This window comes from Garra rufa, unplaced genomic scaffold (assembly GCF_049309525.1).
Source record: "Garra rufa unplaced genomic scaffold, GarRuf1.0 hap1_unplaced_005, whole genome shotgun sequence".
Lineage (NCBI taxonomy): Eukaryota > Metazoa > Chordata > Actinopteri > Cypriniformes > Cyprinidae > Garra > Garra rufa.
Window position 1 is genome coordinate 820,767 of NW_027394280.1, and position 109,496 is coordinate 930,262.

Here is a 109,496-nt window from a genome sequence, read left to right on the forward strand (position 1 = left end):
AGTGCACTCGAGAACGTCCACTATGGTTTCGAACACCACTTAAAATGGCTGTCCCCTCAAATAGTGCCCTATTTGAGGGTATAGGGGGCGATTTCGGATACAGCCATCAGTGAAGGAGTACTCGAGTCCTGGACTTGGACTCGAGTCCGACTCGAGAATCCACTCTCTGGACTTGTGACTCGACTTGGACTCGCGGATTGATGACTCGTACTTGGACTCGGACTCGAGGATATATACAATCGGACTTAAGCATTCATCACTTTGTTTTTGACTAAATATGTTATTAAAAAATTATATAAGGTGTTACACTTTCCCTGTTTCGTGCCCAAGACCGGCCGCGATCTCCCTTCACAGACACTGCTACCTCTCGCTCTCTTTGCTTGACAACACACTCACTGACGTCACTCACTTTTACGCTCGTGCAATGCATGATGCATGATTCGCGGGCTAAATGTTCACATTTGTAAAATGCAAAAAGACGTGCCCCGGATCGTGAAGTTCGCCTACGCGAATTTTGCTTCTAATGCTGGTAAGAGCAGCGCTAAATGTTGTTTGTGTAATCGCAAAAGACTGGGACAACCTCAAACTTTAACAGACACCTGTCACGGATGCACCCAGAAAAGTAACGTTAAGTAAAATGCTTTCCATTGCCTAACGTTAGCTTTTTTCAAAAAAATATTATTGACTAATGCATATTACAAACAGAATGTATGTCTGGTTCAGATTACAGCATTTTTTTGTCTGTTGATAACTTAACGTTACTAGTCACTGTGCCAGATCAGATTTTTGCCATATTTGTCTGTTGCGATAGTCACTGTGTCAGATTAAACATTTTTTTGCAATTTTGACTCTTAAAATCCTGTGGTGTCGACAAGAAACATGTCAGACTAACGTTACACGTTGCTTTCTGACCAGTCGCTTGCCGTCTCACACACACACACACACACACACACACACACACACACGTTAAATAATTCGGTCATACACACAATCTCTCTCTCTCTCTCTCTCTCTGCATATCGTATTTTTTTTTACGTTTATAGTATCTTTAAAATACAGTGTCCTGTAAAATGCAGGTTTCTTTTTTTCGCTGAGTGTATTTCTGTAATACAGTGTTAAAGGATTAGTTCACACAAAAATGGAAATTTCCTAATCATGTAATAAACTCCCTTTGCAATTGTGACAGTGGTGTCATTTTTGTTTAATGTAGAACCTCTTTAAAGGCTGTATCAGCGATTTCTAGCCTAAAACATAAAGTGTCGATTTCAGCTTACCTTTCATCACGATCCGCTCGCTGCCTGCCCCATAAATTGTCTGTGAAAAAACCGCGTCTCTCTGGTCAGCCTAGGGTCCGAGATATGCCAAAAAAAACAATCGGCGCTATCAACACACCACAGATAACCAAACAGTGTTCCAACCAATCAGCGTCAGGGGTTTGGTGTTGTGGACTTTCCTACTGGTGCAGGGATGTGAGGGAGGCGGAGCGAAAGTCCACAACACCAAACCCCTGACGCTGATTGGTTGGAACACTGTTTGTTTTTGTGTGGAAAGGTTGGTAGTGCCGATTGTTTTTTTGGCATATCTCGGACCCTAGGCTGACCAGAGAGACGCGTTTTTTTCACAGACAATTTATGGGGCAGGCAGCGAGCGGATCCTGAAGAAAGGTAAGCTGAAATTGACACTTATGTTTTAGGCTAGAAATCGCTGATACAACCTTTAATACATTTTATCAGTTTTTTGAAGGTCCCAGAGTGGAGACATGTAGGCACTCTCAGACTCGAATATGGGACTCGAGACTCGACTCGGACTCGAACACTGGGGACTTGAGACTCGACTCGGACTCGAACTCTGGTAATGGTGACTCGACTTGGACTCGACTCGGACTCTTCTTTGGTGACTCGGACTTGGACTCGGACTCGAACACTGGGACTCGAGACTCGACTCGGACTCGACAGTTGGTGACTCGACTACAACACTGACAGCCATAGTGTCTTTTGCGCGGCGCACATAAGATCGTTATTTCAAATGTACACACACACTGTGCGCGCTCATAATGAACCGCGGGTTATGTGACATGAACCAACCAATCGGCTTCATCCTTTCCCTTAATAACATTGAAAGCACTGCCAAGTTGTAGAAACAGCTTATCATAGCTGTACAGGAATAACCAGTGATTTTTAATGCTGGAAATCCATTTACCCTTTGCTGAATCTTCATTGAATCCATGAAGTGTGCAGGTCATGGTTGCTTAGTATTAGTTATAATAATAATAACAAGAAATTATTATATTATTGTAATACACACACACACACACACACACACACACACACACACACACACACACACACTATATATATTTATATATATATATATATATATATATATATATATATATATATATATATACATATACATATACATATATATGAATAAAATGATATACCTAACTGATGATCAATAAATTATAGGTACAAGCTAATAACAAAGTGTATCATCAACTTTGCAACAATGGGACTACTACAGGACCGGAAACAGGAAATGGGAAGTTGAGAAAAAACTAAAAGTCAACAAATTATCAGGGTGTGAAGCTAAAAATGTATTTGTTACATGTAGCTAACATGTGATCCACATGTTAAAACCAATTTTAACACATGAAAAATTTCCACATGTGCTCTATTATGTTGCACATGTGGAAAATTTGTGGACACATGTGATCACATGTGGAAAACTCATGGTGAAATTCACGTGGTTTTTCTGTAAGGGATCACATCAGACCAAAAGAAACTAAAACAAGCGGCTTATCTAGACCTGACAGAAAAACTAAAAAACTTAGAAATAAAATACCAAAACACCCAAAAAACTCAACTCCTACAGGAAATGAAGACCATAAAAGAGGGAATAAACAAAATCCTGGAGGAAGAGATAGAGAAAAAGTTTAGGTTTGTGAAACAGGAATATTATGAAACTGGCCCTAAAGCTGCCAGATTACTGGCAAGACGTTTTAAAAAACAACAGGCATTAAACACAATATATAAAATAAGAGATCAGTCAGATCAACTAAAATACAAAGATGTAGAAATAGAAAGAATATTTAAAGACTACCATAAAAACCTATATACACAAATGCCCTCATCAAGTGAGGAGGCGAAAAGACAGTTTCTCTCAACACTCAGGATACAAAATAAACGTGAACAAAACGCAGATCTAAACCTTTAAACTATACCCCACCTATACAAATCAAGAAAATCTATAATTTAAAATGGCGATCAAACTACGATCTACAAAGTAAATTATGATCGGATCCATCTTCAAATTAGTAGAGACATAGAAAGATGGTCCATCCTGTCAATAGATCTGAATTCCAGTATTGATGTAATTAAAATTAACATTCTCCCTAGACTGTTATATTTTTTTCAGTGTCTACCTATTAAGATTCCACAAGAAATGTTCAGAACCTGGGATAAGATGTTCTCTAGGTTCATATGGAATGGAAAAAGACCACGGATAAGATATAGCACACTACAATTAGGAAAAGACAAAGGAGGTATGGCACTTCCTAATTTGAAATACTATTACTTTGCGGCACAACTTAGACCAGTGTTAAAGTGGTGTGACAGAGGCTATACTGCGAGATGGAAAGACATTGAGAAGACAGCGGCGGGTGTCCCAACCCAGTCCTTGATTGGTAATGCTACATTAATGAAGTCAAAACAAGACACAATTGACCCAATAACTCTACACACACTAAATATCTGGTTAGATTTTATCAAACAACACAAATTAGAGAGGGAATTAAAATTACTCAGTTGGTTCGCATATGATGACGAGTTTAAACCAAGCGTTAGTGACCACAATTTCAGGAGCTGGGGTGGGAAAGGACTTACAGCCATGTGTACACTGTTAGAGAATGGGAAGATAATGAGCTTCCAAGAGCTAAAGACAAGCTATGGATTAGAAAATAGGGACCACTTCAGATACTTACAGTTAAGAGACTACTTCATGAAGGAAATAAAAATTGTGAAAACTTTAAATGGTGTACTTGATGTATTGACTAAGACGTACAGTGGAACTTATTTTAAGGTAATATCAGTATTGTACCAAAGCCTGAGAGACTCAGAAGCAACTTCCACGCTATACATATAAAAAAATGGGAAAGAGAATTAAATAAATGTATTACCCAAGAAGAATAGCAAGATATGTGTGAAACGCAACACTCAACTACAAATTCTAGAATATGGAGAGAATTTGGATGGAAAAATCTGACCCGATACTTCATTACACCTAAATGGAAGAGTAAACAAACTGGCTCCCAACATATATGTTGGCGGTTATGTGGAGAGAAAGAAGCAAACCACACACACATCTTTTGGAATTGTCATAAACTTAATTCATTCTGGGAAAATGTGCACAATATAATGAAAGATATTCTAGGATATGTAATACCCAAGGAATGTAAAGTTATAAAAAGTTTGAAAAAGTCATGTGTAAGAAGAAGATAGATATTTAACTAAAATATTACTGGTCACATGTAAGAAAGCAATAACAAGAAATTGGTACAAGGCCAAACCCCCCAATACAAATCAGTGGTTAGAGATCGTGAGAGAGGTCTACACCATGGAACGAATGACATATCGGCTTAGAATGAAAGAAAATGCCTTTAATAATAAATGGGAATAATGGATGCAATATGACACTGAAACTGATGCTTAAAGATTGATTGTTTCAAGTACTTTATTTTAAATAATAGATACCAGCAACTGTTACTGTTACTGTTTGTTTTGTTTGCTGTATTTCTCCACATCTGTTTAATGCAACAGTGTAATACACTGTTTCTGCTTAAATGTGGAAAAAAAAGAAAACCTTCAATAAAAAAAATAAGTGAAAAAAAAAGAAAACAAGCAGAGTCATTAAAGGGTTCGATGCCGAGGAGGTACAACAGACCAGCGCAGTTGGCTGCTCAACGAGGGTCTGGGGTGTCTTCACGGCCCCCACCAGCCAAGAGGCCGGCGGCAGCGACAGCACCGAGGCCCGGTGCCTGGGAGTCGGGGCGGGCACGCACGCAGTATTTCCACGTCACGTTCCACCCGGGGCACAGAAAGTTTCTGAGGTTCTCCTTCAAAGGGATGCCATACGAATTTCAAGTCCTGCCCTTCGGGTTTTCCCTGGTCCCATGGGTCTTTACGAAGTGTGTGTGTGGTGCTGGCACTGTTACGGCATCAGGGCATAAGAGTGTTCGCATATTTGGACGACCTACTCCTGGCCGCAGAGAGCAAACGATGTTACAGACACAAATACTTGTCTCTCATTTACGGGCTCTTAGATTTTTAATAAATCTACGGGAGAGCTCCCTGTTTCCGAGTCAGCAGATTTCATGTCTCGGGTTAGAGATAGATTCCGTACAGAACACAGCTATCCTGTCGGTACGAAGGGCGAGGGACTTTTGCAGCAGTCTGGCCCATTTCCAGCTGGGCAAGCGGATCCATTTTCATCTGGTGTTAAAACAGCTGGGGCTCATGGCCTCGATGATAGCAGTCGTCCAGCTGGGACTCCTTTTTATGCGTGCATTCCCAGAGGTGGGCGATGAGCACGAATGGGCGATGGGCATTTGAACAGCCAGGTGATAATTACGTCAGCATGCATTCAGGCTCTGATTCCCTGGAGAAACCCCGCCTTGTTGTCGAAGGGGATTCACCTGGGCAGAGTTACTTCACATATAGTGGTGTCGACAGATGCGTCATTACAGGGATGGGGAGCCCTGTAAGAGGGGTGTGGTCAGAGGATCTGAAGCAGCGTCATATGAATAATTTGGAGTTGCAGGCGGTTTATCTGGCACTGGAACACTTTGCGCAGCGCTTACAGGGCAGACATGTGTTAATCAAGACTGACAACATGACTGTAGTGTCGTATATATACCGCTCTCTTCCCCTGTTGCAACTCGCATGGAAGCTTCTGATATGAAGCAACAAATATCTAGCATCGCTCAAGGCAGTACACGTCCCAGGCCATCTGAATGGTGGGGCGGACATATTGTCCGGGGGCGGTCCGCAAGACAGGGAATTGAAGAGGCGTGTTTTTGAAGAATGGAGTGGGCGTAAATTCCTATCACTGTATCAGTGCCTGATTGCGGAGATTAAGGGGGCGTGGCGTCTGAGGCCCGTTGCGAAATCAATGGTGCCTTCGTGGGATTTGGTTCTCGTTCTGGACGCCATGTGTGAAATTCAATTCTTTGCAAAGTGTATTTTAGTCTTGTTATCGAAATCAAGTCCAAATTTTATTTGCCAAGAGCAGGAAAGTTGGGATCACGGGACTGATCAGATGACATTGTGATTTATGGTTGGGAGGAGCAACTAACAGTCCTTTGAATTAGGAAAATGTTTTAATTGGTCAAGACACCATTTGGGATGTGTCCAAAAGCTGAGTTTAAAAACTCAGGACACCTTCAAATCGCCCTCTTACTCTCTCACGCTTACTCCATACCCTTGCTCTCTTGTGCCGCCGCGTCTCGACGCTGCCTGGCCTGCATGCCATACGCTGCTCTAAAGGAAACATGAGGAGATCATTACACTTCTGTCTTTTACTTTTAATCTTTTTATTTCTCTTAAGTTTTGTGCAAGCCGCGACCGACCCAAACATCTTCGCGGACCTGAACTTTAACAGCGCACAACTCTCACATCTCACATTCCGCGAGGAGGTGGCGACAACCGCCATCGCTGTTCCTGACGCTGAGGCGGCTGCGCGTCCTGTTCCAGACGCTGAGGCGGCTGCGCGTCCTGTTCCTGGCGCTGAGGCGGCTGTGCGTCCTGCGTGTCCTGTTTCTGGCGCTGAGGCGGCTGCGCGTCCTGTTCCTGGCGCTGAGGCAGCTGCGCGTCCTGTTCCTGGCGCTGAGGCGGCTGTGCATCCTGCGCGTCCTGTTCCTGGCGCTGAGGCGGCTGCGCGTCCTGTCCCTGACGCGGCGACGTCCGCTATCTCCGTGCTTGACGCGGCCACGTCCGCTATTTCCGTGCCTAATGCGGCGGCGTCCGCTGAGGCTCCGCGGGCGGCAAGGCCTGCTTGCATGACTCCGCTGCACGGACCTGGCCCGCCATCTCTCCCCCTGATTCACCTTCCCCTGTTCCTCCTCCCTCTAGATTTTTTGGAAGCCGTTCCCTTGAGGGGAGGTACTGTCATGATTGGGGCTGTGGGGTTTCCCTCAGCCACCTGAGGTCGCTGTTCCTGCACTGCACTTCTGATAGCATTCACCTGTCCTTGTCGTTAACACTGATTCACTCACATCTGTTCACTATTATCCGGTCTTTAAATACTCTCACCTTTCTCTCCTGCTTCATGTCTGCATTGTCTCGTCTCCTGTGTATTCTCAGATCTTGGCTTTTGATTTAGTTTTTGATTTTGTTATTTTGTCTTTCAGTTTGTGCCGTGTTGGCCTTTTTGTTTGTTTAGTGGTTATTCTCATTAAAACATTTTCCAACCTGCATTTGGACCCAGACCTCCTTGTTTGAACCGTGACAGACAGGAATTCCCTTCATACAAAGGCAACGCGCAAGTAACCTCCAGGTTCTAACTGAACTGGTGCATTTTGATATAAAGTTTAATAACCTCTTTGAGAGACTCAATACGAGGGTTAATTAAGTGATTGATGGTTGTTCAGGTCTAAGCAATTGCACATATTGCTATAAACTTGGGACTTCATATTTTCATTCCTTTAAACTCATTCTTTGCTCACTTTCTCTTTCTGCAACCTGTGTGAATGTGTGTTTATGTTAGATTAGTTTTTATGTGTTAGGTTTATCCAATAAAATCATATTTTTATTAGAAAAGATAAGTATCTTGTCTTTTGTGCTTACAAGTTAATGTCTTAAACTGCTGATTTTGCTACTGTGCTAATATATAGTGTTTCACTATATTCTGGATAGTAATATCTATTGCAGAGTTTCTGTTACACGACTTGTTTAATGAATCGCGGGTCGACTCTGGAACAGCCGTAAAACAGCGATTCTGTTCAAATTCCCTATTGAATCATATTCGATTCCCTTTGAGCTAAATTATATGTATTAATCCCTTTTACAGTGACCTGCATGCTGTCAGTGCATCCCACATGCATCCAGTTTGCATTGGATGGATCTAGAGTGGTGTTGCGTCCGATTGCAGCATATACGCCTAAAGTCTCATCAGGGAAATTTAATGCTCTACCATTTGAGCTGCCCGCTCTGTCAAACCTCTCTATTGATTCTGAGGAGGACAGAAAGCTGCATGCGTTATGCCCTGTGCGGGCTCTCAGTGCATATGTGGAGCAGACACGGGTCAGACATGCAGATCAGCTGTTTGTGTGTTTTGCCAACCTGGTTCGGGGGAGACCGCTGTGTAAGCAACGCCTTTCACATTGGATTGTGGAGGCGATTTCTATTGCATACAGAAGCAGGGGTTTGCCCCTACCTACGGTGGTGTGCGCACACTCGACAAGGGGCATGGTTACGTCATGGGCGTTATTCAGAGGAGTGTCTGTAGAGGACGTCTGTGTGGCAGCTAATTGGGCGTCACTGCGTGCAAAATGTTTACTGACTGTGTTTTGGAAAGTAAGAAATGCACCAGTAAAACTTTAATGCCACATTTCTAACTTTGTGTTAGAACTGTGCAAATTAAATCCACAAGAAGAAAAGAAGGGTGGGCTACCCCATGTTCCAATGCAACCAGCCAATCACAGCATGGAAAGGGAGAAGTGGCAAATTCTAATCTCATCGGAAAGGTTTAAGGGTTCCTTTTCAAAAGACACTCTTTGTTCTGAGTCTGCTACCTGCGAAGGAAGGGACACTAACAGAGCAACAAAGTACTGAGTCTGCTCAGCAAGGGTGAGGCGCTAACAGATACATTCTCGTACTGAGGGCACTGTAGGATGCTGATCTCCTGGAGCACCAAAGCGTCACAAGATCTGGAACACGCAGATGTGGCCCAGGTCTAGGTGCTGAAGGCCCTTAGCTTGGAACAAAGGTACCTGAAGTGAAGTTTTGCTCTCTGGAGCTTAACATTGTTGCAAATGTCTGTTTGTCTTCTGCCTCTCTAGGCTAGAGATCTTGGACCAGAACTTGGTCTCTCTTGGATGAAGACTCAGGACATGCTGCATCTGTTGTTGTCTCGCTGGACGAAGACTCTGTTCGTGGAAAATATCTCTTTCCTCACAGGCTGGAGGCTCAGATTATGGTCGTATCTGTTGCTGGAGACTTGAAGCGTGGTATGTTGGTACCTGTCTCTGGTACCTGTGGCATGGTGTAGTCCACCATTCTTTCCTCTTGTGGAAGTAATTTGAATAGTCCAAACACAAAGTTAGAAAAGTGTCAATAATGTTTTACAGGTGCATTTCTCACTTTCCAAAACAAACAGAAAACATTTGGTCATGTAATTAACAGCTGAGTTTGTGTAAGATGTTGCACTACACATCGCTGTCAGTGAGAATACTTATTTCTGTGAATAAGTATATAGTGTGTGTGTTGTGGTTTGCACTAGTTTGAGTGGATCTCCATGATCTCTTTTGGGATCAGGGAGCAGGTGAGAAAGAGGGAAACTGGGATTTGTAGTGTAGTAAGGCAGACGGTTGACTGGAAATGGGTGACAGCGGCTGGTGAGACAGGTGACTGTGACACACACATTAAAGAAAATAGTCTGGCCCCTCTGGCATTAGCCAGAATGTCATGCCTATATCCACTTGGAACTGAAAAGCCACCCCTCCTTTGAAATTCACTCCCCCCGCATCTCCCCATATAGGCCTATGTATATCTCTCAATGTGCAATATTACGACTCGTCGGTTGTTGTATATACTTTTATGATGATACTGTACAGTCTGTAGTCTCTAGTCTCATATTTTTTTTCTAACACCAGTCAGGAGTAATGTTCCTCATTTCATTGTATGCAGAAAAATAAAGGCAATAAAGGCTTTTAACTTAATTTCATTTAAAAACTTTATTTAGATATTTAAAACAAAGCCTAAAACATTATGGCTTTCAACTATTAAAGATAAAATATTTTTTTCTTATGCAAATACAATCAGTTGACCATAAATGGTGTTAATAAAATATAAAAGTGAAGATAATGTATGAATAAAAAGATAACATTTAATAATGACTGAAAGCAAAATGATCATTAACTACTGAAAGAAAAAGTGAAAACTAATGAGATTGATCTCTCTCCTACTAATTTATAAGTAGGGATGGGTATACGTTTACATGCTAGAGCACTATGTGTAAATCCACCAGAGATATTGACAAAAAAAGCAACTGATTGTTTTTGCATGTCCGTGCTTATGCAGATGATTGAACAAAATGCTTCCCACATGCAGTGCAATGATACGGTTATTTTCCAGTGTGGATCCTCTCATGTATTTTCCGATATGATGACTGGTTAAATTTCTTGTTGCAGTGTGCACACATAAGGTTTCTCTCCAGTGTGGATCTTCTCATGTGTTTTCAAATGTTCTGACCGACGAAATCTCTTGTTGCAGTGTGAACACTCATAAGGTTTCTCTCCAGTGTGGATCATCTCATGTCTTTTCAAATGTACTGACCGACTAAATCTCTTGTTGCAGTGTGAACACTCATAAGGTTTCTCTCCAGTGTGGATCATCTCATGCATTTTCAAATTTACTGACTGACTAAATCTCTTGTTGCAGTGTGAACACTCATAAGGTTTCTCTCCAGTGTGGATCATCTCATGTGTTTTCAAATTTACTGACCGACTAAATCTCTTGTTGCAGTGTGAACACTCATAAGGTTTCTCTCCAGTGTGGATCATCTCATGTCTTTTCAAATGTACTGACCGACTAAATCTCTTGTTGCAGTGTGAACACTCATAAGGGTTCTCTCCAGTGTGGATCATCTCATGCATTTTCAAATTTACTAACTGACTAAATCTCTTGTTGCAGTGTGAACACTCATAAGGTTTCTCTCCGGTGTGGATCATCTCATGTGTTTTCAAATTTACTGACCGACTAAATCTCTTGTTGCAGTGTGAACACTCATAAGGTTTCTCTCCAGTGTGGATCATCTCATGTGTCTTTAAATGTACTGACCGACTAAATCTCTTGTTGCAGTGTGAACACTCATAAGGTTTCTCCCCAGTGTGGATCCTCTCGTGTATTTTCAGATATGATGACTGACTAAAACTCTTTTTGCAGTGTGAACATGTATACGATTTCTCTCTAGTGTGGATCATCTCATGTATTTTCAGGTCTCCTGATTTACTGAATATCTTGTTACACTGTGAACACTCATAAGTGTGGATCCTCTTATGCAGTTTTAAATAAGTTACTGAAGTAGAAATCTTTTCACACTTGGAACACATGGATTCTCTCACACCAGTATTTATATTCTCATATACTTGCAAACTTTGTAGACACCAAAAACTCTTTCCACACAAATGACATGAATGTGGCTTCACCTTTGTATGAACTTTCAAGTGATTCCTCAGACCTGAAACCGCTAAATACACTTTACCACATTGATCACATGTGTGCTGCTTCTCTCTAGTGTGGATGTTCATGTGCTCCTTAAAGCTTGGTGAGCATGAAAAACTCTTCCCACATTGATCACAAGTAAATGTTTTTTCTCCAGTATGAATTCTCATGTGACGCTCAAGATCTGTTTTTCTTGTGAAACTCTTTCCACAATGAGTGCAGGTGGAACATTTCTCTGCTCTTCTTTTATTTAAATATTTCTGTTTGGCTTGAGAGCAACTCAAAGGTTTTTCTCCATTTTTGGAATATTTTTTCTCCTCAACTTGACTTGATTCTTCATTTTCCTCTTTTTCTTGAATCAAATCTGAAATAAAAAGTAAAAAGGGTTCATTTTCAGTAACTTGTTATAAGCTTAAAAACATGAACAAACTAGCATTTGAGAGCAGTGCCAATAAGTCCTACAGATGGTGTCGCCATAAGCAGATTTGGTAGAGCTGGTGTGTGGGATATCAATAACAAAGATAATTTAAAGGGGTCATATGATGCGGTTTCCTTTGGAGTGTTACAAGCTGTTTGTGCATTAGATAAGATTTGTGAAGCTGCAAAGCTTAAATTCTCAAAACCAAAGAGATATTTATTATGAAAGTTAAGACTCAGCCACACCTCCCTAAATTGGCTCGTTCAAACCCCCCCACTTGTCCACAACACGGCGTGAGTAGATTAGCGTAACACATCCCATAAAAATATGAATATGAAAAGAAATAAGGCGCAACTTCACTGGATGTAGTAGTGTTGCAGCGCCATGTTGTGGAGACGCAGTGCATTTCATTCCAAAAGCAAACATTCTTTGTTTGGCCTTTCAAATGAGGACACAACTATAAAACAGTGTTTTAAGTTATATTTGGGTCAATACGTGATGCCCCCTTTTTCTGTCCGGGTTAATTTTATTTTGCAGAAAAAACTAAAAAATACATAATTTCTCATCTACTTGTTATACCTTCTTCACCTACTAAACCACTCTAACTTCTCCAAATTTTTAAGTTTTTCATCATTTTCTGCTATCCGAAGAGTCAAAACATCATATTGAGTGACTGTCCATTTTGTTAGGACAACTGGTTTAAAAACACTTAAAATCAACTTAAATATATTCCTTTTCCTAGTTGGCATAATTTCAAACATGTTTTACATCATTGACAAAACTGTAAAGCATTTGCACATATGTTTCTATCATAATATACAAATGAATGTTGTTCGAATTATGTTGATTCTATCCATATCAACCGGGGCGACCTTCAACAAACGACAATTTTACATCTCAAGGATGGGATATTGCATCAGCCAGACACAAGTGAAGATCCCCTGGAAACAACTGTAAGGTAACTCAGTCTCTCTCATATAGTAAGAAAAATAAGTTTTTAACTGCTGTAATGTCATAGTCACTTTTGGTCATCATGTGGGGCGACCACCCCAAAACTGTGAATTGTAATTTTTTTCCCACAAATCTATATTTTGATGATAAATTTGATAGTGGCATGTCACTAGAGGAAGGTAGTTTGGTTTCTGAGGCTAACTGTTAGCCTGTTATACTTGAGTGAACTTGAAAACATCATATGGGGTGACCGAGTATTATGTGGGGCGACCACTGCTGAATGTTTTAAATGATAGATATAGGTCCTGTATTTGTAGTTTTCATATTATATACATCAATTATATACGTAGAGTTAATTGTTTAAGCGTAATTATTTGTATATTTTATCTTTTTTTCTAAATTCAGCCATTTTACATTCATTTTATAGGGATTAACATTTATTTTTAGTTGTAGTACAATCCTACAGGAACATTTTAAAATATATACAGAATGACATTCCATTTATGTGACTATACATGCATTATTCATTTTAAACAAGTTTTAACCTGTTTTACCTATTTCCTAGATGGCACGATTAACAAGCAAAGAGAAGACTGCTCGTCATAGACAGAAAGTCCACTCCGACCCTGCAACAAGAGCAGAGTATCTTGCAAGGAAAAGAGAGAGGTAAAGAAAAAAAGCTTCTATAGCAGTGTGCTAGAGTCACTAGAGCTACAGAAAGTTGGAGACCAGGGTAGATCAAATAAACGGTTTAGACTGTATGCTACAATGAGCTATTAAACATTGGTCACCTAAATTGTTCTCATCAAGCTGGACAACTTTCTAAATTAAACTTATTAGCTACGACCAACAGGAAGCCAGATATTTTGATTTTAATGTGGATTTTGCGAAAAATTAGGCTGTAAACAAATTCATACTCATCATAAGAGCAACATGCTGTTCACATCAAACTTTATCAACATGAAGAGAAGATTCTGAAGATGCTAAATTGCGAGCATATTTTGGATATCTTTGTGGTTATTTTTTAAAGTGACAGAGAACTAGTCATTCTGAGCAAATGCTGTTAATCTCATAAGTATACAAGGCTTTATGAATTAAAGAAAATTTAAAAAAAAAAGAAATCAGAAATCTGCTCTCACTCTGCCTGCTTGTAAGTATGTGTGTTGAGTGTTAGAGTGAGTGTAGGGGGAAGGGTGAAAGGGAGAGAGGGAGAGAGACCATGGAATAATGCTGTTTTGCAGACCATCTTTGAGGAAGAAATACACATTGATGTGGTGTAATCTACATAAATATGAAAATTATACCATTATAAGATGAGTTATATTCATATCGCCTCATTACAATACTCAACTTGTTTTTTAAAGATATTCTGAAAGAATGAAGTGTTTATTTGGCACTTTATTGTCTATTGCTGTATACCCACATGAACTTTGTTCATATTCATGTTAATTCACAGTATATAAACTGTTAAAAGATACAAATTTACATTATAATAATGTATGAATACTTTTTTTAGCTTAATATTAATTAACATTAATAAATGCTATTTAATTATTGTTCACGTTAACTAATATAGTTAATGTTAAGAAATTAAACTGGATGGCAAAATTGTATTGTGTGTATGTGTCTGTGTGTTGAATTTAAAGTGCAACCCTTTCAATTCTGTAAACTTCAAATCCAAACTGGTAGAGTGTTACTGTGAATGCATGTGCCAACTGGGCACCATTTTCCTGATGCTATCGGGATGGCAACTGCGCAGATGGCAAGGGCCCGTTCGTTGATACTTGCAGCTTTAATTAGGGCCCGAGCACCGATGGTGTGAGGACCCTTTTGGAATTGCTCAGTTTAAATGTTAGTGTCCTTCTGATTTGTTATATTTAAATGTTGAAATGTTATTTGAATAAAAAAAGTTAAATTTTCTTTCGTCTTGAACTCTTGTGTGTACATTTTAACTGAAATTTTTATACCTGTGGTTTTCTTATCATTTGGGGCGACTTATGATAAGAAAGCAATAATTACACTAAATTCATAACCAAATATCCATCAGTTTAGGCTCAAATATTAATCAGTGGTATGCTATTGCTGAATGTGTAATATCTTTATAAATGCTAATTCAGCTTTTTTTGCTTTTAAAGTAAAAATCAGTATTTTAACTGGATTACGAGGTAGACTCTGATATTATAGAATAAACTTGTGAAATAATGTTTTTCAAAAAATGAAAGTGGACTAAAGTTTGTCTTTCTTCAAAAGTTGATCTTACTGATATGTGATCAACTAGTCTAAATGAAACATAAAAATGTGAATTTTGAGATATATTACGGTCGCCCCAGATGACTTTAAGGCTATGTTTTATTAGTACTGACTTTTCAAACACGAGTTTGCACCTATGCTACAAACGCCTAGTTTATAATGGGTTTTATCATTTCTGTCTCGATGCGCCAAGAAATGGTATCACAACATGGTTAGGGGTGTAACATTTCCAACACACGCTTGAGGTATCCGGCCAATTCCAAAGCATGGATAGCTGACCAATCAGAGAACACCTCGGTTTCCATCAACAGTGAGTTTTGTGAAATTCAAAGCATTTCCGAAAGGTAGGGCAGAGAGTAGCAACAATAATGTACAGTATGTGGAAAATAACATGTTTTTAAACCTCAAACTGCATAAACACATCATCATTTGATGCTAAAAAGTGAATAACAAGTCAACCTTAAGATTACTATTGTTTTGAATGTGTAAGCGCAGTTTCTAAACAATATTACATGTTTATTTCTTGGTAAGACACATTTTACAGCAAAACATTAAATTTGAGTCGGGAGGCATGCAACATTTTAATTTCGTTGAAAAGTTCTTGAATTTCTCTCCAAAAATGTAGAAACCCTGAAACTAATGATGTAACAGCATTGGACATGACTTTAGCTAACACTACTGTTTCTGCATCAGCCGTGTTTGATCTGTTCATAAAAGAATTCAGTAACACTTTCTTTGAAGCCCATATTTATAATGCATTATAATGGTGCGTTCACACCAGACGCGACTTGCGCGGAAAAAACGCGCTATTCGCGCGTAGTTGAACGCTTGAACATTTGAGTTTACTCGCGTCATTCGCGCGTGACATTTTCTTCACAACAGACGCGAATTTGCGTCAGGGGAGGGGCTTCTGCCACTCGTCAGCGGGAAAGTAGTTGTAAAATAGGTGAATGAGCTCAATTTGCCAGCTTTAGCTTGCTTGTAGTCTCAATATATGTATAGGTTAAATTGAGTAAAGAGCGTTTTTTAAAACTAACCAGATTGTCCGACCTCTTCACTCACTTTATTCCTAGCAAGATCCCTTTTATTCCTGTTTCTACTAAAGTCCAAAGATGTATCGTACAGCTCCGAGGAACCACAGACAGCAACGGTGATTTTGTCCGCCATTGTTGTTTCGGATTTCTGCCTCCGTCACTACTAGAGCAAGCTCCTGATTGGTCACCGCGGCGCGGAATTCCGCCGAAGTTCAGATTTTTGAACTCGCGGCAATCGCTTGAAACGCTCAATGCGCGCTGCGCCATTCGCGCGTTTCGCGCCACAGGATGGCTATTCGCGTCTTTGCATTGACTTAACATGTAAATCACTCGCGCTTGCCGCTTCATTCGCGTCCGGTGTGAACGCACCTTAAGGGTATTCTTAAGACACTATAATGAATTCATAGTGCATTATAAAAAAAAAAACTTATACTATGTTGTATCATCTCACGAGTTTATAAAACAGTTTTAATGTGTTATAATTTTTATTTATTTGCGGTTACAGCTTATAAGCGTGTGATTATCTCCTCATAGTTAAAACACAAGTCTCATATATTACCATGTTACGCATGTCACTTTACTGAAAGCATACAAAGAGCACTTATAAGTAATAATAATAACAATAATATTATCTATCAAAGAGCCAAAAGTTAATGTATCGGATGAATGTGTAACATGACACGTTTGTATTATTAGTTAGATTATTTTGATGGTACCCTTTAGACAGCTTTTGATAAGTAACTATTCAACTGCATGTCAGCTAGCAATAATTATTATTAGTAGTATGCTAAATATATTCTAATACTGTATTTTTATGGTTGCACAAAAGACAAACTGATATGTAACTTTGCAAGTATGTGAACCTTGTACCTAGCCTAACCTTAACCTAAGTCGAATAATACTAGACTAATAATACTACTAATAAAGGAGTGTTAGTGTAGTTGGAAAGTTGCTTCTAGTCAGTAGACCAGGGGGCCCATCATAATAAAATGTAATATAATGTAAAAAAAAAAAAAAAAAAAAAATTATATTATATACAAGATATAGTCCATTAAAAATTGCGTAGATTTAATATGCCACCCATTGTGTCTAATAAATAATCATATTCTTAAAAGTTAGAACCCCTAATACTCAAGTACTTTAGTATATTGTAATTGTTATGATTATTCATGAGAACATTTTATAAGATTTTTTATTTTTATTTTTTATGATGGATTCATTACAATGCCTTAGAAATACTTTATAATGTATAAGAGCTTCATAGCAAATGTTACCAAAAATTCTGTGCAGAATTTAAATGTTTCTTACTAGATCTGGAAGTGCTTTTGCTGCCCCATCTATACTTTAACAGACTGATCTGCTTTAAAGATTGTTTCTATTACAATTAACTAAATCTAAAGCAGCTTGAAACTCAGTATTAATATAACTTTGAAATAATGTACCACAAACAGTCATTAAAGATGAATGAAGATTAAACACCAACCTCCTTGTTCCTCTTGTTTTATTCTCAAAAGTTCTGGTTCCTCTTGTTTTATTCTCAAAAGTTCTGGTTCCTCTTGTTTTATTCTCAAAGGTTCTGGTTCCTCCAGTTTTATTCTCAAAAGTTCTGGTTCCTCTTGTTTTATTCTCAAAGGTTCTGGTTCCTCCAACTTTATTCTCAAAAGTTCTGGTTCCTCTTGTTTTATTCTCAAAGGTTCTGGTTCCTCCAGTTTTTTTCTCAAAAGTTCTGGTTCCTCTTGTTTTATTCTCCAGGTTTCTAGTTCACTCATGTTCTCCTCACTCTCCACTTTAATAAACATCTTCACAGCATCAGATCTCAGATCAGCAGATACTTCTCCAGATATTCCTGCTCGCTTCCAAACCTAGTCACAGCTGTGAGGATGAGAATATTACAGATATTTACTGACCGAATTCAAAAACTGTATTTTTTCTGTTTACAGAAACTTCATTTCTCACAGGCTGAACTAAAACCGAATCACAACAAAACAACAGAGAGCAGTGAAACTAATCTTCTTCTTCTTAGGTTTAATGGTGTTTGTCAAACAGAAGTGTGTGTGTTAGTGCCACCCGCTGGACTGGAGTGAGAAGCGCCGAAAGAAGGGAAAATATTACGCTTTGTGTGTCTACAAGGTGCGCTATTTTTTTCTATTTTTCTTTAAAAAAGCCGATCTGCTCAAATAAATGAAAATGACTTCAAATTAAGACTCACATCATGGTATTTGATCAGCATCAACAGTCTTTGTCAGTGAATATTAAAGGAGAAAAAAAAGAAAAAAATATGCTTTCCTACAATATACAAAAAAGTATTTAACCCACAATGCCCCAACCTCAATCTAGTTAAACTGAGTCCCTACAGAATGTACAAGTACAAAAACAATTGTTTCTAACTTTAGATTGAACAGAAAAATGTGTCTACCCTTGATTTCCTTTTGCCATCCTCTCTGCCATTCCTTTATTAAACTTGATTATGACCTTTTCTGCATCTTTAATTGGCAAAAACCATATCGAAGTATTCAGCTGTTACTCATCTTCCCTTTTAACAGTGAACAGTTCAGTTAATAAATACAAGATACAATACCTGCTCTCTAGAAGTGCATTCTTGTTATATTAGAGTTATGATTTTAGTGAAGTTAAAAGTTTTGAAACCAAAATACCTGCAACATCCAGTTAGACCTGTAGTAAACTCAGAAGAGAAGATCGGGAGACAAAATGTTACTGTGTGATGCTGCAGTCATCCAGACTGACTAAACACTCAATCGCTGGAGTTTTAGACAGATTTCAGGATCGTCATTAGAAGATAAAATATGCAAAGGATGTAAGCAGTTACAGGAATTTGCCCAGATTTTCAGCGACTCTAATCCAATCAGCAGAACTATAGACTCATTATCACAGAGATCAGGGAAAGTCTCACCTTCAGCCTCTGCATTTATATTTAACTCAGATATTGATCAGAAACAAAGACACCAATTAAAGAAATGAGGCAGAAACATCAACAGCCAATAAAGACAAAAGATGACACTTACCATGATTTCACATTCATGTTCACACACTCCTAAAGCTAAATATATTTATTTTAAAATTCTTTAACCTAAGGTACTAGAACAGTTTGTGTTTGGTATTTTCTAAGTACTTCTGGAAAATTTCAGTCAGGTTTTAAGTCCATTCATAGCACTGAGTCTGCTTTACTAACCCTTCACTCCTGACTCTAATGATTTTACACAACTTGTAACTTGGAAATCATGAAAATCCAAATAATGTAGAATATCAAGATTTAATAAACATGTGCAAATACATGTGCAATTCATATTTTTCATAAATAGTAATGAAGTACTACTCACAGTTGACTAAGTTTGGGTATAAATAAAGGCGTATACATTTGCCTTTATGTGTAAAGAATCTTGAAGAATTAAGTTTATATAATCACTATTTGTACTTTCAAAAAATAAATATTTACTTTTTAACACAGGTACATTAAGCAATTTGGTAAGGCACTCAAAATCCTCTTTTCCAAATTTATGATTGGATATTTACTATTTATTATCATTTCATTATCATTGTCATATTTCACAACTCTACGGAGCGGTAAACGAGGAGATGAGGAAATTCAGGAGTGAACTTAAAACTTAAAAGACATTCACTTGAAGGACGTAAGACATCAGAGGAGAAAACCACAAACAGATCACTCTTAAATACTCAACTAAACGAAAGGAAAGACAAGACACTCCTGAAATCAATGGAAACAGGAACAGGAAAACCAAATATGGGCATTAGAGAACATCAGGAAAAACAAGGACAAGGAGCTCATGGAAACAAAAACAAACACAAGGACAGTCCATAGGTGTGACAATCATTACTGTTAAAGACAAAATTATATTGGTTGAAATTAAATTATTGCCTAGGAAATTCAGCAAAAGGGTAAATGTTCATTTGTAAATGAATCTCTTTTGCTTCAGGTGTGTGTGAATACAAATCTGTGGTGCTCTCGATGTTTCTGCCTCTTTAACTGTTGTGCTTGTTAATGCTAATGAACACTTGAGTTGTGTGTGAATGTCTTTCCCTGATCTCTGTGATCATGAGTGCTATAGTTAGAGTACAGTATAGAACTGATCACATCCCTTGAATACTGTGTTTAAGCTTGTGATCTGAGAGCTTTGTCTTCATCTGTAAGAACGGCCTCCTGAAACCTGAATAAAACTCCAGTGATTGAGTGTTTTAGTCAGTCTGGATGACCGCAGCGACACACAGGACCAGCTCAAACAAGTCTCCTGATCCTTTTCCTGCAGGTGTATTAAAGCTATTTTGTTCTTTAAACATTTAACTTCACTAAAATCATAAAACTAATACAACATGGCATTTTTTTCTGATAGATGTACTTCTAGTTAAAGTTTCTAATAAACAGTTTATTGTGTCTTGTATTTATTACCCAAACGTTTCACTGTTAATAAAAGAAGATATGGAGGGAACTGAATGTGTTGGCATATTTTTGGCCAATTAACGAAAATGAAAAGGTAATAATCAATGCACCATATTCCTTTACACTACAAAAAATGTATTTAAAACAAAATTGCTTACATAAAAGAACATTACCACTGAAACCTTTGTAACAGTTACACAGCAGCATTAACTAGTTTTATGTGAACTAATTGGTATATCAACATAAAACAAAGTGTTATAAATGTACATTAAAAAAGGAGAATATTATTAATACATTCACGATGTTAATAACTTTAGAAAAGCATCATCACATGAGTACGAAATTCTATTCTATAATCAACATTTCTAAGATGTGTTTGTGATTTTAGAGAGCAGTGCACCAATGGGACTTTTATTTTGCTCTGGTGACGTGACGTCATAAAGCTGCGCGCGCTCCTCGTCTGTTGTGATTCACGTGAAGAAAGGTTTGTGCTTTTAAAGTTTTTAAACCAATGGATATTGTTGCATCAATTAAAGCGTTTTTACTATGTTAAATAAATCATAACTATTAAATATATCGTTGTAATGCTTTATTTAGTGTAAGCCTACTTAAGGCCGTGTTCACACTTGGCGTCCTTTTCCAAACTGCCAGCGTCTGGTTTACATTCTAATCCTATGGAGTAAACCGTCTTTTCAAAAAAGCCCTGAGCGCTTTTTTAAACGCCACCGCCGGCGTCTTTTTCTGCAGCTCAGAGCGTCTTTTTAAGTTAAAAAAAGTTGAACTTTTTTGACAGCTGACCAATGACAAGCGAGTAGCGGGACCTATCGTTTCCATAACAACAAAAACAACAAGAAAAAAAAACTGGAGAAGTTGCGGTAAATAAACTTATCGTACTAGTTTCGAAGCACAAGGAAGTTGTATGATATGAGTAAACAACTCTATCATAATATACATCACAAAGAGGCTCTTTCTCGACATTCCTTCACCACACAGCACTACGCTACTGTTGCAGCTGTTGTTATAGCAACTAAAGACGCACTCGGCTGCTTTTTGTAACAGAACGCTGCCAGCTTTTTTTTTTACTAAAAAAACGCCCTAGTCAACTTTTTCTTGTGAAAAAAGACGCCAAGTTTGAACACGGCCTAAGACGTTAGTAACAGAGAATGTGCATCTCATTTCTCTCTCTATATCATGAATCAATCAAGTGATGATAAGAAGTGAGAGGCTGCATCCGAAATCGCATACTTAATGAGTAGGTACTTAATTTCAATTAGTAGGTACTTAACAAGCTCTAAGGGTACCTACTCTACAGCCAAATCTCGTTGAGTATGAATGCGATCCGCCATGATGGCGTTATCATGTGATCTACGACGTTAAAACAAGAGCAACAGTTTAAAAGATATGAGCGACAGGTTTAATTCATCTATTTGTATATATTATCTGTTTATATATATTATGATGTTGATCAAATTTCTCATTTAGTGGTCTTCCAGAAGAGATACATTTATGATTGTAGTACGTTTTTAGGCTATAACCCAGTTTAATCCTTAAAGATGTTATTTTTTTATTACGAAAACCTAAAATCGTAACCACTTGAATATGTTTTTAATTTATTTATGTGCAAAATTGTTTACCACACGCAAAACTGGCTTGAAATCTCCTTTGTTTTCCTCTTTTTATTGTGGGATTTCTCTTGTTTCATCGAGGATTATAAATAACAAAAAACAACACATGCAATCTTAATGCATTATGATTAAATGAATATTACGATAATTTAAAGATATTTCATCTTTTTTTTACGTGTAGAGAATCACATGTACGCAAACCCTTTACAGTTTTTTCTGTCATTATGAGTTTTTACTGATAAAACAGCCTACTATCTTTTCCTGCGGTTGTATGTACTTATAAGTTCTGCAGTGATAATAAAATAAAATAAAGGCGACGGGTGCACAAAACATCCAATGGCATCACGACAACCCTACCTAGTACGTTGCCCTCCTTGTTTGCAATCTTTGTAATATCTGCTCAAAGGAGACGTCAATCAGCTGCTGGAAGATCACGTCTTTGGAGAAGACTTTTGATTTTACACTCGAAAAAATTAAGTATTACTTAGAAATTAAAGATGACCTCGGAATGCATTGCTAGACAACACCAACTCTTATGAACAATAATACTGATAAATGCTAACCACTAATTAATTATTTAGTAAAATGAACATGCACTTTTTTAATACGCCATATGCATGACATATTCATGACTATGCAGTCAATTTGAATACATCTCAATTCTCAGTCAAGTAATGAATTAATGCTATATTTTATTAACTGACAACAAGAAACACGAATAAATTTGTAAAAGAATAAATAAAAGTAACCTTGATGTTAAATAAATACAAGTCAAAGACACATAAAACAAAGCTTTATTCAAAGTAATTGTTCTGACAATCATGTGTTCACAGCCTGTAAATAAAAACTGCCATCAACAGCTGTGCCAATTCTGCAGCTTTATTCTGATGAAGCAGCTGACCAGCGTGTCCACCTTCACCTGTCTCTGCTGTCCATCACGTCCTGTCCCTGTAACATCCAGAAAAGCTTCAAGTCACCTCTGTGATTCATGCACTGTAAAAAACAACCTATAGAATCTACTCAATAAAATGGGGTAAACTGATGTAACAATTTGCACTCAGTTTGTTTGGGTAGATTCTATCCTATATATCTGAGTAAAGAATACCTGAATTTAAGAATCTACTCAATAAAATGGGGTAAACTGATGTAACAATTTACACAGTTTGTTTGTGTAGATTCTATCCTATATATCTGAGTAAAGAATACCTGAATTTAAGAATCTACTCAATAAAATGGGGTAAACTCAGGAAACAATTTACACAGTTTGTTTGGGTAGATTCTATCCTATATATCTGAGTAAAGAATACCTGAATTTAAGAATCTACTCAATAAAATGGGGTAAACTCAGGAAACAATTTACACAGTTTGTTTGGGTAGATTCTATCCTATATATCTGAGTAAAGAATACCTGAATTTATCAGCTAAGAAAAACAAAAAAAAGTAGGTAAAGTCTACACAGCAAAAAGCGCAGTATTAAATGAACTCTCCCGGGAGTTTATTTGAGTCCATACTCAGAGTGTTAAAATCAACACTGAAGCAGTGTCAAAGCTAATCAGGTAATTAAGTGATTCATTGAGTGGTGATTGAAAATGATTGAAGACACCACAATTTTTATGTCACCATTATAGTGGTCTGTGTTAGCATTAGTTGGGCTCTTGACCTGTAGCTTTTTAGCATTAAGTTTTGTTTAGCTGTTTAGTTAAACTAGCCAGACAAGCTAAAGAGCAAAACTCATGCAGTGGTGATAATTCTGCTTTAAAATAAGCTTAATTTGAGCCACTGAAAACGTTTAGAGTGTAGTCTTTTAGTTCTATATCCTTTATTTATTATAACTGCTTTGGGATTACACAGCAGCTAAAAATAATAAAGCCTTTTTTATTTTATTTTTTTGATTGGCCTTTTTACAAGCTCCTCTGATCAAAAACTTCTAAGAGTTGCCCTTTTAGGCACACACAGACATCAGGAATCAGCATATGAATCTCAACAATGGTGACAAACAGCATATTCAGAAACAGATCAACTCTAAACATCAGGGAAATCATCAGCTCATAATTTATTCATGCCGCAATGCATGATGGGAGACACGGATGAGTTTTGATTGGCTACAACATACATTTTTGATGGTCACCATGGTTGTGATTCTCATGCTGATTGGTGATGTCTGTGTGTCTATATCTAAAAAAATGTGTATACCTTTTTGTTAAAATAAGCTTCTATAACACCTGTCTAATTAATTAATCCAGTGTAATTAATACATAAAATATAACTCAGTTATTCAGGTCACTACATTATGACTTTGTCAAAGCATGTTCAACACCATATAATCTAACTTCTTCTGGATTGTCTGACCGTTATAACTCAATTATAACACCCAAACAAAACATAATGTTAAGAAGTTATTGGTAAAGAGCTAAATTAATGCTAACACTGACCACTATAATGGTGACTTACAAAATTAGATTTTCTCCTTTTGGTGATTCTGCTTTTTAACATCACACAGGTCTTTAATAATGGTCAATCACCACTCAATGAATAACTTAATTACCTCAATAACTCTAACACTGCTTCAGTGTTCATTTTAATACTCTTGAGTATGGACTCAAACTATTGGGAGAGTTCATTTAATACTGGGCTTTTTGCTGTGTAGACTTTACCTACTTTTTTTGTTTGTCTTAGCTAATCAATTCAGGTATTCTTTACTCAGATATATAGGATAGAATCTACCCAAACAAACTGAGTGCAAATTGTTACATCAGTTTACCCCATTTTATTGAGTAGATTCTATAGGTTGTTTTTTACAGTGTGTGACAACACAAATGTGCCTCTATTTATACTAATAAAAAAGATCAGTTATGTTCAGTTACTATGTACATGCATTTATTTACATTCCATTCATATAAAGTAAACAGTGTTGACAACAGTGAATTCTACTGTAACAGCACACAACACTCAGATGTCTATTACGTGCTCTTCTGCAGTTGTTTTCGAACATTTTCTATCACATATTAAATAGACATTTAACAATCATCTTTAAGATGTATGTGGTTTATGTACATTCACTTTGGAGATATACGTGTGTTTACTGGATCTCCCCTGTTTGCTATACATATAAAACATGTTTTTACAGAACAGTCACAAATATACTATACTGTTACACCTGAAACGATTTAACAGTTTGTTCTACGCGATTGTGACACAAGGAACAGCGTAAGGTTACTCACTTTTGAAAACACCCTCGTTGCTGTTCTCCATCACGTTCGATGATGACGTAGCTATTGATCTCCCGTGGGCTTCTGGGATAGAAAAGTAGAAAAGATCGGCGCTTCGAAATCTGGGCGGGACGCAGTGGGCATCCGGGGATCTCTTGCTTATTCTTTTGTGGTTACTCTTCTCACGTACCCATTTCGCCTACTATATAGTAGGTAAGTAGGCATATTGGAACGATACTTAGGTATACGTACGCCTGAATCTCGCGAGAAATAGTGCTTCATCCTGGTAAATCTCGCCTATTCTTTTGTGGTGTTTGAGATTTCATGCATACTTTTTCTTCGCCTACTGCTTTTTGCCTACTAAATAGTATGGAAGTATGCGATTTCGGATGCAGCCAGAGACTCAGAATCCGGATCATTTGAATCAAATCATTTGTGAAATGATTCAGTGATTCGATTCAGTGGCACGCGGACTACAAACGACAACAACAAACACAAACGAGTGAATGACAACCGAGAATGGTAACAATAATATGGAATTAGCCTAAAAAAATTATATATTTTTCTGTAACATTAAACCCAATATCTGCTTCTAATATTAAAACCATTGATTTCTAGCACTTAGGCTAATTATGCAAAAGTATCTAAGAAAATTATTTATGTTAAAGTCATTTGCAACAACCTTGAAATGTAAGTAATGACATTTAGCTACTGCATGCTGACTAAAGCTACATCTAAATTAATCTGGATACAAAATTACATCCATCAATTTAATGTGATAAATACCACAGATACCACATGCTTATTTATGTTAGAGCTAATGAAATTGTAATGAGAATATTGCTTGTAAATAAATTACTTGAACAACAAATTAATTTTTTATTTTTTATTACATATAACTTTTTACTTTTTTTCTTCAAATGGATGATTGATTTAGCTGTCTAAAGGACAAGCGCATATCAAGTCTTAATGTCAAGCTCTTCTTCTATCTTTTAGTGACTTTGAAAGAGTTATACATATGTTTAGGTATTAACCAGGCTTCTCTCATACATTTGCAGTTGGTACAGAATGCTGCTGCTCTTATGTTGACAGGAACACATAAATGAGAACATATTACACCAATTCTGGCACCTCTCCATTGGCTTCCTGTTCATTATTTCATGCTTGAAAGAGACTGGGCAAAAATGGCCTGCATGGCAAGAAAGTTCCAAGACAAAAAACGCTGCTGAGCAAAAAGAACATAAAGGCTTGTCTCATTTTTGCCAGAACTCATCTTGATGAAAAAAATAAATAATAATAAAATAAAATCAGGAAGCCAACACTTTTCCACACTACTGTATGTGTTTTTGTTTTAAATTAAGTATGCTTGTACAGCTCTTTAGTAAACACTTGTTGTTTTTAAAAGTGATTTAAATTAGATGAATAAACTTTGACATTGGCTTAACAGGTCAGTGTAACAGCCCGTTTTTTGATTGGCTAACATAATTGCCCCCTTAATAAAACCTCAGAAAGAATTGTGTGATGAATTTTTCTTTTTTTTTTTTCCTCGTCTCTCTCTAAATTTGTTGCATTTTATTCCCTAGGAGACAAAAATGGTACAGAAACATTGAGATCAGTCTGTGTATAGATTATAGATATATGTAAATCCTAAACTCTGTCATTAAATTTCCTAATTTTTTTTTTTATTATTAATTGTATAACGGCCAGCCTAATCTCTGTAGGGTACCGGCTGAGAAGGATCAGGTTTGGACACCCTGGTATAGGATCTAGCATACATGCTTTACAAATCTACATGTTTTGATGTTAATTGTTTTGTGCCACTAAACTGGGGTTAACTTTTATTCCTTTTTTTCCACCTTAGACCTAACAGCGCTGAAAGAGGAGAGAGAAGTACTGAATGAAACTGAAGAGAAAGATCAGTTTTTTTGTTCCTTACAGTCTGAAAAGACTTCTAAACAAAAAAGAGCTCAAACTACAGGAACTAGGAGTTATTTTTCTTGCGTTCAGTGTGGAAACAATTTCACTCAAAAAGGAAGCCTTAAAACACATATGATTATTCACACTGGAAAGAAGCTGTACACTTGCCAACAGTGTGGAAAGAGTTTCATTCTAAAAGGACACCTTAACAGACACATGATGATTCACACTGGAGAGAAGCCTTACACATACAAACAGTGTGGAAAGAGTTTCAATCAAAGAGGAAACCTTGAAGTCCACCAGAAATTTCACACCATGGAGAACCCTTTTACCTGCCAACAGTGTGGAAAGAGTTTCACTCTAAAAGGAAGCCTTAACATTCACATGAGGGTCCACACTGGAGTGAAGCCTTACACCTGCTCTCAATGTGGAAAGAGTTTCGCTCAAAGTGGACATCTTAAAGTCCACCAGAAAATTCACACCATGGAGAGCCCTTTTACCTGCCAGTGGTGTGGAAAGAGTTTCAATGAAAAAGGAAGCCTTAACAGACACATGAGAGTTCATACTGGAGAGAAGCCTCACTCATGCAAACTGTGTGGAAAGAGTTTCAATAAAAAAGGAACCCTTAACCTTCACATGAGAGTTCATACTGGAGAGAAGCCTTACTCATGCAAACTGTGTGGAAAGAGTTTTAATCAAAAAGGAACCCTTAACAAGCACATGAGAGTTCATACTGGAGAGAAGCCTTACACATGCTCTCAGTGTGGAAACTGTTTTAGTCTAAAAGGAAGCCTTGACAGGCACATGAAGATTCATAATAGAGAGAAACCCAACAGATCCCCTTAGTGTAGAAAGAGTTTCAAACAAAATGTATAGAATGGAACGTTCTAATTCAAATTTTGAAGCATTATGTTTTGTCCATAGTACACTTTAAGCTCAGTCCAACACAATATAGCTAGTTGACACGGTAATGCATAATAGAGCAAGGAATAATATGGATGTGTTTGCTATGTCTACAATGTAAGAACTTCACATTTGTATCATGAATTGAAAGATCTCACAGAAGGTGCAGTTTTTTGGTTGAAGCACAATAAGGAAAGGAAAGGAGGTGACGTGAGGCCAAGTATGGTGACTCATACTAGGAATTTGTGCTCTGCATTTAACCCATCCAAGTGCACACACACACACACACCGTGAACACACACCCGGAGCAGTGGGCAGCCATTGCTGCAGCGCCCGAGGAGCAGTTGGGGGATCGGTGCTTTGCTCAAGGGACTCACCTCAGTCGTGGTATTGAGGGTGGAGAGAGCGCTTGTGATTCACTCCCCCCACCTACAATCCCTGCTGGACCTGATACTCGAGCCTGCAAACTTTGGGTTACAAGTCCGACTCTCTAACCATTAGGCCACCGCTGCCCCAAAAGCATAGCGCGAGCCAGCCAGGAGAGTTTAAAGGGATAGTTCACCCAAAAATGAAAATGTGATGTTTATCTGCTTACCCCCAATGCATCCAAGATGTAGGTTGCTTTGTTTCCTCAGAAAAACACAAACGAAGATTTTAAATGAAAACCGGTGCAGTCTGCCAGCCTTATCATGGACGTGAATGGGCACCAAACCTTTAAAAGTAAACAAAAACATGCACAGACAAATCCAAATTACACCCTGCGACTCATGATGATACATTGATCTCTTAAGACACGAAACGAACAGATTTTGTGAGAAACTGAACAGTATTTATATAATTTTTTACCTTTGATACACAGCCACGTCCATCTGTAATGTGCACGAGTTTGGCATCAGTCACGTCACATGAGCACGCGCTCTAGCGTAGAATACGCAAACGTCGTAGGGGGAAATCAGTGAAAAGTCCCGGATGAGTTTGTGCAAACTAATGTAATCTTTTAGCTTTAAATCGGTTTAAACAATCAGGATACGCGCAAGTAATAACCATTTTGAATAGCCGCTATATCCACAATCTCTGTGCTCTGTGTAAACAATGAGTGTCGTATACATGCAACAGATCGCTTACGGCGTTTGCGTATTCTACGCCAGAAGCGCGTGCACATGTGACGTGACTGATGCCAAACTCGTGCTCAGGACAGATGGACGTGGCTGTGTATCAAAGGTAAAAAATGATACAAATACTGTTCAGTTTCTCACAAAAACCGATCGTTTCGTGACTTAAGACATCAATGTATCATCATGAGTCGCAGGGTGTAATTTGGATTTGTCTGTGCATGTTTTTGTTTACTTTTAAAGGTCTGGTGCCCATCCACTTCCACGATAAGGCTGGCAGACTGCACCGGTTTTCGTTAAAAATATTCGTTTGTGTTTTTCTGAGGAAACAAAGTAACCTACATCTTGGATGCATTGGGGGTAAGCAGATAAACATCAAATTTTAATTTTTGGGTGAACTATCCCTTTAAAGGACATTGTTAGCATTTTTAACATCACCGTTTCGGGCTACAACTACAACCCTTGTTCCCTGAGAAAGGGAAGGAGACACGAGGACATACAGAGGAAGGCTCCTCCCTCTGTCATCTCCACCTTGGACTCTGTTAATCATTTTCCTCCTGGATGTCCGTTCTCCTCCTGTTGTTCCATCAGTGCAAGGATGCACCTTCCAGAAGGGGGATGATATGCCAGGGATATGGACCTGTTTTTGTTTCTGTGTGCCCTTTTTTGGTTGCGTTCCTTTCCTTTAGTCCAGTTAGTCATTCTGTGCACCCGTGTTCCCCAGTTACCCCATATATTAAAATCAAAGTCTGTGCATTCTGTCTCTGTTGGGTCTCTATTTTCCAATACGTCTGTCTTTCCTATTTCCTTGTGTGGATTACCCTGTGTCTTTGGACTATAATAAACTGTTCCTTTGATCTATGTCTCCGTCGTTCCTCCCAGCACAGTATCTTAAAATCAGTGTGTTCTAGTATTGGAGCAATTTTATTAATAGTAATGAGTTCAATTTGTGGTGTCCGAGACAAATTAGTACTGCTCATGAAGAACACACTGCCAGATTGAAATACACAGAATGATGTCACAATGACAGAGTCATTAGCATAAAAAAGAATGTTTGAAATCTTTGATCTTCAATTGAAGCTTCTGAATGACTCTTGTGCAGATTTAAGCCTCAGATTTCTCTCCTAAACACTCACTCTAGTAAAAGTTTTCTTCCCACTTACGAGGAAGCACTAGGGACCAGAAATAAATTCTAGGGCCGCCAAATTCTTTGGCTGGTTGGTGGATGCAGGAGGCCCCTTTAGCGTCCTAAATGCTGGGTGTGGTGTAGTGTGTTGTGTTTGGTGTAGGGTGTGACACAGTCCTTGACAAAATAGGAGCGGAGCTGTATTCTCTCCAATCAAATGAACAGTAATGGTTTATAGCAGGGGTCCCCAAACTAAGGCCCGCGGGCCGAATGTGGCCCACCCCCACATTTGGACCGGCCCTCTGAACAATGCCAGAGACATATTTTGAAGATGAAAAATTAAAATTAGAAGTTGTAAATATATGTTTTACTTTTATCATATCGGTGTTTGATTATAAAGGTTGGCTTTCAAACTACAATTTCCCTCAGTCATTATCATATAGCCTAATTATTTGTTAAATTCACCTACAGATTGGTACATTTAACAAACTGTGTCATCGCAATTGAACAGGTGATGCGCGAGGCAGCTAGAAAATTCAGAGCGATGACAAAATGACTCAATAGCATTTAAGGTGAAACTAGCACTGCTTGTGGGACAGGTGCGAAAGCAAGACTTCACTCATCTCCCAGTTACCCAAAGTTTTTCAGCTGAGAAACCAGTGGCCCCATTTCCAGTTGAAAAGTCTGTGGAAGCGCTGAAAATGATGAAGGCAGACTTTGACATGTGATTCAAAAAACAGTGGATTCTTGAATTGATTTTGCTAGACAAGCCTCTCAAGGCTGTAGTTCTCTCGGTTGGTTGTTCATCTTTTTCTTCCACACTTTTTTCTTCCACTCAACTTTCTGTGAACATGCTTGGATACAGCACTCTGTAAACAGCCAGCTTCTTTGGCAATGAATGTTTGTGGCTTGCCCTCCTTGTGAAGGGTGTCAATGATTGTCTTCTGGACAACTGTCAGATCAGCAGTCTTCCCCATGATTGTGTAGTAGAGTGCGGATCGGGCCGCATTTTTCTGTCTGAGCCCGGCCCGCGTCCGACAGAGCAGTACTCGAACCCGACCCGAGCCCGACAAGCATTAAGATATTTATGTCCGAGCCTGATCCCAGCCCGACACAGTTAAAATCTCTTTTTTTTTCTCATACTAATGACACATGCACTTTTTTTTGTGTGGAATGCCCGCTTTTATTAAGCAACTGTAGGAAAAGCGTTCGGCAATGTCAACAACAGATGAGAGCATCAGTGCACACGGGCCAAAAAGCGCCGTTATAACACAGGCGCACTATCGCGCTGATGTGACCGAGCCCAACCCGAACCCGAGCATCCTTTCTAAATATCTGTCCGAACCCAGCCCGACCCGGCCCGTCAGGTTCCGTCGGGCTCAGCTCGGGTATCCATCCTCTTTTGTGTAGCCTAATGAACCAAACTGAGAGACCATTTTGAAGGCTCAGGAAACCTTTGTGGGTGTTTTGAGTTTATTAGGTGATTGACATGTCACCATATTCTAATTTGTTGAGATTTGTTGTGAATTGGTGGATTTTTGGTTAAATGTGAGCCAAATCATCACAATTAAAAGAACCAAAGACTTAAACTACTTCAGTCTGTGTGCATTAAATTTATTTAATACACAAGTTTCACAATTTGAGTTGAATTACTGAAATAAATGAACTTTTTCATGACATTCTTATTTATTGAGATTCAGCTGTTTATCTTTTGAAAATAAATTATCAGTTGTCAGTGTGGTGCCTAACAAAATAAACTATTCTAGCATTAAAAGGTAGAATAAATAAATAATTAAAAGTAAAATCATAATAAAATACTACTACTACTAGTAGTCAGTCTGGCCCATCTGTCTTTCTTAAATAAACAGACTGGCCCCCCATTAAAGAAAAGAAAAAATATTTGGCCCTCTCAGAAAAAAGTTTGGGGACCCTGCTCTGGCGTGATGTGTGGACAGCAGTATGCACATATTAAGATGTCCTGCAGAGTCTTGAAGAAGATGGCCTGCTGGATATCTCCAGAGGACAGGGATCATCACTCCCTTCACACTGAGGGAAATATGAGCCCCCAGCAAGTGTAGGAGGTGGGACTTCTACATAACAACATTCACAAGCCTGATAATGTAGAGGTAGGAATGATTTTCATTTCTCTCATTTATGATGATACAGATAGTGTGCAAATGTAATTCGATTTTTGTAATGATTAAATGCTTAATCCCTAGGATGTGGATGTTGACATAGACTGGGAGAGTGCCATCTTCCATGAGGAATCATTTACACAATGTGGAGTTGATTTTACTCATGTCATTGTTTCTGTCCTTAGAGTGGTGATATTTAGTATAACAGCACTGTGATGGTTCACATTCTATATCACTTTGCTTGTCTGTTCATCGCTAATAGTTTAATTTTTTCAAACAGTACTCTTTTTACAGAGTACACATACTCTTACATCATTAATTTCAAATGAATTATTATAGGTCATGGGTCGGAGGGAGAAGCAGATTTATTAGATAAGACAAGGATCAAAAGACAGGAGTCTTACGCATTATAAAAGAACGGCCTTGCTTGATTGATTTACTTTTTTTGTGACATCTAGTGACAACACCTGGTGACGTTTTGTGCTGCTAATTAGCATTTTGCAGAAGAGCAGACAAACGTCTTGCTAAAGTGGTGAGTAAATATTTCATAATCAAACATAATATCGCTTGAAAATACCATTTTACACATATAATGAATTGACAATCTGTCTGCTAATCTTCAACATTTTTTACTGTAAACTATACTTATAAGGATCTAAAGTAGTCAGCATTTAAAGTGGATCAAAACCTTTCATCAAAGATGTCCTAAAACCAAAACAATACTCATTCTTGTCTTACGACGACTTTGATGAACTTTTTTGATTCCCTTTTAATGTAGAGTACTATATTGCAATGATATGATATCTTGTGGCACAAGATCTTGTGATTTCCAAGTGGTTCAATTTGGGCCTTGAAAAATAAAAAGAGGAAGCAACCAGATAATAACAAAGTGCAACTTTACACTGTAATTATATAAGTACGTGACAGATTTCACTGCCTGTAAATTTGGGCCTATGTTGACCAGTCATTGACATGTCTACTCATTTGGCCCTTAGAAGAATAAAGTTCCTTATTAATAAAGTGCAGAATATCTCGTTAACTATGTGCCATACACCAATCGGTTCTCTGCAATCACACTTCCCTATACAACCTCCACTTTAGGCTACAACATAAATCCCCCTTTGAAATGCTGGATATAACAATTGACAAATAACGATCAAACTAACTTATGCAACATACACAACCAAGGGAACCAACAAAAGGCAAAGTTACTTGTTAAAATTACTAGGGATGCACCGATATGGAAATTTTGGCCGATAACGATAGCCCTTTTATATTTGGAGGCCGATAGCCGATATATAGGCTGATAAATATTTCTTTCTGAGAATAATTGCAAAAACAACAGGCAAACACATACAGTGAACAACTGATTTTATTTTAAAACTCTAAGTTCAAAAAAGTTTGAATAGATCTCTGGTCTATAGTTACTATTCATTTCTATGGCCAACTTTATTTGACATAAAATTCATTGCTTGACAAAAAAACGAAACATAAATAAAGCAACAAAGTCACTGAACACCATTAGTTGCATAATCAAAAGATGAATCAAACAAAAACATTTGCAATATCTAAATAAAATGTTAATTCTGATACAGCAGCACTTCAGGGCTCACAAAATTTCAAAATCTCTGGTGGCCCTTCGGGCAGGTACTCTTCAGATTTTGGTAGCCCGAAAATTATTTTAACTTCAATACACAAATATCAACAAATATCAAGGAATGAATTCTGCAGAATTTTTAAATATCAATTTAAGGCGATGTTTGACCCTTGTAAAGAGCTGCACAAGTAAAATAAACAGTATGAGTGTGGTTGGATGATGTACGGAAATATTAAGCCATAAAATGACAAAAAAAAAAAAAAATCGTATACAATGGCATTTCAGCCTTTATACCATTAAAAGGGATTAATCAAGTTTCTAATGTATTATATTTATTTAAAACATAAATATAAATGTCTTAATTGTTTAGATTTTTAGAAAGCACATTAACTTCTTTCACATTACAGCTCTATATGTTTGCTGCATAAAAACATGGGTCGATATTTGACTAAAAATAGCTAAAAATTTGGACGTGCAAATTAATTCTTTGTCACACTTTAGGAGCGCTTACATTTTAGTATCGGCTGTACACAACGCAGCATTATTGCTGTTTTATCAGCATGAAATGAAAATGCCGACGACACGTTTCTGAGGACAGTCGGTTCCCTTCAGATACATTCATTTAAAGACATTAGTGCCGCGTTTTGACTTTAAAACGTGCAGCGTGCATATTTATTCAATGACATCATTGCCTCTTAAAAGTTTTATCCAGCCCTATCACAATTCTTGTCTTTCTGTCTCCAAATGTAAGGCTTCTTAAAATTATAATTAGCCCTCTTCTTTTACTATTTAACCCTTATGCGGTCTTCGGGGTATTTATTTTTTTTTTTACCCCAAATGGCTTTTGCTAAAAATAAAAAAGTTATTTTTGTCCAAGAGTTATAAGACTTTGTAAAACTGTCAACACTTTCTGGATCTACAAATAAAAAATAAAAAAGTTGGAATGATAGCATGATTTTATGTTGGTGTAAAAAAAAAAAGTCACACTCATGGTCTTTGGGGTCTCTGCAACAAAATGCAATTTTGTAACAAAATAATAGTTAATTTTTTTTTCCTGTTTATAATGTTTTTAGGAGGATTTATGATATTTTTTAAATTTTATATAATTAATACATATTTTTATACACAATTTTTTGTATATATACTTTTTATTCAAAATTCACTTTATAAAAGACCCACGTCTTACTTTCATTCATGGGGATAACATGGATAATTTCACATGGTTTAGTTTAGGATTTTTGCACATCTTTTGGAAAATCCTGTTTTAAAGGGGGAAAAAAATTATTTTACCACTAGATGGCTGCAGTGCTTTATGCTATTTGACCAACTGAAAGGTATCTTTTCACAAGTTTTTTTCAGTTGAGATCATATCTTCATATTATGAAATACACAGGACACACACAAATACATTTGTGAGACCATCAAAACTGCTCTATTATAATTTTTTCAAATAAAAAAAAAACATTTTCTGTAGTTGCATTCTTATGTTCATATTGTGTACTGCTACTCAATATGTAATAGAACTTATTTGTTTCAGTGCAAAATAATGCTGAACTTTGACAAAAAATAAATTTCATAGTTAGAATTGTGACTTCATCATTTGTAGCTTTGAACTCAACTGAAACAATTTATGAAAAGATTTCTTTCTGGTGGGCAAATAGCAAATAGTGGAGCTCTGCAGCCATCTAGTGGTAAAAGTGATTATTATTTTTACTTTTAAAACTGTGATGTCTCTTATTGCTCGGGGAGAGGGTTTTTTTCTTTTTCTCTCTCTCTATTATCTCACAGAGCCTGTGGTTGGATCGCGCTGTCGTCAATCATCAATCCTGAGTAACACCTGAAGGACCAATCAGACGTCAATGGGCGCGAATAAAGACGTGGATGTGACGTGAGATCGGGAGGAGCGATTGCTTTTCATTTGTTTGCTCTCCCACGTTTGCTTGTCTTGCTCTCGTTTTGTTATTTCTGCTGAATTTGAATTATCGTGTGTTTGAGTTTGCTCTTGTTAAACTTCACTCTTGTTTTGATTATCCATTTGGACGCGTTTGCGCTGTGACTCGACTCTCAGTCCTACCTCGACACATGGTGATGGGACCAGCTCAGCATGTCACGTGACTTACATCTTACTACACGCAGGGTAAAGTTGTCTAGACACACTAGTTATCGAGCGGATGCCCATCTTTGTATTTATGTTTGTGAGTCAGAGTAGTCAGTGGCGTTTTACGCTGAAGATGTTCTTTTCTTTCATTTCTTTTGTTTAGTTTAGTCTTGATTTGGGGCTAGTTAGAGGATTTATGTTTTATTATTTTCTTTCTTTTAGCACCGCTCTTGTCCCTCACTTTTGTTGTCTTTCACTTGTATATAATTTGTAAATAGATTATCGTTGGATTTCTTGAAGGTATCTTGGGTTTATTGTTTATATGATTGATTGATATTATTCTTATTGAGAGCTATGTAAGTGTATAACAGAGAATCTCACTAAACGTAAAGTCTGAATCCGATTGTCTCTGTCTGTTCTTTATTAGTTTCACACATCCACACTTCCAAAGCAGAGAAAAGTACTGAGCTTGATTGTTCTTTTTTATCTATTTAAATTTTACCTCCCAAAACCCTAGATGCCAAAATTAGGGAGTCGTAACAACTGTATTTTCCAAAAGATGGGCAAAAATCTTCACCAAACCATGTGAAATGTGGGTCTTTTATAAAGTGAATTTTACATAAAAAAACAAAAACAGTTTTTGTATAAAACCCATTTAAAAATATATTTGTCTATTATTTATATTATATATATTTAAAAAAATATAACTAACCTACTAAAAACTGCTAAAAACTTTAATAAACACAAAAATATTTTTATTTAAACTATTATTTTGGTACAAAATTACTTTTTGTTTAACGCGGTAAAAAAGAACCCCGAAATTCTCGAGTGTGATTTTAAAAAGAGGACAGGTTAACATATGAACAACTTTTTATGGCCTTAATTTGATATATTTGATTTTTTTTTTTTTTTTGGCAACTACTGGCCTAAGCCAGTCTTTAAATCTTGTGTCCTTCAGCCAGAGGTTCGAAATTTGCATTTCCCCAAATTTAATTTGCGCACGCATGATATCCCTCAGGTCCTACCTCTCAACGCATAAATAAATAAATCCATGCAAATTTTAGAAGAAAGGCCTGCACTTAACACAAATTGACAATGTATCTAAAAAAATGGTGTCGAAAATTTTATACCTCGTCAGATGACGTTTATTACTTTTTAATGCCCTTAATTTTGGCTCATTTCATTTACTACCTTTTACAACCCCGCAGACACCATGGCAAACAAAGTAACTAAATGGCTGTTATGGTCCATCAATCTGTTAATTGGAGGAGCGGAAGTCCTCAGAAATAGCGAACTTTTAACAATTAATTGCGCAGCTCTAATGTAAACACTGCAAAATGTTGCGAGGATATTGTTACGTTTCGCGAGATCTGGTGTCACGAAATCCCGCCACATCCCTAGATGGCATGTCATGACGTGCACAGAATGCGCTTTTGTGTTGTGTGTGTGTGTGTGTGTGTGTGTGTGTGTGTGTGTGTGTGTGTATATACATATATATATATTGAGACTTTAAATTTTTTCGGTAGTTACCAGCCCTACTTGTGACACAGAATGAGTTCGCAAATGATTTTTAAATTTTCTTTGATAGAAAAAACTCTCTTTACACCAAAGACATTTGTAAGGTTTTTCTCCAGTGTGAGTTCTCATGTGGACTTGAAGGATTTGTTTTTTGGAATATCTCTTTTCACACAGTTCACACGGGAAAGGCTTCTCTCCAGTGTGAGTTCTCATGTGTTCTTTAAGACTTGCGTTTACGACAAAAGCCTTTCCACACTTCAAGCAAATGAAAGGCTTCTCTCCCGTGTGAGTTCTCATGTGGACTGGAACGCTTGATTTTTGAGCAAATCTCTTTCCACACAGTTTACAGGCGAAAGGCTTTACTTTGGTGTGAACTCTCACGTGAACCGTGAGGTGTGCTTGCTTCTTCCAATTCTTTCCACAGTAAAGGCACATGAAAGGCTTTGTTTTTCTGATGTGAGTTTTGACATGTTGCTTAAGCTGTTTCCAGTCTGGGAAAACCATTTTGCATCTTTCACTTTGACATACGATCTTTTTAGAGTGAACTCTCATGTGCTGATAAATGTGTTTTTTGCATCTGAAACTCTTTCCACACTGACCACATATGTAAGGCTCAAGACATCCTTGAGTGGCATTTCCTGAGGAAGTATTTTCAGTCTTTATGGACATCTCTTCTGCTGCATTCATTTCTTGACTCTCCTCTTTCAGTGCTGTCATGTCTAAAATGAAAAAGACAAACACAAATGAACTCCAGCTCAATAGTACAAACAACAGACATCAAAATAAGTTGAAAAATCAAAGCATTAGAATCTAGAAAATAGAACATTTTTGCTAGATCCTATTTTAACCTGAAGGCAGTGTTAATTTCATTAACGAATCATTTGTGTCGAAAAATTTTCGACGAAAATTAAACAAAAACTCGTTTTGAATAACAAAAACTATGACGGAAATCTATTGACATTTTCCTCAACAAATAAAAACGAGAACAACGTAAAATAAAATGTACCTCCCATAGATGTGGCATTAGAAACACCCTCGCATTAGCGTTAACTACCCTGGATAGCACACGTACATCACAGAGATGTCTATTTGACGTCTGCATTTACATCTGGAAGATGTATTTTTTAGATTGTTTGCTCATCTGCAATGCGCCTATTGGACCTTTCCTATCAGATGTCAAATAGACGTCTGTTAGATGTCTTTCAGATGTTTACGAATCAGAATGAATGTAAAACTGACAACTTACAGACATCTGCCAGACGTTTGTACACAGCAGATGCTTTCCAGATCAAGAGATCTTTTGTAACTTCATTGAAAGGTGATATAATAAAGTACCCAGATAGCACACGTACGTCTGCAAGTCTGTTAAAGATCTCTTGATCGTGAGACGGTTTTTAAATCAATAAATTCCTTTTAAAATCAATATTTTGTGTCAAATTATTGATTTATTTTGTAGGTAGCCATGTAATAAGCGGGATAATAATGTAGAGTTTGTATTAACTTACATGTGCTTCATGAGGCACACTCGCGCGGTCTCTTGCTCTCTCTCCATCTGTCATGCACGCATGTCTCGCACTCACTCCCTCGCTCTAGATTTCGGGAGAAACTATTTGCGGCCATCAGATTCAGTGAGCTATATATTTAACATAATAATTAAAATATAATTACTGATTTTTCATTAGACTATTTTTTGGTGCCCCCTCAGCACTCGGTACCCTACGCACAGTGCGTGATGCGCGTGGTGGGAGCGTCAGCGCTGAATGAACGTCCTTACCACTTATCAGTTAAGTTAATGGTTAATAATCGGATAATGATTTGCGATTGGGGAAATTAACCGAAATGAGCATCCCTAATAGCTAGCAAATACAAGTAAGTTAATGTTAATGCAGCTTAAACATCCTGCCATAGTGGAAAATCACTCAAAATTGATCATCTAATCAATCGACAACAAAGTCAAATTAGTAATTTATAGGTTATATATAGACACAAGCAATAATATATACCCAGATCATCCGATCCGGCGATGTTCTTGTCACGATACCACTGTAGCGCGAGAGCGACTGAGGTAACTTAGACTGCGCCTCTGCACTGCGCAGAATGGAGCTTGATTGACAGGTGATCTGACCAATTATACTTCGCCATCCGGCATTTGCGAACGGTCGCAAATACGTCCTTCTCGATACTTGGAACGGAAGGAAAAATGCATCTCTTTGCCATCTGAAGTGCCGCCCGGTGTGGCCCTGTTACCCCCCCCCCCTCCTCCTCCTTTTCTTATTTTTTTTTTTACAGATCTGCATGATTCACATAGGTCACGTTTTCAGGTCGAAAAATACGGAATTCCGGATTAATCCGGAAAAATCACATCCCTGCGAAAGTAGGATCTTCTTAGGTGCATTTTCAAAAAATGTTACTTCAGTTGTTTTTAATATATTTTTTTTTCCCTTTGTCATCCAAGATGTTCATGTCTTTCTTTTTTCAGTCGTAAGGAAATTATGTTTTTTGTGGAAAACATTTCAGGATTTCTCTCCATATAGTGGACTTCTATGGTGCCCCGAGTTTGAACTTCCAAAGTGCAGTTTAAATGCAGCTTCAAAGGACTCTAAAGTATCACAGCCGAGGAAAGAAGGGTCTTATCTAGCAAAATTATTGTTTTAAAAAAAAGTTTAATAGCTATTTCTTAACCACATTTTAACTAATGTGTCAAAAGCCAAAATATAACTGTATGCACACACTTTTCCTTAAATACAACTGACAGTTTAAAAAAAAAAAATTATAATTGTGATAAATTTATGCCCAACAGTATGTCCAGGTTGATTGTCCCAGATCACCAGTTAATGATACATAAATGGAGGACTCCTATTAAAGAAATGTTGTTGCAAAGAAGAAAATTAAACAATATTACTAGAGTCCATTCATTGTCCATGATTTTTTTTAACCTTTTTATATGTTTAATCAGGCTCAGAGATGCCATGTGTGCAATCAAATTCATAAATTCATGTTGAGATTAATGTTTTAAATATAAAATTTTGAATACAGAGATCTGCCAGCAGGTGGCAGCAAGAGACTGATTTAATTACTGGATCATATTCCTTTGATTTGTTCGAACGGATGGTTCATTCAGGAATAAAGCAAGTGACTCTTTATGAATAGACCATTTCAAGCGCTATTCAGCGGCTTAAGGAAGTGACGTCTTTGGTCCCAGGAAGTTTCCGGTTAATGATCCAGCGCATTGAAAACAATGGCGAGAAGCGCTTTATGAGCAGTGGGACTGCGGTCATATAAATACAATCCACCTGTTTAAATGTGTAATTTAAAATTAGATTCTTGTCGTTCGGTGGTTGTGTGCTTCCCCTGGGTCGGAACTAACATTATGAGACGCGTTTTACGGTATATTTCCGAGAAACGCACCCGAGTTGCGGCAGTGAAGGAGAAGGCTGGATAACAACAAGCAACTCTAGGATATACAGCGCACATTTCGATTCAGGCAAGTAAATGTCGTTTTTAATTAATCTGATTATATGTATATCTTTACGTTAACTCTTCAAGGATGATGCCGTATAATTTAAAGTAACATTTTGTCATTGTTTACATATGCAGCTTGCATTTTGATTCGTGTGTAATGTTAGTGAAAAAAAGGCAAGTTTTTTTATTTTTGTTTTATTGCTAAGTGTTATGTGGGCTATAACTAAGTTCGTATTAGTCGTCTAGTAATCTTGTCAGTTGACAAATGCAGTGAGTAACATGAAAGTGAACTTGAACTTGGTATTGTGTAACAGTTATCAGCAGTAGTTAACAAAAGGTAATGTTAATGGTGAATATTTTTTCCATCAAGCTTTGGTAATGTTAATTCCAATATACTTACGTATTAAACAAATAGCATTATTTTTTTAATATTGTGCATTACATTAAATAATTGTTTTTCTACTTTTATCCTTAGGAGAGCCATCATCTGTAGACACCCAAGGACATCTGATCATCCTGCAGTGACAACCACATCTGACCATATCAACACCCAGATGTGTTTGAGAACTTGAGTGTAGTATTCACTAATTCAGTGTAGTACTTAAAGCTACTGATGACCAGGCCAGATACAGACTGCTGCTTTTGACATTTGTTCCCCCTTTGTACTCCATTTCAGTTCAAATGTTGTTTCAGTTGTTGTTGTTTCATTTGTTGAAGCATTTTATGTTCATACAAATATTTACATATCAATACATGTGTTGGAAATAAAAACAGTTGAAAGTGAGAGAATGTTCTTTGTTTATATACAGTACTGGTCAAAAGTTTGGACAAAGTATTTTTTTTATGTTTTTGAAAAGAGTCTTTTATGTTCATTAACATGATTTATTATTTAAATAATTTTTTGTTATAAAAATGTGTTATGCAAAGCTGAATTGCCATCAGCCTTTACATTACACCAGTATTCAGTTTCACACACACACACACACACACACACACACACACACACACACACAGGGTTTCTGCGGGGTCTTAAAAAGTCTAAAATTTAAAAATCAAAATTTTAGGCCTTAAAAAGTCTTAAATTCGCTTTTCTAGGTCTTAAATAATTTTACACAGGTCTTATTTTCCCGATGTCCATGTAACGCTACCTCTAATGCTCATTTAAATTCTCTTTCTGCTGTTTCCGTGGTGTTGTAGTTCTTTATTTCACTATTCCAAATATAATTTGCTGAATTTAAACTACAAATGAGACCAGCATGCAATAGCCAATCAGCTTTCTGTTATTGGCGCGAGTCTCTCTCGGATTGTACCGCAGAAGTCAAATGGATTTAACTTTTTAGCTATGAGGAAGTGCAAGTTTAGCGATACTGGGCTTGGAAAAACTGAATATAGGGCTTGGCTAAGGGCAGTTGCTAACAACTGTAGATTTTTTTCTCCCTCTGTGGAAGTTACTGCGTCTTCAGACAGAATCGCAGTATTTATATAACATTTCTAATATATATATTTATAAATCAATAAATGTATTTAAAACATTAATCTCACTTTTAATTTTGCAGTGTAAATTATGTAATCTCACTGCTAACAGCCATTTAGAATTTATTGATAAATTCATAAAATAAATTTCAAAGGTACGCATACATTTCAAAAGTAAAAAAAAAAAAAAATCGCTTTAGAATTTTTTTTTTTACATCAGATATTTCTAGTGGTACTTTTATTGGGGATATTTTGTGTGGAATAGTATCTGCTGATATGGAAAGTTCACTGTATATCGTAGTAATAAATTTAATTTATGACAGCCATGAAATTTTGTTTACTTTTTACATTAAACACATTAAATATCACATATGCATGTAATATAATATCTATTTCCATTACAGGTTTAGGTCTTAAATTTCATATAAGGTGGTATTAAAAAGGTCTTAAAAAGTCTTAAATTTCACTTGTTCATATCTGCAGAAACCCTGTATATATATATATATATATATATATATATATATATATATATATAAATAATGTGTGGGTGTGTACAGTAAATACGTGCATAAAAACATTTATGAATGCTGTATGTAGTGTGTTTGTGCGGGCATTTATTAATCTGCAGATATACAGGTTAATGCAAAACACGGTAGCCTGCATTGAATTGCGTTCATCTTGTTTATTTGTTTTCACATGATGACTCGGAGCATTCATACCCTCTTCTTGCACTGTTCCACAGCAACAAACACGACCGAACCAAACACATTTTGAAATGAATTCAATACGTAATAACAGCATCGAGCGCCTAGTTTAACAGCATACATATTAGTGTTGTATTGAAACGATATGTATTGTGAAAAGTAATGTACTAATGAAAACAAATATGTAAACAGAAATACAGACTGACCACGCAATGCAAGTGAATTAATCACGAACAACCTCTCCAGATATCTTAGGAACAAAACATGAAGTAAGTTGCACTCTTTCTTCAGACTGATGGCATCCATTGTACGAATAAATGTTCGCCACATTTCTGTTCTCATCCATGTGATATGCTTTTAGCAATCTCCCATGTACACGCACGCAGCATCGATTAGACAATGAGCAGCTTTTTACCTTAACTGTAGCGTTTTCGCTAGATTTTAAAATAATGTGCTCGCATTGACAGATCGGAGAAATAGCTCTACCGGAAATGCTTCAGGACCGGACATGCGCAGTAGGGCTCCAACGCGCTTGTTATTGTTTACGTCCTTGAAATGGTCTATAGGAAATGATACTGTCTACTTTCCCGAGCGTCTCGCACGCTGGCTCCAGGCAATCGGCCAGTCCTCAATGTCGAGCCCTGATTTGCATAGTTGTCAAAATGAATGTCCTGTGAGTGTTTTATAATGGATGCTCACCCATAGATGTGTACCTTGTGTTTATGCACATATGAGCACCAGCATCAACAGATTTAAAATGTATTTGCTGTATTTTTCATTTGTATGTTTATTTTATAATGGATACAAACAGTCAGTCCAGTTCAAATGGACAGGTTTAGTGAGTGTTTTTTTTGGCATCTCCCTGTTGGCAGGTTCACTTACTTAAGAAAAAGTACTCTGAAGTTGTAAAGAATGTCTGAATTAAACAATTCAGTAACTTTGAATCTGTGTATGTGTGTGTATATATGTGTGTTAAAAGCTAGAACCGAGCAGAGGGTTTTCTTTTAAATTCAAAAGTATAGCTTTAATTTAAAGTTAATTTGAATTTGGCAGGTTTTTTTTTTATAACGTGCAGTAGAAGAATAAAAAGGCAAAACAAATGTTTTGGTTAATAAATAAGGTTTAAAAATAAACACCTTTATTGGAAATGTCAGGCATAGGGGGGCCTTGCAAAATTGACCCGAGAAGGAGGTTGAGACCCCCTGATATAAACCACTTTCATTTGGACACTCGTAACATCTATAAACATATTCATTTCTGTAGAGCTGGACATTTTAATAAGGATCAAATGATTTAGTTCAGCTTGAGAATGAAAACCAACCTGTTTGTTCCTCAGTGTCTTCTTGTTTGATACGAACTGTATCTTGAATCCAGAAGTCTTCACTGTCCTCATCAACAAAAGCCATCTTGACAGCTTCGAGTCGATTTCAGCGAGTTCTCCAGGAGTTTTTCTCTGTTTTTGGCAGAAAGAAAAAGAAACACAAACTAAACCTCTGGGTGCGTTTTTAAATCGCTCCCTATTTCAGTAGTCAGCACACTGGTAAGGGAGTCAGTCAGAGAAATATAGAGAGATAAAAACAAACCAGCACTCAAATTAATAGAAAACACCAAATATAAGATTAATATTTATATGTTTGTTTAATGTTTACATATTTGCACGTTATATTTAATTACACTTTGATGAAATCATTTGTTGTCCTTACACATGCTAGTTCTCATTTTGAGCAGCAGGTTTCATCAGGAGATTCATAACAGTGAATCATTTTGAGAATGAATTGATTTAGTTGTATTTTACACCTCATGAGGCATGTTTTTTTTTTTTTTTTTTACAGGTTTCTTAAATTAGACATACTTAATGATATATGCAGCCTTCAAATGCCCCCTTGAATTGAGAAGCAGCTCTCTTTCTCTATCACTAAGTTACTTTGTCAATGGTAGAACTAGTGTTTATGATAAACTGATTCACGATAGAGAAAGTTAGAGATGCACAAAATAACCTTCGTTTATATCACTGGGTAAAACATATTAACGTTTCTTTCAGTAATTTTATTATTTTAATTTTATATACAATCGTCTAAACGAGTTGTGACGGCTTTAAATGATCAAAAACAACAAACCTTTCTTTTCTGCTGGACTGCAGTCCGTCGTCTTCTTCTTTTAATTTTATGGTGGGTTGTGAACCAACTTCAGAGGTGCATAGCGCCACCTACTGTGATGGAGTGCGAAGAGGATGCTCAAACTCAGAGGTCTCAAACTCATTTCCTGGAGGGCCGCAGCTCTGCAGAGTTTATCTCCAACCAGCTCCAACTCACACCTGCTTGGAAGTTTTTAGTAATCCTGAAGACCTTGATCAGCTGGATCAGGTGTCTTTGAAAAGGTAAAAATCAATGAACCGTATTCATTTTCCCTGAAAAAAGTTTTTTTTTTTTAACAAAATTGCTTACATAAAAGAACATTACCACTGAAATAAGATCAAATACAGACCATAGTATTCTTTATATCTAATATTTCCAGAAGATTTGTTCATTTTCAGTGTGAATCCCTGACAGTGTTTCAGTAACTTTCCAAAAGATGAATAAATGAATAAATAAACAAACAAAATAACAAGAGATGATTACAATTGTCAAAAGAGTGCTAGATCAAATTTGTCATCACACCCCCTTTGTAACAGTTACACAGCAGCATGAGTTTAATGTGAATTTAATGGCAAGGTATATCAACATAAAACAGTGTTATAAATTTACATAAAAATCGAGAATAATATTAATAGATTCACAATGTTAATAACTTTAGAAAAGCATCATCATATGGGTACGAAATTCTATTCTATAATCAACATTTCTATGATATATTTGTGATTCTAGAGAGCAGTGCACCAATGGGACTTTTATTTTGCTCCATTGGTGTGACGTCATAAAGATGCGCCGCGCTCCTCATCTGTTGTGAGTCACCTGAAGAAAGGTTTGTGCTTTTAAAGTTTTTAAACCAATAGACATTGTTGCATCAATTAAAGCGTTTTTACAAGCTATGTAAAATAAATGTAATGCTTTATTTAGTGTCAGTGAAAACGTTAGCCTTTAGTAACAGAGAAGGTGCGTCTCATTTCGCTCTTTATATCATGAATCAAACGATGATAAGAAGTGATGAGAGAAACTGAGAATCCGAATCATTTGAATCAAATCATTTGTGAAATGATTCAGTGATTCAATTCAGCGGCACGCGGACTACAAACGACAACAACAAACACAAACGTGGATGACAACCGAGAATGATTTAATTAAAGTGTAGTATATTAGATATGGTGTACAAATAATTGAATACCATATCTAAATCAAAAATAGCCGGCCTAAATATGAACCTTATGGGTAATTCGTCTTCTTTACAAATGTAAATATAAGTCTATTAACTCTCTGTCTTACTAGTGCACTGACTACTGAACTAGGAGCTGATTGAGACACACCCAGAGATTGAGTTTGCTTTGATTGTACTTTCTGTTAAATATTCTCATTAAACAGGACAAAGTGTACAAACACACAGAAAAACTCCTGGAGAATCAACAGAGATCCACGTGACACACTATTATGAAGATGGCGTTTATTAAAGATGAGAGTGAGGACATTAAGATTGAAGAAACATTGAAACAAGAAGATACTGAGGAACAAAGAAAGATGGAGTTTATTAAAGAGGAGAGTGAAGACATATTTAGAGTCAAGCATGAAGATACTGATGAACAAACAGGTTGGTTGGTTTTTTACATTTTTTCTGTAACATTAAATCCGACATTTGCTTCTAAATTTAAAACGATTGATTTTCTAGCACTTGGGTAAATATGCAAAAGTCTCTAAGAAAATAATTTTGCACAAAGCAAACCTTGAAAATGTGAGTAATTGTATTTGGTGACTGCGTGCTGTCTACAAACAGTGCTGTAAATATAAAGCAAGTCTGACAATAAAAAAAGCCAAAACAAAAACACAAACAAGTTACATTTAGTTGTAATTATGTGAGGTGTAAGATTGTAATAGACCTTTCTCACAGAAACTGGAAATACGCAATCGCAGGGTATGCAGACTTCCTGTGTAATGTCAACACAGCAGAAAGCCAGGTAATTTAAAATTAAAATGGAGAGAATCTACACAACTTCCCTCACTCTTGCCAAAGATAACTTTTGCCGACCTGATAAGAGTCGTGGAGGAAAACTCCGTCACAAAGAGGAACAAATTGGATAAAGGATATACATTTTTCCATGAAGTTTATCCGGGACGTTCTAAAACGCTTAACGTGAAAATCGCTTAACGTGGCTTAACGTACGTAAAAAACGACCAGGAAATTTCTGTCAAACCTTACTTGTAACAAACACTAGCTACTATCAAAAGAACAAACCCTTATTCCACAGATAAAGTGAATAATATCAATATCACGTTAAAGGTTGTATCAGCGATTTCTAGCCTAAAACATAAAGTGTCAATTTCAGCTGACCTTTCATCACGATCCGCTCGCTGCCTGCCCCATAAATTGTCTGTGAAAAAAACGCGTCTCTCTGGTCAGCCTAGGGTCCGAGATATGCTAAAAAAAACAATCGGCACTACCAACCTTTCCACACATAAACAAACAGTGTTCCAACCAATCAGCGTCAGGGGTTTGGTGTTGTGGACTTTCGCTCCGCCTCCCTCACATCCCAGCACCAGTAGGAAAGTCCACAAGTAGGCTAGAAATCGCTGATACAACCTTTAAGCGTTTTCTCCCCCATAGAAGCCCATTATAAGGAAACTGCTTAACGTGGTTTAACTTACCTCAACAGCGACCAGGGAAGACCAATTTTCTGTTAAATTTCACTTATAATAAACACTTGCTGCTCTCAAAAGAACGAGCTCTTATTCAGCATATAAAGTGATCGCCCCCCATAGAAGTCCATTATACAAAAAAAAAGCTTAACGTGGCTTAAAATTTTACTTATATGGGGGGCGATCACTTTATATGCTGAATAAGAGCTTGTTCTTTTGACAGCAGCAAGTATTTATTATAAGTAAAATGTAACAGAAGTTTGGTCTTCCCTGGTCTCTGTTAAGGTAAGTTAAACCACGTTAAGCTGTTTCCTTATAATGGGCTTCTATGGGGGAGAAAACGCTTAACGTGATATTATTCACTTTATCTGTGGAATAAGGGCTCGTTCTTTTGATAGTAGTAGTGTTTGTTCCAAGTAAGGTTTGACAGAAACTTGGGGTTTCCTGGTCGTTTTTTACATACATTAAGCCACGTTAAGCGTTTTAGAACGTCCCGTTTATCCATAACTTTCAAGGTAAGTAACGTAGCTAACGTTAGAGAGCAATCAGGCTAACAAATTTGTGTGTACACTTAGACCCAGGACTAGGGTTATAAGGTTATGTATGGATAGTATAGAGGACATGTACAACTTTATTAAAGCAATATAGTCGTGATGTTACAAACAATATGACATTCACTGTCTGCCTTTGGTCTAAGTGAACATCTTGTGAGTAGCAGCTAGCGACGATAGCCTAATATTAACATTAGCCGAATGCTGTCATCATCAGTTAACATTTTATTTTCGAATAGCTTGAACCCATTTTCGTTAGCAGGGAAGGAGTGGAAAGATAAATAAGGCTGCTTTTGGGCATTACAAGAACAGCCCAGTACGCTACAACAACTTTTGCTCGATGTTTGCGCCATCTTTGTTATTTAACTGGTTACCGGCATACCGGGGCGGAAATAGGTTTACACAGCAATTACGTATTTCCGGTGTAAAATACGGAAGTTGTGAGAAAGGTCTATTAGGGCTGTAATGATACGCAATATGAAATCGAAATCGCGACACTCAGATCCAGGATCCTGTGTCGCGGTGTGATAAAGGAGAATCGCGACATACCCCGTGACTACCTTTCCAATCATGTGACGCCTGCCTGCAAAAGTTGAGCTAGTTGAAGAAGAACGTGAGGAAACATGGCAACCAACCCAGAGATTGCAGACCCTCCCTCCTCATTTAAGTCAGCAATATACGGCAACATTTCAGAGCTGTGTGATCCATAAAATACAGAGAAAGGCAGGCTATTAATAAAGAAAAAAAATCCAGTGTGTAAAATGTCATAGTAAACTGTGTCCGACATGAAAACCACGCTAGTCATTGTCCCATAAAATGACAAATAGCAAATAACACACAGTACTTTCATTACGTTTCATTTATTTTGTTTTTGTAATGTAAAATGAGACCTTGTTGTTTGCAATATGTTTACCCTGAGACCGCGTCGCGAACACCAGCTCGACCGCAAAACACTTTCACTATGAGAGAAAGCGGCAGCCGCGCAGAGATTCCACCGCTTCACGCGTCCCATGTGAAAGGGCTTTTAAACGGTCTTCAGACAGAGCGTGAACACAAAACGGGACCGTTTGAGAGCAGCGTCAGCGTGTACCGGATTGAGTCCAAAGAGCAAATACCCGTGCATGTCACCCGCACTGCACCTGACAGATAAATATTATTCCACCATTACGTCAGTTTCAGCGGGTCACCCGTCGGGTAGGACCCGTCGCACACACATAGAATCTTGCATCGCTAGCATGTTTAAAGAATTTGACATCTTGACAAGTTTAACACTATCATGTTAATTTTTTTTTTTTAAATTCAGTGACAGACAGACCTTATCAGTTCATTTTAATACAGAAGGTTTTTATTAAACCTTAAAATGCGACCTTGTATGAAAACTAAGAAAGCTGTTGAATTTTTTTAAAAAAATAAATCTTTTTTTTTAATTTAAATTTGTTCAAAATATCGTGATACGTATCGTATCGTGACCTAGGCATATCGTTACACCCCTAATTGTAATGTATTAGTTGTACACTTCTATATCTTGTATGTATAAAAAAGGAGGGAATAAGGGGGGGAAAGGGGGAAAGAAGAAGGAACAAAATATATATATAATAAATAGATAAAGAGAAAAAAATTAAGAAAATAATTCAAGTAATAATAATACAATTAAGTAAATAAATAGATGAGCGCTGTTCAGGAGCATCAGAGTGGAGCAGTAGGGCATATTTATAAAGAAGGTTCTGTATTTTACCATGAGAACAGTATAAACCAGTGGTTCTCAAACTGATGGAGAGGTACGTGAACAAAGTGCTGAGCTTAAAGTGCCCCAACTTAAAGTAACATTAAAGCAAGTATTTCTGACAAGCAAAATTTCACTTTTATTATAAAAACAGTTAAATGGGAGTAAATGGTCAAGTGACATTAAGTTACCTCATTTTTGCTGTGAAACCTGACTGCATTCACACCAGCAGCGTACGTATGATTGAACGCCCACAGAGTGCTGCTTTAGCAAATCATGCTGCTGTTCATTGTGTCTTTAAAGTAAACTTGTAGCACTTAATAGTAGGGGTCGACCGATTATTGGCGCCGATATTAAGCCTTTTTACGATTATCGGAATCGGTTATTTTCAAAACCGATTTGCCGATCAAAATAATTTAATTTTGAAATGCGCTCTTTGGCTCCGACGCAGCCTGTCAGAGCTCACCACTCTGTGCCCCAGAGCAGTATCCGCCCACCGCGCATCTGATTTGTTGGGAGTCGCGAGCCCGACCAATCAACTGGAAGGCTGAAGGCACTGAAGACACAGAACGCTTGCTGGAGCTGCGAGCGGCAGTAATCAGTTGTCTCTCAAAGGTAAGTCAGCAGCAGACGTTGATTGTGTTTCAGTAATTCACAATCCTTTACGGTGAAGTTGCAAAAACCCCTCAATGTTATCTTGATTTCCCGGATGCGGAAAACACGGACGGAATCGCGGAATCCAGTCATATACCGTATTTTCCGCACTATAAGGCGCATCTTCAATGAATGGCCTATTTTAACCCTTTAGCACGTACGATCACACCCGTGTGATTTGTCTTGGCTGGTCCCTGATGCGTACGATCACACCGGTGTGATTCGAACGTTTGCCGCATCACGTCATCAGCTGCTGAATTCAAATCGGTTTTGGCGCGTTGGCTGGCTCTGAGCCAGATCGGACGCGCTGAGTGCTTGTCATATTATCACAACTATTCAGTGTTTTCAACCATATAATGCTTATGTGTATTTAAGTGTCTGAAACCTAAAATAAGTACTAGCAAAACCATACATTTATAGTTTGTAAAATACACACTGATGTCTATGGAAGCGGCAATAATGATCCTACAAATATATTCTGACAACATATTTCATTGATATCATATACAGATTATGTAGGTAACTATAAAGTGCACACTCCTCTTCTCCCAGCTTACCAGAGACTTACTTTAATGTCTTTCGGGAGGAGAGGATGAATTTGCATGTTGTAAATCCCACAGCTCAGATTCAGCCCGAACAAACATGGCGGCGCCCATCACCCGGTACAGATTAACTAACGTGGTCATTATAAAAGTGTTTGGACTTTTAAATACATTTACTTGCACATATTTCGAAATCGGAATATCAGATATTTCATAATATAGCGAGCATGCTTGCGAATATTAATAATAAAAAAGGAAAAACGACATAAAAGCGATCCATGTGTCTTACAGTGCTGTTGTGGCTGCGGTGTGTCACATGACGCTTCACCAGTGATGCGAAACATTCTAAAATAACAGTCGCCTAAAAAAACTCACTCTTTGGAGTTAGAATATTTTAAACTCGTGTGAAAATTAAAACCGTTTTCATATATAAGGCGCATAGAATAGAAGAGGCAGTCGGGGACGCATTCTGATCGGATGTTTTCCATGTTTTTTTTATTAGTAAACTCATTTGTAAAAAAATAACTTATTTTATTAAAAGATAAATTAATGTTTTTATGCCTACATTTGCACTGTACTGTAAATTAAAACTAATGAAAATGTGTAGACACATATCGGTTCAAAATATCGTTTATCGGTGCATTTGATCTGTAATAATCGGTATCGGCATCGGCCCTGAAAAACACATATCGGTCGACCCCTACTTAATAGCATGAAGATCAAATGTTGACAGACTCTACATAGATATTGATTTAAGAAACTCTCTTCAATACAGAAACATACAGTGTGACTTACTGCTTTTCATCTTTAAAATATGAGCAAGAGTGCAATTTTCTCTGAATATCCAAATTATTTCAAATGTTGATTTTCTAAGTTAAACAAAAAGGTAATATTAAGTGAAGATTTTACATTTTAAATGTAGCCTACATTTTAAACACAATATTATCAGATTTTACAACAAAGAAATAATAGATCCAACAAAATCCACAACAGAACTGGTGTGAGTCTCCAAGAAACAGCTGTGTTTCATCAGTGAATGAATCTGCAGCTTTCAAATTTTCAATGTCATTTTCATTTTGTCTGCATGTAATGCCTGATAAAGCTACCAGTCTCAGATGGAGCATTGTTCTCTTGATTTGAAAGCTAAGGTCTCTTCTCTGTGAGCTCTGTGCGCAGTCATATCAGGTTCTTAGGCTTTTTTCCTCCTTGTTAGGCTGCTCCTGTCTTTGAGCTTCACTCTAGAGCAGGAGAACGAACTCCGGTCCTGGAGAGCCACCGTTCTGCAACCGTCCGTGACTGCCCTTATGGTTTAGTTGGCAGTGTCTCCTAACCTTAACTCAATTTATATCATGTTATGTCAAGCTCTGGGGGCTGTTTCAAAAAGACTCTTAAGAAAAGCTGGGATTAAAGTCCAAAACCTGACTTGAGATAAAATAACAAATCAATCTGGGTTAAAGTGGTTCCCTAAATGACCATTTAAGATCATACAATCTCACTAATGTGATCCTGGTTCAGTGAGTGAAGGCAATTTGATGTGCACGCTTGTTTTTAAGCAGTCCTTAATGTCGGTTTAATACATATTGTTTAATACATTTGAGATGTTGTGTTTTCCTCAGGGCATATTCTTCATCTGTAAATGTTAGAAAGTCATGCAAACATATGAAGTTTACTGTCAGGAGTAGTGATGCTCCGATTGATCGGCCACCGATCATGATCAGCAGATATTGGCTAAAAATAGCTTGATCGGTGAACCCCAAAAGCGCTGATCAAAAAAGCCGATCATTTGACGTAAATTACTCGCGCGACTTTTTCACGCGTGCATGCACGCCGCACAGCTAAACAACAGTAGAGCGGAGCTTACCAGTGGCAACATGAGTACCAAATTCCTTATTCGTTTTGTAAGGGTAGTCTTATTATTGGGCATGTGACTAAGTTGTGCGTGTACAGAACGTGACTGTAGTTTTGGCAGAGAAGTTTAAGTTTACTTTCGGTTTCATTCTCTGCCATCTTCAGTGAGTGGTAATTGTGCGTGCTTGAATGTAAATGAATGTATCTTTCTATACCCGTCATATTGCAATAATGTTACCGCTGTATGTCTGATTGTTGTCATCAGTTAATGTTGTAGTTCAGTTCATACAGAATAGAAACGGTGCGCGTGTAATTCACCTGCGTATGTTTAGCGCCATTTTATCGTATCGTAATTCTAATGAACACATATAGATGTTACTGAGGTGAATGTTTGTTTCCTATATACAGACGGATTCGGATATATCGTGTTTAATTCAGCCTAAACCACATTTTACTACCTTTATCCTAATGACTGTGCAATGCTGGATAATATAATCCTTGCATCATCTTAAAAAGCAGCTACAAATAACAAGCAAAGAACATTTACATTATCAAAAAACTTCATCATTAACTAGTGTAGCCTAGTCTAGTGCGAGGAGCACTTTAAAAAACACTCCAGTTATAATCAGTTTATCTATCTACACTGTATGCTGAATAAAATCTCTTGCATGTGTCCACTCTATGCATGTGTTTATACCACGGCAAGTTTCTGAAGCATCCTAGAACCGACTCTCTTCACTGCATCGCTAAAGTTAGATGCCTTTTTGAGCAGAAAAGACTCCCTTTTGAGTCTTGCTATCGTCAAAGCCATCAGCAACTGGCGATATCTCTAACTATCATCGATGCACTGTACTATCGTCTACAACCCTAACTTGGTGTTTCTTCAAGATCTTGACTGTAGCCTATTTCTACAGTTATTTTTTCCCAATATAGTTAATTTAGAGTTAGTTTCATTTCTACAAATGGTGCAATCTCTGCTAGATTATAGATATAAAGATTCCCGTTCCCCTGCTATTCTGTGATCTGCAGTGATCGGCAGATCATGATCTTGGTGATCGGTAATCGGCCCCAAAAATGCTGATCGGAGCATCTCTAGTCAGGAGAGGACAAAGTTTACACAAGTAAACGAGTGCTGCTGCACGCTAAACAGACTGAGCACAATATAATATTAGCTCAATAATTCTGGGAAAAGTAGACATTTTGCTAAAATATTTGTTGGCGGACATTAAATGTGACACATGTACAATTATAATCCTTAATGTAAGTGTATTTTTATAATAGCAGTAAATGAAAACAAAAAAGTAAGCTGACTAATAATTACTAGCTCAAATGAGTAAATGTATTTCCAGTTAAAATGTAGGCTGTTTTCATTTTTAATTTAGTGCCTTAAAAATTTGTAATATTTTAATATCATTATCATTGCAGTTTTTTACAGACGCTAGGACACATTTCTCAATACTTAGGTCACTTTTGCAAAACTCTTCACACAGTGATCACAACAGAAGTCTATGTGGGCTAAACTGAGGATCAATTATCATTGTTTTGGCACAAAATGCATTCAATGACTACATCTCTCAAATTTCATTAATTCTTTTCTCACTCAGACACAACTGCCAAAACTCTTTGTACGTACAGGACATTTTGCACATGCTTATATACTTTTTTTTCCAAACTGTTAAACTTATGTTCAAAACAATAACATCATGCAAAACTGAATAAGACAGCAAAATTCAACAGCAATCTTTTATTGAAACATATTTCAGATCTAAAAATGCGAGTAGATTAGCATTACTATTGTATCTGTATCAGTGGATTGTAAGGATTTAATTAGCTCAAATTTATAATGATTCAAATAAGGAATCGAATCGAAAGATTCGAAACTTGATTAAATTGATTCAGAATTAATAGATTACACTTCTTAACCATTCGTCCAGCAAAGTGGTCAATTCAGCATAATGTATTAACTCAAAAGGTTTATATTATGTTCCTGGCCAAGATCACAAATAAACCAAAATATTACGTTAGGAAATTTTAAAGCTGAGGTAGCTTGATCTAAACACAGATAGAACTTTTGTGAACATAAAGTCAAGACACTTCTTTTAATGAAACAATGATTTATTGAACTACTCTAAGACACAACGCTAATCTACTAAACACAAATAACACACACACACACACACACACACACACACACACACACACACACACACACACACACACACACACACACACACACACACACACACACACATTCACACTCACACTCATACAGTTCCGGGGATGAGAAATTACTGAGTTGAAGAGAACCCCAAATGTTCTAGTATCTTAACTAGTTCTTAGATCGCAACCTTAGAAAATCACAAAAGCAGAGACTTAGCTTTTAACTACTTAGGGAGTATTTTGCACCAGTTTCAGCGAAGTAAAGAGAGATCTTGTTACTTGCATTAGTGCCGGGAACGGGGGTTCCGGGGGCTCGTCTGAGCGAAAGTTCTGGTTGGTTGCTGGTCGATGAAGTCTTTGGGAGATCCTTCGAAGTTGAGGATTGGGTTGCTGGAGCCGATCTTTCGGTTGCCTGGTTACGCAGGTTGATGCGTTCGGAGCTCTTCTGTATCAGAGTTGCGAGACTTTGAAGAGTTTGGCAGTCACGAAATTTTAGTTTGTTCTGTAGAGTTTTGATGGCACCGTCGCGTGCTTGGTCGAGTGGTCGAGCACAGATGGAAAAGCACTCTAACCACAAGAGGCGAAAGGCGTGAGGCGAGAGCTGGGAGCTCTGAGTTCGCTGAGTTCTTGCTGAGTTCGCCTCGTTCTGTTAGGAACATGAAGTTTTAAACGGGCCGCTAGGGCATTGCTGAAGGGGCGGGTCACGCCACCCCCTTTCCGTCCTGTAATTCCTTCTGGTACGTAACTTATTAGGATATGGATTTCTCTGCAACTTTTGTTATTAACTTCAATAAACTATTTCAATGCATAAAGTCAAAACAAAATATAATTTTCTCGTTCATTCAGACAAACTGCAATTGCCAAGATCATTCATCCCATATCAAACAATAGTATATCGCTTGCATGCTAATACATTTGACAACTTCCTTTCCTAAAGGCATATAATGCATAGATTAAACTCCAATCATCACATAAAACACAGCAGGCATATAAAAGAGAACATACTGTTGCTCTAATAGCAATACTAATAAGTTGATCGTCTCTTATAGTTTGTCTTTGCAGTGTACGTATCTCTATTGAGAGACGGGGTGTTTTGGAATGTCAGAGGAGAGGGGGACAGGAAGTCCGAAAAACCATGTGAGTCACGCTGGACGCATCATGTGCCATGCCAGCTTTATTTCAGAAGACTGGAGGTTTGTTTCTTAGGTGCTCTGAGACAGAGAGCGTTTTCTTCTCTCTGGATGCGTAAGACGCAGATCTCGACAAAAGCGGTCCATACAATTAGTGTCTGGTGATCATCATGTGATGGTCATGTGTCAGCATTTTGACTGAGAAAGAGGGTCCTTTTGTTTCTTTGGAATATGGCCATTTCTGTTTTGTACGTTGCTCGACCAGGATTCCTACACATCCCCCTTTTGGCTGGCGATGTTTCTGGTGTGAACATCGGCAGGCACTGGAACAAGAGGCAGAGAGAGAGAGAACAAGGCGCACACAAGACACAAACAACATCTCCATCACTAGCTGAATTCTGGTGCAGGGATTTAGTTATTTGGCCTGGTACAGTTAGAGGCACTTGCAATAACGTAGAGCCGCATCGGTTAGAATTATTGTTAATTTGGCGGTCTTGATTGACCGGAGTATCGGGAGTTCAACGAGGCGGTGTAGACGTGTGCTCGATCAGGTGCTACGTCAGACAGTGCATGGGATCGTATTCAAAGCGGGCTATCCATTAAGGAGTCTCTTTCTCGTAGCGCATGGGCCATGGGAGTAACTAGGCGTTGCGTTTGAGCGTAACCGTTTTGGTATGACTGTGAACCGTTCGTTAAGATTTATGACGTTGCTAAATCGTAATTCAGCTTGGAGTTTGTTCACATGTCGTTTTAAGGTGGCTAGGTTTAGAATGTTAAACAGAGTGCCTACAGCCGCACCAGCCCCAGCAGGGCGCCCAATAATCGTTTGGGACGCCGGTTGTACCCGCTTAATTCAGCCTGGGTTACGATCATTTTCTGTAATTAGCGCAGCATGTGGTTCACATCTGCCTGCGCGTGGGCAAGGACTTCCCGTGTCTGACGGGTGTCGGCCCAAGAGTTTTGGGGGCTGATAGGGTGTAGTTTGTTCTGGAAAACATCATAGGGTCGAATCGGCCATACACCTTTAGAGGTAGACTTTGCGGTTAGCTATTGGTAATCCTGATTACGCAGAAAAACAGGGCGGCGAATCATAACATCTACCTGGAGATAGAAAATAACAACGGGACAGTTAGCCACGACGGTCATGGTTTGGCGGGGTCGCCTAATATGTTAACGTTTCTGGCAATGATTTGCAAATAATATGGTGTACTGAGTCAATCCCATCTTCAGGGGGCCTAGACTTAAAAGAAAAGTTAGGTAAGTTTCTGATAAGGGCAAGAAGGAAGGGACACATAGGGAAAGAGAGAGAAAGGAAAACACAAAGAGACACAATGACACTGAATGAGGTTAGACAGTAAGGACAAGTGTCACATGTGTGGAACAGCTCCTCTCTGCTGGGTGGAGGTTGGTCCTAGCAGTGCGGCAGAGGAGAATGTTTAGGTGATTTGTGTTGTGTTTAGGAAGTTAGCTGTGTGTTTACCTAGAAGGATAGAAATCATGTTAGTGTGAGGCATAGTCATGAATTGTCGGTCTGTGTCAGTGGGTTTGGTCTTCCCCCTTTTGCTGTTAGTTGGAACCCCAATGTCTCTTTATCTGCTTTTGGTGAATCCATCGAAGGACTGGCTCGCTGCGCCCTTGTCCGATTCTGTTTCGGTCAGTGACAGGCGAGAGCTTGTGGGATTCCTTTCAGTGGGGTAAGGACTTTCTCTGACAGGCGATAGGGAGTGTTCTGCCAAGGATGGCGAAACCGTAATACCACCCTTTGTTTCCGACACCGAGTTCCTTGTGCGAAGGAGGTAGCTAGCATGGGGCTTTACATCCACATGTCTCTATATTTCCTGCATCGTTTCTTTCAATTTTGAGTTATGCTCGGTGGCTTGGGTTTCTTGGTTGAAGCTGGCAACACATCAGGCATCCTTCTATGTAATCTGCCACATCTTGTTGTATGCCAGGCTACTGTGCCACCTGTTTGAATGGGTAGTAGGTGGTTTTGGCACCACAGTGCACTGCGCATGGTGCATCGTATGCATGCCTAAGCCTCATCCCCCTTTGGCTCTGAAGGACTACAAGCTTTGGCGCAGTTAGGGGCTCAGAGACATATGTGAGGGCATCAGTTAGCAGATGCAGCATGTTCTTGATGGATTGGAGGGTGCGGAGGTCTGAAGAAGTGGATTAGTCGAGTGTAGAGCTCGTAGGAGAGTAAAGTTAGAAGATGTGAGCAGAAATGGGTAGGTCTGCTGATGTGGGAGGAGGAGGGGTGTTGCATACCAGTGGTATGTTGGTGGCGGGTAAGAGCTGTAGCCATCGGGATGGGTGGGAGGGCATGAAATGTATTGAATGGTTGTGATGGGCAAGGGTCGCTGTTGAGCCGGACCACGCCCGCTTTCAGATTGCCCTGGTGATTGTCTGGGCAGTCGTGGACTTACGCTGTGGGTATCAGTTTCATTGGGCCACAGTCCGGGACGTCCTTTGCAAAAGAGTCTCTGTACTCATGTAGAATTTCTTTAAGTCCTTGGTGATCTGCTTTCTTGAGTCTGGTGTCCTTTGGTAGGCTTTGGTGTCTGTGCTTCGTTGCTTTGAAGAGATTCAGGCTGCCGGCTGAGTTTTCCTGCCCAGGGGCTAGCACTGCGACAGATACTAAAGTGTCTTGGACATTTATGGCAGTTCTGAGTTGAGGGGGACCTGAGTCCCACGCTTGCAGTGAGCAGAGGGAAGGGCCTTGTTCTTTGCTGCTTGGCGTTGAACTTGAGCTTGGCCTTGACTTTGACACTGCATTGTCACTAAGTAAATTGAAGGCAACGTCTGTGGCTTGACACTGCGACTCATTGGGGACTACTGACTGGAAGGGCAGTGGCTCACGGACTTGCGTCCACAACTTCAGGTGCTTAAAGTCTATCAAGGGTTTGAAGCGATTTAGCAGATATTTTCCTATGAGGAGCGGATAGTTGTTTAGAGGTGAGATGTAGACTGGGTGGATGAGATTCATCGGTCCCACTGTTAGGTGAATTGGGGCCACATGTTTCAGCTGTAGGCCCATGTTTGAGTATGCTTGCAGGTTCAGTTCGCACTTTTGGAGTTTGAAAGTTCCATCAGTTATCGTTCTTTGAATTTTCTCAAGGAGTTCAGTTGACATTAGAGTGATGTCGGCTCCTGTGTCTAGAAGGGCTTCCACTTTAACATGACCCTCGATGGTGATGGGAAGGTAAAACTTTCTCGTTGTACCTTTCTTGGTGAGATCGCCTAGGAGTTGAGGGGCTGGAGTTTGAGATGAGATAGGTACGAGTTCAGGACTGATTCTGAGTTCTTCAGAGGAGTGGCAGACGACCAGGACAGCACTTTCAGGTGATTGAGTTGTTATATCAGCAGGTGTTTGTTGGAAGCTTCTGTGATCTGACGTGTCATGTGTTGAGTCAGTTTCTGTCTCTTGCTCTGGATGTTTAAAGAAGCTTTCTTGTCCATCTGAAGTTATGACAGTTACAGTGTTCTTGGGGTAAGGAAAAGAGGTGCTGTTCTGTGTGGTTTGTTGGACCAGGTGGTCGTTGCCTTCTTGTCTGGCCGCTAGTCAGGCCGCAGTGGGTTTCTCTTTCTTTTCCCACTTCCTATCCTCCTTTTTGCGTTTGAAGAACTCTTGCATCATCATTTTCATCAGTTCTTGTGAATCAAAACACGGCAATGTCTCTTCTTCATGTGTAGATTCAGCTTGAGCTTGATCAGTGTGGGATCTTTGTAAGTTCTTTCGTCGATTTGTTGGACTGGTTGCATTAGATTCCCACGAGCCATTTCCTGAGCTTCCTGATGAGGTTGGCCGACTCCATGATCTCTCCCATTGATTCTCACAAGGTCTTGGGTGGTACCAGGATTTTTCCCAGTAGCGTTCAGGTGAGTGTTGTCGTCCGCGTGGTCCATCCCAGCGGTCGTTTCTTTGTGTAGGTCGGGCGCCAAAGTGAAAGTCACGTTCTCTGTTGAATGAGGATGGTCTCCATTCTCTAGGAGGTGGCTTGAAGCTTTCTTGGTGTTGGGCGCCCTCTAGGGTCATTTCTTGACATTGTGTGTTAAAATCAAGAACTGCAGTAGACTTGGTGCCCTTTTCTGATGCCATCTTTTGCTTGCCGTAGGCTTTGTGCGCCAGGTCTCGCAGCTGTTGAGACGTCATTGTTTGTGGGCATGCAAGGACGCCAAGGTGGTGGCTTACCGCAGGATGGAGATTTCTCAGAAAGAGAGTCTTAAAGTTCATGTCCTGCTCCATGTCAGGTTCATTGCGAGCTCCGAAGTATGCTTCTCTAAGCCGGCTATAGTATGCCTGGGAGGATTCATGACGACCCTGTTTTGTCTCCAGGGCGGCCACCAGTCCTTGCTCTGATTCTGGGACTGCAAATTCCTTGATGAGGGCTTGGCGGAGCGATTGGTAGTCATTCTTTGTGTGAGAAGGCTGTCGGTCCAGGAAACTCCGCACTTCAGGGCTGGATGTCGTTCGCAGCAGATAAAGTCTGTCTTTGTCAGTAACATTGGGTCTCATTTCTAAGTGAAAATCGACATCATTCAAGTAAGAGTGGACGTCTTGACCATCTGGCACACTCGGGGTGAATTTGCTGATGTTTCGGGCCAGCTTGTCAAGGTCTTTGAGGTTCATGCCATGTGATGGGTTATGGCTGGCCTTGGGGAGTTCTCGTAGCTTGGGTGTGAGGTAGGTTTCTTCAGAGGGAGCTGGCGAGGGTTTCTGAGTCGCTTCCTCCCCCTTTTGCTCACGTGACATTCCAGGAACATGGGACCCGGGCCTGCTTGGCAGAGGTGAGGGCGGGGCCCGTCGCGTCCTGGTTGGCTCAGGGCGCAGTTCATAAGCATGTATGAGTTCGTTTTTGACACTGTCCAATTCCTCTTTCATGTCGTCAAGTTGTTGAGTGAGGTAACTTATCTCAGTTCTTGCCTCGGTCAGATGCGTTTCGAGGGCTTTAATTCTGCTGTTCTTGTCTCTGAAGTCCAGCCTTGCCTTTTCCAGTAGCTGCTCTGCGTACTGTAGCTTGTCGCTGAGGTCGGCGCGGGCGGACTTTGCTTGCTCCATTTCTTGTGTGTTGTTTGCTAGAGTTTCTTGTAGTCTAGCGATCTCCTCAGTTGCTCTGGGATCCGTCTCATTGGACCCTTCCCGTCGATCTTGAGCCTCCAGCTCTAGCTGCTCGATGCGTCGCTGTGCGCGTTTCAGCTCCTGCTGGAGATAGGCGGCTTGTCTGTCGCTCCGTTTGAGGGAGGCGATGAGGGTGTGACTCAGGGAGCCAGTGATCTTTGCTAGCTCTTTGTGTCCGTAGCTCTGACCTGGATCATGTTTCATGATGCCTGTTATGTTGTTGTCCAGTTGGTCTTGTGTCTGGTGTTTGACAGCTTCGGCGGCTTTGGGTAGGAGGCTGTCCGACACGGCGCTTAGCCAGATTTCCAAGTCTTCCCAGTGACCAACGGGGTCTGTTGGGCGAGGCATGTTTTGATGCCGTGAGGAAAGACCAGACCACTGACTGACACAGACCTGTAGAAAGAAGAACAAACAAACAAAACAAACAAACAAAACCAAAACAGTGGTGTAAGTGCGGGGGTGTCGGGTGTAAGTGGGTTTTGGGTGTGTTGTGTTGAGGTGAGCGTGGTTCTCCTCACAGGTGGTTCACTGGTGTGCACGCCTCCAGCTAGCGTCGCTATGGAGGAGGCGAGGGGGTACCCACGGGTGTTGTAGCTAGAATAGAGAGAGGAAAGAGGAACGAACACCCACAGCAAAGAACGGCGTAGTCGTCGGCTGCTTCCCCCTTTTTCTAAAGAGAAGAGAGAAAAGAGACAACAACAAAAGGAACACTTTGGGAAGAAGGTAGAAAGAGAGAGATTGGGAGAGAGAGGGAAAGTGAAATACACCTTTCTGGCCCCAGAATGAGTACAGTCAAGTTTTTTTTTTTTTAACTTGATGTATGCTTCTAGATACGGTGCTCAGAAACGGGAATTTCAACACGCCAGGACTATGATTGTTATTATAATCTCCTCCTGGGTATGGGAACATACAATAACAATGACAGTATTGGCTTTGCGACTGGTAGGATTGACACTGTACACCAATCAGAGCGTTTCTGGAAACGGGTTCACGACTGGCGCCTATCAGTCCTCGCTGGACTCGTTGGGACCTTGGCTGTAGGGTTCCACGATGAGAGGGGAAAGTGAGAGTTAGGCACAAGTTTAATTGGCGTTTTCAAGTTGTATGAACATTGATTAAATGTCTTTTAAACAACCAAAATTCTCTGCTTTTATGATTCTCACAGGCACAATCGAGGAAATAGCAGCAGTAGTCAAATCAAGAGGAGGACAGCTAGGTGAAAGAGAGAGAGTGAGGAGAGAGACAGCCAATTGGAAATGAGGTTTCGCTCCCAAGTCAGGGAATATGACAAGACTTGATTATTACAATTACAATTAAAGCCTTGGTTTGCAAATTAAAATTGATGTTTCAATTCAGTAATGATTGTGGGAGAACTAAAACTAACGCTTTGTTAAAGTTTTAGTCAGCAGTTGTAATCAAATGAATCAACACAAACCATTGAGGTATGGGAAAAGGAACAACTATTGATTGTAAAAAGGAGTCGTTTTCAAATCAATAATGATTGTTCCTGGTTATAATTTAGAAGTTTTCATTAAAAATTGGTCAAGGAAATGATCATTTCTCTATTCATCATTGCCGTCTGAAAAGGGGAAATGTGATTATGATTAAACTTAAAATTAAAATGTTCAATTAAAATCAAAAATTTTAATTGGAATCAGAAGTTTAAATTAGAGATTAAAATTTCCAAATAAAAAAATGTTTAACATAAATGATCACCTTGGCAATGAAAGTTGGTGACCAAATTAAAATGATGCCTCCTTAAAATTGACTACAAATAATCAATGTTAAATCAATCACAGAAATTGCGGTGTGGCAAGGAGATGTGATTATTTATTAAGATTGATCAAAGTATTCAAATTAATCAGCTTAAAAATAGTATTTGATTATAAAGCTTGTAACAGTTTAATCTGGCAATGCAAACAGTCAAAAAGGAGAGAGCCTTAAATCGAAACAATAAAATGTTTTAATTTGAGATTTATGATAGGGCTTTAATGGTTTGTTACAATCGCATCAAAAAGAGATTTAAGTTTAAAATTGTCAATATTCCTGTCACATGGGAGGAGGGAAGAAATACAAGGAATAGTGTACAGAGATATGAAGTAAAGAAGTTTGCAGAATGAGCGTTAAAGTTCAAAGCTTGTGATTGAGTCACCCAAACAACGTTACACACACTGAGTTCAAACACAATGGATCACCCTAACCGATTGCGTGCTAACTGCTATTTTTCAAGGCTAATGGTTTTACATAGGCTTCAATGCACACGCGTTAGCTTTAGCTAGGTTAGCTATACCACTTGTTGTTTACAATATGAGCAGGCGCCTGCACAACGAAACTCTGCCCCGGAAAAGGTATGTTAGGATTTCCGGGTCACAGCGTTTCTATGGCAACCACCAGCGTGTGGTTCAGCAGTCTTAAATACAATGCATGAAATGACAGGACATTTCGGAATTGCAAAGCAAATAAGCACTATTTAGATTATTGTCTCATCTCGTTAGAGTGAGGCACATTTATCCACAGCTTTACTGCGATTAATACAACATATTTCACAGGTCTCGGCGGACCTTAATTCTGTGCTTGTCTGTTTAAACAACACCACAGCACATATGGACTCAGCCACACAATTTTAAGATCTCAAAATTTCTCCCATAAAGCAACGTGTGGGTGCTCGCGCTGAGCGCCACGTCTTAACTTCACTAACGTTAGTTTTAAGTGAATATTTGGTAAAAGAGCATTAGGTCGCGAGCCTAAAGATCTTAAACCGGGAGTCAGCTTAAGTTTTCACTCTGGAACACGCAGTGTAAAACACTAGCTGCAAGGCCTTTTGACAGAGAGGAAAAACAAGGAACACGCTTATTTTCCACCTTTTCTTTGTCTCAATTTCTAAAACTTTACTGCAGTTTAAATTCTTTACACAACAACTCAAAGTTATGTTTTCATTCATTCCAGACTGGCAGCCACAATAAAGCATACAGTAACGTTACACAATAAACTGTTTCTCTGTCTTTTGTCTATTTCTTCCGGATAAAATAGAACAAAATACACATACAGAATGACTTGTTTTATGTTCAAATAGTTAGATGTGTTTGCCTTATAATTCTCCACCATCTGTAAGGATTAATTAGCTCAAATTTATAATGATTCAAATAAGGAATCGAATCGAAAGATTCGAAACTTGATTAAATTGATTCAGAATTAATAGATTACACTTCTTAACCATTCGTCCAGCAAAGTGGTCAATTCAGCATAATGTATTAACTCAAAAGGTTTATATTATGTTCCTGGCCAAGATCACAAATAAACCAAAATATTACGTTAGGAAATTTTAAAGCTGAGGTAGCTTGATCTAAACACAGATAGAACTTTTGTGAACATAAAGTCAAGACACTTCTTTTAATGAAACAATGATTTATTGAACTACTCTAAGACACAACGCTAATCTACTAAACACAAATAAACACACACACACACACACACACACACACACACACACACACACATTCACACTCACACTCATACAGTTCCGGGGATGAGAAATTACTGAGTTGAAGAGAACCCCAAATGTTCTAGTATCTTAACTAGTTCTTAGATCGCAACCTTAGAAAATCACAAAAGCAGAGACTTAGCTTTTAACTACTTAGGGAGTATTTTGCACCAGTTTCAGCGAAGTAAAGAGAGATCTTGTTACTTGCATTAGTGCCGGGAACGGGGGTTCCGGGGGCTCGTCTGAGCGAAAGTTCTGGTTGGTTGCTGGTCGATGAAGTCTTTGGGAGATCCTTCGAAGTTGAGGATTGGGTTGCTGGAGCCGATCTTTCGGTTGCCTGGTTACGCAGGTTGATGCGTTCGGAGCTCTTCTGTATCAGAGTTGCGAGACTTTGAAGAGTTTGGCAGTCACGAAATTTTAGTTTGTTCTGTAGAGTTTTGATGGCACCGTCGCGTGCTTGGTCGAGTGGTCGAGCACAGATGGAAAAGCACCGTCCTGTAATTCCTTCTGGTACGTAACTTATTAGGATATGGATTTCTCTGCAACTTTTGTTATTAACTTCAATAAACTATTTCAATGCATAAAGTCAAAACAAAATATAATTTTCTCGTTCATTCAGACAAACTGCAATTGCCAAGATCATTCATCCCATATCAAACAATAGTATATCGCTTGCATGCTAATACATTTGACAACTTCCTTTCCTAAAGGCATATAATGCATAGATTAAACTCCAATCATCACATAAAACACGGCAGGCATATAAAAGAGAACATACTGTTGCTCTAATAGCAATACTAATAAGTTGATCGTCTCTTATAGTTTGTCTTTGCAGTGTACGTATCTCTATTGAGAGATGGGGTGTTTTGGAATGTCAGAGGAGAGGGGGACAGGAAGTCCGAAAAACCATGTGAGTCACGCTGGACGCATCATGTGCCATGCCAGCTTTATTTCAGAAGACTGGAGGTTTGTTTCTTAGGTGCTCTGAGACAGAGAGCGTTTTCTTCTCTCTGGATGCGTAAGACGCAGATCTCGACAAAAGCGGTCCATACAATTAGTGTCTGGTGATCATCATGTGATGGTCATGTGTCAGCATTTTGACTGAGAAAGAGGGTCCTTTTGTTTCTTTGGAATATGGCCATTTCTGTTTTGTACGTTGCTCGACCAGGATTCCTACAGGATGGTGTGTATACAAATTCTTGTATTTTGGAATTACTTAATAAAAATAAATAAACAGCATAAAAATACTGACGAATTCTGCATCATGTCTGATTCATTCCAGCAACATATATTGCAGTTATAAACAGCGATGTGTCCTTGTTTTACACAAGAAAACACTGTGTAATGCTACATGTTGTTAGTGATTTTTAGGATTTGTTTTGTGGGTGACAAAGTGTGTTTGTCGGCTGTCAACCTTTGCTGGTGTTCTGGAAGAATGAGTTTATCTGAGACCTGAATAAAGTGTTTTGGTAGTTGTAGTGCATTTTGAATGTGAAATGAACTGCTTTGCCAAGCTGAAAGTCGGTTAGGAGAATTGTGTGAAGAGTTTTGCAAAAGTGACCTAAGTATTGAGAAATGTGTCCTAGCGTCTGTAAAAAAAAACTGTAACATCATTAAATCTTGGGCACAAAACATTAAATACAGTTGTCTGTAGTCAATGGTTTTTATTCATTTTATTTATTATTTGAGTTGCATTTTCTATCTACTTTTATGTTTAAAGTGATAATAAAGTTAAATAATTGTGTGGGAGAGAGTCAGTGGTAAGAAATATCAATGCATTCCAGTTGGTCAGAGTTAGAGGACTCAGATTAGACACATTAACCTTTCTTGAACCAGGTTAGTTTAACTGCATGAGTTGCCCAGTGCTCCAGGTTCGCGCGCGGGTGTGTGCGCACACTTGGATGGATTTAATCCAGAGCACAAATTCACCATACTTCACATCTCACTTCACTTTCAATTGGTGTAAAAATATCCTGTTCTCTTTTAAAGGATATGTTATGTGTGTTTTAGTGTTGGGCGATATGCTCAATTTTCATATCGTCCTATCGTCAGCCTTTGAGATCGCCGATACACAATACTATCGTGGTAATTTATTTAATAATATGTAAATGTGTCAATATGTAATAAATTCCTTATTCGTTTTGTTAGGGTAGTGCATGTGATTTGTGACACAGTTGTGCGTGTACAGAGCGCTGACTGTAGTTCTGTCGTAGAGGTTACTTTCGGTTTCATTCTCTGCTATCTTCAGGGAGCAGTAAATGTGCGTGCATGAATGTAAATGAATGTATCTTTCTATACCCGTCATATTGCGATAATGTTACCACTGTATGTCTGATCTTTGTCATCAGTTCATGCTGTAGTTCAGTTCATATAGAATGTGGAGAAGCGATGCGCGTGCAATTCACGTGCACATGTTTAGCGCCTTTTTATCGCATCGTAATTCTAGTTAACGCATATAGATGTTACTGAGGTGAATGTTTCTACTATATACAGACGGATACTCATATCGTATTTAATTCATCCTAAACCACATTTTAGTACCTCTGTTATCCTAATGACTATCTAACCTTAGATCTACACTATGTACACTTCATGATTACCCATTTAAAAGGCACACATCTGTGGTGCGACGCGGCTACTCTATGCTTGTGTGTAGTTTCTGAGGCATCCTAGAACTGGCTCTCCGCGCTGCATCCCTAAAGTTAGGTGCCTCTTGACGCATAATTATAATAATCATCTTACTATCGTCAAAGGCATCAGCAACTGGCGATATCTCTGACTATCGTCGATACACGATACAATCGTCTATCGGCACAACCCTAGTGTGTTTTTTTACAGTACGTTTTTGGGCATTTTCCATTTAAAAGGTCATTGTAACAGACCAGTGGTTCCCAACCACGTTCTTTGAGGCCCCAACACTGCATATTTTGCATCTCTCCTTTGTCTGACCATTTGTCACCCATTTTAGGTCTTGGTGCAGGGCTGCCCAACCCTGTTCCTAAAGATTTACCATCCTTCAAAGTTTAGCTCTGACCCAGATCAAACACACCTGAACCAGTTAATTAATCACTTAATTGGAGAAACATGTAAAACATGCAGTGTTTAGGGGCCTCCAGGAACGTGGTTGGGACTCGTTGTAACAGCTAATTTTTATGATTGGCTAACATCATTTCCCCTTAATAAAACCTCAGAAAGAATTATTGTGTGATGAATTGTTCATCTGATGGTGGAGTGGGGAGTTTGTCCATTTTCCTTGCCTTTCTTATATCGTAAAAATGGTACATCATAATTGAGATCAGTCTTTATCTTCGTTTCCTAAACTATTATTAGATTGAATAAATTGTATAGCAGCCAGCTTAAACTCTATAGGACAGCGGTCCCCAACCACCGGGCCACGGCCCGGTAACCGGGCCGTAGCCTACAACATGAGTTTAAAAAAAGAAAATGCATGCAAACTAAATAAACTCAATTTAATTCGCAATAATGTCACGTTTTTACATGCCATAAGCATATATGCAGTTGTTTGATTGCACGCATGTTTGCATTTTGCAAGGTCTTTTTTTTCCCCTTACGTCTGTCTGTCTGTCCCGCCTTTACACTTTACATATTGGCTTCAGCGCTGCGCAGGGCTTATTTGATTTGCCGTATTGCGCCGCATCCAGTCTAGACAGCATAAGGTTCTAATGTCATTTGTCCGGTATAGACACGGTGTTAGACTTCAAGTAGCCTACTTTGATTTTGGCTATTGAAGTATTCCGTAGGCTTGATTGGTCCTGGTGTAAATGCAAGCACTGTCCATAGACGAATTGATGATATATCAGAGGATATTGAGGCACAGTTGTTAGAGAGGGTGAATGGGTCACCATGGTACGCTATCCAAGTTGATGAGTCAACTGATGTTGAAAATAAGGCACTGCTGCTGGTGTTCGTCCGGTACATATTTGAGGAGGATGTTCAGGAGGATTTGTTGTGTGTGCTGTCACTTACAACGAACAACACAGCTGCAGAACTATTCCGGGCTTTGGATGGTTATGTGTCTGGAAAATTAGACTGGTCTTTTTGTATTGGCGTATGCACTGATGGGGCTGCAGCCATGACCGGACGGCTGTCCGGTTTCACTGCAAGGGTTAGAGAGGTTGCACCTGACTGCAAGCCCACACAGTGTGTCATTCACAGGGAAATGCTGGCTAGCCAAAAATTGTCGCCGGAGTTGAATGGGGTATTAAATGATGTAGTTAAAATAATCAACCACATTAAAGCACACGCACTCAACTCTCGCTTATTTGAGCAGCTCTGTGAAGAAATGGATGCAGAGCACAAACGCCTTCTCTTACACACAGAGGTCAGATGGCTGTCAAGGGGCAGGTCACTGGCCAGAGTGTTTGAGTTGCGAGAGCCGCTGCAGAGATTTCTTACAGAAAAAAAGTCACCGTTGGCTGCACATTTTAGTGATGAGGACTGGGTGTCAAAACTCGCTTACCTGTGTGACATATTCGGATTGCTAAATTACCTCAATCTGTCACTCCAGGGGAGAATGACGACTGTCTTTAAACTGGCAGATAGAGTAGCTGCATTTAAAGCCAAGCTTGATTTGTGGGGACGACGAGTGGACAGGGGTGTATTTGATATGTTCCAAACAGTAGTGGGGATTTTGGGAGAGACTTCGGCAGGGCCCTTTCTCTCGCAGCTGGTGCACGATCACCTTGTTGCGCTTTCAAATGAGTTTGAGCGTTACTTTCCATCCTCCAAAGATCCACGGCAAACGAGTGAGTGGGTCCGCAACCCATTTGTCAATATCCCGAATAGTCCTAACTTGTCAGCGCAGGAGGAAGATCAATTGATTGAAATTGCAAATGACGGTGGTTTTAAGAGTGTGTATGAGCAAACCTCTCTGGCGGGGTTTTGGATCAAAACCAAAGCAGAATATCCCGAGATAGCCGTAAAAGCGCTGAAAACGTTGCTACCATTTGCCACCACGTACCTATGCGAGTCCGGGTTTTCGGCAATGACTGCAACTAAGACAAAATTGCGCAATAGACTGGACATTTCAAACACACTGAGGGTGTCACTGTCTTCCATCAACCCAGATGGAACCTTCTTGTTGCAGGGAAACAAGCACAGGGCTCCCACTGATAATATTCGATTAGTTCCCATATTTAGTTCCCATATTTTGTTAAGCCTGTTCACACTTGAAAGATAGCTTCAAGTTGTTCAATGTTTATAGTTCGTAGTTCATATTGTTCAATTTTCACTTCTTCAAGTTCACGTTTTTCACATGTTTAAGAGTTCGTTACCTTCACTGTTCATACATAACTGGAGCTTGTTCTTTTCAAGTAATGCATGCATACAGCCATACACAACAGGGTTGGGTCGATAGACGATGCCATCGTCCATCGCCGATGGCCCGCTCGTGAAAAACACACAATTAATCACACTATATAGCCAAATGAAATGCTTTCAATTTCTGCATCTTTACTTATTTTAGCATTATTATTATTATTATTATTATTATTATTAGGAAAAAATAACAAGGAAGTTGTTAGCGACCACAATACAAATTACAGTGAACTCCAAACGAATTACATGAACTAGTTCGTTTACATGAATAAATGAGGCATACAAAAACAGCAGAAAAAACATAAATAATTTTAATCAAATTAGATTAAATAAACTACACCAAATATGCCTTTTTCATGGTTTTACCATAACGAACAGAGTTTGGAACAAAAAAAGAGAATTTTTTTTTTCCATCGAAATACGAACGTACAATACAAAGCATAGTTTACATTATAAATAACAGTTTAGTATTCAAATACATTGGGAATATGGAAACACTTGGATTTGTGCCGAATTACAGAGGTACGTGAACTCAACGCCTGCTATTTTTAGTTTCACTTTTTGTAGACCAAAACACATCCTCCAATTACATCTCCTACATAAACCCGCGCTTGCTCTGTCTCCTATAAAAGCACGCACTGTCACGTGTTAATGCCGGATCTTTAAAAATCCAGCTCAAATTAAGCACTGGTGGAAACGGTAGGGCAGGCTACAATGAATTAATTTATGACATCCCCCCCCCACCCCCCACCCTCCCGCCGCCGTCCGTGAAAAAAAAAAAAAAACGGGAATCAAACCGGTCCATGGTACATAAAAGGTTGGGGACCCCTGCTATAGGACACCAGACTATGATCAGGTTTGGACACCATGATATGAGATCTAGCATACATGCATTACAAATCTACATGACTGGTGTTACCTGCTCTGTGGCATTAAACTGGGGTTAACTTTTATTTCTTTGTTTTTCCACCTTAGGCCCAACAGCACTGAATGAAACTGAAGAGAAAGATCAGTTTGAAAATCTTCATGTTTTCATTACTGGAAAAAAATCATTTTGTTCCTTAGAGTCAGAAAATACTTCTACACAAAAAAGAGCTCAAAAGACAAGAACTAGGAGTTTTTTCACTTGCTTTCAGTGTGGAAAGAGTTTCAATGAACAAGGAGAATTTAAAGTCCACAAGAAAATTCACACCGGAGAGAGGCGTTTCATCTGCCAACAGTGTGGAAAGAGTTTCACTCGAAAAGGAACCCTTAAAGACCACATGAAAATACACACTGGAGAGATGCGTTTCATCTGTCAACAGTGTGGAAAAAGTTTCAGTGAAAATAGAAACCTTAAAGTCCACATGAGAATTCACACTGGAGAGAAGCCTTTCATCTGCCAACAGTGTGGAAAGAGTTTCATTCAAAATTCAAACCTTAAAGTCCACATGAGAATTCACACAGGAGAGAAATCTTTCATCTGCCAACAGTGTGGAAAGAGTTTCAGTCACAAAGGAAACCTTAAAGATCACATTAAAATTCACACAAGAGAGAAGCCTTTCATCTGCCAACATTGTGGAAAGAGTTTCAGTCACAAAGGAAACCTTAAAAAGCACATTAAAATTCACATTACAGAGAAGCCTTTCATCTGCCAACAGTGTGGAAAGAGTTTCAATGAACAAGGAGAATTTAAAGTCCACAAGAAAATTCACACTGGAGAGAAGCGTTTCATCTGTCAACAGTGTGGAAAGAGTTTCAGTCACAAAGGAAACCTTAAAGTCCACATGAAAGTTCACACTGGAGAGAAGCCTTTCATCTGCCAACATTGTGGAAAGAGTTTCAGTCACAAAGGAAACCTTGAAAGTCACATGAGAATTCACACAAGAGAGAAGTCTTTCATGTGCCGTTAGTGTGGAAGAAGTTTCAGTAATCCTGGAAACCTTAGAGACCACCTGAGAATTCACACTGGAGAGAAGCCTTACACATGCAGTCAATGTGGAAACAGTTTCAGTCAACAAGGAAACCTTGACAAAGATCCACAATAGAGAGAGCCTTTTTATCTGCCAACAATGTGGAAAGAGTTTCACTCTAAAAGAAAATCTTAACAGGCACATTAAAATTCACAAAAGTGAAGGCTGACAGATCCCCTCAGTGCGGAAAGAATTTCAACCAAAATGTATAAAACAGATAAGGTCCTTGATTCTGATTGGATGAGCCACATCTAAAGCTGTCGTAAATTACTCTTCAAACCGACATTCTTTGTTGCCTTTGTGTTGCTCGGAAAAAACAATGTAGGGTCTGGACCAATCAGACGCACAGTTCATTAGATCCACCAAATAATAAATTTTTCATTAGATTAACAATTGAACACACACCCCCTTCACCCAATCCACAACACTGGCTGCCATGATGTCTACAAATGGTCTTACTATGGCATCCAGGACTCCTCTGCCATAATCTTTACCACTCTAAAGTATGCAGAGAGAATTTTCCCCAACTAATACTCTAAAAAAAGGACACATACTGCCATAGGAACTGACTGCTTTCATTAATTCTTAGAAAAACCTTTCTGTGAACAAACACACATATCTTTAGATCATTGTGTGTTATTACTGTTAATTTATTTTGTATTGTGTAATGTTTTAATGCATGTGTTATAATAAATCACTATGTAGTATAACCACACAAAATGTTTGTTCTCGTTGAATTTTTTACATGAACAACCAATCCCAGTACATATGCAAATACCATGCTTACAAAAGAGTCGTAAACTTTCCCTCCAAAAGCAAAATCAATCAATCAATCAATCAAATTTTATTTATATAGCGCCTTACAACAGCCAGAAAGGTGCCCAGGGCGCTTTCCAGAATAAGATCAAGAATCACAACAGACAACAATAAATACAAGCACAAAAAGGAACATAAAGCAGCAATCGAGTCAGTGGCTACGTGTCGAAAGCTTGACTGTAAAGATGTGTCTTCAATTGTGATTTAAAAACACACAACTCAGTGTTACTGCGAAGCTGTGCCGGAAGTGCGTTCCACAGCTTAGGGCCCTGGACGGCAAATGATCGGCCTCCAAACTTTTTATAGTTGAACTTGGACGTAACTAGTGCGATGTGTTCAGAGGAGCGCAGAGTTCTTGCTGGTTGGTAGACCTTAAAGGCTGTATCAGCGATTTCTAGCCTAAAAATAAAGTGTCAAATTCAGCTGACCTTTTTTCACGATCCGCTCGCTGCCTGCCCCATAAATTGTCTGTGAAAAAACCGCGTCTCTCTGGTCAGCCTAGGGTCCGAGATATGCCAAAAAAACAATCGGCACTACCAACCTTTACACAGAAAAACAAACATTGTTCCAACCAATCAGCGTCAGGGGTTTGGTGTTGTGGACTTTCGCTCCGCCTCCCTCACATCCCTGCACCAGTAGGAAAGTCCACAACACCAAACCCCTGACGCTGATTGGTTGGAACACTGTTTGTTTATGTGTGGAAAGTTTGGTAGTGCCGATTGTTTTTTTGGCATATCTCGGACCGTAGGCTGACCACAGAGACGCGTTTTTTTCACAGACAATTTATGGGGCAGGCAACGAGCGGATCGTGATGAAAGGTCAGCTGAAATTGACACTTTGTTTTTCAGCCTAGAAATCGCTGATACAACCTTTAACCAACTCCGCGAGGTAGGCAGGGGCCAGACCATTGATGGCCTTGAACACGAACATCAAGATCTTAAACTCCACCCTGAACCGCACAGGAAGCCAGTGGAGAGAGTGAAGGACAGGGGTGATGTGAGAGCGTTTGGAGGTGTTGGAGAGGAGACGTGCTGCAGCGTTTTGCACCAATTGAAGCCGATTAAGAAGTGATTGATTAAGTCCAGTGTAGAGGGCATTACAGTAGTCAATCCGCGAGCTGATAAAGGCATGGACAGCCTTTTCAAGGTCAGCTCGGGACAAGAATGGTTTGACCTTACTGAGGAGCCTTAGCTGGTATAAACTTGCCTTTACGACTGCATTTATTTGTTTACCAAAAATCAAACCACTGTCAAAAATAACACCCAGGTTGCGCACTGTCGGTGCAAACTGAGGTGTAAGAGGACCAAAAGTGAGGGAACTGTTGGGTGAGTCCGGGGTGAACAGGATATACTCAGTCTTTCCATCATTCAAGTGAAGGAAATTCTGGGAAAGCCATTCTCTGATGTTGTGGATGCAATTATGGAGAGGGTCCAGTGCAGAACGGTTATTCAGAACCACAGGAAGGTAGATCTGAAGGTCGTCTGCATAAAAGTGAAAACGGACATTGTGACTGGAGATGAGTTGACCAAGTGGCAGCATATAGAGTGAGAACAGAATAGGACCAAGAATTGATCCTTGTGGAACACCAGATGACAGAGGGGCGGCTGAGGAGGAGAGGTCGTTAAGCATTACTGAAAAAGTCCTGTTTGTGAGGTATGAAGAAAACCATCTGAGAACCATGCCCTGCAGTCCGACAGTGTGTTGAAGTCGTGAGATGAGGACAGCATGATCCACAGTGTCAAATGCAGCGGTCAGGTCTAGTAACACCAAAACCACAGAGCTTTTACTGTCCAGTGCTCCAAGAATGTCATTAGTCACCATTGGCTCTCTAGCCTCCCAATTATCAATTACCCTGGCCTCCCACTTAACTTTATCTCCTGACTGTGACCCCCATAGGAGATAAAGGCTCAGTTCTCCAGGCTTTTCTCAGTTCTTTTAGTGCCTTGTCTCATCACCTTGACATCTTCTGGTTGATAAGTCCCAGAGCCGATGCTTCTGTGCCTGGGAGGCCTTAAACTCCTAGGAAGATGAGGAAAATCCCATGCCTTGGGGGGCCTCCGGATGTTTGGGGCCCGGGTCTCCTCCATGTCTGCTTCATGCCTTGCGGGACGGGGCTATGGTTCCCCACACACTATTAAACATTTACATGGAGGAACCTTATGAACACAAGTGCGCTCACACACTGGTGCACACACAAGCATTCACATTGGTGTAAAAACAGGTGCTCACAGACGCATTTAAAGGAAAAACAAAAAAACAAAACAAAGTGGAAGTGATGTTATCAGCACAAATAGACTGATCCACTTATTAAAAAAAAGAAAGAAAAACTCCCAATCACCACAGAGTCAGGACATCTTTGGAATTCATTGCTCCTTAAACCCAGAAAAGACTGGGTGACACTCGTTAATGATCAAGGCAATGCAAGTATCATACATTTAACTAAAAAAACATATTTGTTTAATTTGTTTAAAAAAATTAATTTGTAAACCCTGTTGTAAAATGGCACTGATGGTTTCATTCAGGTGGTTAACTGACTTTTTTCATAGCCTCATTTTTCTTGTTTCTCTAATGGCTCCATTTATCCAATCTGACTTGCCCTTCCTCCATGTATGAGTGATTGTATGTTTGTTTAGATTAGTCATGTGTTAGTCCTTTATTAATAAAACTATTGTGCACAAATGAGTCTCTGATTCTGCCTTGTAAATTAATGTCCCTTTACGATTCTGATCAAGCTACATGCTCTAATGCATTAATACTGTAAGAATATTATTTTTTTGTGGCCAAGAAAATATCATTGCTTAGAGTTACTGTGAAATTAACCTGAATGTTTGCTGGACGAACAGCTTAGTCGATGGTGATATTTAATTCTGCTACAGTTAATACTGACAGCTGATATAAATAATTGTTATCATAATTAGTCATAAATTAATTATTTATATACATTTCCCTCTTGAGCTAATTCACAACAACTATTTGTGAGGAACTACAGTTAAAGTCAACAGTTTACATTTCCTTTTCAGAATCTGCAAAATACTCCCTTGTGAAAAAACCCCATAAAGGATTCTAATTAGAATTTCTATCATATTTTGGAAGCATTCCTTGAATTCCATTAGGAATTGTCTAATAGGACAAGACATACATTTCCTGTAGGATCATTTCTACATGATTTAATGGGATTCAATTTTATCTTGAATCTCTTAAAAAGTACTACTTTTTCATTGTATCTATTACTAACAAATAGTTTTTGCAGTTTACTTAAACTCACCTTGATGTACTTTCAGTTGCATAACCTACATTAATGCACAGCATTAGTGCAAAGATTTCTAAGGAACTGATAAGATTGATGAAACACAAGACATTTCAAAAGTATTTTAACTCTTTCCCTGGCAGCATTTTTTTTAAAGTTGCCAGAAACTGCCAGCATTTTCGACAGTACCGTGTTTTAGAATCACACAATATGTAGGATTTTATTTCATATTTGCTGGGTTTTTGAGCATTGTACACCCTGAAAGTGAGGTGCCCACGCCACAGAAGCATCCTCTCATCAATGCATATTGATGCATTTTTGCAAAGTTTTGCATCAGTGTTATGCTGATACGGTTCATGGAATTTGGACAAGAGGTGATTTAAAAAGGGCAAGACTTTTGTAGAGCCCGTCAGTGTCACTGGCTGGCCTTGCTGTATTATCATTGAAGTGAAGAAATAGTTTGCTGGCAGTTCATTTCATGAGGTTCAGGATCTTCAGCTAGATGGCTCACAGCGGACCCTGTCTGGTCAGCAGCAGGACCAAGTTGATGTGCTTCACTAGTCTGACCTGTGTTGTACCTGTAAATAATTATATGAATTATATGTGTATTGATCACCCCTATACAACAACACTGACACACCTGACAACTGGACAATGTTTTTGTAATGTATTTACTGATTCAGGAATGTCATAGGAAATTTTCAACATTGAAGACATGTCAGAACTGCCTAGAAGCTTTGTTATTTACTCCGAAATTGCTAATACTTTTTAGAATTTAATACATTGATGTAAAAACTTTTAGTGGCTAAGTTTGACTGTAATGCAGTGATGTCTGTTGTTGCTTTGGTAGTGGTCACATCCACTGCTGCTCTGAGCTCTGGATCGGCTGCTGTCCGTGGTGCTGAAGCTCCACAGCTTCACAAATCAAGAATTAAGCCAGACCTGCAGCCTCCTTGACAGGGATAGGAATGTAGATTTTCTTAGCCTGATCACTGTCTGGTGATTTTTTCTGTTTTGCAGAGATATTTACTATTTTTGTTTCTGGGTTTTTATGCAGCAAAGTCACAAGTCAAAAGTCAACAACAAGACACTAACATTCTGTGTTTTTTTTTTTTTTTTTTTGCACATTGTCAGACACAGTAAGAATGGTACATACAAGGCAGAGGAAGTCAAGAGCAAAGAAGAATTACCAAAGTGTTAAGCCAAACATAAAAAATAAATAAAGATCAAGATCAAAACTTGTTGGTTATCCCAAATCCAGCTAATCATATACAATCTTAATTAGATTAGCAAGAGATTAATAAAAATTAACAACAAAATGTATAATTTTGTGTGAGACAGATACAATTATACAGATAATAATACATAATCCACAAACTGGCAAACACTGATTGATTACATACCTTGTGGGTAGATGGAAACTGATGCAGAGAAAAAAACACAGAGAAGATAACACAAGGACAGCTGTGAAGACTAAAGATAGGGACAATGAGAGACAGGTAGTTTATAGATAAATGTAAGGCTAACATATTCATATTTAAAATTTTTCCCCTATTTTGATATGTTTGCTCCAGCAAGTTTTAGTCCCCATTATAACTATTAAACACACACTAAAATCTAAACATTTTAGTAACAGCACTAAAATCATGATCAGTTTATAAAAAGTTTCAACACAAGGGTCGTTTAGCTTCAGTTCTGTGAGTTTATAATTATGAGTCATAATTTTAAGGAAATGCATGCTCTTTATTATTTTATTTGCTTATGTGTTTGCTTTTTAACAAATACATCAACTATATATGTTTATAGCAGTTGTAAACAGGGATTAATTCAACTATTTCAACTATCTGAAGGGTGGGTTTCCTATAAACCATTACTGTTCATTTGACTGGAGAGAATACAAGCTTACACCTCTTTTGTCAATGACTGTGTCACACCCCCACCAAACACAACACAATACACCACACCACGCCAGAGACTTAATAGTTACTTGAGTAAGAGTAAAAAAGCATCCAATGGAAAAAGTACACAAGTTGCTAGTTACTAGTTACTTCTGATCTGAATGATATGAAGTGAAAACCCTGAATTTCAAACTGTTTGAAAAACCTCCACACAGAGGCATAAGCCCAAGGCGTAAGCAAACTAAGCGGCTGCTTGGGGCCCCCAAGAGTACATGAAATTACATCGTTTTTTATTTTAATTTTTAATTTATATTTCAATGGATATTATACTGGTAATGAAAACCATTATTCAATAAAAAACAAAAACAAAGCAATATTATTCTAACACGCTGCTGCAGGATGCATGCATGGTTGGAGTGTGACAGCCATACGATGCCTGACTGAGGTAACTTAAAGGTGCAGTGTGTAGATTTTTTTGCGGCATCTAGCGGTGAGGTTGAATTGCAACCAACGACTCCGTCCACCGCTCAATCCTCCCTTTACTGAATCTACAGTGGCCAACACAGGTTTAAGATGTCGTCGTTTTAGACAGCAAAGAATAATGAAGTTTATTTTAAAACGTAAATTAGGGAATTAGATTTACTTGATAATTCAATAAAACGTTGTTATTGTGTAGATTACTTTACTTGTTTATCATTGTGTCAGTGTTTTTTCTCTAGATCAACAGTGCTGAAAACGCGATCTGTAGAGCAGTTTGTCCATTTAGGGCTACTGTAGAAACATAACGGCGCTTCCATGTGAGGAGACCAACGGTGTGTGTAGATATAAACTGATAATTCTAAGTTAATAAAAACATAATGGCTCATCATGTAAGGTCTTTATTCACCCCGAAAACATAGTTATGTATATTATATTGCATTTAACACACACAATTACAGCCTATATGAATAAACACAAATGTAAACAAATAATATGTATTTATTGAAATTCATAATATTAAAGTAAGGCAAAGATAATAAATATGATATTTCATAATGTTCAAATGAGTTCAAATGTATTACATGTGACTTCACAGAAACACGAACATCTATATACGGTATAGTCCTGATGCGGCCCCCTTTAAGAAATCCGAATGTAGCGCGCCTGCAACTGCAGCGTGCATCATTTGAAAATAACGGTGGAAGCGGAAAAGTAGCGAGTGATTAACGGTGTTTAACTTGTTCAAATTTGATTTCAAAGACACCAAAAATGATGAAATAATAACATTTATCTGGTCTGTCTCCTAAACCAACAATTGGGTGATATTGGTGAGTTGTTGAACTCGCGTTTGATTGTATCTGCTGATTAGCACAGCTAATGTAGACTATCCATGTTCCGTGCACAAACGATGTTCCGTACAGATTACCTTTTACTGCCGATCGCTGAATAAATACTTCCGGGTCATACATAAACTATATATCTGTGTCATCTTCATTTCTCCCTCTTTCACCCCCGATCACGACAGAGACACTCCCACCATTTTTTTCAGAGAGATTTCGGGAAGTTTGTTAGGTCCGCCCACTGCGCTTGAAAATGGATGGCGGTCTAGCTAAACGTGAAACTGGCACTTGGGAGGGGAGACAACTAGAGCAGCAAAAATGTGCATTTCCGTTAAATTTATGGATCTCACCGTATTACAGTCTTTATAAAATGAATTTTAAGTTATCACAAATTGTTAATGCTTTGAAATGGGGATATTTAAACGTCAAATGTGGGCGATGACCACAACTCTCCGTCTGAGACAGTCAGCAGACGCGGTTTGCCAGTTAGCATTCATGTTAATTTAAAAAGAAAAAAGTTGGCATTAATTTAATGTTACATGAATTTAATGTTTTAACATTTTAAATTGTCATTCTTTAACAAATTAAACATGAAATAAAACTGAATTGTAACGTAACATTATTTTATTGGCAACTTTTCAGTTATTTAATTTATCATAAAGTCAAAAACAATGATAGGTTATTCAGAAAAGTTATTTAATAAGAGTTCATATAACACATACAATTTCATAATTCATAATATAACAATTTGAAAAACAATTTCACACAATTGACACAAATAATGTTAATTTAAAGGAAAGTCAGTAAAGCAAAAGGAAAAGAAAGATATCAGGAAAGAAAAAACAATATTCAAAGGAGAAATCAAATGAGGCAGTTGAGGAAGTGAAGGCAGGGGCAAGTTTAAGGGTACCTGCAAAAAAATACAGCATTCCCCACACTACTCTCCAGGACTATAAAAAGAAATATGTCCACAACCCTCATCCTAACCAACCCTCAGCTCCCCCTATGGTGTCAAGGATAAGGGTTACATGGACTCGGAGCTCTTCTTAAAATGGCTCAGCCATTTTATTAAATATGCTCCTGAGGAGAGACCACTAATTTTAATCATGGACCAACACGAGACACACGTTTCAAAAGACGTAATCATGTTCTGCAGGGAAAACCAAATTGAAATTCTCTGCCTACCTGTCCACACAACCCATATTCTGCAGCGCCTCAACATTGCAGTCTTCAACCCACTGAAGTGTGCTTTCTCAACTATGGCTTCCAGGATGGGTCAGCTCTCCTCAAACATGTCTACCCCACTGCAGTCACAGCCCAAAACATTAAGGCTGGGTTTCGCAAGGCTGGCATCTTTCCTCTCTCCAGGGCTGCTGTGGACACTTTTGATTAATAATTAATAATATGATAATTCATCCTCTCAGTTACTTACATTTCTTTCCAAGTGTGATAATGAGTTTTACATACGTTTTATTTTATTAGGTGGAAAGAGTGCTTCCATCTGCAGATGGAAATGATGCCAAACCACTCCGTCAGACACACCATCCATCGCTCCCGCCACACCATCTGCCACACCAACCAGCTCTGCCACCACAACATCCATCACTCATTCACCCACACCATCCAGTGCTCACGCCACTCTCACCTTCACGTCCAGCACTCAACCTGATGACAGATTAAGCACAACTCAAACACCTTGCCCCACCTGTAACCCGGTGGCTCCCAAAAATGACCTGGTGGCAGCAGGTGTAATACCTGAGAGTCTGGCTAACGTCCTCATGAGTCCAGCCCTGGAGAGGAAGGAGAAGGTGAGGCGTCGCATTCCTTTGCCAGCCCGTGTCTTCACCAGCGACGAGTATTTCAACCTACTGGTTAAAAAGAAACTGAGGGAAAAGATAAGGAAAAAACAAAAGAAAGTGCAAGGAAGAGATGGCAAAAAAGAAAGAAGGAAAAGAGACAAGCCCAGGAGGCCAAATGTCAAAAGAGGCAGGCACCTCCTTCTCAGACGGAAGATAAACAAAGGAACAAAAGCACAAAATGAACAAAGTGTAGTTAACACAATATATCAGTGAATGTTTTTATAATAAAGTTCAAACAGTTTTAACTCAATCAGATTTAAGTATTTGTGAGGCTCACTGCTGCTTAAAGGTTTAGTTCACCCAAAAATTTGAATTCTGTCATTATCTACAAATGAAGATATTTTGGATTTAATCCAAGAGCTTTCTGATCCTCCCATGGATAAATCTTTGAATAAAGTTAATTTTGTTTACTTTGCACACAGAAGTATTCACATTGACTTATTTTGACTATGTTTTTGGTTCCTTTCTGGGCATTGAAAATGCATATCCAGTAAATATAGGAGGATCAGAAAGCTCTTTGATTAAATCCAAATGATCTTCATTTGTGTTCTGAAGATAAACAAAGGTCTCATGGGTTTGGAACAACATTAGGGTGAGTTATTAATGACAGAATTTTCCTCTTTTGGTGAACTAACCTTTTAAGATCACCTGAAATCACTCAACAGTTCTTCTTTAGAAAAATTAGCATGTAGCACTGATATTGATTCTTCATGGTCGATTTTGTTTGCCGATGTTTTACAAGCAAATGGGCTGATTCTGAAAGCCTTTTTAATATATTTAGTTTACACCTTAAGCAAGGGACAAGAATGAATGATAATATGAGTACATGAACAATATGTTTATTTTCTCTATTATAGGTACAGCCATTTAAATTAGAGGCAAAACCACTGCATTTAGATTAAAATCTAAATAAATGACAAAATATATTATAAATAACAAAAAATAAACGACAGTTCTTTCTTAAGGTGCGGTCACACTGCACTTGTTCCATTGACTTCCATTCATACGCATGCGAATGCGTTAGACCGGAAACGCAAGCTCGTGCGAAACATTTTCGCATTTCGCTGCGTTTGAAAGTTCAAGCTTGGTGAACTCTGACCAACGAATTCGCGTCACATGACTCTGTGGGACCAACAGGAGATCGACACGTCACAGCATGACCTCTAGCTGAATGAAAATAACCTTACATATAAACATTTAAAACTGCAGCACTGCGGTAAAATGTAGTAGATTGTATGTTTTTACATTTAAAATGTATTATTAGTATCATGTGCTGAATTTAACTTTTAAAAAGACGCAGCCGAGCATGACGTAATATCACGACCGTTGCAGCAGCATCCGAAGGAATTTCGCATGCTCAAAGTCTAGTGTGACCGCGCCTTTAGTCGTGTAGACAATAAATACAGCTATAATCAAAATAGGCTATACTCTTTCAAAATTCAAAGTGCAAACAGAGAACGAATCTTCAAGCATGGTACAGAGCTATTAATAGACAACTACACAATTTATTAGCCCACATACTAATAACAGCTTCAATATTTTATGTAGCCTAATTTGCGCGCATTGGGGAGTCGTTCTCTAAACGTGGGGTATTAAAATTGCTTTAAATGCGTGTGCGCGTTACTTTTGGTTTCGTTTCAACGATCCCGCGAAACTCGGCGGTGATGAGCGCGCATTCTACAATACAAGAGATTACTTTAACAAAACCTTTTGAAAGTAGGAGGACACACACTGGATTTTGAAAAGCGTGTCCCCAGTGAAAATTACGCCCCTGTATAAGTGCAGCTCTGCCGCTGAGTTATCGTTTGATGTGAATGTATGTCGCGTTGTACCTATACTGAGACTATATTGAGACTGAGCCGCCAGAATGTGTCTGGTGTTTTCTCATATTTGACGTGTTGCCAGTCTTGGACGCATAACCTTTTTACAAATATTGCATCGCACGCTGTTGCCGTCAATATTAGCATAATGTAGCAATACTTTTGATCGCTTGTTACATTGTTTGCGTTAAATTTATGCTACGCTTTAAAGTATAGTGTACATTACAGCCTCACATTTGACAAGCTCTGGGCGAGTGGGCGTAACCGCCATAAACTATTGATTTTCAAGGCAGCCTCGCCGCAGCTTATCACCAGCATTTGATCTGGGCACGTTAAAGATTTCTAGCTCACTGACGTTGACAAGATTATATCCTTGGGTATCGAAATTTGGTACCGAACGAAAATTATTTTTTCGATACTCAATAGTATCGAGACAATTCGGTCGGTGCTTAAAAAGTATCGAACTCGATACCCAGCCCTACCCTTAACGCTCCTTCTACAGGTTGGAAGCTGAATTGTCAACACTAAAGAGTTGTTTTTACCTTGAAATAATGTTTCCGAACTCATGTCAGTGGTTCATCAACTCATAACAGGGTGAAACAGCACTTTCGTATTCGCTTTGCGACCTCTATCAGCCATAACAGCACTATGTACGTTTAGGTCGACGGGTCGCGGTTTTGTAGTTCAAATGAGATTACAAATGCGACTTGCTTTACGGCAGGCTTCACAAAAGGTTTTCATACTTTCATAAAGTCATACAACACACTCTACTTTGTAACTGGACATCGTTATTTCCAAAGCCGGTCCTGGATAGCCTCCAAACAACGTGAATGTGATGCAACGGTAGGCTTAATAGTTTACGACAGCAGTAATGGACAATTCCGCTTCCAACCTGTAGAGGGAGCGTTGAGGGAAAAGTTACTTAGTGTTGCTTTAAGGAAAAGTTTTGTTTTCCGAGAGATCTAATAGCACTACAATATAAATGCTACTTTAATAAGCTCAATATCTGTGCTGTGATGGGAGTTGAAGAGGACCTGCTATGCCACTTTTCCTTAACAAGTCTCAGTCTTTTGAATTGAATAAAGTCAGCATCACATTTGCAATCGTGCTAATATTCAGGAAAACAGCACTCTTCTTCTTTAAGAGTTGCTTAAACATACCATATGTGACCCTGGACCACAAAACCAGTCATAAGGTTAATTTGACAAAACTGAGATTTATACATCATATGAAAGCTCAATAAATAAGCTTTCTATTGATGTATGGTTTGTTAGGATCGGACAATATTTGACTGAGATACATCTATTTGAAATCAGAAATCTGAGGATGCAAAAAAATCTAAAAGACTGAGAAAATCACCTTTAAAGTTGTCCAAATTAGGTTCTTAACAATGCATATTACAAATAAAAAATTACATTTTGATATGTTTACAGTAGGAATTTTACAAAAAATCTTCATGGAACATGATCTTTACTTAATTTCTCAATGATTTTTGGCATAAAAGAAAAATCTAAAATTTTGACCCATGCAATGTATTTTTGGCTATTGCTACAAACAAACCCCAGCGACTTAAGACTGGTTTTGTGGTCCAGGGTCACATATGTTGAAAATTAACAACAAGAACAGTGATGATAGCACTGGTTTTCAAATTAATAAAATGGCTTACTTCAAGATGCTTTTTCAAGATTAGATTGTGTCTTAAAGTTGATCGGAGAGACAAGTTTAGTTGCAATTCCATTGGACTATGATGTTACATGATTTTGTATTTGTATTTCCACAATGCTTGGCTTTCTGATTTCCTCCTGGGAGTCCTGACTTGCAGTGCAGGTTAATTGAATAGTTACTCATATTTTGTATTTTAAATATGAAATTACTTTCTTTCTTTTGTGGGTTTGATTAGAAAATATTTCTTACTTGAATGCTGCTTTTAAATTATCTAGCGTGAAGATAAACATGGCAGATTATGCATTATGCATTATGATATTTTTTTTAGAGGATCTGGTGTTTTTTTACAAATATGGTAGTTGTGATAAAAGCACAACAATATATATGTTACAAATAACGTTTTTTAATTATGACTATAAATGTTCAATCTTTGTTGTTTCACATTAATTTGGAGATTCAATGTGAAATTGTTTATTGTCAAATAGTTAGTTTTTAATTAATTGACAGCACTAGTCTAAATGTTTTGATGTTGCTTTGTGCAATTAAACTGTTGTTAACTTACATTTTTCTCATTTCACCTCAGACCTGATGGCACTGAAAGAGGAGAGTCAAGAACTCAATGAAACAGAAGAGAAAAATCAAAATGAGAAACATGATTTCAAAACTGAAGAAAAATCAATTAGTTGCTCACAGAATAAAAAAACTTCCTCACCAGAAAAAAATATAAAAACACAAAGTACAGATCTTAATTCTAACCTGAGAATTCACACTGGAGAGAGACCTTACAGCTGCCAACAGTGTGGGAAGAGTTTCTCACGAAATGGAGATCTTGAGACTCACATGAAAATTCACATTGAAAAGAAGCCGTTAATATGCCCTCAGTGTGGAAAGAGTTTTACAAAGAAAAAATACCTTGATGTCCACATGAAAACTCACACTGGAGAGAAGCCTTTTGCCTGCCCTCAGTGTGAAAAGAGATTTACGCAGAAAAAAAATCTTATTGTCCACATGAGAGTTCACACTGGAGAGAAGCCTTTCAATTGCCAACAGTGTGGGAAGAGTTTCACATGTAATAGAAAACTTAAGACTCACCTAAGATATCACACTGGAGAGAATCCATTCCAATGTGATCAATGTGGAAAGAGTTTTACTCTGAAAAGTCAACTTAATATCCACATGAGAATTCATACTGGAGAGCGACCTTTCATCTGCAAACTCTGTGGCAAAAGTTTCACACGAAATGGAGTTCTTGAGGCTCACATGAAAATTCACACTGAAACAAAGCCATTCATATGTCCTCAGTGTGGAAAGAGTTTTACACAGAAAAGTACGCTTACTGTCCACATGAGAATTCACACTGGAGAGAAGCCCTTCATCTGCCCTCAGTGTGGAAAGAGTTTCACGTATAAAGGAAACCTCAAGGCTCACATAAGAAGTCACACTGGAGAGAGTCCATTTAAATGTGATCAATGTGGGAAGAGTTTCAGACACTGCGCAAACCTTATTAATCACACGAGGATTCACTCAAGAAAGAAGAGTTTTAAATGTCATCAGTGCAAAAAGAGTTTCACAGAGAGGGAACATCTTAAGACTCATGTAGTAACTCACATGGGAGAAAAGCCTTTCATGTGTCATCACTGTGGAAAGAGTTGTTCAAGAGAAGGAAACCTCAGGGTTCACTTGGGCATTCACACTGGAGAGAAACCTTACACCTGTGAACAGTGTGGAAAGAGTTTCAATGTTAAAGTAAACCTTAAGATTCACATGAGAGTTCACACTGGAGAGAAACCGTACAAGTGTGTTCAGTGTGAGAAGAGTTTCACGTGTCTAAGCAGCATTAAACGTCATTCGCAAACTCATTCTGGAAAGAAACTGCCGTTTTCTTCAGTGCAAGAAGAGGTTTAAAAAAAGAAGCAATTTCTACAATCATCTACACATTCATTTTGAAATACATTAAGTTGTAGTCAAAGTACTAAAACATTGTTTTTCATCACACTTACAGAACAATCATGCAAATGTAAGACTATCTGTGTTCTTTGTTCAAGAGTGTACTGAGAAAAAAGCTGTGTGAAATCAAGGCTGTTCACACTGGAGCTGAATGTGGGCTACATCTGATCACCTTCATGCATCCTTCACCTTTTTGTTTTTGTACTTCTGAGGCCATACCAGACCATTTGCTTTATTGTAGTTTCAAATATTGAGTGATTACAGTAGATTCCCTCAAATTGTGACTATGAAGAGTAATGTCACTGAATTCCATGTGTTGATTTCTTTTAATCAAAATATTAGTCAAACTTTTACCTTCCTGGGAAAAGCAACAATAAACTGAACAAAATAACTTGTTCCCATTGATTTTAAGTGTATTTTAGTGTATTGTTTGGTTAATCTCAATTTAATGTTGTAATATGTTTATGGACTTGATCAGGAGAAGCATGAAAATATTATTCTAGTTTTGTGCAGGTCTTTTTTAAATCTGCAGTTCATTCTTTGTTGTGCTTCCAGTGGCCTGTATATACAGTAGATATACGTACTGTTTACATTCATATATATTTGCTACAATAAACAATCCTAAGCAGTGGGCCTTCATTCGTTTTCTTGTTAATGATATATTAAAGATAGATTAAATAGATGTATTCAGCAATAACACATTTTCATACCCCGCCTCTATCCATGCACAAATAGCTTCTCATCAACCCATTATATCTATTTTCTGTTACCTACCAGCCAAGCTACATTTTACAACTCATCACATTTAGCACATACTTTAAACACTTCATGGAATTCTCATTTGCACAGAATTTTTTCTGTTGCCAAATTACACAGTTTGGTCATTTTTAACTTTACACTGTTCACACAGTGGGGAAAACCCTTCACTCTTTGCACTTCCGAAGTCACACACAATACTTTAAGCCTTTTTTAGCCTTTTATCACTTTTACCTTGATAGTGTCCCGACTGTGTGTATGCAACGAGATGAGAATTAAACAAAAGTGTTTTTTTTTTTAAATAAAATCCACAAAGGGTAATCCAGACAAGTAAGGAGGGGAACATACATCCAACACTGGTCACAAAGGAAGGGACAAGCAGAACTTATATGAAACTCAGGTGCAGCAGGAAACAATTAACTAGACATGACTAAACAAGGAATCTTGAACCAAACAGAAACAAAGACGGGAAAAACAAGGAAAAATCTGTCTATAAATGTGACATAACTCCCCCCTCCTGGAAGGCGCGTCTCACGCCATAACAATCAACCGGGGAGGGGGATTGGCCCCCTGGAGGCTGGTTACTGAGGGAGACATAGAAGCCTCCAGGGCGAATCAAGGAGCTTGGAGAGCCATGGTGGATCAGGGAGCTCGGGGGACAATAGCTGTGCAGACAGTTCAGGGAGCCATTGTTGATCAGTAAGTTCGGAAAGCCATGGCAGAGCGGACAGTTCATAACGAATTAATTCATTGTAGCCTGCCCTACTGTTTCCACCAGTGCTGAATTTGAGCTGGATTTTTAAAGATCCGGCATTAACACGTGACAGTGCGTGCGTTTATAGGAGACAGAGCAAGCGCGGGTTTATGTAGGAGATGTAATTGGAGGATGTGTTTTGGTCTAAAAAAAGTGAAACTAAAAATAGCAGGCGTTGGGTTCACGTACCTCTGTAATTCGGCACAAATCCAAGTGTTTCCATATTCCCAATGTATTTGAATACTAAACTGTTATTTTTAATGTAAACTAGGCTTTGTATTGTACGTTCGTATTTCGATGGAAAAAATATATATATTCTCTTTTATTGTTCCAAGCTCTGTTCATTATGGTAAAACCATGAAAAAGGCATATTTGGTGTAGTTCATTTAATCTAATTTGATTAAAATTATTTAGTTTTTTTTCTGCTGTTTTTGTATGCCTCATTTATTCATGTAAACGAACTAGTTCATGTAATTCGTTTGGAGTTCACTGTAATTTGTATTGTGATTGCTAACAACTTCCTTGTTATTATCTCCTAATAATAATAATAATAAAATAAGTAAAGATGCGGAAATTGAAAGCATTTCATTTGGCTATATAGTGTGATTGTGTTTTTTTTTAGCCGCAGCCTCCCCAAGTAGTTCATTGCACATGTCTTTAGCAGCAGGCAGAATTAACTCTTCCCCAATAGTAAAGGGTTTCTTAGCTTTAGCAATCCGACTAGCCACTAAGTATGAGGCTTTTAGCGCAGCCACGTTCACCGATGTGGTTGCTTTAAGCACTAGTTTTTGCCCTTCTTGCTCGCGTTTCTTACGCTCAAAGAACTCAAGGGGTTTGTCTTTAAGTGTAGGATGCTTGGACTCTAGATGTCGAATTAGCTTTGATGGTTTCATTGCTTCATTTGACAACTTATCGCCACATACCACACATAAAGGACTTGGTGCATGCGAGTCACCGGTCTTTGCGAACCCATATTTTAAATATGACTCGTCATATTTCCGATTGAATGACCCCTTCTTTTTCTTTGAGGTATCTGGCTCATCGTCAGTGGGTCTTTTTTCCCCTCTACCCCTTCCAAAAAAACTCTCTAAAGATGTTTGCTTTTTGTTGCTCATTCTAGCAGTTTAGCTAACTTCGTGTGACACTACCGTTCGCCAAGAACTGATCAAGTGAAGTGAGCTGAGCTGAGGCTGCGCACAGGGCTGCATTGGGATTGGGACCCGCCGGAACACAAATCTCGCGGGAGCGGGCGGTTTGAACTTTGCTGCGGGCGGGAATGGGCGGCAAAAAAAAAAAAAACACTGCGGGATCGGGAGGTAGCCTAGCGACATGAATACAGAATACCTGTGACATCTGGCTTTGGTTAATAATTGCAAAACTGCTGTTTTCATGTAGTTTATCATTATATTTTTTTTGCAAAGCAGTCTATTTTTATGTGCCGTGTGATGGTGCAACGTTTTGGATAAAAACGAAATTATATTCGAATGTATTGTGTGTTTTGTCTTTCTGTGTTCTCATAGCTGCTTTCAGACTTTCTGCACATTTACACCAGGACCAATCAAGCCTACGGAATACTTCAATAGCTAAAATCAAAGTTGGCTACTTGAAGTCTAACACCGTGTCTACACCGGACAAATGACATTAGAACCTTATGCTGTCTAGACTGGATGCGGCGCAATACGGCAAATCAAATAAGCCCTGCGCAGCGCTGAAGCCAATATGTAAAGTGTAAAGGCGGGACAGACAGACAGACGTAAGGGGAAAAAAAGACCTTGCAAAATGCAAACATGCATGCAATCAAACAACTGCATATATGCTTATGGCATGTAAAAACGTGACATTATTGCGAATTAAATTGAGTTTATTTAGTTTGCATGCATTTTTTTTTAAACTCATGTTGTAGGCTACGGCCCGGTTAGGAATGTCCCGCGGCCCGGTGGTTGGGGACCGCTGCCTTACAGCACTCCTGTTCACACTGCCTCCGATAATCTACTGTCAGTCTTGCCCACTCCATTCCAGGATGTCAAAAATGTTTTCATGTTGCAAAAAGTACGGTTGTTCGCGCAGTTAAATTACATGTACACATATGGCCGTAAGGAAAACAAACTATGCATTATCACATGCCTGGCAAAATGCAAATCAGTGTAGTGGTAACTGGAGAAGTGGGTATACGCTTCATATGTGAATTTCGTTTTGAACTTTCTATTTGAACGCATTTGTTTACTGGATCCTTGGACTGAAATGTTTACAGAGGTTCATTGTTTTTAAAAAATTTCAAGGTATTGTTATGTACATTATTATGTACTGATTCAAGTGAATGCCGTGCGGGCGCAGGAGCATTAGGCGCAATTATCAAATACATTTGAAAGCAAGCCGGAGCCACGGTCCTGACTGCATCGTCACTGTCTTTACTGGATGTTTTTAACGGATATTTACATTTATTCACACATGACTGGATGTGGTGGACTGCCATGATTTTGGCTAATACAGGACACTACAGAATAATGCGCATCAGAGGGGATTTAAAAAGTGGGTATACGCAAAGCAGCCTGATTAAGAAGTCGGTATACACCATATACCTGCGTATACCTGTCAGAGTTCTACCACAGCCGGACACACAGACCACACCCTCTGAAGACACACACACACACGTTCACAATCACCTGACTATTGATATCACCTGATTCCACTACCACACCCCTATAAATACCTGGACTGTTCATTCAGCTAGCATCTGGTCTACAGATCACAACCTTCGCTATCGCTGATCTCCATGACTGCTCTCAACTCTGTGTTTCTCCATCGATTCTGTAGGATCTGCTTGTGAACTTCTCAGATAAGAATACTCACCTCAAAACCTGCTACATACTACTTACCATTGTGTCAATAAACTTACCGTTGCTGTTTTATACTTACCTCCGTCTCTGCCTCCATATATATTGTGACAGAAGACCAGATCCACAACACTATGAACAACGAAGAAGCATCCGCACCAGACCCACTCGCCGAACTCATCAACACTTTCAAGGCAGCACTTACACCAATAGCCTTTCTCATATCTCTACTCACCGGTAAAGCTCTTTAGTGGGCTAAAGCTATATGGAATACCGGCAACCCCAAAATTCAGTCATTTGAACAATTTACCAGTCATTTCTCTGAAGTCTTTAGTACAACCCCAGAAACTCTCACCGTATCCGCTGTTCCGGTTACAACAAGGTTCTTCTTCAATCCATGATAACACTCTTCACTTCCGTACACTGGTGGCGGCTAGCGGCTGGAACAAGATTTCACTGCTGGGAGCATATCGACAAGGTCTCCACCCAGAACTGCGTGCTGCTATGGTCTTATATGATGATCCCGTCGGGTTGGAGAATTTCCTACAGAGAACAACCAGGATTTCTCAACGCCTAGCCGCCTACCAGCCCTCAGAAATCGCTCCTCAGTCCGATAGGCTGGCAGCTTGCTCTCCAGTACCAGAACCCTTGCAAGTCGATTCAACACCCTTATCCTGGTCATTTTCACTGTTTCACTGGTCAATTTTTAACAGCTGAGGGGCGTTGTTAGGAAAGACGTGATGCGAAACCCCCTTAAGCTGTTATAAATTCACTGGAAACCATGGCTTCACGGGGCTTTTGACTTTTATAAAATGGTTATTCCTACACAGTAAGGTTTCACAAAAAAATAAAGTGTAGTAATATGAATATTCATTTTAGAATTTATTTTAAAGTTCATTCACTTTATTCTTCACCAAAGCAATGTAGTTCCTCAGAAGCGGTTGTGGGTGCAAGAAAGTGGTTACAGAGCAACACACAAATGTAAATAAAGGCGTATATTTGTAGAGTTATGTAGCCTGGCTAACGCCAAACCACGTCATGACAAGTTCGTCATGATTCGTGGTCTGGAAACCACTTGTTAATTTTCTCGTATTTGAGGCGTGGTTTACGAATGCCCAGAGCCGTTTATTGGGCGATACAAATGTCTATCAAATACGCCTGTGCGTAGCTCATAGCCAATCGTTTCAATTATACCGGATGACTTGCGTTCTAATCTACTTAGAATATAAGTCTGAATCGAAAGATAACTTCGCATCTGCTGCCATGCTGGATCCATATTTATAAACAAACTGCTTTGGTGAGTTGCATAGGAGGCGTCATCGTCTTGCTGCTCCCTTCCCGATCTGTGATGGGTTCCCTATCTGAGGTGAAAATTAGGTCCATGGTTTCCAGACTAGCAGCGTGAATAAAATTGCGCTGTGTGCAAAGCAGTATGGGGAAACCCAGGGTAATAGTTATGCTGCATTTCAGGCAAGTTTTTGAGCCCGTAAATCACGACTTCAAACCAGGACTCATGACTTTGTAGCGTTCCAGGCAAGTCATGCCAAACTGCCTTATTAATACATTATTATTCATTGGGTAACTTATATATAATAAATGTATAATAAAGTAATTTATATCAAATATCGTTCAATTCTAGCTGTTAATTACATCTTCAGCACTAAATTGCTGTAATAGTTACCCTCTAAAAATATGATGGCCATTTTAGTTATAACGGTAATTACCAAATGCAGAGCGTTTGTGCAGGATAGATGGTTTCACGGCAGATACTCTGTTTGCTGATGCTTGGGCCAACTTTTCTTAAAATATAATGAAAAAGGTCCTTGTCCACTCGGAAATAGGCTTTGAACCTTCCGTTGTCTAGGCGGAGCTCCTGGATCAGCTGGTGAAATTTCTGATGTTTTTAACGTTTTTGAAGAATTGGGTGCACTCAAACACTACGGTTATTTTTATTTTTTTTCATCTTACAGATGCTGTGGTGTGTTCGCATGCGACATAGGTTGCCACAGGTAAAGGTGATGCACCCCTGTATGGATTTCTAACAATTAGCTCATAAACATAGTATGGTGGACTTTCAGCAGGTTTTTTTTAATTACACTCCCTGTCGCATCCAAGTACACTATTTCATTCTTACACCTTTTGAAGAAGACAGAAAGTGTCTTATTTGACCACAGCATAACTCCTTTGGGGTGCATCATTACTTTCTGCAGGACATCTTTGTCTGTGCCACGCTGTTTGTCAAATAGTGCTTTTAAACTTAGAAGCTCATCAGGATGAGATCGGGCTTTTTTACATTCACTCCCTGAGATGTTTTTAGCACGTTTGCAGTTGGGGCATCATCCCTGCACCCTGACTCGATGACCACTGGTTTAATCTTTTGCATGGACTCCAAATAAAAACTCCGTGGTAATTTGGTTTGTAGGACTTCTGCAGTTGCCTGTCGTGCAGCTGCACGCACTGGCCTTCTTTGCAGTTGTTTGCTGTTGTGGCAAACATCGCCTCCAGCGAAAACCACTGCAGCTTTCAGGGAGCTCTCAACGGCAACTTCCACTTTTACTTCCACTGGGCAGTGTTCAAAACAACAGTACCCCTCACATGTAAAAAATGGAGCCTGTGTCTGTGACCCCAGGGTTTTCACCCTTTGTCGCTTAAAAGCAAAGCTGCAGTATGGATGAAATAATTTGATTCCACTGGCAATTACATTTGTCCATTGGAGTCCTTGAAAAAGTATGCCTTTCTGGTGTTGTCTCAGCACTAGCTAGACTTTGCTTTCAATAAAAAAGAAACATGGCTGACGTGGCAAAGAACATGTGAAGAATCTAATTTCTTCCTCACTGCTCTGTGCAGAGATGCATGGTGATTTATTTTTGTCTATATCCTTGTCAGGTGTCTGGAATACATAAAAAGAAAAACATTTACAGATTAGTAGATATAGGCTACATGTTTGTAATATCTTAACCCTACACCTGTCGTGGAATTTCCTTTACTCACAACTATACTTTACTTTATGTCTTTACCTTTTCCCTGTTTATTAGGTGTCATTCTATATATTAATATCACAAATGTCTTGTAACAGCATAACTCCACAAATTAAAAATTTTATTAATGCAAGTTGGAACATTAAGGCCTCCGTGGACAGAGATAAGTAACTGGCTATGTGTTAAAAAGGTAAATGAAAGTTCCCAGTGAATGCTAACACAGGCTACATTGCAGTAATTATATTCAAACAAGAAAGATTTTTTTTTTCTCCAGTAGCCATGAAAACATTATTTTACAAAATATTCCCCTGTATGCAATGGATAAATGGCTTGCTCCAAACAAGCTGACATTTTTGCTTAATTGCCTTTTGTATTCTCATTTTGTTATTTGTTACATTTAATAGAACAAGTATGGTTAAACTTTTCACGTACAGAAGCACAATTTGATTCCAAGTTATCTGTCACAGGACAGGAGACTGCATCACTGTCAGCCTTTGTGTCCTGCACATCCTGGAAAGAAAGAGAGGGTGGGGTCATTTCTGAAACAAAGTCTGTTACACACCAAATGGCAAGCAAATTGAAGATAAAAAGTCACCAGATTCAAAGATGGACATTCAAGCTCTTCTTTACGGCATGGAGACAAATGACCGTCCTAAGTATTTGAAAATTGTTTGAAAAAAAAAAAAAAAAATCAGTAAATATCTTGTTTCCCCAAAAATGCTAAGAATTGCACAGGCAATACCATTTACATTTGGCAATAATGGTTCAACATAATGATATGAGAAGCAAAATGCCAGAAAACAAACAAAAAAGATACTCACATTGGAATCAAAAGCTATGATAATATCAGCTAACAAATATTACAATCATTGGTGAATGCAAATATTACTTCATTAAATATAATATAATATTGATAGTTCTGGTGAATTGGAGTGTTTGTAATTATTTGAAGAATATCAAAAGTAAAATGCATGTCAAATGAATTAATTTGTATAGTTCACGTTAATCTGTTACCTAACAATAGCTTAAATTTTTAATGTCAGTAACAATTGTAAACCAAAGAAGGACAGTTTGTAGAGACACTATCCAATCTATAAATTGGATAAATTACCTTGAATTGAAGTAGGCATCCCTGAACAATTTTCTGGCGATTTTTCAATGTATTCAGCACTTACAACTCTTTACAGACACTGCTCCTGTGACGCGGAGTCAGCGTGAGTGGGATCCATTTGCAACTTTATTAAAGGAAAACTCATAAACATACAGATCAGGGTCAGCGAGGAGTAAACAGAGCAATGCAGACAAACCAGAGTCATAAACAGTCCAGGCAGAGGTCGAGGCAGGCGGCGATCAGACAGGGATAATCCGGTAGACAAAGCAAGGGTCGAGAGGCAGGCGGCAATCAAACAGAGTCCAAGAACAAACAGTAGGCAACGAGAGATCAGACCAGGAATAAATGCTTAGAATGTATGCAGAGCAAAACAAGACTTCGCGAGGAGGTGAGCGTGTGAGTGCTCTAAATAGTCAGTGGGTGATGACTGACACCTGTGGGTGATGACTGACACCTGTGGGTGATCAGTCACAGGCACGGGGTTATGGGAAGTGGAGTCCAAATGGGAACTAGTATTCTGGTGATGGTTCCCTCTGGTGGCGATTGGAGGGAGCCACAGAGACCGGATTTGTGACAGCTCCAAAACCCAGCAGGATTGCGAGCGCTGTACTCCTTTATATTAGTTGCAGGGCCAGCAAATTTTTTAATTGCTGATGTCATTTCCTCCAGAGTTTTAAAAGTTTCCATCCCTTTGTAAAGAAATAAACAAAAAAAAAATGCTGGAAAACACTATGCTTTAGGGCAATATATCATGATCCATCAGAAAAGGAGGTTTCATGAATATGTTACATGCAGGTATAATAAAATAATTTCACACAGGGAAATGCAACGTTTGTAGAGTATTATGTGAATTTACTGTAACACTTGCCTTTCCAAATGTTTTGAAAGTGCTGACTCTGAAAAATAGACTGAGAATTAATCTGAGCAATATCCATAAGGCACTGCATCTCACATAAGTCTCACAAAAACCCTGCTCTACATATCTCTCTCCAATTGCCTGTCACCTAAAATGTCAAAGTGAGTATGATTTATACAAGAACAATGATATACATTTCGACAAGACTATCAAAAGCTGTATTAGAAAAAATTAAACCTGTATATTCTAAATATTCTGTAATCATTCTGTGAGTATAGATATTTAAAATGTTTTGGATTATGTAGTTTCATATCTTCTGAATAGCTACTAAAACTGTGCAAAATTGGCTTTGTATCAAACCAGCTTTACTGCAGAAATCACAGCAGCCTGTCTTTGTCCTATTTGTACAATTCACCTGTGTATCATGCTACAGCATTTTAGAGTGTTTGGTTGATTGGATGCTCAGCTGTTTTTCATCCTGGCATTCAAAACAGGATAAAACCTGCACAAGCAATGAATACCTTTAAAAAAAGATGAATAATAATTTTGAAAACAAGACCATGTAAATCTGCATATTCTTTCAACAATAAACCTACAGCCTACATTTGCAAGTAGATAAAGAAATAAACCATAAATGATTTGGAGATATCGAAAAGTACATTTGGCTCTCCCTTTTAACTTCATTAATTATTTCTTGTTTTTGTAGGCTCTGTAGCAGATTAAGCAGGACTCACCAATGTTGAAGCTTTCTCTTCGTTTTGAAGTGTTGTGGCAGTCTGGTAATCAAGTAGCCTACCTTCAAGCTTTTGCACTGTAAAATATCTAACTTGCAAACAGTTTGAATAATTTTAATCTATTCGTTAAGTGGACAATAAAACTGAAAAAAAAAAGTTGACTTGAAGGTTGTTTCAGCAATTTCAAGCCTGAAATATAAACGCTTCCCTGCTCTCCTGTGCCCTCCTCTCTTCAGCCTTTCTCTGCTGCCTCATGTCCTTCCTGATGAGGTCTAACAGCTCCTGGTCACTGTCCCTTCTCCTCTTCTTCACTGCTGGCTGCCTATCTCCTTCCCTCTCTTCTTCATCTCTCTTCCATAGGGATGGAGGCAATAAGGACATGGGGGCAAATTGAAGGCCTTTGTCCTAAAACCTCATCCATTTGGACAAACCAGGGGCAAGTAGCAGCAGTGGGCTTCCCACTCACTCCCTCTCCTGACCCTGGAAACTTGCATTCCTAAACACCAGTAAAAATCTAAACTGTTACTAACAAAAATATTCTTTTCTATATATGGACATACTTTATATTTCTTTTTTAAATTGTCCCACTTTTTCTTTGCTTGGGCTGGTGTCACTTTACAAGACTTCTTCTCCAGAACTATCCTCATGTAGGAGAAAAAGAGAAAATATTGTAATTGTGCTAATCACAGATATCAAAACGACAATTGTGGAACAATACTGTACAGTATTATTCTACGACAGGACAAAACAAGAAGGAAAATATTTCAGCTGTTTAATGACTGCATTAAAGTATCTGTACTGCACAAAACAAAAGAAACAAAACTGCCTTGATATTACAATGGGATTTCTAAATAGATTTATTCCTGTACCTCCATCCCACAGTGCCAGAGTTCTTTGCTATCGTGAAGAGCTCGTCATTGTCTCCCTGGAGCTTTATAAACTGTTCAGTCTGCTCTCTCTCGTCCCTAAAAGCGTTAAAAACAGCTTCAATCACTAACAAGAAGTGAGCTGTGTGTAAGGGGATATTCAGGCAATGAGAAAGAAGCTAGTTTTTGAAAGTTTTTTTTAACATATAAACATACAAATGTAAAAAAAATGCTTAACGCTAAATCCAAAGGCCTAACTAGACAACCTCTGTAAAAAAAATAATTTTTTGAAATGCCAGTTTTTAAAAAACTTATATCGAAAAGCATACTCCTCTCCCGCTCCGCTACCGCTCGCTTCGTCCGCCATTACACTCTGCCGAAAGGAATTATGGGATAGGTAGGACGGGAAAGGATCCACCAGACCCATCCTTCCAATTCGGGGAAAAGGAGGACGTATTTGTGGGCCGCATTTGAAGGATCCTACGAATTTGGACAGCCTTTGTCGCAGCGCTGTGACGTAACATCCTTCAAATGAGTCCTCTGAAGGATGCAGACCCTGAATTTGGACACAGTGTTTATGCCTCCCTATCAGTGATAAATGGCATGAGAAACCCCATCACGGCCATAAATCACCATGGCTGTGTGACCGAGGACCCTGCTCCACTCCTTCTCATTTCCCTTTCTTTGTTTTTTATGTCTCTCAAAGACTTCCACCTGGTCTTGCATATGTCCTCTGAGATGCAAAAAAGAGAAATAAACAGTTCCTTCATATTCACGTGTTTGTCAATTATTTATAAAAAGTGTAGTTATGAAATAAATATGAATATTGGGGAAAAGAAAAGTTTAATAACGTTAATAATATAAAAACCCTGTATATATTTGTATATTTATTATATATAATAAATAGTAAAAAATCACCCACCACTCTGATCATGTTTAAAATTTTTATATGAAATTTAACCTAAATTTCTGATGGCACACTATTCTTGGCGGTACATTCTATTCTTGGTAGTTGTCATTCACGGGTCCAATACACACCAGATTCACCAACGTCCTCTGCCGCCTCCTTCCACGCCTGGTCTCTCCGTTTAGCCTGGTTAACGCCAGACCACGTTATGACTTCGTCGTGATTCGTGGTCTGGGAACCACATGTTCATTTTCTCGTATTTGAGGCGTGGTTTACGAATGCCCAGAGCCGTTTATTGGGCGATACAAATGTCTATCAAATGTGCTAGTGCGTAGCTCATAGCCAATCTTTTCAATTATACCGGATGACGTATGTAGAGCGAACGCCAAAAGTTGCTCTATTTTCAAAATAAACTTGCGTTCTAAACTACTTAGAACACTATACACCGTGTCTACACCGGACGCGACAGTTGCCGCGCCACAACAGCTAAAGTCTGTCTACACTGGACGCGACAAGGCGACCGTTGCAAATCATTTAAACTTTGTGTGAGCACGTCATAAATAGAACGCGGCAGCAGATTACTGTTGGGGATTTGCCGTGTCGCGCCGCATCCAGTGTAGACAGCATAATAGGTTCTAATGTCATTTGTCGCGTCGCGTCCGGAGTAGACACAGTGTAAGGCTGCATCGAAAGATAACTTCGCGTCTGCTGCCATGCTGGATCCATAGTTATTAACAAACTGCTTCGGTGAGTTGCATAGAAGGCGTCATCGTCTTGCTGCTCCCTCCCCGTTCTGTGATTGGTTCCCTATCTGAGGTGAAAATTAGGTCCATGGTTTCCAGACTGACTAGCAGCGTGAATAAAATCGCGCTGTGCAAGGCAGGATGGGAAAACTGGTATGAATACATAAAAAGCAATTGGTCATAAAGGACTGGGTGATTGCCCACCGCAATAATGACTTTCTCCTCCATTTTAAAATTTATCCTCAGTTTGCTGCTCTTGAACAGGATGAACGTGATTGGCTGCCGCCTGGCTACTGTATTTGCGTAGAGCGATCCTGATTGGCTGACGCTTCCGTCGGCGGTGCTTCACTGGCGTTGCTCACGGCAGAAGTTGAAAAATTCTCAGCCAGTGAAGCGCCGCCGACGGATCCACAATTCTTTTTTAGGCAACGCTTCACATGAACACACTGTAATACGAGTGTTGAGTTTCATCGTGACTAGGGGTGTAACGGTACGCTAAAATCGTATTCGGTTCGGTACAGTGTCTTGGAGAGCTCGGTTCGGTTCATTTTCGGTACAAAAAAATAAGAACTTACAAAATCTTTATTTTGAAAAGCTGCCAATATACAATAGAATTCTTGCATAAAATAAAAGCGACACATTTGGGTGATATTTTACATAATATTTTTTTAAGGCTCTGAAATGAAGCGGTTGCAATAAATGTTGTTATTATACAAATTAGAGTGTTTATGAATGGTTATGGCGATTCATGTTACATTTGCATATTGTATTTTATGAATGAAAGTAAAACTGGCAAGTTGAATCTCTGTCTTGTTTTATTTAATGTTATCACAGGATAGTTAAATATAGGCTGTGTGTGGGGAAAAAAGTGCGTGAAATAAGACCACAAAAATCTGTTAATGTGTTAACGGTCTAAACATATACATTTGGACTATATTTTTTTAGATACATACGTTTATAAGTATTTTATATGTATTTAAAGTTGAAAGTAAAATAAATTACAATATTTATTTATGTTAAATCATAATCTGCGTGACGCTGCCGTTAATTTGCTTTGATGACGTTCAGGGGCATTCCAAATGAGCGATTATTTTCAGCGAAGGCCAGTGAAGGGAGCAGTGAACACTGCGTAGGGACCCTGTCGATCGGAACGCACCCAAAGAGTATAGAATACCCTACATGTCAGTATTTGTTCTTTGACGCACCTTAACCAAAGCGCGAGTTTTACTGTTCGTCACTCAATAGCGTCCGTGCGGAAACTCGCCTAGGAACATTGTTCCGCTGCGCTTAATATCACGCTAATAATAAATGTATATTATTTAATGAAAAAAAAATATACCGAAACGGTACGCAAGTGGACCGAACCGAACAGGCCGTACCGAAACGGTTCAATACATCCCCGTGAACCGTTACACCCCTAATCGTGACAGTTGAGCTCAAATTTGCAGAAATATGGTCAAACATATTTGTCGCTTTTAAATACCAAGCTATAAAGCATCATTTGTCAGCGTGAATGGAATAGTAATGAATAGTGTTTAACATATTTCATTTACAAAATACAACATTATACTTATTAACAGAAGCAGGAATGAGAACATACCTGCATGAATAAAATAAATTAAAACAAGCTTGAATCTGTGGCCGTCTTTCATGACATTTGTTACATCAATCTATCAGTTAAAGGAATTATTTTAACCAGGAAGCTTGCACACTAATGCTTATGAACTCATGAACTTTCTTTAAAAATACATGCTTCATATTATCCACACAAACTTCATTAATGTTCAAATAAGAGTAAAGTGCTTTTTAGAACAAAATTAAATTTGTTACGATAAACAAAACTCATATAATACTTTTTAGACAGAGCTTCAGTGCAACTCACCTCTCCTCAATCGCGTTTGCCGCGAACTAAGAGAGAAAAGGCGGAACCGGTACACAACACTTATAGGAGCCACATACCACATTTAACAATTACACCAGCCACTGAAAATAAACCTAACTATGAAAATGTGGAATCGCAACAACTTTGAGAATATAAAATTAAACACATATAAAATAATTGATAATTACTCAATTAAGGAGATTTTAACCCTTTCATGCATGAATTATAAAAAAAATTATTTTAATATTATTTTTCATTACTTTAATATGATGCTAAATTGAAATCCTTTTTAATTTTTACAAAATACAATTTTTTTTTAATTATTTAACTGTCCACGTATGTGGACACCATGAAATTGGACATAAAGCCACAGCTGACAATATTAAATATTTAGTTTTAATGGCATGCTATGCTGTTTACATCAGCTCAGTTATTAAAAACAATAATATTACTAAATAATAACAATAAAACACATATTGTAGGAACAACAACAGTAGTTATATATGTGGAAACCTATTAGCAAAATGGGCAAATCATGGAAAACATTCACTGTTGATTGTAACAACTTATAATTTCGTCCTTATCTAACTTCCACTGTCCTCTGGAATATTCTCTATTATTCTTGACCTTGACCTGTGCTGCCCCTGTTTGAAGGCAAAATACAAATTTGTCTCCATATGTATGTGTTAAGTTGCCATTTAATGCTATAATAATTAATTTAAATTGCTATTTATGTTGTTATATTTGTTAAATATCTGTTTTATTAAAATATCACACAATTCATAACATCTTTAAAAAAATAGAATATACATACTAGCAGATTACAGAAATGAGACTTTATGCAATCTGACTCCTGTTGCATGACGTCCACATACGTGGACAGTTGGTTTTTGGTGAATAAAAAAAATAATTTTACTCAGAATTTTAGTTAATAAAATACTAACATGTTCATCATACTTTACTGTACACGCTAATATATTTTTTATCTCAATTGACCTCCTTCTATAAGTTTTTCACAGATATGTCTGGGCATTTAGCACATGGTTATCCATCCGCTGTCAGCCATCTTGGATTTATGATGTTATCAAGCAACAGGTGTTTCTCAATGTCAAGGATACGTCCTTGGCAGGACTGGTCCTTCCAAGTCACTTCCTTCAGAGGCTAGGCGAGGCTCCTCTTAAGCATTTGGAGAACAAGTAAATGGAACAGGCTAGCAAGTGCACGTTATTGCGTCATTACGTGAGTGAAAAGGTCCGCTTTCGGCGCTGAAAAATGGAAGTGCAACCATTACTGGTTTGGTTGCTGTACAGCATTTTTTCTGATATGGAAATGGAGATGGTGAGGCAGCATCGGCGTCAGGCTCGAAGGAGGAGAATTTAAATTTGTCGCCACCTCTGCCGACGTGGGATGGTAAGTAACGTTAACGCTCTTATCATTCATTTAAAAATAATTACATCCATTATGTCAAATTGACCCGCACTGTTTAAACACACTTGACAGTCAAAGAATCAATATGATTAAAAAGGAGTTTATTGATTAAAAAACGATTATATTGCCTGAGTGAACAGAACTGTGACCATAGCAACGCTCTGTTTTTCATGGCAACAGTGTGCCGTATACTTCACGGTGGTCTGTTATCAAGAAATAACAGACCTGAATTCAACCAAGCCATTGTAATAATATTTGATATTTGAAAAATATTTATAATTTAACAACTATTTGTTAAAGACTTGTCCTACCTCACAAACAAGTCCCACAAACAAATGGAAATCAGTTGAGGCGATATGTTTAATAGATTAATAAACATTAAATAAATGGCAAAACTGAAATTATACTTAAACCTTCCTCTCTTCTACATGTTGTACAGGCTCGGCACTACTGTGCCATCAATGCCACAGTGTCAGTACTGCAGCGGTACTATGGAGGGGAGGACACTCGGCCATACTTCAGGCTGGGCAGAGAGGCCATGCAGCAGCTGATGGTGGTCCTGAAGACTGACAGGCAGCACGGATGGGGCCCGACCCTGGAGACACTCGTGTTCCTGTTCTGGCTGGCAACCGATTCAGCCAACAGAGTTGTCTCCAGGGTCTTTAGCGTGCCTCTTCCCACAGTGCACAGAGTTGTCCACAAGATGGCAGATGAGGTGGTGGCTGTGCTCCCCCAATTTGTCCACTTCCCTCGCACACAGGAGGAGCTCCAAGTGGTTGGGGATGGTTTTGCTCGATTGGCTAATCACCAAGCATTTGGCAAGGCAGCAGGGGCAGTAGACGGCTGCCACATTAGAATAAAATGTCCCGGCGGCCCTGATGGTCACGATTACAACAACAGAAAGCTTTTCCCTTCAGTGGTGCTCCAGGCAGTCTGTGACCATCAGGGCCGCTTTATTGACATCTTTGTGGGTTACCCAGGAAGTGTGCATGATGCACGCATTATCAAGAACAGCCCCATCTACACTAGGGGGACTTACCCTCCGCCTGGGTATTTTCTCCTAGCTGACGGTGGCTACCCATGTCTACAGGAACCCCTGGCCCTTATCACACCATATAAGAGGCCAGTGAGAGGCATGGCAGAGCAAAGGTTCAACTACCATCATTCCAAAGGTCGCACAATCATTGAGTGTGCATTTGGAATGATGAAAACCCGCTTCAGGTGCATCTTTTTAGAAGCACTTGAAGTACATACACTGTTTGTCCCTAAGGTAATACATCATTGCAATACTTCTGTAGTGGATTTCTTAAGCAAATCATAGTATCCTACTCAAAATGACAGTTAATGATTAGGGATGCGCCGAAATTTTCGGCCGAAATAGCATTATCGGTTTCGGCCGAAACGTAAGAAAGCGCCGAAAATAAAAGCCGAAATTGTCGCCACGCCTCTCCCATCCTCCCGTCTCGTTCGCGCTGTCATTACGCATCAAACACGGAGTATGTCGGCGGTTTGGAAGCACTTCAAAGTTTCAGATGAGGACAGCAAAGTTGCAATATGCAACATTTGCTCTGCAAAAGTTTCAAGAGGGGGTTCGACAGCAAAGATATTTTCGACTACAGGTTTAATACACCACCTTAAGTCAAGACACACAATTGAATTTGAGGAATACCGTCAAACAACGTTGGTTAAAACTAAGCCAACTAGCACACCAACACCCTCGGTTGCCACAGTTTTCGAAAAAATTAAGAAATTCGCAAATGACAGTGCTAAAACACGTGACATAACAGAGAAAGTAATGGAATTCATTGCTTTAGATGACCAGCCGTTTTCAGTCGTGGAGGACATCGGATTTCGTAGGCTAATACACCACATTGAGCCGCGTTACACACTGCCAAGCAGACGGTATTTTGCAGAGACCTCTCTACCTGAAATGTATGACCGTGTTGCAAAACATGTTCATGAGCTCATAACCACAGATATCTCTGCTCTAAGTTTTACCACAGACATATGGAGCTCTGACGTTAGTCCAACTAGCATGCACAGTTTGACAGCGCAGTGGATAAACGCGGAGTTTAAATTGCAAAACATTCTGCTTCATGCACAGGAGCAGCAGCAATATCCGATGCTTTGGCTAACATGTTTGAAACTTGGAACATAGACAAGTCTAAAGTGCATGTGATTGTGAGAGATAATGCACGGAACATGATAAAGGCTATGGATGACAGTGGATTAAAGAGCTTACCTTGCATGGGACACACGCTGCAGTTGGCTGTGAATGAGGGAGTGCTTAGTCAGCGCAGCATATCAGAAATCACAGCAACTGGGAGAAAAATTGTGGGACATTTTAAGCATTCTCCGCTTGCTTATTCCAGACTACAAGATTTGCAAAAACAGTTTGGGATGCCAACAAAACGACTACAGCAAGATGTGGCCACTCGCTGGAACAGTACATACTATATGTTGCAAGGATTACTTGAACAGAAGCGGGTTTTAGCTGCATACATGACAGATCACGACCTGCCAGCAACTTTGAGTGCACATCAGTAGATGTTGGTGGAAAACATTGTCTCTCTTCTCGCCCCGTTCGAACAGTTAACCAAGGAAATAAGCTCAGCTCAAGCGTCTGTTGCTGAAGTTATTCCACTGATCGCAGCACTGAAGCGCCTGCTTGGAAAAGAGGCGGAAACAGATCATGGCGTAAAAACAGCTAAAAAAACTCTACTGGAGGCTGTTAACAAACGCTTCCAAGACATTGAGTCAAACCCTCTTTACGGCATTGCAACAATATTAGATCCACGCTTTAAAGACCATTACTTTGACGATGAGAAAAGGCAGGATGTACGCGAAATGGTGCAAACAGAGCTCACGGCTCTTGAAACCTCTGGTGAAGCACAAGCCGCGACGGGGAGAACAGAGCAAACTGTGCCTGAGAAACGGTCACGTACAAGTGATGAGGCGCACATTCTTTCGCTTTCTGATATGTTTGACGAAATTTTACAGGAAAGCGTCCCAACCCACAGCGGTGTAAGAGCAAGCGCAGCCTCACAACAAGTAGCAACCTATCTAGCTGAACTACCCATTGGCAGAAGTGACAATCCACTTGACTACTGGCGCGCGAACAAAGATCGCTTTCCTTTGCTTGCATGGACTGCGCGCAAGTACTTATATGCCCCAAGCACCAGCACAGACAGTGAGAGATTATTCAGTGCAGCATCTCATGTTCTTGATGAGAAGAGAAATCGTCTCTCCTGCCAGAAAGCTGAACAACTTTTGTTCATAAAGAGAAATCTGCCACTTTTGCTAAAATAAAAGCAGCCTAATTTGATGTTGTTTACAGTTAAAGGTTTGATTTATTTATTCTGTTATTGCAATGTTGTTTTGCACAGTAATTTAAAATTGAAGTAAAACGTTTAATGCAGGTAATATTTTGCACAATTCGTAAAGGCACTAAAAGCTAGCACAGACTGAGTGATTTTATTCAGTGCAGTATGTTCTTCATGAGAAGAGGAACTGTGTCTTCAACCAGAAAACTGAAAAACTTTTGTTCATAAAGATAAACCTGCTTCTTTTGCTTAAATTAAAAGCAGACCAATTTAGTGTGTATAGTTATGTTGTTTACAGTAAGAGGTTGGATTTATTTATTTTTCTTCTGTTTGTGCACTGTTGTTTGGTACAGTAATTTAAAATTGAAGTAAAAAAGCAGCTAGCATTTTTTTTGCACAATTTTGTTACAGAAAGAAATTTTATTTAGTTTTGTTATTGTTAAACAGCCTTATTACTGTTATTTATTATCAATAAAAGTTTGATTGCTTAATTAATTTGTAGTTTTTTTAATACAAACAAAAAGAAAATATTTTAAACATGTTTTTTAATGAAGCCATTTTCGGTTTCGGTATCGGTTTTTGGCCAAGTGCATCCAAAATTTTCGATTTCGTTTTCGGCCCAGAATTTTCATTTCGGTGCATCCCTATTAATGATAGTCACACTACCTTACTGTATGTGTTCATGTTTTTTCATAACTCAACAGTCTTGTTTTGCTCTGCCTTGCGCATAGGTGTTGACGGCTTGTGTAATTTTGCACAACATTTGTGTTGGTGTCAGGGACGTGCTGGAAGAGGTTGTGGAGGAGAACAACCAGCCACCTGTGGAGCTTAATGGTGGGGAGAGCCGGAATGGAGCTCCTTGGCGGGTGTCGCTGACCAACGAGGTGTCTGCACTCCGCGAGGCACCTCTTGACCATGACTATTTTTGTCAGGTGAATAATTAAGTGTGGACTATGACCTGCTGTGCTTACATCCAAGTACATACAACCTCACCATTGGTAAATACCCATAGTCAAGAAGGTAAATGTAATATACTTAATGTACCAGTGATGTACTGTGTTATGGTCTTAACTGACCAAAAAAGTACATTAAAGGGATAGTTCACTCCAAACTTCTGTCATCATTTACTCTCCCTCAAGTTGTTTCAAACCTGTATGAATTTCTTTTTTCTGCTGAACACAAAAGAAGATATTTTGAAAAATGTCTGTGACCAAACAGTTGATGGACCCCATTGACTTGCATAGTAGGAAGCAAAATACTATTGAAGTCCATGGGGTCCATCAACTGTTTGGTTCCAGACATTTTTCAAAATATCTTCTTTGTGTTCAGCAGAAAAAAAAAAGGCAATTTCCTGCTGTCGCCTTGCCATCCTCTGTCCCTTGACCTGTGGCAGGACACTTACATTCCTAAACAGTGAAGACCAAAAAGTTGTGATGCTTTACACTACCGTTCAAACGTTTTGGGGTCAGTACGATTTAAAATGTTTTTAAAAGAATTCTCTTCTGATAACCATGGCTGCGCTTATTTGATTAAAAATACTTCAAAAATCATAGTTATAGTATTAATTGTTATTTCAGTGTAAATCAGCTGTTTTCTATGTGAATATACAGTAAAGTGTAATTTATTCCTGTGATCAAAGCTGAATTTTCAGCATCACCAGTCTTCAGTGTCACATGATCCTTCACAAATCAGTATAATGTGAGGATTTGATGCTCAAGAAACATTATGATTATCATTGTTGAAAACAGTTGTTTGTCTGTCAGTTGTACAGGTTTTTTTTCCACAGGATTCTTTGATTAATAGGAAGTTCAAAAGAACAGCATTTGTTTTGTACAGTATTGATTTCTTTCCTCCAAAAAAATAAAAATAAAATTCTCACTGACCCCAAACTTTTGAATGGTAGTGTATTAGTACTATTGTACACTTCACCGGAAGCAGGCCCAAGTCTGTCAGATTAACATTCAAGGCTTACTTCAAAAATCACAAGTTACATTAAAATGTGGATAAACAATTATTTCCATACTTGTCTCCCACCTTGTACTTGGTTTTTAAATTGTCCCACTTTTTTTTGGCCTGGGCGTGGGAAACCCTCCCTTCGAGCCCCATCTTCTCCAAAATAAGCCTACACTGTTAGACATTTCAAAGGGTTTTTACAGTAACTTACTGGCAACACTGTTGCCAGTAAGTTACTGTAATTAGAATTTACAGTACCCAACTGTATTTCAGTTTACAGTAAGGTACTGTAGTAATGTACTGCCATATATTATTGTAATTCACTGTTTTGTATATAGATTTAATTAAATTTTATAATTTTAGATAGAATTAATTTTATAGTTACTACTGATATTCAATTCAAACAGACACAATTATTCCAAAATATCACATTTTTTATTTAAACATTGCATATATAACACTGAAACACAGAAAAAAATATTCCAATGCTGGAACACTGCATCTTCACTCTTTCTCCCATCAAATGGCATTCCAGGTGCTGCTCCAAAACATAGGTCACCTTTGCTCACCGTCCACTTTGTTACACAGAGAAATTTGTTCCCTGAAAAAAAAAAAGAAATTACACATTTGTAAAAGACAAACCCCCATATGGAATACACAAACCTCTCAAAATCATAGTGAAGTTATTCTCTTACCATGAATTATTAGTCCCAGCGTGGGTAACCTGCTCTTGTCCTCTGTGATGCTTCATTTGAGTTGCCTTTAAACACACACAAAATGCAGTAAATATTAAATTCAATTTAAAAAAAGGCAGCTAGTCATAAAACTTTTGTTTAACCTAACGTTAGTTAACATACGATTTTGTATTCTCAACTATAGGCTACTGCTGAACATTAAATAACACCTGAACAAAATTTCACATTAGCTAACTGTTAATATAAGATTATGCTTTGCGCGTTAAAATAATTTAATTTGGTAATTTAATAAGCTGACAGCGTCGTTTGTTAATTGAAAGTACAGCGCAGTTTACCGTGGTAAAGTTTATGTACCATAATGTTGACGAGTAAATGTTACTAGGTTAAACTGTTGGGCAAAAATCTGACAAACCACACACAAACAGACATACAAATAACAAATA

The 109,496-nt window shown here is 38.6% G+C and overlaps 2 protein-coding genes and 2 pseudogenes across 2 annotated transcripts; 2 read left to right on the forward strand and 2 right to left on the reverse strand.

Moving 5' to 3' along the window:
• Nucleotides 1-10,042: 10,042 nt before the first annotated feature.
• Nucleotides 10,043-18,050, reverse strand: LOC141312757 (uncharacterized; annotated as a pseudogene).
• Nucleotides 18,051-27,249: 9,199 nt separating this feature from the next.
• LOC141312767 (uncharacterized) lies at nucleotides 27,250-30,092 on the forward strand. Its single transcript, XM_073832633.1, has one exon. It carries the CDS (start codon nucleotides 27,389-27,391, stop codon nucleotides 28,100-28,102), a length of 714 nt encoding a protein of 237 aa, XP_073688734.1. The 5' UTR covers nucleotides 27,250-27,388; the 3' UTR covers nucleotides 28,103-30,092.
• A 3,794-nt stretch (nucleotides 30,093-33,886) lies between these two features.
• LOC141312764 (uncharacterized) lies at nucleotides 33,887-45,551 on the reverse strand. Its single transcript, XM_073832630.1, has 3 exons — nucleotides 45,502-45,551; nucleotides 44,706-44,837; nucleotides 33,887-38,464 (listed from the first exon to the last, which is right to left on the reverse strand). The coding sequence occupies exons 2-3, from the start codon at nucleotides 44,788-44,790 to the stop codon at nucleotides 37,737-37,739; spliced, it is 813 nt and encodes a 270-aa protein (XP_073688731.1). The 5' UTR covers nucleotides 44,791-44,837; nucleotides 45,502-45,551; the 3' UTR covers nucleotides 33,887-37,736.
• Nucleotides 45,552-46,905: 1,354 nt separating this feature from the next.
• LOC141312750 (uncharacterized) lies at nucleotides 46,906-87,649 on the forward strand (annotated as a pseudogene).
• Nucleotides 87,650-109,496: the final 21,847 nt, after the last annotated feature.

Bases quoted from the DNA above. Each gene is read 5' to 3' on its own strand.
- LOC141312764 (XM_073832630.1), bottom strand. From the start codon at position 44,790: ATGGCTTTTGTTGATGAGGACAGTGAAGACTTCTGGATTCAAGATACA. The intron at 38,465-44,705 runs GTTGGTTTTCAT...TTTTCATTTTAG, and splicing joins AGACACTGAGGAACAAACAG to ACATGACAGCACTGAAAGAG.
- LOC141312767 (XM_073832633.1), top strand. From the start codon at position 27,389: ATGATTATTCACACTGGAAAGAAGCTGTACACTTGCCAACAGTGTGGA.